Below are 144,179 nucleotides of genomic sequence, written 5' to 3' on the forward strand. Positions count from 1 at the left end.
GCATTTCTGAATAACTATTACGATTGGATACATGGCATTTGCCTGGATGACATCATATTATGACCTGCTTTTTAAATACATTTGTAGTTTTTTGTTCTTGTTATTCTTGCTTGTTTGTTTGTTTGTTTGTAAATAAATAAAGACCCGTTTTGCCTTTTTAAACACTATCTTTGTCGTTGAGGGCCGACCAATTTTTGATATTTTTAATTTGGACAGAGGCGGACGCCAATAACAAACATAGGCGCGCTATCAGTAATGTTAGCAAGGTCGACATAAGGTAATTACCTTCTAAATGCAATTGCTGGTTTTTGTCCCCCTGGGGTTGATTCCTGATCTTTAGGAAATACCAAACAATACCAGCAACAATGACACCAATCAAAATGACAATCAACAAGGACAATCCTATTGCTGTACCCCTATCAGATGATGATGCCTTCTCTGCTCGCCCTGGAGTATCAATGGATTGGCACAAAAACATCATTTCAATATTAAAAATAATAATTCTAATTATAAAATGATAATAATTTAATATTTATAATGCGCATATTTCATGAGGATATGTTTATATGCGCAGAAATTAACTAAGTCATTAAATTAAATAAATTGCATAAATAGAAATTAGTATATGTAATAGGACTCCATACTGTCCTTAATTGGTAGTCAGAGGAATTTTTCGAGTCTAATTATTTCTTGATTGGGGAGCATGAAATCCCATTACCTATTAATTATGTAGCTGCGTAAATAATCCCATATCAACAAGACCTGTCCAATTAAGAAAATAATTGGACAGTTACCTATATGGGATTAATGAGAAGCTGTATAATTACAATGATAAAATAAGACTTGACGGAGTAAAATATCACCATTGTGCAATCAGGGACATGTCGATGCTGATGGCACATGTAATTCCGGGTTGTAATATACTTACAAACCGTTATATTCCTTCAGAGTTGAGCCGACATTTTTTTGTCGATCAAAATTAATAAGCTACAAATTGGATCAACGAATCCCTGAAACGTTTGAAAATATTTTAGTCGAGTTAGAAACTCTGACGGTTTACCCTTCATCAGACTGTGTACCAAAAACTAGAAAAAGATTTGTTTTCATGTCGTGGCCGCGATGTTGCGGTGTTTTATCGTTTCGTTTCCTTTGTTTATACCAGCAACATGGCCGCCACAATTTCACTCTCTATGAAATGCTTGCAATTGAATCAATAAACTCAGCACCATTAAGGCATGGCTCTTTTGAGGAAATGATGGGAAATCAGTTATTTATTCATATCTTTGACAGTTTATAATGAATCTTTCCCAATTTTGGCTCGTAGTAGTAATTCTTCAAGGCAAGCAATTACCACATATGTGTTAACATGGAAACCATGTCACGTGACCACAAGGCCGCCATCTTGGATTTTTTAAACAAGCCTTTTGAAGTCCTATTGAAACTACTTCAAAAGTCCTGAAAATCCATATTCCTTTTTATATTTACAATGCCTATATGGATGTAATTGGATATCTTGGAAAATATTTTAAGTTTAATTTTTAGAATATTTTCTATTTTTTCCAAAAAATTAAACTTAATATAATTTCCAAGATATCCAATTAGATCCATATAGGCTATGCAAATATAAAAAGGAATATGGATTTTCAGGACTTTTGAAGTAGTTTCAATAGGACTTCAAAAGGCTTGTTTAAAAATCCAAGATGGCGATCTGGTTGTCACGTGACTTAGTTTCCATGGCAACCAATGCTTTAAGGTTCCTTCTTTTCACAAAAGACATTAACTTGCCAAGTTTGGGTAAGATTCGTAGAAAACTGGCTATGATATAGCTAAACAGTTTTTCATCTGAGAGCCATGCCTTAATGATGCTGAGAATCCAAAACTTGTAAAAGAAAAATATCATAAGTTAAGAATATGCCACTAAATTGGGTGCTGTTTAGTGATGGCAATTTTGGGCTCCAGCAAAAAAATATATATATTGACAGCCATTATGCTTTTGTTACCTTTCGTAGATACCCGCTTTGTTGTAAACGCAACGAAGTCATGGTGACCATGTACGGCTTTCTGCGAAAAAAACAAAAAATGCCATTTAATTTTTATCTTGATTTCTTCATGGGCTTTGGAGAACCAAGAGCAAAACTTTAACCAATAGCATCGTTAAAGGCACTATTTAATGAGTACGCTGGTCATTAATTACCTGGCTGCCAAATAATAGAACTTCAGATAGAGTGCTTTTCAACGTTTTAAATTCTATTAGGGCAATGTTAAGTTTATCACGATACTAATACCTGCAATCTATAGTATTATGCCTTCGTTACAAAACGGAAATTTATTGCCAACAAGTCGAAACAAATTAATATTTTGCCCCTACTTTTTTCACTAAGATCATAACGCGCCAGTAACTTGAACCTTTATCATGTTGGTGCAGTATAAATGAAGCATGAATAAATAAAAATATGGAAAACTTTCAATTTTTAAAATTGCTTAAAACTATTTTTAATGCCAAAATAAGTATTTGTTCTTAAAAACTTACCCCATCCATTGCCATGGTAACGACCCTTACGTGTACTCTATACATCGATCCGGGTTCTAACGGTGCGTTGTAGTAACCATGGTAATACTGACCGTTACCAATCGTCAAGTTCGAAATGGGACCCGGGATCTCCGCAGCAATGTAGCTATATCTATTACTCATTTCCCTGGCTATAGTGGCATTGACGTCTTTGAAAACAAAAGGTGGTGTCTTTTCGTTGGATTTTAAGCGTTTTTCGTTGTCTCTTTTTTCTACTGCTATCTGATAAACACTGCAAATGAGAAAGATGTATGAATTGTAATATATAGTAAATATAAAATAGATATAAAAGCTTGTGCGCTATTTCGAAGTCATATCATAGATGCAAACATTTAATCTGTGAAACAATACGTACTAAATTTATATAAATTGCACTAAACATTAGAGCACCTCATTTTCCACGAATTATGAATAGTACTTTGCCTTTGGAGATTTTTAGTAGAACAAAATCTTGAATATGATTTAATAAGACCCATTCATTGCCTGGTTTAAATTCGGTTGTATTTTCAACTTAAGATTTAAAAGCAGGTATCAAAAAAGCTGCCGGTACCTCTTAATCTGTGCGTTAATCTGTTGTGAGTTATTGAATAAGATCACCACCGTTGATTCGGCGATGGCGCTAGTTCCATTGATCTGGAATCCAGGAGCGCTAGCTGAAAAAAAATTTACAATGAATGCAAGTGGTAATAAATAGAACCAATAGATAATGAAGGAAGAGAAGGAATCTAAGTTTCCATCATGAGCACTCTTTGATGCTCTTTGTAGAATCATTAATGTTTTTTTGTTTTAACCGAAAGCCTTTGCGTTTTTCCCATACGCTCTTGCGTGTTAAGATATTTAGGATTCCAATAACTTGTTTGGTTTGTGCATGTCTGTAGACAGCGGTGCACCGGCGCAGTCTTCTTAATTTTGTCTATGGGAGACTCTGCTAGAAAGAAAAACGATACCCTAAACAACGTATACCTATTTTGCACAATATAGCCGCATCGTCTCTATGGCTGCATGCCGTCGTATTCCCCCATCCTGGATGACGACAGTCAGTAAAAGACTTCTCTTTTCCACTGCATTCCAGGTTGCTCAACCAGATAGTACCATTTCCAGGGCTGAAGGTGGACTTTAAATACACTTTACTTGCCCCGGGGTAGCCGAGCATACGACAAATCACCTTAGCATCGTTGATGTCCAGTCCCCTGTTACATATGGTACCCCATACGTTACCATAGCGAACAGCAACACGACCTGAGTTGGGTGAACTTCCGTTTTCCAAACGAACTTGTATAGATGGGATTTCTTCTTTAGTCAAAATTAGAAAGAAGAAGAAAATTGTTTAAAAAAATAATTGGGCTTGCATCAGGTTTGCATGTTAAGTGGCATTAAATTTTGAAACCAAAAAGCAAAGCTAACAGAAGAAAGCATAAATGTGTATTATATTTAATGTTATGAAAAAAATCAAAGCTTTAATTATGCTATGTACCATTTCAATATATTATTTGTATGTAATCTTTGTATAGTAGTGAAGTGGCGTTGATCATGCAAAAAAATTAAAAAGGATGAGGTAACCGCCACCCGGTTAGCTCTTTTGATAAGGAAGTCTGTTTTGCTCGATGCCGTGGTTCAAGCCTCAGCCGTAAGGTGCCTCCTTTGCAATATCATTTCTTCTGCAAAATCTTAGACATTCACGTGGCTTGGATGACCACGCTAATGGCGGTCCCGTCCCTAATTAACTAGAGACGTTAAAAGAGGGCCACGAATTTATAAATTGAATTATTGTCAAGTGTTGATTTATTTCATTTATTTATGGTTGATTTTAGGCTCAATTATGCCAATTACAGCTAATACTCTAACATTTACGAACCTTCCGACACTTTACACATCACACCAGCAAAATAGTTTCCAGGACATCTAGTGTTCGTCCACCCGCGATGATAACAGTGGCTAATTGATACTTCATCGCCACTGCATTCCACACCACCCATCCATAATCCATTTACTCCTTGACGATACTGTCGTATTGGTGCTAGAGCTGCTTTGTAACCAAGCATTCTACAGACCACGCGAGCGTCCAATATATCCCAGGTATCATCACAGACTGGTATCCAGCTTTCATTAAAATGAACTTCTACCAGACCAACAAGGTTTTGTTCCACTTTTGTCAGGCGAACAGTAACTGAAGCTTCCTCTAAATATAAAATAGTTCGAGCATATTTTAGGAATTATGTAAGTAAATTAAAGGAGCGAAAAAGAAAGAGAAACTTAAAAATGTAAATGAAAAGTAAAGAATGAAATGACGTAGAAGAAATTTGTCTCACCATTTTTTCCACTCTTACTAACCTTGATTCTCCCGACAACAATTAGGTACACAGCAATTAAAAGCAGAAAATGAGAAGCTTAATAGGAACAAGGATATTAAAACTCACCTTCTGACAAGTGGTCGCATTTAACCGAAGCATCTTCGCTATGGCTGCAATCATGGCGACCCCATCCATAATTATGACATTGTGCCAGAGATTTCTCATTTCCTCGACACTTCACATCATCCAATAAAATAACACCACCCCCTTGCGTGGTAGCAGTTCCCGCCAACGATGCTTTGCTGTACTTCAACATACGACAGACCACGTGAGCATCTGCAAGTCCCCACAAATCATTACAGACTGTGCCCCAGACTCCATAATATTGTACTTCTACTCTGCCTTCATTTGAATTGGGTCCATCCATGAGACGAACAGCGACGTTAGGATTCTGAACTACAAAAAGTCATCAAAACGAAATTATGAGTACAGAATAATGAGTAAATACAGATTGGATTCTGGTTATTTTATGTTATTTTATTTAGAGGCTTGGAATAAAACAACAATAAAGACAAAAGCAAACAAGCGTGACGAGGGGCAGGCGAACGCACTCGGGGTCCCATTGAGGCGCGCCCCACACACTCATACATTTACAATTACATAATTACAAGACAACAATAATACATTAAATAGCTCATAGCTAACACAGCTCTAACATGTTTAGGATCTTGCCATGGTAACCAGCTACCGAAGGCAACGCCAAATCAGTCATTAAATTGCACTGTACATGTTTACTATTTTAGAGTATAGAATATATTTCTGTCCAAAACTTTGATAACTAACCCGGATATGAATGACAAACCACTCCAGCATCGTCACTATGGGTACATGAGCCCGACCTCCCCAATCCACTGCTAGAGCAGTCCATTATGTCCTTCTCATTTCCATTACAACGCACTACTGTCAGCCATATTGGACCTGTGCCGCTACCAAACCTTTGTTTTGCAGTAATAGCGCCCGTGAAGTTCAGCATACGACACAAAATGTTAGCATCACGTATGTCCCAGCCAGAATTACAAACTGTGCCCCAGACTCCGTACTGTTGTATCTCCACTCGTCCCTCTTTTGGTGATGATCCCCCTACTAGACGAAGGTTGGACTTCCATGTCAAGCCTTTTTTTAGATGGAAAGAATTGTTTTTATTTTAAAAATGATCCCCAAATGAAGACAGATTTAGTAACAGATGAATAGGGCTGTAACTGTTGACATTTGCACGTGATATAGGTATGTATGACTGGCATTGATCAGTATTGTATTACGCTCAGTACACGTATATACGAGATGTTACTATTAGAACTACGCCGCCAATGTTGGTACATTGGTTGTGTGTAATTGTTAATTTTCCTCGATTTACTTCATTATTGCATTATTATATGGTATGAGCATCTTGTACTCCGGATTAATTATATTCCAGTCGACCTTTTAATAAATGAAAGTGAATCCATGACAAATATTTGAGACGTTTATTAACCGAGGATAGACAACGCGCGGAATTAGTGATGGCACAAGGGGGATGGTTCGATAGGGGGATGGATGGATGGATGGATGGATGGATGGATGGATGGATGGATGGATGGATGGATGGATGGATGGATGGATGGATGGATGGATGGATGGATGGATGGATGGACTGATGGAAAAAATATAATATATGTAATTAGCATAATCATGTTTACCAGATGTTGGTCGGCACAGTATCCAGACATCTTTAGCACATGTCTTAACTTGCTGGGAACGAAAAGCATTTTGACATTCCTCGGCTGAATTTTCACGGCCAGAACATTTCATCGTCATTGAAAACATAGACATGCTGTCAGTATGTTCGTGTTTATAGATAGTAATTGCTTCTCTATAACCGAGGATTCTACACACAACATGTGCTTCTTCTATTTCAATGGTGTTAGAACATACAGCTCCCCAGGTGCCGTAATAGCGAACTTCTAGTCTTCCGACATAGCTGTGTATTCCCGACGTTATCCGAAATGCAACATTTGGTGAGTCTACAGAGAAAAAAAAAGGAGAAAAAAAGATGTAAGATAATCATTCTGTTGATGTTTTATCATTTGACAAAGCAGTGCAAGGTATAGATATACGCCGCGTGTTCCTAACCCGTTGATTCTCTCGTGCTCTACTGCTCCCAGCATGTTTAAACAGTACAGATACAGATACATGTGCTCGTGTTTCATATTCCTTACACATAGCACACGGACTTGTTTTCTACCTCTTTGATATTTTGTCAACTAATGTATAAACTACACTTACCTTTATTACAGATAACACCAGCTCGTTTATTGTTTGCGCAGCTACCCTGTCTCCAGTTTATCGTGCTGCATCTCTCAATAGAAGATTCGTGTCCACGGCAACCCAAATCAAACAACCAAGTATCACCAGAACTTTGCAATCCCTTGACGAACGCTACAGCACCTTGACTGAAACCTTTCATTTTGCATATGACTGTAGCATCTCGTAGGCGCCAGTTGGTGTCACAGATGGATCTCCATACACCATAATAACGTACCTCTACAAGACCACCATTTGGGATATTCCCAGACAAACGTACACTGACATCAGGTGAGCCTGCAAAACCAAATACTTTTTTTAATTAAGTTTGGCGCTCGAATGGCGTACAAGCTCATTTGAGTAAATAGACAACACTACCTGTCAGCAAAATATTTCCAATCACACACTGAAAGCACTCACAACCCTCGCAGCAACCCTGAGTAGGATTATCCACAATTGCAGGATTTAGTAGTGATTACAAAAAGGATATGATTAATCCTGATATTTCATCGATATCTATACTGAGAATTAACGATTTTAGTCTGATAAACTTTTAGACGACCAAGTAAAAACAAAAGCAGAATGAATAAAATAGAAATAGTGATTGGTTTTAATTTTACCTTTGGGCTGACATACAACGCCAATATCTTCACTGTGACCGCAGTTGTCAACACCCCACCCTCTATGTCGGCATTTACTGATCGAGTCTTCATCTCCTTTACAGAATACATCATCAAGCCAAATTTGTCCAGAACCTGATCCAAATGCCCGCGATCTTATGGCATTTTGGTAGCCTAGCATTTTGCATATAACATTTGCATTATTGAGGGTCCACGAATCATCACAGACAGTACCCCATATGGAATTAAACCGAACCTCAATTCGACCTTCATGTGAAACGCTACCACCAACAAGACGTACACCAACATCAGGCACTCAAATAAAAATAATAAAATAAAGTTAGTAAGACTTATTGTTATAATATTGGTCATTTTAATTATTTCTAAATGACTTAAAAGTCCTCCAGAACTCATCCTCTGAATGTTTGTTTCACAAAAAAAAAAAAAAAAAAAAAAAACGAACAAAAAAAAGAAAAATTAAAAGAGGAATTCGCAGCACAGGGAATTGTCCTTGTTGCAAAGAGTATCTAGTAAAGACTGCTACGCGACAATTTGTGCATGATTTATTGTTGCCTGTATTGTCACATCTTAGGTTCAAAAATGAACCCAGACGAAAAAAAACCCAGCAAGTTTGAAAATTTGAAACAAAAGTCGAAAAGCTGTTGCCGCCTGGCCAGCGGGATTCCCGAATTGTAGAAAGGGTTCCAAACTACTATCAAATAATACCAAAGTAATAATTACCGATTTGACAAACGATTCCAATATCTTCATCGTGTCCACAGTTATGGTCACCCCAACCTGAGTGAGTACAACTGCCCAACGAGCTCTCAGACCCTGTACACGCCAAGTCGTCCAGCCAAATTTTTCCACTTCCTTCTCCCAGGTGCATGTGTGCCAGTCCTATTCCATGACCCAGTTGTCTACATGCAACATTTGTATCTCTGATGTCCCAGGAATCATCACATACCGTCCCCCATTCTCCATTGTGGTTGACATTTAAGATGCCTTTAATAAAGGAACTAGACTTGGAGCTGCTAACAAGCCTCAAGCTGGATGCATCTAAATAGGCAAGTACGTATGATGTCAATTTATATCGGGAAATTGATTAGCTATTTTTTTAGTTGCAGGGCCAACGCCCCTTCCTAAACGAACATCATCATGTTTCCATTTTATTGAAATGAGAAACTATATCGGAAGGACTAGATGACTCTTTAAAAAAATCCCATCTCTCTAGGAATAATATTTAAGCTAGTCACAAGGTTTTATAGGGTGTATTTATAGAAAATGAGTTGCATTTGAAATCATGGAAAAATCGCTCCATGTAATGATCAAATATAACCAGCAGTTTCAAACTTTTCATGCCAAAACTATATAAAAGTACTTACCAAGCAGTTTAAACGCACTGCCAAGAAAAATAATGAAGAAAAACCTTCTCATTGTCATCTGGCGGATAACAAAGAGGGTTCTTATCTTTTTTTTGTATGATCACTTTTGTGCCTCCTCCTTATAACAGTATCAGCTTGGCAATTGACTCACTTTATATATTCGAATCCTATTTGTACAAGTTTGTAATATTTAGATCAAGGTTTTTCAGCGCTGATGTTTCGTTATATTCTTCGGTATAAGCAAAATATAAAAACAAGAAGCAAAAATGAAACATGAAAAGCAAACCGATCCATCATTACATTTAATTTCCATTGATAATATTTAATTAGTATATGTAATAGGACTCCATGCTGTCCAATTAAGAAATAGTTGGACGAGGAAAATTCCGAGGACTGACAAAGTTGGATGAGGCCGTAGGCCAAGTCCAATTTGGTAGTCAGAGGAATTTTTCGAGTCTAATTATTTCTTGATTGCAGAGCATGAAATCCCATTACCTATTAATTATATAGCTAGCTAATTAACCCCATATCAACAAGACCTGTCCAAGTAAGAAAATAATTGGACAGTTACCGGATATGGGATTTATGAGAAGCTGTACAATTACTCTTATTAATGATAGTGTTATTAAACAGGATTGTACGAAATTACTATTTTATGGAAACACATTTTTGAAATATATTATCGTTGCACGATTAGCACGATTATTTTGAGGAAGCTATCAAAGAACTTCCTGAATGACAATGTGTCTGTCAATACCAGGAAACATGAATGCTCTATCAGCCTATCAAAAGTTATCAAATGTAACCGAAGTACATCAACAAAAGATCAATCATAAGAGTGAAAATAGGAAGATATAACAAACAAGCGAGAATAGGAAAAGATTCAAATCAAAAATAGCAAACGCTTAAAAAATCAAAACTGCCTTTAAAAATGTTTAGACCTAATTTGTTAAAAAGTAAGAGCTTATAATTAAATTCAAGACAAAAAAAACCTGTAAATGAAGAAAAAACTTTTGATTTTGCCTTCCAATTCAAGGATGCGATAAAGATATCAAAACTCAAAACTGTTTAATTATTAATTATAATAATAGTTTTCTAGGAAATCTCGTAATTTATTTTCCTTTCTTATTATAATAATAATTTTTTTGTTACAGCACGATGCCATAAAATCTTGCATTCGTTGTAATCGTGAGTTACAAGTTTTATTATTTTCGCGAAAAATCCATGCTTTTGAACTCAGATGAAAATTTTTAAATTTAATCTATATTTATTTATTTTTCCATTTGATTTTTATTGGTTGCTGTATAGAAAAATCAAGCATTTGTGATGTAGCTTTTCTTTTTTGGTTCTTTCTCCATGTTGATAATTTTGTACGAATTTTAGACGAGTTCAGTATAAGTGATGTTTTTATATATGTATTTAGAACTACTACGAAAACTTTTAAAATATAATACTGACTTAAGCATAATACTGAAATGTGGCCTAATGAGCTCTAGGTCAAGAGTTCCAGATCAAATAAAATTATATCTCACATTTGTATACATTGACGGAAATATTTTGTATTAAAGTAGTTCAGCTCTTCAGCACATGACGAATCATCAGTGTTGTTTCGTTTACAAACTATTCCGATACTAATGTTTCGACATCAATATTATTTGAAGATAACTGTATTTTACAATCAAAATTCCATTCAAGATTTAAAAAAACGAAAAACAAAATAACAAAACAACAACAACAACAACGACGACAAAAAAAAAACAACAAAAAACAACAACAACAACAAATAACAACAACAACAACAAAAAAAACAAAAAACGATAAGCTTATCATTTAGCGAAAAGCTACTGTTTCTGATCTGTTATGTTCTGACTTACTACTATACTGTCTGTTTATACATTGGTACATATATTTCTCAATATAAATAAGTTATCGACTTGTATTTCAGTTCCCACCACCCCACCTATCAAAAACATAACAAATTGGTGGTAAGCATTTCACAACTCGATTCTTATGGCTGATACATGTAGGACTGCTGTAACATCGACGTCTGTAGAACTACTCAGAAGTCTATAACACTGAGACTTCTGTTATGGCGGATGCATTTAGGACTGCTGGAAGTCAAGTGACCTTGACAAGTCACGTGTTATATGACTCACCTAGCGAAAGATAAAACATCTGAGTCCGAGAGTATATAAAATAATCAGTTTAATTTGTTATAATAACAACTATTACGAGTAAGGCGTCGAAGACCGACGACATAGCGGAAGACATATAATACATAGATTATTTCCTAACTTAAGTGGCTGTTGGGCTTCGTTCCTATTTAGCGTAACCTTCAATTTTTCTTTGTCTTAAACAACGTTCGCAGCCATTTTGTTGTTCTGCGTATCCAATCTGCGCGCGATCTCGAACTCTTTTAAAGGAATGAGCGAGGAACTCCTGGCTGATGTTGTTTATGAATAAGATCCAATTCAAAATGGCTGCCAATTTGCGAAAAACAACTTGGCCAGACACTGAGCTCAAGGATGGTCACTGCCAGGGTTTCTCTACGTCCTCAGTGGTTCTTTTACGTTCCTAGGCAGGGTGGGGTAGTGGAGAAACGGGACCCAGAAATTCATAAGGGTTTAGAAACTTACAAGTTTCTGGGTACCGTTATTTTACATGGTCATCCAAACCACTTACCGAGTCATTTACATAATGCCAATCAAAAGTTACGGGTTACGTCAACCGGGAAAGATTTCATTTGATATCACGTATCAGTGGAAAATGCAAAAAGAAGGTATTTTGATCTCGCAAAATTCGCAGGTGAATGCAAACACATTTCGGCATCACGTGAGAAAAGTTTTTCTGGCTCTCTCCCTTTGATTCGAGAGTTTTTTGAGTTTTTCCACCCCCCCTCCAAAAACCTTAGCACGATAAATTCCCATTCGATTCGTGGGTTAGTCATGATCAGAAAGCTAATTAACAATCTTTCGCTCCAATATCCGCAGTCCTTTTGCAGTCCTTATCCATGTTATCGTTCCCAGTTCGCTATTTTCAAGTGACATTTTCAAGTGACATTTTCATTGGACCCACAATGCAACTCGGGTATCACAAACAAGAAAAACATGGCGAATATGAATGAAGATATGAATTACGAAGAAAATGGACGCTCAGACGGTAAGAAATGCTTGAACGACTTATAAAATCCCATGACGTTTAGAGTTAGATGTATTTTATTCCCTTGGAACAGTAAATTTGTTGTTTTCTGTTGTTTTCCGTCGAGAAAAAAGGCAAAGTTTATCGAGCGTGTGGTGAGTTTGCACGTGTTACAAAAACCTTGAAAAATCCGGACTGCTTTCTTTCATTTTATTCTATTTATCATTCAAATATTTTGTATTACCTTCCTTTACATTTTTTGAAGTATTTTGGTTCTTCTTTCTATTAAAGAGTGAAGAATTACCCCTCGATGCTCGTATTGTCTATTTTATTACGATGACGATGCAGAAGTGATTCTACAAAATAATGATTACAAATACATGATATATAAATGGTAATTCGTGATTAACATGCTATAATAGTCCCATTGAATCATAAAGTACTTACAACAAAGAAGTAATCAGGTCCTAAATGCTTATAAATGATATAAAAGAACGGTAACAATATGAACGTGTGTTCCTCGTGAGTCAACGATTGTTCGAGAATATCAGATGACCTCATGTCACCGTTTCCGGTGGCCTGATGTTAATGTTATTATGAGTGTCAAGTGACCGTAGACTCTTCAAAGAGGAATTAAAAACTAAATGTTGAACTGCAAGCTTTCCACCCCTCCCCTCCCACCTCAGACATTGTTTGACGTAACAGACTGAATGGAGAATTATTTTTTTTAAACAAAAATGTAAAAAAAAACCCGTATGAAGTTATTTTATAATTTCAGAATATTTTTTATCATTTTACTATAACCTTTATTCGTATGATGGTAATAATTATTAGTATACCTAAATTAATTTTTTTTATTTGTTTTTTTTAACAGGCCACTTTTCTCAAAAGGGTATAATCCCTCCAACTTCGTCAACTCCTTTTTTCCTCCTTTTATTAGGTATATTTTTCATTTGATTTTTTTCATCTTTTATTCTCTTTATCACTTTCACCTGTTTTTTTAGCACCATCTAAATAATTGAAATGGTTGTTGACATATTTTCCCCCATTTTTCATTGTTTTTTTTTAAAATAAAATGATATGTTTATCAATTTATTTTATTTGATGTTCAACAGCCTATAAAGCAAGTAATGAAAAGTCTAACTATACAGATTATGGGAAGAGCCATTGAAAACATTTCATAATTTTATTCAAATTTTGTAAGTAATTTTATCATATTTCTACTCCATCCCCTATCGGCTGGGCAAATGCACCAAACTTACTGTATCTGTGTGTAAAAAGCAGTGCCTAACAAATTAGAAACAGAATTTTAGTATCAAGTGTGTTTCCAGAATATTCAAAATGGTCCTATCTAATAATTAAAAGAAAAGCATGAAATTTGTTAATAATAATTGTCAACCATTTTCCGCTTTACAATAACCTGGAATTGTGGAGATGTTGTTTTTCTAATTCAAAAACAGGAAAATTTTTACTACTTGTACTAACTTGGAGTCAAGTCTTGGAATTTTCTCTACACGTACCCATAGAAATGATTTGTTTTCTGGAAATACAGTATTTCTACCTCCTAAATAATCAGAAATTTTGAACAGGAAAGTCTTTGGGTAACAATCCTTTTTTTTTTCAATTAAATAATTATTTTCAACCTTTTGACAATGAGCAGGAAGAAGAAGGAAAGTGGAAAGTTTTAGTGCCTTACTGTAAAACACCATACTTTTTTCATTTTTTGTTTCTTTCGGCGCCAATCAGGAATATTTCGTTCAACGATTTCTATATACAACGATTTTACTTAAAAGAAAGTAAAATAGTAAATAAGTAAAAATCAAACCATACCTTTGGCGAACTCGTGGATACTAGTTAAACTTTCCAGAGATTGGGCTCCCTGTGTCCTTATGATTGTTGACATCCGAAGGTTTCAATTTAGGTTTTCAATTTAGCTGGTAAGATGATTAGTCGTCCTGTTATTTTCCTTTTAACACCTACATTGTTTAGTTCTTTGTTATTTTGTTGAGTTTGGAAGCGAATTCTGTGATGAATTGGAAAAATGTTGTGTTATGCGTTACTACTTATCTTGACCTTCAAGGGTCCTGGCGCTTAGAATCGATTTAGATTCACATGAAACACTTTATTTACACTGTGAACTAAGCGAACATTTTATAGAAATTCGTTTAGAAATCCTTTTTTTAAAAATTTCATTCAAGTCTGTTAATTCAACTAATTATTTATTGGAGCGAATTCTCGTTTAATAGTGTCAAGCGACATCTATTGAGTAGATTCGTACCTTCGCAGTTTTTTAGATACAAGGACATTGCTTCGGCTGTTTGTGATGTGCGACAATCAATCTACTTTTAATTCAGCACGGCTTATTTGGATGACAAAACTAGCCGAACTTTCTTCAAGATTCCATGACTCTTGTTTGGAAATCTCATGAAAAGTTCTTTTTTTCGATGCATCCTGTCCGGCTCTACCTACGAGTCTTCTGAGAGGATCTAAATATGTTGACAATTGTACATAGGCGTTTCTGTTTACTTTATTGCATCAGCAAAAAAAGGCTTGACTCATTGGAATTTTAGTTGTAGGCGTTAATCGTATTATTTTACTTCAAGTTGCATCTTTCCTTGATTCTTTTGATATAAGTAATCCGAAGATAAAACTAAGTGCGAGTGTTCGCATGTGCAGAGTGGGTCCACAGTGCTAGAAGTATCCCACATGAAACATCAGCAGTTCATTTTCTCATATAAATAGCAAAAGTAGTCTATACTGAATAAGAGCAATGTGCTTGTTAGTGTCATGTAATGTTCGTAATAAGATGACGTAAGACGATCAATATACGTTTAATTATCGATCTGCTAACATCTTAGTGAGTGAGTGAGCGAGTGACACATTTGCATATTCAGACCCCTCACAATAACTCGTTTCTACGCTTCACGTGTCTGCAAGTTAATAATGTGAGAATAGATTTTCTATTTTTTCTGTGAAGAACTTGTTTTCAAACTATTGGTAAACATTTTATTATGTTTTGACAAGAAGAAAAATGGATATTGATGATTTTATTTATACAGTAGTTCATTTTATCCTCCTTGAAATAATCTGTTTTTGGCAGACAATAATGTTTCAATGAAAACAAAAAGAAAGAAAGAATAATAAAAATAAACAAGTAACAATTATTACTTTTCAGCAATGAATAATACTTTTCATTCTAATCAAGAGAAGACAGTAAGCTCCAGTTTAGACATTCATCTTTCTGAAATGGACCTAAGTCATTTTCCACTTTGAATAACTACTGGTAGTCATTGTGGTATTTGGTTAATTTGCCATCAGTGGCCATTTCATCCATAATATAATTAACAGTCAGTTTGCCTGGTTTTTGTTGTGTATTAGCACAATCTTAGTAAGATTTTTATTTTTCTGTTTCGTTTTATTTGATTTGGAATGGGTGGGTAAACAAGTTTGAGAATCGAATTGCTCATTATAGTAATTGTTTTTTATTCTTAAATACATATCGAGGGTATTGAGGTAAGTTTCCAATTATTAACATTGATAAGATTGATATTAATATTATATGTAAACCAGATAGAACATTTACCAGTTCAATTTTTCAAGTGATAGAGAATAATTTTGGGAAAATTCAAATTTATTGGAATATTTGGTGTCGTAAAAATTTAATGATATCACTATCAGCTCAGTCAGCTAATAGAGCATTAACAAGTAAAATATATATTTGTATATTTTTTTAGGAAGATAATAATTTGTTTTGTGTAGAACAGAAAATACAGCTGCATTGTTTAGTTTTCCATTTTTATCCTTGAACATTGAGCATTATGTTGATCATTACACCTAAGAACTGGACCTAAACACAAAAAATATCATATTCTGACATTCACCCCTTTCGTAATAGATATTGCAATGAAACATTTTAATATCTGGTAACATTTTTAGAGTTACACTGTATACAAGACAAGAGCAACGGTCACTTTAAGAGGTATGCTAGAAGCAGTTACAGTTAAGCAATTGAATGAAAAAAATTGAACAATAACATGAATTTCATTTCTCTAACAACTTTCAACCAACCATCCTACTTGGCTTGATATAAATTCGGAAAATACGCGTAGGATTGCATTGAGGAACTAAGCTTTCAAGCAAAAAATCCATCATCAGGGTATTAGAATTAGTGTCAAGCCAAGCATGTTTGGTAAATTGTTTTTGACCAGTATATTTACCAAGGGCTAGTACATTTTCAGGAATTACTTACTCTTCTTTAAACGAACACTATACACCAATGTTTTAGGGAAATTCTATCAGTTTAAAGGGGCACTTGGATAAAAATTGATGGAAATTGAAAATGACTGGTTATCTATATGGCCCCAATAGTTGCCAAGCAACATATTTTCTTCACAGTAAAAAGTAGCAGATGAGGATGTCTTTACTGGAGTATTTACTGGATATGCATAACAACAGTACAATTAGATGCCATATTATATTTACTGTTTATTAGTACCAGTCTATTATCTATTACAAATGTCTGACCACTTCTTAAGCAATAATTACATACTGACATCTTGACGTATTGATGGTCAAAACTGTTTGAAACTTTGAAGTTGTCAAATATAACTAGTGCAACTAGTGCATCATAAATGCATGTTTAGTAACAAGCTATTATAGTTTACTTCCCAATGACAAGTTCAAATCTGTGTTTTTGCCCTGACTTTGATCAGTGTCAGTACAAAATCACACAAAATTGTTACACATGTAGTCATGCTTTAATAACAGTGTATGACTCCCACCACATCCCTCCCATTATTATATCATTATATTACATTATCTTGATAAATTGCTTCCATTGGTCCTAATAGTTTTTTTTTATGTACAAGATCCAGGTGAGTCACTGATACATGAAGAGTGTTATCTAAAACAAACTTATAATATCTCTGTAGGGTGTCAAACATAGCTAGGTTTATGTAGTCAAGGTATATACTATATAGTCTTGCATGACGTATGAGAAATATGATTAGAACTGCTCATATCGTTGTGCAATAACAACAGACAAACATGGCTATCACTGTACACTTAGAGCACCCTCTATGTTAACAGACTAATGATTGGCAGAACTTTTGTCAAATAGTTATTTTAGACTTTGGTGTGACAGTAGATCCAGTTATGTTAATGTGCTTTAAGTACTGCCGAAATATACTTATAAAGAGTATTCAATAATCTAGTAATCACTGATTGAAGTTTTCATAATATTTTTTTAAAAGAAATTGTGAATTCAAATCTAATATACTACTTAATAATCTATGGAATTTCTTTTGAGTCAAGCACAAACCCTGTTTTATAGTTTATGCTTCAGTATTTATTAAATTTATGATTTCAAACAGCACAAATTTTTTTTGGCTTGAATAAATTTTGATAAAGTTAACTTTCTTTAGTATGTACATGTCATATTAGTAATATGATCTCAACATGCCCAAAGAAATAACCTAAAATATAAATTTATTTTAACAAAGGTTAGAATCAATAAGTCTTTGCTTCAAATCATAGCTTTTAATAATCCTAACCATGAGTTGCTCTAATAACACATATCTCTTAATAGACCATTTCACGGATCCTGTTACTCAACCTCAGCCTCGTCAGCGTGTAATATATTCTTTAGAACCTGTGAAATTTTTAAGTGTTTCAATTGTTCGTTAATGTGTAAATTCCTTCCATTGCTGCAGGACTGTAGTCAAATTCTAATAAATAATTACACGCTGACGAGGCTGAGGTTGAGTAACTGGATCTGTGAAATGGCCTATTTGTTTTGGCTAAAAAAATTACTAAAAATATTAAATGAGAAAGATTACTAAAAGATACTGTCCTTTTTATGTATAAATTTTAGTTTTTTTTCAATAATTACTATTTTAAAGGTTTGTTAAACATTTTTTGTGGTATTTGTCAAGAATTCATTTTCTTTATAATACTTTGTGGTACTTCTTCAACTGCACAAATCCTTGATAAAGGTATGCTATGACAGTCATTCTCATTATGACTAATTCTTTAGTCCTATAATTTGAGCAGTTTTGTTGTTGTGCTCTAACTTATCTTCTGAAGAAGTAGAGGCGTGACATCACTCATTTCCATTGTTTTCTCTTTGCTGAGGACATTGAAGGTTTAGGTTTAACCTTATCCTTGACTCAACAGCTTTTTCATATATGGCACAGATATTTCTTTTCTTAATTGATTGCTACATGATGATCTTTTCACACTTGAAATCTCTATGACGATAAAACGTCAGCATTACCAACTTGCTTGACCTTTTTGTTTCCACCAATAGTCTACAAGTTTCTTTTCTCATTGCAATTTTATTTTCTAAGTACAAAGAGGAATCCCTCCAATTCACTCTTTCTCTTTCGATTTCTAACAAGATAGTGGTTTGGAAACTTCGGACTGATCATCACCTGCATAGATAAAGCATGAGATATTCTACTTTTCCTCATTAAATATATTGATGTCCACTGCCAGGATGCAATGCTATCCACTTCCAAGATGCAAAATCATCCACGACCTAGGTGTGCTGAGGTGCTACATCATCCACTTTTAAATTGTGCCAAGATGCATCATCATCCACTACCAAGATGTGCTTAGATGAAATCCACTACCGAGATTTGCCAAGATGCAACACCATTCACTACCAAGATGTGATAAATTGCAACGCCATCCACTACCAAGATGTGCTTAGATGAAATCCACTCCTCCATCCACTACCAAGATTTGCTAAGATGCAACCCCATCCACTACCAAGATGTGCTAAATGCAAACGCCATCCACTACCAAGATGTGCTGAATTGCAACGCCATCCACTACCAAAATGTGCTGAATTGCAACGCCATCCACTACCAAGATGTGCTGAATTGCAACGCCATCCACTACCAAGTTGTGCTAAATTGCAACGCCATCCACTACCAAGATGTGCTAAATTGCAACGCCATCCACTACCAAGATATGTTAAGATGCAACATCATCCACTGCAAGATGTGCTAAGATGCAACAGCGTCCACTTCCAAGATGTGCTTAGATGAAATCCACTCCTCCATCCACAACCAAGATTTGCCAAGACGCAACACCATCCACTGCCAAGATGTGCTAAGATGCAGCACCATCCACTACCAAACTGTTGGTCAAACATACCTAGATGTGATAACTGCTAAGATGCAACGCCATCCACTGCAAATATTTTTCTCAAACACTACCTAGATGTGCCAAGATGCAGCAGTGTTGACATGCACTACTAAGATGTTGCTTAAACACTACTCAGATGTGACAAGATGGACAGCAATATCCACTGCAAAGATATAATGCAATTCACTACTAAGATGTTGCTCAGACACTAACAAAATGTTACAAGATGCAGCACTGTGTTGTTGAATTCATGATGTGGCACCATATTCTTTGAAAATGTTTCTAAGATTCAACACCATCTGCTGTCAAGATCATCCACTACCAAGATGTGCTAAGATGCAACAGCGTCCACTTCCAAGATGTGCTTAGATGAAATCCACTCCTCCAACCACTACCAAGATTTGCCAAGATGCAACACCATCCACTGCCAAGATGTGCTAAGATGCAGCACTATCCACTACCAAACTGTTGGTCAAACATACCTAGATGTGATAACTGCAAAGATGCAACGCTATCCACTGCAAAAAGTTTTCTCAAACACTACCTAGATGTGACAAGATGCAGCAGCAGTATTGACATGTACTAGTAAGATGTTGCTCAAACACAACCATACCTGTGACAAGATGAAGGGATTTCCACTGCCAGGATGCAAAGCCATCCACTACCAAGATGTTGCTTAAACACTACTCAGATGTGACAAGATGGACAGCAATATCCACTGCAAAAATATGATGCCATCCACTACTAAGATGTTGCTCGGACATTAACAAAATGTGACAAGATGTAGCACTGTGTTGTTGAATTCATGATGTGGCACCATATTCTTTGAAAATGTTTCTAAGATTCAACACCATCTGCTGTCAAGATCATCCACTACCAAGATGTGCTAAGATGCAACAGCGTCCACTTCTAAGATTTGCTTAGATGAAATCCACTCCTTCCAGCACTACCAAGATTTGCTAAGATTCAACACCATCTGCTGTCAAGATATGGCTTATTATCTACAGGTGAAGGACAATCCACTGCTACCATTGCCCAGCTGCAGCATCATGTTCTGCTCATACACAGCACAATCCTTTGCTAATATGCAAGTCATTTCAAGGCCAAGTTGTACCCACCTTTTACCACAAAGTTGCACTGCTATCCATTGTCAAGATCAAGCAGGATAAGCTTTAAAGATTCTAAACAATTTACTTCTAAACATAGCACATTTCACAACTAAGATATAGTGTAGTCTTTGTCAAGATGTTGCTGGTTTAGCAAAATTCTTTATAAAGCCTTTAGTAACTGGCAAGAATTTTGACTAAGAATGGTTGTACAGTTGCTTTCAATGTCTTTGATATCTGGCAGCTTCAATGAAAAGGAAAACTAGTATGAATAATATGTCAAATGCCTGACTTTGCCAAACTGAAGTACAAGACTTTGCATGCGAAGCCATAGCCAGTATGAGTGAAGAAACTAAACATGACCAAGAGCAGAAAGAGCCACTAGATGCACTACAAAAGGATAAACTATAATTGATAAATTTCTCTTGTTATTTTATAAATTAATATTTATATGCAGTTGTTAAAAAACATTTATATGCAATTTATTTTTAAACTTTAATGAAGTTAAAAAAATGTTTGTTATATGAAATCCGAAAATCTATTTCTCTAGATGACCATACTTTAAAAAATGCTGACATAACAAAAAATTAACTACAGATAAAGCTGAAAAATATACTGTATATATAAAAAGAACAGACTTTGAAATGTCTGCTTTGCAATTGTATTCTTGTGATCATCCAGATATCATGGAGCTGCTGAAGTACATGATTAAACATTGTACAAGACAATGAAAAAAACAGTATTTATCAAAATATAATGAACTTGACACAGCTCACTTTTGAACACTGTACAAGATACAGAACAAGACAGGAATGTGTCAGGTATATTAGAACAAACTAAATGTAATGGACTTGATGCAATTCACTATTGAACATTGTACAAGATACAGAACAAGACAAGAATGTGTCAAGTATATGACAATCATCCAAATATGATGGAGCTGATGCCATTCACTATTGAACACTGTTCAAGAAACAGAACAAGACAAGAATATGTCAAGTATATTACAATAAACCAAATGTAATGAACTTAATGCAATTCGCTATTGCACATTGTTCAAGATACAGAACAAGACAGGAATGTGTCAAGTATATTACATTCACCCAATTATGATGGACTTGATGAAATTCACTATTGAACATTGTACAAGATACAGAACAAGACAGGAATGCGTCAAGTATATTACATTCACCCAATTATGATGGACTTGATGCAATTCACTATTAAACATTGTACAAGATACAGAACAAGACAGGAATGTGTCAAGTATATTACAATCACCCAAATATGATGGATTGATGCAACTCACTATTAAACATTGTACAAGGTACAGAAAAAGACAGGAATGTGTCAAGTATATTACAGTCACCCAAATATGATGGACTTGATGCAACTCACTATTAAACATTGTTCAAGAAGCAGACAAGACAAGAATATGTCAAGTATATTACAATCACCCAAATATGATGGATTGATGCAATTCACTATTGAACATTGTACAAGATACAGAACAAGACAGGAATGTGTCAAGTATATTACAATCACCCAAATATGATGGACTTGATGCAACTCACTATTGAACATTGTACAAGATACAGAACAAGACAGGCATGTGTCAAGTATATTACAATCACCCAAATATGATGGATTGATGCAACTCACTATTAAACACTGTTCAAGAAACAGAACAAGACAAAAATATGTCAAGTATATCACAATCACCCAAATATGATGGATTGATGCAATTCAATATTGAACACTGTACAAGATACAGAACAAGACAGGAATGTGTCAAGTATATTACAATCACCGAAATATAATGGACTTGATGCAACTCACTATTAAACATTGTACAAGATACAGAACAAGACAGGCATGTGTCAAGTATATCACAATCACCCAAATATGATGGATTGATGCAACTCACTATTAAACATTGTACAAGGTACAGAAAAAGACAGGCATGTGTCAAGTATATTACAATCACCCAAATATGATGGACTTGATGCAACTCACTATTAAACATTGTTCAAGAAACAGACAAGACAAGAATATGTCAAGTATATTACAATCACCCAAATATGATGGATTGATGCAATTCACTATTGAACATTGTACAAGATACAGAACAAGACAGGAATGTGTCAAGTATATTACAATCACCCAAATATGATGGACTTGATGCAACTCACTATTGAACATTGTACAAGATACAGAACAAGACAGGCATGTGTCAAGTATATTACAATCACCCAAATATGATGGATTGATGCAATTCACTATTGAATATTGTTCAAGATACAGAACAAGACAGAAATGTGTCAAGTATATTACAACCATCCAAATATGATGGACTTGATGCAACTCACTATTGAACATTGTACAAGATACAGAACAAGACAACGGTGTGTCAAGTATATTAGAATCATCCAAATATGATAGACTTGATCCAACTCACTTTTTAACATTGCACAAGATACAGAACAACACGAGAGTGTGTCAGGAAGATATGTGATAAGCAAAGTCAAGATGTTAATTATTTTGAGAACAAAAACATCTTTATACTATAAAATTTTAATGTATTTTAATACCATCCAGTACTATTAGCATCCAGTGCCAGAAGCACCCATAATTGACACAAACAGTACCAGTAGCACCCTTGGTTTTTAGGGAGCAACGCGAGCTAGGGTAACCAACCCCTGGGGAGTGCCCTATTTACCATTTGAAGGACTGCTCTGGGCACTTCACTAAGTGAATATGCACAAATATTGTATAAGAAGATAATTTTCAAATGAAATCATTCTTTGTCGAAAAATCGCTAGTAAAAATCAGAATGATATCATGACAAACAAGAAAAAACTTTATACTAATTATTAATATGAAAATAAGTTACAGTATGGTCATTCTAGTCCCTTCTACTATTTTCTCCTCGTAGCATATTAATATTTATATCATTATATGGTATCATTTACTATCAGTTTGAAGAAAGCGGTTTGCAGCTTTGTTTTATGTGAAGGAGCACGAGGGAATGATTGGAGAGATTTTCTGCTCTTCTAGCATCTTTTTTTATGAAAATTGTACAAGCTTTAGTACTGAACCTGCTTTGGCTAATGCCTTGCATAATATTGAAAAAATCATCTGGGTGATTGTTGGTTTTAGCCATTCTCTCTTTTGGCCAAAAGATGTATCTTGATCTCTTTTGCTTGTCCCTTGAGCTTTGACAAGTATCAGCTACTTTAGTCCTCTAAAGTATACACTATGAATAAATGGGTTAAATCATTTTCATTTTAAATTATTGGATTGACCATTACTAGGTTGGATGGTCAGTTTATAAATAATATCAGTAGTGAATGATTTAGTCGATCAGTGATTCTAAAAAACCATTCTTACAATGTATCTAAAAGTTTGTAAAGAATAAATTTAAATTACTAGAATTACGATAATAGGATAATATTTATATTAGATTATATACATTAAATTTATCTATCTAGTTTTATTAGTCCTATGTTTTAAACATTCCCAGTATTGCCCATTTTGGACAAAAGGCTTTATGTTGTGCCTTTTCTTGAGTTAATAAATATTTATATGCTTGTTGATTTTTTGAATAAAAACTAAAACAGTTTAACTTGATATGCTGCTTAACTATTTTGCGTTTTTGGTGAAAGTGTTTTGTTAGATTTGTGACTGCCGAGTTGTTCATGCTAACCATGTCTGCTAGTGTGTCGAAGATGTTTGTCTATTCCATTTTATAAATTAAGAGAAGGCCATGTCTTACAATGGGGTCAAAATCACAATAGCTGATTAAGAGATTCTCTGACCAATAAATCCAATTTCTTGAGCAGGGTTGAATGGAGGATAGGCTTGTAGTCCACTGTGGGGCATTCTTGTTTGTGTTGGTTGTGTCATTTAGGAGTTTGGTTGCCACTCATGGTTGAAGATGCTATACTTCTAGTTTATCCTTGTTGCCACTTTTGCATCTTGTGTTCGTCGATATTTATCTAAAATCAATTTGTACTGACATGTACTACACATGCAGTCCTTATTAAATCCAAATAGTGTAAATCTAAACATTTACATTCACTTGACTATGTTGTTATCAAATAACTAAGTCAATTATAACATAATATGACCAAAGAATGTGTAATGTACATTGCATAATTCATAGCAGATTACACAACAGAATCTACTGAGTTCATTACCATTTTCACAAGGGATTATTATGAAAGAGGAAATTCTAAATTCACAATTATAGCCTTTTTTCATTGTTATTGCACAACGATATGAAGAGCTATAATCACACGGGATGTGGTTTATATTTCTCAAATGTCATGCAAGAGTATAGAGTATATTCCTTGACTACATATACATCTAGCCATGTTTGACGCCCTACAGAGAAATTATAAGTTTGCAGTAGATTACACTCTTCATGTATCAGTGACTCAACTGGATCTTGTACATCAGATAAAGCCATAAGTACCAAACAATGGAAGCAATTTATTCATCAAGACAATGTAATACAATAATGTCATAAAGGGAGGGATGGGGGGGGGGGGGGGGTCAAGTATTGTAAGCAATTAATCAATGTAATGAACAAGAATTATGCAAGAAGTAAAGCATGACATCTATCAGAGTTACTTGAATCTTGTCTCAACTGACTATTTTCCATACATGTGTTCAGTCTTGCAAAACACAAAATACCCTATTCTCCAATCTAGTTAATTAAATGTTGATACCGCTCTACAATAATCCTTTTCATCATTCTTGTGTTAACTTAATTGGAAGAATTATTTTGTGACTGTCAGTTCTTACAGTACTTAGATAAGGAAGTTAAAAATCTATGCTGTACATTGTCTTATGACAGGCCATTACCTTAAACCCTGTATCTGGACATCTAAATCTTGTGAATCAAGTGTGTAAATACATGAGAACTGGTCAAACATTTGGGGGTCATACTGTAATAGATATTGGCACTAACAAACAGTAATATAAAATGACACCTAACCGTACTATTGTTATGCATATTCAGTGATTACTTCATACCTCACTCCGACCCAAGTAGACTCTCCTAGAAATAATTTCTTAAAATGCAAAATGCAAGCTTCTAACACAGGGCCATTCATAAATGGTTACTAATTACAATACATCTCTAAGTGCACTATACATGCCTCTTTCTCTCTACGACCGATAAAACAGTTACATCACCATGTGTAATCATCATTTAATATTATTATTATCATTACCATTATCATCATTATCATTATCATTATTATTATCATTATCATTATTATTATCATTATCATTATTATTATTATGCCTATATAGCATGACATGTTAATAATTAGCCCTTGACTTATACTGGTCTTTGCAATATGTGAGAGAAATAAATGTGTTAGAATTTGACAAAGAAATTGCTTAATAATATTGCTTCTGGTGTGCTTCCAGCTAAAACTTTTTAATTTTTGTATTCATTTACAGACTTAACAATTTTGAGTAGAGGCTTTGCACCATCACATGCTGACGCCCATAATATAGCTTGGACTGCCTGTGGTTAAATGGTAGAACAATAAAATCCCTTTGTGTAAATCAATTACCGATATATTGTTCCTGCCACCTAACATGGCTGCCATCATGTCATGGTGCAAAATCTCTATAGGATGTTTGCATAATGGCATCATTTGACTACCACTTCCAGAATACCTTGCACACTTCTGTTTGTACAGTTAATTAGCACCAATTGTCTTACTATTTTTATGAGGTAATACAAATTTCAATGAGAAAGGAAATTTGCTAAGCATCAGGGTAGTGGGACACATATGACAGGTCCAAATGATGTCTTCATGCAAATGTCGCATTAAAACAGAACATCTTACAATGATAGTGAATTACCGGTAAGTTTTATGATGGTAGTGTCATTACTCCTTTACAACTTGAGTGTTGTCAGGGTGACATGTTGATTCATTATTAATGCATTTCTAGTGATGTAATGATTGCCCAAACATATTTAAGAATAGTAACTCTTAAAGGAACAATTTGAAGGTAAGATTTCAGCAAGCCTGTTTAGGTTGAATTTAAACAAATCCTGAAATGAAAAACAATATGTGTAACAAATGAGAGAAAAAAGTTTCAATCATTTTTCATTGTCAAACTGTCATGTCAAACCTTTTCTATCATAATTAGGCTCATCATAATTCTGAAAAAAATAATGCCTTTTTTTCAAAAAAAAAAAATTTTTTTTTGCATTTTTTTTGGTGGCTACTGCCTCTTCGAGGCGAAGCCACTTTGACATTGAGTTGTGTAAGTCTGTAAGTAAGTCCGTAAGTAAGTCCGTAAGTAAGTCCGTAATACCACAGGAAACATCAAGACTCTCAGCAAAACAAAACTATTTCCCTTTAGAGCAGTTCGATTTCATACATGTAAACATTAGCCACATGCCTTTGTTGAGAGCCTATTTTGAAGTTTGGAATACATTTGACTTGGGAAAAATTTCAAAGTCATGTCTTACATTAATGACTGTTCAAAATTGTAAGATGCATAGTTCATGCAGATTTGTTGCATAAATCGGTAATTGGCTTGTCATAATAACTTGAATCACCCTCTGCATGTAATATTTCAAACTATTACCTAAGACTTTCCACGATTTTCAAATAGACATCCAAATAACAGTGACAGAAGTTATCAACCTATTTAAATAATATCTAGGACTCCAATATTTTACCATACTTTCCTGTTCATATTCTGCCATTTTTTAAACGTATTCAAGATTATTGCCAATTCAGTGAATTACAAGTGCTTTCATAAACTTGTGAAATATATATGATATATCAAGGAATCTTAGGGTTTTGGGTACTATACTTCAGTCTTAAAATTTAAAAAGATATTGACATCCTTTGACAGTGTTCAAGATATTATTCATGATATGATCCATCCTTTACAGGGAAGGGGGAGGGGGGAAATGTGAGGAAAAGACCATGAACCATATATTTTTGGAACACTGAAAGGAAAAAATCTCAAGCTACGTATACAATATTAATATTAATTTAATATCAAGTTTATTTCACAAGTTTATGAAAGTTGACTGTTTCCTAACTTACATTAATAAGGTGCATTTACCAGCCTTTTAGCTTTATTTCCCTTGACTTTTACGATATTATGTCTGTAACTATTGAGCAATAAAATAATGAAAATGGGGGAGGGTTATGCGCCACACCGCATCATTCGTTTGAGGCATGCTGCAAGTCATGCAGTTGAAGACGTAAATGGGCCATCATATCTTATTTTTCCTTTCCTTGGAAAGACCTCCAACATTTCTGTTTTTCATCCTTTATTTATTTTTTACCCCATCCATTCTTTAAGTTTATCAGGCATCATGTTACTCACCCTTTGGAAGAGGTTCAAAATCTCAATGCAATGGTCCATACATACATTACTGTTGCAAAAATGTTGTAATAAAGATATTGGCAATGGTTACTAGAAATAATGGGGAGATAAATGAGAGATAAAGCTATCAGGAAGTACAACACAATCAAAGAAAAGAGTAGCAGTAGACTACTTCTTCAAGTTGGATTATTTTCCAAAACAAAAAGAAAAAAAAACAATTTATTTTAGTTTGTTTAAAAACTCTTGCCAGCAGCATGCCTTAAACGAATGATCACCTCGCACACACTCAAGTTGTCTGTTGTTCATACTTTATTTCTTGGAGTTAAACCCAGTTGTAATTGACCAGAACAAGTTGAGTGATTTTACTTAATGCTCAAACCAACCCTAAGACAATGTAAATTTGGCACTCTTACACATTTTATATCAAATTATTTACGCAACAATAACTTCAATTCGTGAACTATAATTTTTCCAGTGATTTCTCAAAATGTTTCATTTTGGTTGGAAGTAACATCACTCTAAATAAATTGTGTACAAACTAATGATTTTGAAGCTGCTACACTTTGATTATAAGGACAGAGTTTTGAAAATCTTGCAAGTGTCAGTACAACATTTAAAAAAAGTCGAAATGGTTAAAAAGGCCAGTATGACTTGATGAGAAAACATTGGACCTTTGAAACTGACACAGAGGAAAACTTGTTTTTGCTCGATAAAAGATAGTCAAAGAAATAAAAAAATTGATGGTTAATCACAACTGGGTTTAACTCCTTTGTGGGGGGTGGGGAAGCTATCTAATCTGGGGGGAGGGGGATAAGACATAAACTGGGGGGAGGGGGTTAAGACATAAACTGGGGGGAGGGGGTTAAGACATAAACTGGGGGGAGGGGGATAAGACATAACCTGGGGGGAGGGGGATAAGACATAAACTGGGGGGAGGGGGTTAAGACATAAACTGGGGGGAGGGGGATAAGTCATTAACTGAGGGACGGGATTGGACAAACTAGGCAGAGGGGGGTAATAATGTCTATTGATATCTTGGGTTTTTTTGACTGGCAGTGACACTTAGGTTTCAGAATCAAGAAGGGGATTGATGGCACTTAGGATTTTTGAAGGTAAGAATTCTTTAAATTAGTGAATTTAGAGACTTAGAAAATTTTCAACTTTGTCTTTCTCATAACATGCCTTTCTTGTGTTGTGTGGTGTTAAAACAAAGTTTCACTTTGGATTTGGTGGTTTTCCTTTGTTTTTTTAATGAATTCCATCTTTACCCTCTCCACGCCCTTTTTGGACTTACAAAAAATATATACCTCCCCGAGGTCCCACCAGCACCAAGTCTCACTACCCCGGTAGACCAGGACCAGGCAGTACTTACTGTCCCGACAAGAGCCATCTTATGAAACCACAACCAGGTGGCTGCTCTGATGGTGAACACTGTCGATAAGGATATCAGACTTCTGACCCCCTACAGACTCGTGAGAGTACCTTGATGGCAAGCCAGCCTTTATACTGTGAAGATTAGTGCAATTAGGAGACTTCTAAGATAACCATTCCCCACTACCCATAGGTTTTACTGCACAACAGTGATGTATATCTTAGAGTGATGTGATCAATACACTCAAGCCGGTATTCAGACTTCCATAAAGTTTATGTGATTATCAAGACTAGTTTGTGAAGACTAAAATAACGAAGTTTCTAGGCTACTAACTTTTGAAAAATGAGCTGGTCTATCCCGAAAAGGAAACTACCATCATGTAATTTAATATGAAAAGCTAACATGGACTCTTTACCATGAACAATCTATTTATGTTTCCCTAGAGGACTAAGGCCTATAACGTATTCATTTAATTATTAATGTATTCAGAGTCTGCTAAAGGACTGGGTCTATTATGTATTCAATTAATTACTAATATATTTAGAGTCTGCTGAGGGACTGGGTCAATAATTTATTCAATTAAATATTAATGTTTTCAAAGTCTGCTGAGGGACTGGGTCTATAATTTATTCAATTGAATATTAATGTTTTCAAAGTCTGCTGAGGGACTGGGTCTATAATTTATTCAATTGAATATTAAAGTTTTCAAAGTCTGCTAAGGGCCTGGGTCTAATTTACTCCAAATTCAATATTAATATATCCAGTGTCTGCTAGGGGAATGGATCTTTATTTGGTAGATTATGATTTATTCGGTACACCTCTTGGGACAGGAACAAAAGGACATCTGTTTTATCAGGCTAGGGGTTTCTCGGCAACAGGGATTATTTTCATGATAACACCACTTCTGAAACTTTTAGTGTAAGTAAAACTGAATTAAAGATCAATCAAATTTTGCCAGATATTTGCATTGAAAATAAGGGGATAATGATTTTTTTGCTTCTTTTAAGCCAATATATTGACTTGGTTGTATGGTGATGTTATCATGAAGTCTAAAAGTGTTTAATCTTGAAAATTAATTAATCAATTTCTTTTGAGGGACTTTTCCTATAAAAATCTAGTTTAGAAATGTCTAGTGGATTTGGTATAAGTGCCCGATGCATGATTTAGTTGTACAATCACATTTTGTTTGGACAAAGACAAGAACAGATCGGGAAAATCAACAAGTGTGAGTAACTGTGCCGCAGGTTACTCCAGCTGATACCAAATCCACTATTAATTTTACTTCAAAGAGACTGACCTATAGATCGATGTTAGAATTTTTATAAATGTTTTTATTTTGTTTAATGAGGTAGACAAAGCCTTCTTATATTCCTAGTCCTAGTCAAGTATTTATTATTTATATTTTGTTTCCTAAGATTAGTTTTTTCACCAGCAAAAAACTTCTTTGCAGAAGTAAATGATTCATAGCAAATGAAAAAATTATGTATTTCAGTTTTGATTGTGAATTAAATTGTGAGCAACTACAAGTATCAAAATTGACGATGCCCATTTCAAAGCATATAAACATAAGTTTGTTTTCCCTAACATTAATTTGGATCAAATGTATTTTGACTTTTGGTTTTGGACAGCTTGTGCAAATAATACTAGTGCTTTGGACATAATAGTTCATAGTAAAACACACCTCTTGGTTTGACTTATTATAATAGTTTCATTTCATTCAAGTGAAATTGTTTCTGGATTGTGAGGTATAGTGTTTTAATGCCATTCTTTGATAGCTTTATTCATTCATTTTTCATTTCACTTTTGCCTTTTTTGGCTTGGATTGATCATTTGCACTTTCATGTATTATTTCATTCTTCTGCACAGCTGAATTTGTCCTAATCAATTAGTAAATTATAGTATAAACTGGATACTGTAATATCAATTTATGAATATCAAAATAATGATCCAGTTTTAATCATAATAATCACTTTTATAAATTTTGCATGACAATAATGCCATAATTATTACCTCCAAATCATAAAATACTTTAATAATTTATTCAACATGTGGCCAATTTGTACATTTACTGTAGTTGCTCAGTAGATTTTTTTTTGGAACAGGTGTTTGACTTTCATTACTTAGTTGAATAATGAATTTAATAATTTCTAATTTTTTTAATGTGTTTTCATTTTGTTCAATCGTTTTATTAAGACCTCAGTTTCATCCATCTCAGTTTTTCCCGCAATGTCCAAATTTTCATATTTTTTGTTTTCTTCATGATTTTGTGTTGTATTAAGTCTTAATAGATTTAATTCATTTGAGAATTTGTGGAGATGTTTTTCACAAGGCCCAATTTTTCGTTTTGGTAACATTCAATAATTTTTGTTCATTTAATAAATTTTGTTTTGATTGTCTTTTTGCAGAACTCTTCATATTTTGAGTCTTTCCCTTAAGTTTATTTTAGTTTTCTTCTTTATTTGTTTAAGGATGGAACTTTTTATGTTGTTTTGAAATGAAACTGAGGTCTTTTTTTGCTGGTGAAAAAACTTATTAAATTACAATCCTATGATAGAACCTTGTGTATCAGTCTAGCCGAACATCATTCACGCAAGATTAGGTCACCTAGAAATGATTCAACTTCTAGTCTTCCCAGCTTAATAATCTACTTGTATGAAAGTCTGAATGGTGTCTTGTGCAAGTCTATTGAGCACACCGCCTCAAAGTTATCACTGTTGTACACACCCATGAATAGTACGATATGATTATCTTTGCTCCTAATTGCACTAACCTTCACATTGACTGGCATCCATGCCATCAGCGCACTCACACGAAATCTGCAGAGAGCCATCACCTGGTATCCTTACCGACAACCTTCACTTTCAGAGCAGTCATCTGATCATGGCCTCAAGGTTAGACTCTGCTGAGAATCAGCAATGTTGTACCGCCTTTTTTGGTTTCCTGGCCTGGTGGGGCAGCTTCTGTTAGGTGCTGATAGGACCTCGTGGGAGGTATCAAGTGTATTTCATTTTTCTGGTGTATAAATAATAGATGATAATTATATTAGATATAGGAGAGTGCTTCTAACTAGCGATGGGTTCTCAGTTTATTTTGATCAAAATCTTCAAACCAACAGCCAATACCATTTTTTTTAAATTCAATAAAAATGAGGCAAAAATAAAAAATAATTTTGTTTTAAATTTGTTTTACTGAGAACCCTTGACTAGTTTTAACAGACTGCGTTGTATATAATTTGATATTTAGGTAATTTTGAGAAAGATTAATCTGCATATGGTTTAGTGAGACACTCTCCTATATCTAATATCTGAGGCTAGAGGACTGGTAATCAAAAGTATTTTCTTGGTCATGTTAAATAAACAATTGATATAAAAAAATCTATAGTAATAGTATTTGATATTTTGAGCTTTCTTATAAGTATTCTTTTTTTTTTTTCAGGTGAAAAATTAATCTAAATCTTAATCCTATTAAATCATGCAAGCAATTCAAATATTATCTCATGGTTTCGAGTACTTTTTAAAAATCAATTACTTATACCACAATATGTAGTTTAAAAATAAAACAAAAGTGTTAAGTTTTTTACTGCCATTGCAGTGTGCTGAAAACAGTTTTTGAATCAAGATGGTTTCAATCGTAAATGATGAACAAAATATTCCTACAAAAGTACATGTGAAATAAACTTTATTGCAGGACTCAAAATAGCAGCTAGCATGATAGCACAAATTTATTGACCACAGGCAGATGAAGATAATTTTGAAATGAAATAAAGTAATAGATGGAATTTTAGTGGACAAATGTAATTGTATTTGATGGACAAACATTTTGCTATTTTGATTCCTGCATATAACCAGTCCTCTAGCCAAGAACATTATTCTTTATAGTTTTCCAAACTTTCCCAAATTTGTTTTGAATTCCCTTAGTTTTTCTTTGAACTTATCATACTCCTAGGCCTAGGTAAACTTATATAGTTCTTTTAACTTCTTTTGAAAAAGGTATTTTTCTCCCTAAGTTATCCTAAATATGTTTTTTCACCCAGGCCTAGGTAATTCCTATCTTTTTCTTAATATTTTGTTTTGTTTCAAAATTCTAGGTAATGACAGGGTTTGTAATTTTGAGGAAATTCTAACCTTTTTGCAAAATGCTTAGGTAATACTAGATATTTTGATCCCTCAATAATTCTTATTAAAATCATAATTTTTCGTAATTCGTAATTTTTTCCCTGGAATAAGTTATGTTACTCAATCTGATGGCATGATATCCTTTATCCTTGGTGGATGACTCTTGTCTTCAGTACTGAATAACTGGATCTTAATGGTGCTGCATCATCTGACAAGGCTTTGCAGCACAACAGCGTGGTATAACCTGGGCTAAAGACAAAGAAAGATAGTCAAAATCTGTCTCATGTTTGTCTCATGAAATGTAAATGTAGTTGTAATGTAGGTAGTAAATGTAGTTCGCTTTTGTCATTCACTACCTATCACCCTCCCCCTGGAGATATTAGACTAGGTTCCAATCCTCATTCAGCCAAATTGACCATAGCAAAACCACAAATAGGGATAAAGGGAAATAGAGAGACTACTTGCAGCCTATACTCTAACATATCTAATAGCTCAACTTACTTGTCTGTAATATATGGATTGAACCAGAGCTTGACAGCATCACAACACAATTGACTGACACTTGCTCTAATATCTGGTAAGCTGATGGAAAAAGGAATAGATATGTTTAGACCACAGGTATAGATTATATATATCATGTGTATTTGATTATATATACTAGAGTACAAACACTATAAGTGTGTAACATAAATACCACTAAATACTGCTAAATTATGCTAATCCTATTGTTTTCTATTGTTTAATTAGCACTATTTACTGCTAAATAGTGCAAAGTGTTGTGCACTTTTAGTGTTTGTACTCTAAACACTGGATATAGTATATTAAAATTAATACTTTAGTGGGTGATAATGTTTTAGTCATTTATGAAATATTTTACACCTTGGGAACAGAGCTTGGATGTACTGAATTGTTGTTTACCCTACTATACTACAGAAGTCTGACACAAATATTATAGTTATTGTGCTAAACACAGACCTTTAATGTACAGGGCCCAGTTTTTCAAAGCCCGATTAGTGCTAATCCTGGATTAGCTCTTAATAAGGCCTATAGAGTTAATCCTGGATTAGCGCTAATCCAGCTTTGAACAACCCGGCCCAGTACTGTACTCTGCTGTAGCCTACTATACTACTATAGGTTTGAAACACATTTCAGTCATTGTACTCAACACTGAACTTTAATGTACAATACTGTTGTAATTAATTATATACAGCAAAATTAAAGATTCACATACCTGATAATCAGTGATGATCTATTCCTTGAAACATTGTAAAGGATTCATCTAGGAGCAACACCCTTTACCACAGGGTTACCAATATGGTTTAAACACCTTGATGATCAGGTCAATACTCATACAGCAAAAAGGTGAGTGCATTTTGTTATAAAGGTCAAAGGGTCATCTCCAGGTTAACACATTAATTATCATCTTGATATTTTTGATACTCATACAGCAACAAGGTGAGTCCATACTCTTATGAAGGTCACAGGGTCATCACCAGGTTAACATATCATTAATCAGGTCACAATACTCGTACATTTACAAGTCCTAAGTGTTATCAAAGTCTTTTTGTTTCTCGTTTCAGTGCAGAGAATCCATTATAAACGATTGATACTGAACTTTTCCATGGATAGCTTGCTGGTTGGCGTGTATATACTGGTTAGAGAGAAGGTGCAGTATGGCTATCAGGCTCAGATGTCAGGTATCAACAGCCGCCATCTTGTTACGGGCTCACTGGACAGTTTTATGGAATGTTTTTCGTGTATTCTGTATTTTTATAACTGAAAAGCAAAAACACACAGTCATTAGAACACTTTTCACGATTATTTCTGTTCTAACGAGGAAGAGGTGCTTTGAAATCAAGTTTCATGTAACGTTGAAAACCAAATTCTTCAAATAAGTAAAAAACTGAAAATATACACGAGCTAAGCTTACAAAATGTTCAAAACTTTCTAAAATCGGACATTTACGATGAATTTAATTGTTTCTGGTCAGAAGAAGTTGAATGTTCAGGATTTAAAGTTAACACGTGTAATGGCGGACGAAACCGACGAGTCGAACATTCGAAATCTACAAACTCCCCAAAAAATACAGAAAAACGCAAAAAACGCTAAAATAATGTAATACTTCTTACCTTTCATTGCTCTCGTGTACTTTTCTCTCTGTTAGGTCGAGCACGAGCTAATAACCATCTTTGTTCTTGTACAATTTCAGCTAAAAGAACCATCGTGTATTTGCACCCGTTGAAACACATCCACAACCAACAGCAGCGTGCGGCAAATGAAGAGGTGACATGCACAGTGCCTGGATACTAGCATTTTACACAGGGATCCCGCTAAAATATAAACTTTTAGGCAAGAAAATTACGAAAATTTGAAGGTTTTCGGGCATTATTTTTTGCTCAAAACCTAGAAATTGAGTAAAACAAGCTATCGTAGTACTCTATAGATGGTAAAAACCCAGAAAAAGGCCATTTTTGGGCTAAAAAACATAATATGTTAATTAGTCACGTGACAAGTCACGTGGTTTCTTATTTTTGTGTTTTTTTAGTCGATTTTACATTTTTGGCAAACAAAAAATCGTTTTGGGGGTTCAGTTAGTTTCATTGTAATCGATGATTCATTTGATAAAGCAGTTTACGATAAAAGACCATTGAACCTTTATTGTCTGATGTGTTCTCTTTGTCCCTTTATTCTTGGACACCCATCAAAACAGAAAACGAGAAAAATAAAACAACAGTTGAAAATCACTTTCATCATTGAGACACCCGACCAAGAATAAAATACACCCAGAGACAATGAAAACAAAGACTCAGATTTCAAGACGCAAGCAGCGTCAACATTTTTTTATTACACTTTAAACTACATGAACTTTATTAAGGCCCCGTCCACACGTATCCGGAAATTTTTGTATCCGCAAATTTATTTTTACGGATACAGGTTGCGTCCTCGCGTGTCCGCAAATTTTTGTGTCCGTATCCTCAAATTTTACGAAAATGGATACGTGTGGACGGTGAAAACGATTCGAATACGCTGCGTGTGGACGCGAACATTTTCGTATCCGCAAAAAATAATTGCGGATACAAAAATTTCCGGATACGTGTGGACGTGGCCTAACTCATGTTACTTTAATTGCTCCCTCGCGCGCGCCTGTTTTGAGTTCACTTTTTGGAGTAAGTTCCATGATCAACGGTCCAAACATTTAACCCAAAATTTAGCCAACATTTGGTTGGGATTGTTTGTCATGGTTGGGTCAAAATATTTGTAGAAACGTTGGCTAAATAATTAGTCAAAAGTTGGGCCGTTTGTCAGGGCCTTCGAAACTGTATGAACTCTTGTTTAGGCTTCGCTAATTTGCGCGACCGTTTTCAGTTTACTTCTTGGAGCAAAACAATACGGATCGTTTCTTTGATAAGTTATGCGCATAAATATTTCAGTTTGAATAGGAGTTTTTAAGCGTAGAATAAAACAACTGCCCGAGGGAATAACACGTGACTAAAACGAACAGCGCCTAAAGTAATCAAATACATGACGTCACTTTTGTGTGATTATGGTTGAAACCCGTGCAATGTTTGTTATTGGTATGGAGAGAAAAGAAACCAAAAGAAGTGCCACGGGTTCCTAAAAATCTAGCACTTTGAAAATGTTTTTTAGATTTTAAGTGTATTCATTCACGCGGTGTTATATTTTCGTCAGGTCGTTCCCTCGAGAGTCACTTAGTCTTTTCATATAAACAACATTCTTTCTTTTGAAACACAAAGAGACAAGCCTCAAAGAATCTAGCACCTTAATATGCAAATGCTCTTGAGCTTCCCGCTTTTTTTATCAAGTTATTCCCTTGAGTAATACTTCTTTGTTTCTTGTTGACGGTCAGGGTGTTAATGGAATATTGTACAGCCACTCATCTTTTCTCGGAAGAATGTGTGATAATGCTTTTGTTTTTAGTCCACGTGTATATGAATGTGTGTGTGGAGGGAGGGGCGTGGGGGTGTGGGGTAATGGAAAGATACACTGAATAATGAACTACAACTTTTTATTGTCTTAAAACATCTTTATTTCATAATAAAAATTCAATTTTAAAAACTGTTTATTTTCAAATTAATACCACAAGTATTTTCTGTATTTTAAAAATATATTTTATCAACAACAGCACAAAGCAGTTTTCTTTCCTTTCACAATTTCATCTTTTCGTTTACCTCTTTTCCTCACTTGTTCCTTGTCGTTTCACTGCTTCTTTTTCCCCAGTCCACTTTTCCCATTTCTATTCGTATTTTAATCCTTTGTCAATTTCTTTCTCCGTTATGCTTTGTATTGCCATTTTTTTCGTTTCTTTCATCCTCCTTCACAATTCATTTATCATATTACGAATTGTGTTCCGTCAAGCAAATTTTTCTCGGAAATCAATTCCGAGCCTAACGAGATTTGCTGAACGAAACACAAGTTACACATTTTTTTCCTCACTTCTTCCTTGTCGTTTCACTCGTTTCACACTTTTTCCTTGAATAATTTAATTATTTTTCCTTCTTTTCTTTTTCCACTTTTCCCATTTCTATTCGTGTTTTAATCCTTCAACTTCTTTTCTTTGCTATTTATCGTATTGCCATATTTCTTCGGTTTCTTTCATCCTCCCTTCACGTTTTCATTTATCATATTACTTAACGAGTAATCAAATACTTAAAGATGTGAAATGTGTTTCGTCAAGCAACTTTTTCTCGGAAAAAAGATCGAGCTCAACGAAATTTACTTGAAGAAACACAATTTCCATCTTTAATATTTATCCAAGCAACAAAAAATACCTTAATATTTAAATACTTGATTTTTTTTCATTCGTTACTTTCTTTCATTTTATTCTCTTTCTTTTATTAGTTAAGTATAATTACTTATCTTAATTAATACTTCGTTCTTCTCCTATCTTTACCCTACTTTTTCCTTTGTTTCTCCCTTTCTCCTCATTCCATATTTCCTATCTTCTCCAATCCTTTTGTTTTTTCAGTGCCATCTTCATTTTTTCATTTATTTCAGTATGATCTACCCTTTTCCATCTTTCTATTTTCACTAACATTTTACTTTTTTCACATTTAAAAAATTTAATCGTTTACTTTGTCAGTGCACCATCACTTTTTTTTAAATCTTTTTGTCGTCGTTCCTTCTTCCTCCTTCTACTGCCTCAGTTTTATAGTCTCTTTTCTTGATTATTCTGCCATTATCATGTCCAACACCTGCATAAATGAGCAAAGAAAAAAAAATACTAAAGAAATGCTAAAGAAAAATATAACTAAAGAAAATAACTGAAGAAAAAAATAACTTTTTTTTAACAGGAATTCTTAAATTCATGAATATTTTCACAAGAAGTAAACAAAAGTAAATGAAAGTAATTTGAAGAGTTTTCAGCAAGCAAGCAAGCAAGCAAGCAAGCAAGCAAGCAAGCAAGCAAGCATGCAAGCATGCAAGCAAGCAAGCGAGCGAGCGAGCAAGCAAGCAAGCAAGCATGCAAGCAAGCAAGCAAGCAAGCAAAGCAAGCAAGCAAGAAAGCAAGCAAGAAGCGAGCAAGCAAGCAAGGAAACAAGGAAGGAAGCAGGTAAAATAGGATGCGAGAAAGGAAGAAAAAAGAAAGGAAAGGAGGAAGATACCCGTCTAATAATAATTTCTATCCTTTTTTTTCCTTATTTTTCTAAGATAGATTTCTAATTCAAAGCTTCATGCTGCTGTCAAACTCTTTGGCTGAAAGAAAATCATGCTTGTAACATTTAAACGAACCATTGAAAGTGTTTGAACTTAACGTATAGATTCTATACTGGATGTTTAAATAAAAAAACCTCTTGAAAGTAATAAATTGCAACAAACCTCTCCTGGTTTTCGACTCATTGATGTGCTTTGGCCAGCTTAGTACGATATTGTCATGTAGTTACTTTCTGAAATAAAATAAGAATAATGGGGGAAATAATCTGGTTGCCATGATTGATGGTTGGGTTGGTCGAATGGTTGGTGGGTGGGTTGGTTGGTTGGTGGGTGAGTTGGTGGGTTGGCGTGTGGGTTGGTGTGTGGGTTGGTTGGTAGGTTGGTTGGTAGGTTCCTAGTTAGGTCCCCCGGTGTTTTACCTTCCTATGGGAATTATCAGTGAGCGAAGTTTCTCTTCACACAGGCTGCGCTACGAATGAAGATGCTTTTCGTGACCAAGCGTACTTTATAAGGAAGCTTTTGTTAACCTAACAATCTTCAATTTCATCGACACCTGAAACAACCTCTGCAAGAACTGATCTAAGTCATGGCACAACTAACTCACAGATCGAATTGGAATTTAGCTTCCCTTTTGCAGAGGCAGGAAAATCTGAGAAAAAAGCCTTGAATCAAGAGCAGAGACATCTAACAAACCCTACTCACACGAGATGCCGAATTCACTATCACTACGCCATATATTCTTCCTTCCTGCCATGCACTGGATTCTTTGTAAATTGTGTCGCAAATTGTATGTAGCATTGCAGCATCACACCTACAGCGCAATTTGAGAAATCTGTTGCGAGACAAGTTGCAGCGATCGTTGCAAAAAGTAGAATTTGTTTCTAGTTTTGACAACGATTGCGTTTCCGTCGCGCCGTCTAAACACTCTTGTAACTTGAGTCGCAACGCTTTTGAGAGAATGACAAGTTGCAGAGAAAATTGTTTCGTGTAATCGCTCCTTTAAAAAAAGTTCTCTAGAAAAGCAGTCAAAGAAATTTAGAATAGAAAGATTTACTATTTTACCGGTTAAGTCATACTTTTCCCCTTCGTAATTTTATTTAAAAGCATTCTATCGAAATTGTACGATCGTCGTTTGATGAGAGAAATTTTCATTTTCAGTTGAAGCATGGCGCACCTACAGTCGTGTCCGCTGCATGACTGTTTGCAAGATAGCCTAATATACTACAACTACCAGAATTCTTTGCACACTTTCTTTTATCAGTTTATTACCTCCAGTCGTCTTTATGTAAATTCATGATCGGCGAGGCTAGTGAGATTTAGAAAGCTAAGAGAAAGCTAACCGAACCTTTCGTGCTTGAATAAGGACTCATTTCTTGAATCAAGTTCAATAGCCATCCAGGGCAAGACTTGAACACAAGATATGCGCGCTTTCTGTGTTTGGAACTTACCGGCTTGGAGCTAAATCAGACTTGGCGTTGAGCGAATCCTGACCCCACAAATTTTGGGCTGATTTTGGAGAAAAAGATTTCGGAACTCAAAACTTACTTCAAGACTCTCTTTCATTTCTCTGAGTAATACTTGAGTGGTTTCCAGATGATTTCACTGACAAACAGAGCACTTGTTTAGAATTGCTCAAATTGAAATTTCCCCGACCCCGGGGTCATCAAAAATTTCAATTTTGGGCCCATTTTGGGGAAAAAGATTTTGGAACTAAAAACTTACTTCAACACTCTCTTTCAGTCCTCTGAGTAATACTTGAGTGGTTTCCTCATGATTCACGTGAAAAACAGTCCGAATGTTAGGAATTGCTAAAATTGAAACTTCTCCCCACCCTGGGGTCATCGAAAATTTCAATTTTGGGCTGATTTTGGAGAAAAAGATTTTGGAACTCAAAACTTACTTCAAGACTCTCTTTCAGTCCTCTGAGTAATACTTGAGTGGTTTCCAGATGATTTCAGTGACAAACAGACAACTTGTTTAGAATTGCTAAAATTGAAATTTCCCTCGACCACGGGGTCATAAAAATTCCAATTTTGGGCCGATTTTGAGGAAAAAGATTTTGGAACTAAAAACTTACTTCAACACTCTCTTTCAGTCCTATGAGTAATACTTGAGTGGTTTCCTCATGATTCACGTGAAAAACAGTCCGAATGTTAGGAATTGCTAAAATTGAAACTTCTCCCCACCCTGGGGTCATCGAAAATTTCAATTTTGGGCTGATTTTGGAGAAGAAGATTTTGGAACTCAAAACTTACTTCAAGACTCTCTTTCAGTCCTCTGAGTAATACTTGAGTGGTTTCCAGATGATTTCAGTGACAAACAGACAACTTGTTTAGAATTGCTAAAATTGAAATTTCCCTCGACCACGGGGTCATAAAAATTCCAATTTTGGGCCGATTTTGAGGAAAAAGATTTTGGAACTAAAAACTTACTTCAAGACTCTCTTTCAGTCCTCTGAGTAATACTTGAGTGGTTTCCTCATGATTCACGTGAAAAACAGTCCGAATGTTAGGAATTGCTAAAATTGAAACTTCTCCCCACCCTGGGGTCATCGAAAATTTCAATTTTGGGCTGATTTTGGAGAAGAAGATTTTGGAACTCAAAACTTACTTCAAGACTCTCTTTCAGTCCTCTGAGTAATACTTGAGTGGTTTCCAGATGATTTCAGTGACAAACAGACAACTTGTTTAGAATTGCTAAAATTGAAATTTCCCTCGACCACGGGGTCATAAAAATTCCAATTTTGGGCCGATTTTGAGGAAAAAGATTTTGGAACTAAAAACTTACTTCAAGACTCTCTTTCAGTCCTCTGAGTAATACTTGAGTGGTTTCCAGATGATTTCAGTGACAAACAGACAACTTGTTTAGAATTGCTCAAATTGAAATTTCCCTCGACCCCGGGGTCATAAAAATTCCAAATCTGGGCCGATTTTGGAGAAAAAGATTTTTGAACTCAAAACTTACTTCAAGACTCTCTTTCAGTTCTCTGAGTAATACTTGAGTGGTTTCCTCATGATTCACGTGAAAAACAGTCCGAATGTTAGGAATTGCTAAAATTGAAATTTCCCTCGACCCCGGTGTCACAAAAATTCCAATTTTGTGCCGATTTTGAGGAAAAAGATTTTGGAACTAAAAACTTACTTCAACACTCTCTTTCAGTCCTATGAGTAATACTTGAGTGGTTTCCTCATGATTCAAGTGAAAAACATGCCGAATGTTAGGAATTGCAAAAATTGAAACTTCTCCCCACCCTGGGGTCATCGAAAATTTCAATTTTGGGCTGATTTTGGAGAAGAAGATTTTGGAACTCAAAACTTACTTCAAGACTCTCTTTCAGTCCTCTGAGTAATACTTGAGTGGTTTCCAGATGATTTCAGTGACAAACAGACAACTTGTTTAGAATTGCTAAAATTGAAATTTCCCTCGACCACGGGGTCATAAAAATTCCAATTTTGGGCCGATTTTGAGGAAAAAGATTTTGGAACTAAAAACTTACTTCAAGACTCTCTTTCAGTCCTCTGAGTAATACTTGAGTGGTTTCCAGATGATTTCAGTGACAAACAGACAACTTGTTTAGAATTGCTCAAATTGAAATTTCCCTCGACCCCGGGGTCATAAAAATTCCAAATCTGGGCCGATTTTGGAGAAAAAGATTTTTGAACTCAAAACTTACTTCAAGACTCTCTTTCAGTTCTCTGAGTAATACTTGAGTGGTTTCCTCATGATTCACGTGAAAAACAGTCCGAATGTTAGGAATTGCTAAAATTGAAATTTCCCTCGACCCCGGTGTCACAAAAATTCCAATTTTGTGCCGATTTTGAGGAAAAAGATTTTGGAACTAAAAACTTACTTCAACACTCTCTTTCAGTCCTATGAGTAATACTTGAGTGGTTTCCTCATGATTCAAGTGAAAAACATGCCGAATGTTAGGAATTGCAAAAATTGAAATTTCTCCCCACCCCGGGGTCATTGAAAATTTCAATTTTGGGTCGATTTTGGGGAAAAAATTCTTGGAACTCAAAACTTATTGCAAGACTCTCTTTCAGTCCTCTGAGTAATACTTGAGTGGTTTTCTGATGATTTCAGTGACAAACAGGCCACTTATTTAGAATTGCTAAAATTGAAATTTTTCCCCACCCCGGGGTCATCGAAAATTTCAATTTTGGACCGATTTTGGAGAAAAACATTACGGAACTAAAAATTTACTTCAACACTCTCTTTCACTTCTCTGAGTAATACTTGAGTAGTTTCCAGATGATTTCAGTGAAAAACAGACCACTTATCAAGATCTCTTGAAATTGAAATTTCTCCCGACCCTCGGGTTATCAAAAATTTCAATTTTGGGCCGATTTTGAGGAAAAAGATTTTGGAACTAAAAATTTACTTCAAGACTCTCCTTCAGTCGTCTGAGTAATACTTGAGTGGTTTCCTGATGATTTCAGTGACAAACAGGCCACTTATCAAGATCTCCTAAAATTAAAATTTCTCCCCACCCCGGGGTGATCAAAAATTTCAATTTTGGGCCGATTTTGAGGAAAAAGATTTTGGAACCAAAATCTTACTTCAAGACTCTCTTTCAGTCCTCTGAGTAATACTTGAGTGGTTTCCTCATGATTCAAGTGAAAAACAGGCCGAATATTAGGAATTGGTAAAATTGAAATGTCTCTCTACCCCGGGGTCATCGAAAATTTCAATTTTGGGCAAATTTTGGGGAAAAACATTACAGAACTAAAAATTTACTTCAACACTCTCTTTCACTCCTCTAAGTAATACTCGAGTAGTTTCCAGATGATTTCAGTGACAAACAGGCCACTAATCAAGATCTCCTCAAATTCAAATTTCTCCCGACCCTCGGGTTATCAAAAATTTCAAATTTTGGGCCGATTTTGAGGAAAAAGATTTTGGAACTAAAAACTTACTTCAAGACTCTCTTTCAGTCCTCTGAGTAATACTCGAGTGGTTTCCTGATGATTTCACCGACAAACAGGCCACTTATCAAGATCTCCTAAAATTGAAATTTCTCCCCACCCCGGGGTCATCAGAAATTTCTATTTTATGCTGATTTTGGGGAAAAACATTATGGAACTAAAAACTTACTTCAAGACTCTCGTTCAGTCCTATGAGTAATACTCGAGTAGTTTCCAGATGATTGAAGTGAAAAACAGGCCGAATATTAGGAATTGGTAAAATTGAAATGTCTCCCCACCCCGGGGTCATCGAAAATTTCAATTTTGGACCGATTTTGGGGAAAAACATTATCCAACTAAAAACTTACTTCAAGACTCTCTTTCAGTCCTCTGACTAATACTTGAGTGGTTTCCTCATGATTCAAGTGAAAAACAGGGCGAATATTAGGAATTGCTAAAATTGAAATTTCTCCCCACCCCGGGGTCATCGAAAATTTCAACTTTGGGCCGATTTTGTGGAAAACAATTTTAGAACTCAAAACTTACTTCCAGACTCTCTTTCAGCCCTGTGAGTAATACTTGAGTGGTTTCCAGATGATTTCAGTGAAAAACAGGACGAATATTAGGAATTGCTAAAATTGAAAATTCTCCCCACCCCGGGGTCATCGAAAATTTCAATTTTGGGCTGATTTTGTAGAAAAAGATTTTGGAACTCAGAGCTTACTTCAAGACTCTCTTTCAGTCGTCTTACTAAAACTTCAGTTGTTTCCAGATGATTTCAGTGAGAAACAGGCCACTTATCAAGATCTCCTAAAATTGTAATATTTTCCCGACCCCGGGATCATCAAAAATTTCAATTTTGGGCCGATTTTGAGGAAAAAGATTTTGGAACTAAAAACTTACTTCAAGACTCTCTTTCAGTCCTCTGAGTAACACTTCAGTGGTTTCCATATCATTGAAGTGAAAAACAGGCCGAATATAAGGAATTGCTAAAATTGAAATTTCTCCCCACCCCGGGGTCATCGAAAATTTCAATTTTGGGCCGATTTTAAGAAAAAAGATCTTGGAACTCAAAACTTATTTTAAGACTCTCTTTCAGTCCTGTGAGTAATACTTGAGTGGTTTCCTAATGATTCAAGTGAAAAAGAGGCCAAATATTAGGAATTGGTAAAATTGAAATTTCTCCCCACCCCGGGGTCATCGAAAAATTTCAATTTTGTGCCGATTTTGGGCGAAAAGATTTTGGAACTCAAAACTTACTTCAAGACTCTCGTTCATTTCTCTGAGTAATACTTGAGTGGTTTCCAGATGATTTCAGTGACAAACAGACAACTTGTTTAGAATTGCTCAAATTGAAATTTCCCTCGACCCCGGGGTCATAAAAATTCCAAATCTGGGCCGATTTTGGAGAAAAAGATTTTTGAACTCAAAACTTACTTCAAGACTCTCTTTCAGTTCTCTGAGTAATACTTGAGTGGTTTCCTCATGATTCACGTGAAAAACAGTCCGAATGTTAGGAATTGCTAAAATTGAAATTTCCCTCGACCCCGGTGTCACAAAAATTCCAATTTTGTGCCGATTTTGAGGAAAAAGATTTTGGAACTAAAAACTTACTTCAACACTCTCTTTCAGTCCTATGAGTAATACTTGAGTGGTTTCCTCATGATTCAAGTGAAAAACATGCCGAATGTTAGGAATTGCAAAAATTGAAATTTCTCCCCACCCCGGGGTCATTGAAAATTTCAATTTTGGGTCGATTTTGGGAAAAAAATTCTTGGAACTCAAAACTTATTGCAAGACTCTCTTTCAGTCCTCTGAGTAATACTTGAGTGGTTTTCTGATGATTTCAGTGACAAACAGGCCACTTATTTAGAATTGCTAAAATTGAAATTTTTCCCCACCCCGGGGTCATCGAAAATTTCAATTTTGGGCCGATTTTGGAGAAAAACATTACGGAACTAAAAATTTACTTCAACACTCTCTTTCACTCCTCTGAGTAATACTTGAGTAGTTTCCAGATGATTTCAGTGAAAAACAGACCACTTATCAAGATCTCTTGAAATTGAAATTTCTCCAGACCCTCGGGTTATAAAAAATTTCAATTTTGGGCCGATTTTGAGGAAAAAGATTTTGGAACTAAAAATTTACTTCAAGACTCTCCTTCAGTCGTCTGAGTAATACTTGAGTGGTTTCCTGATGATTTCAGTGACAAACAGGCCACTTATCAAGATCTCCTAAAATTAAAATTTCTCCCCACCCCGGGGTGATCAAAAATTTCAATTTTGGGCCGATTTTGAGGAAAAAGATTTTGGAACCAAAATCTTACTTCAAGACTCTCTTTCAGTCCTCTGAGTAATACTTGAGTGGTTTCCTCATGATTCAAGTGAAAAACAGGCCGAATATTAGGAATTGGTAAAATTGAAATTTCTCCCCACCCCGGGGTCATCGAAAAATTTCAATTTTGTGCCGATTTTGGGCGAAAAGATTTTGGAACTCAAAACTTACTTCAAGACTCTCTTTCATTTCTCTGAGTAATACTTGAGTGGTTTCCAGATGATTTCAGTGACAAACAGACAACTTGTTTAGAATTGCTCAAATTGAAATTTCCCTCGACCCCGGGGTCATAAAAATTCAAAATCTGGGCCGATTTTGGAGAAAAAGATTTTTGAACTCAAAACTTACTTCAAGACTCTCTTTCAGTTCTCTGAGTAATACTTGAGTGGTTTCCTCATGATTCACGTGAAAAACAGTCCGAATGTTAGGAATTGCTAAAATTGAAATTTCCCTCGACCCCGGTGTCACAAAAATTCCAATTTTGTGCCGATTTTGAGGAAAAAGATTTTGGAACTAAAAACTTACTTCAACACTCTCTTTCAGTCCTATGAGTAATACTTGAGTGGTTTCCTCATGATTCAAGTGAAAAACATGCCGAATGTTAGGAATTGCAAAAATTGAAATTTCTCCCCACCCCGGGGTCATTGAAAATTTCAATTTTGGGTCGATTTTGGGAAAAAAATTCTTGGAACTCAAAACTTATTGCAAGACTCTCTTTCAGTCCTCTGAGTAATACTTGAGTGGTTTTCTGATGATTTCAGTGACAAACAGGCCACTTATTTAGAATTGCTAAAATTGAAATTTTTCCCCACCCCGGGGTCATCGAAAATTTCAATTTTGGACCGATTTTGGAGAAAAACATTACGGAACTAAAAATTTACTTCAACACTCTCTTTCACTCCTCTGAGTAATACTTGAGTAGTTTCCAGATGATTTCAGTGAAAAACAGACCACTTATCAAGATCTCTTGAAATTGAAATTTCTCCCGACCCTCGGGTTATCAAAAATTTCAATTTTGGGCCGATTTTGAGGAAAAAGATTTTGGAACTAAAAATTTACTTCAAGACTCTCCTTCAGTCGTCTGAGTAATACTTGAGTGGTTTCCTGATGATTTCAGTGACAAACAGGCCACTTATCAAGATCTCCTAAAATTAAAATTTCTCCCCACCCCGGGGTGATCAAAAATTTCAATTTTGGGCCGATTTTGAGGAAAAAGATTTTGGAACCAAAATCTTACTTCAAGACTCTCTTTCAGTCCTCTGAGTAATACTTGAGTGGTTTCCTCATGATTCAAGTGAAAAACAGGCCGAATATTAGGAATTGGTAAAATTGAAATGTCTCTCTACCCCGGGGTCATCGAAAATTTCAATTTTGGGCAAATTTTGGGGAAAAACATTACAGAACTAAAAATTTACTTCAACACTCTCTTTCACTCCTCTAAGTAATACTTGAGTAGTTTCCAGATGATTTCAGTGACAAACAGGCCACTAATCAAGATCTCCTCAAATTCAAATTTCTCCCGACCCTCGGGTTATCAAAAATTTCAAATTTTGGGCCGATTTTGAGGAAAAAGATTTTGGAACTAAAAACTTACTTCAAGACTCTCTTTCAGTCCTCTGAGTAATACTCGAGTGGTTTCCTGATGATTTCACCGACAAACAGGCCACTTATCAAGATCTCCTAAAATTGAAATTTCTCCCCACCCCGGGGTCATCAGAAATTTCTATTTTATGCTGATTTTGGGGAAAAACATTATGGAACTAAAAACTTACTTCAAGACTCTCGTTCAGTCCTATGAGTAATACTCGAGTAGTTTCCAGATGATTGAAGTGAAAAACAGGCCGAATATTAGGAATTGGTAAAATTGAAATGTCTCCCCACCCCGGGGTCATCGAAAATTTCAATTTTGGACCGATTTTGGGGAAAAACATTATCCAACTAAAAACTTACTTCAAGACTCTCTTTCAGTCCTCTGACTAATACTTGAGTGGTTTCCTCATGATTCAAGTGAAAAACAGGGCGAATATTAGGAATTGCTAAAATTGAAATTTCTCCCCACCCCGGGGTCATCGAAAATTTCAACTTTGGGCCGATTTTGTGGAAAACAATTTTAGAACTCAAAACTTACTTCCAGACTCTTTTTCAGCCCTGTGAGTAATACTTGAGTGGTTTCCAGATGATTTCAGTGAAAAACAGGACGAATATTAGGAATTGCTAAAATTGAAAATTCTCCCCACCCCGGGGTCATCGAAAATTTCAATTTTGGGCTGATTTTGTAGAAAAAGATTTTGGAACTCAGAGCTTACTTCAAGACTCTCTTTCAGTCGTCTTACTAAAACTTCAGTTGTTTCCAGATGATTTCAGTGAGAAACAGGCCACTTATCAAGATCTCCTAAAATTGTAATATTTTCCCGACCCCAGGATCATCAAAAATTTCAATTTTGGGCCGATTTTGAGGAAAAAGATTTTGGAACTAAAAACTTACTTCATGACTCTCTTTCAGTCCTCTGAGTAATACTTGAGTGGTTTCCTCATGATTCAAGTGAAAAACAGGCCGAATATTAGGAATTGGTAAAATTGAAATTTCTCCCCACCCCGGGGTCATCGAAAATTTCAATTTTGGTCTGATTTCGGGGAAAAAAATTTTAGAACTCAAAACTTACTTCCAGACTCTCTTTCAGTCCTGTGAGTAATACTTGAGTGGTTTCCAGATGATTTCAGTGAAAAACAGGACGAATATTAGGAATTGCTAAAATTGAAATTTCTCCCCACCCCGGGGTCATCGAAAATTTCAATTTTGGACCGATTTTGGGGAAAAACATTATCCAACTAAAAACTTACTTCAAGACTCTCTTTCAGTCCTCTGAGTAACACTTCAGTGGTTTCCATATCATTGAAGTGAAAAACAGGCCGAACATTAGGAATTGCTAAAATTGAAATTTCTCCCCACCCTGGGGTCATCGAAAATTTCAATTTTGGGATGATTTTGTAGAAAAAGATTTTGGAACTCAAAGCTTACTTCAAGACTCTCTTTCAGTCGTCTTACTAAAACTTCAGTTGTTTCCAGATGATTTCAGTGAGAAACAGGCCACTTATCAAGATCTCCTAAAATTGTAATATTTCTCCCGACCCCGGGATCATCAAAAATTTCAATTTTGGGCCGATTTTGAGGAAAAAGATTTTGGAACTAAAAACTTACTTCATGACTCTCTTTCAGTCCTCTGAGTAATACTTGAGTGGTTTCCTCATGATTCAAGTGAAAAACAGGCCGAATATTAGGAATTGGTAAAATTGAAATTTCTCCCCACCCCGGGGTCATCGAAAATTTCAATTTTGGTCTGATTTCGGGGAAAAAAATTTTAGAACTCAAAACTTACTTCCAGACTCTCTTTCAGTCCTGTGAGTAATACTTGAGTGGTTTCCAGATGATTTCAGTGAAAAACAGGACGAATATTAGGAATTGCTAAAATTGAAATTTCTCCCCATCCCGGGGTCATCGAAAATTTCAATTTTGGACCGATTTTGGGGAAAAACATTATCCAACTAAAAACTTACTTCAAGACTCTCTTTCAGTCCTCTGAGTAACACTTCAGTGGTTTCCATATCATTGAAGTGAAAAACAGGCCGAATATGAGGAATTGCTAAAATTGAAATTTCTCCCCACCCTGGGGTCATCGAAAATTTCAATTTTGGGATGATTTTGTAGAAAAAGATTTTGGAACTCAAAGCTTACTTCAAGACTCTCTTTCAGTCGTCTTACTAAAACTTCAGTTGTTTCCAGATGATTTCAGTGAGAAACAGGCCACTTATCAAGATCTCCTAAAATTGTAATATTTCTCTCGACCCCGGGATCATCAAAAATTTCAATTTTGGGCCGATTTTGAGGAAAAAGATTTTGGAACTAAAAACTTACTTCATGACTCTCTTTCAGTCCTCTGAGTAATACTTGAGTGGTTTCCTCATGATTCAAGTGAAAAACAGGCCGAATATTAGGAATTGGTAAAATTGAAATTTCTCCCCACCCCGGGGTCATCGAAAATTTCAATTTTGGTCTGATTTCGGGGAAAAAAATTTTAGAACTCAAAACTTACTTCCAGACTCTCTTTCAGTCCTGTGAGTAATACTTGAGTGGTTTCCAGATGATTTCAGTGAAAAACAGGACGAATATTAGGAATTGCTAAAATTGAAATTTCTCCCCATCCCGGGGTCATCGAAAATTTCAATTTTGGACCGATTTTGGGGAAAAACATTATCCAACTAAAAACTTACTTCAAGACTCTCTTTCAGTCCTCTGAGTAACACTTCAGTGGTTTCCATATCATTGAAGTGAAAAACAGGCCGAATATGAGGAATTGCTAAAATTGAAATTTCTCCCCACCCTGGGGTCATCGAAAATTTCAATTTTGGGATGATTTTGTAGAAAAAGATTTTGGAACTCAAAGCTTACTTCAAGACTCTCTTTCAGTCGTCTTACTAAAACTTCAGTTGTTTCCAGATGATTTCAGTGAGAAACAGGCCACTTATCAAGATCTCCTAAAATTGTAATATTTCTCTCGACCCCGGGATCATCAAAAATTTCAATTTTGGGCCGATTTTGAGGAAAAAGATTTTGGAACTAAAAACTTACTTCATGACTCTCTTTCAGTCCTCTGAGTAATACTTGAGTGGTTTCCTCATGATTCAAGTGAAAAACAGGCCGAATATTAGGAATTGGTAAAATTGAAATTTCTCCCCACCCCGGGGTCATCGAAAATTTCAATTTTGGTCTGATTTCGGGGAAAAAAATTTTAGAACTCAAAACTTACTTCCAGACTCTCTTTCAGTCCTGTGAGTAATACTTGAGTGGTTTCCAGATGATTTCAGTGAAAAACAGGACGAATATTAGGAATTGCTAAAATTGAAATTTCTCCCCATCCCCGGGGTCATCGAAAATTTCAATTTTGGACCGATTTTGGGGAAAAACATTATCCAACTAAAAACTTACTTCAAGACTCTCTTTCAGTCCTCTGAGTAACACTTCAGTGGTTTCCATATCATTGAAGTGAAAAACAGGCCGAACTATGAGGAATTGCTAAAATTGAAATTTCTCCCCACCCTGGGGTCATCGAAAATTTCAATTTTGGGATGATTTTGTAGAAAAAGATTTTGGAACTCAAAGCTTACTTCAAGACTCTCTTTCAGTCGTCTTACTAAAACTTCAGTTGTTTCCAGATGATTTCAGTGAGAAACAGGCCACTTATCAAGATCTCCTAAAATTGTAATATTTCTCTCGACCCCGGGATCATCAAAAATTTCAATTTTGGGCCGATTTTGAGGAAAAAGATTTTGGAACTAAAAACTTACTTCATGACTCTCTTTCAGTCCTCTGAGTAATACTTGAGTGGTTTCCTCATGATTCAAGTGAAAAACAGGCCGAATATTAGGAATTGGTAAAATTGAAATTTCTCCCCACCCCGGGGTCATCGAAAATTTCAATTTTGGTCTGATTTCGGGGAAAAAAATTTTAGAACTCAAAACTTACTTCCAGACTCTCTTTCAGTCCTGTGAGTAATACTTGAGTGGTTTCCAGATGATTTCAGTGAAAAACAGGACGAATATTAGGAATTGCTAAAATTGAAATTTCTCCCCATCCCGGGGTCATCGAAAATTTCAATTTTGGACCGATTTTGGGGAAAAACATTATCCAACTAAAAACTTACTTCAAGACTCTCTTTCAGTCCTCTGAGTAACACTTCAGTGGTTTCCATATCATTGAAGTGAAAAACAGGCCGAATATGAGGAATTGCTAAAATTGAAATTTCTCCCCACCCTGGGGTCATCGAAAATTTCAATTTTGGGATGATTTTGTAGAAAAAGATTTTGGAACTCAAAGCTTACTTCAAGACTCTCTTTCAGTCGTCTTACTAAAACTTCAGTTGTTTCCAGATGATTTCAGTGAGAAACAGGCCACTTATCAAGATCTCCTAAAATTGTAATATTTCTCTCGACCCCGGGATCATCAAAAATTTCAATTTTGGGCCGATTTTGAGGAAAAAGATTTTGGAACTAAAAACTTACTTCATGACTCTCTTTCAGTCCTCTGAGTAATACTTGAGTGGTTTCCTCATGATTCAAGTGAAAAACAGGCCGAATATTAGGAATTGGTAAAATTGAAATTTCTCCCCACCCCGGGGTCATCGAAAATTTCAATTTTGGTCTGATTTCGGGGAAAAAAATTTTAGAACTCAAAACTTACTTCCAGACTCTCTTTCAGTCCTGTGAGTAATACTTGAGTGGTTTCCAGATGATTTCAGTGAAAAACAGGACGAATATTAGGAATTGCTAAAATTGAAATTTCTCCCCACCCCGGAGTCATCGAAAATTTCAATTTTGGACCGATTTTGGGGAAAAACATTATCCAACTAAAAACTTACTTCAAGACTCTCTTTCAGTCCTCTGAGTAACACTTCAGTGGTTTCCATATCATTGAAGTGAAAAACAGGCCGAACATTAGGAATTGCTAAAATTGAAATTTCTCCCCACCCTGGGGTCATCGAAAATTTCAATTTTGGGATGATTTTGTAGAAAAAGATTTTGGAACTCAAAGCTTACTTCAAGACTCTCTTTCAGTCGTCTTACTAAAACTTCAGTTGTTTCCAGATGATTTCAGTGAGAAACAGGCCACTTATCAAGATCTCCTAAAATTGTAATATTTCTCCCGACCCCGGGATCATCAAAAATTTCAATTTTGGGCCGATTTTGAGGAAAAAGATTTTGGAACTAAAAACTTACTTCATGACTCTCTTTCAGTCCTCTGAGTAATACTTGAGTGGTTTCCTCATGATTCAAGTGAAAAACAGGCCGAATATTAGGAATTGGTAAAATTGAAATTTCTCCCCACCCCGGGGTCATCGAAAATTTCAATTTTGGTCTGATTTCGGGGAAAAAAATTTTAGAACTCAAAACTTACTTCCAGACTCTCTTTCAGTCCTGTGAGTAATACTTGAGTGGTTTCCAGATGATTTCAGTGAAAAACAGGACGAATATTAGGAATTGCTAAAATTGAAATTTCTCCCCATCCCGGGGTCATCGAAAATTTCAATTTTGGACCGATTTTGGGGAAAAACATTATCCAACTAAAAACTTACTTCAAGACTCTCTTTCAGTCCTCTGAGTAACACTTCAGTGGTTTCCATATCATTGAAGTGAAAAACAGGCCGAATATGAGGAATTGCTAAAATTGAAATTTCTCCCCACCCTGGGGTCATCGAAAATTTCAATTTTGGGATGATTTTGTAGAAAAAGATTTTGGAACTCAAAGCTTACTTCAAGACTCTCTTTCAGTCGTCTTACTAAAACTTCAGTTGTTTCCAGATGATTTCAGTGAGAAACAGGCCACTTATCAAGATCTCCTAAAATTGTAATATTTCTCTCGACCCCGGGATCATCAAAAATTTCAATTTTGGGCCGATTTTGAGGAAAAAGATTTTGGAACTAAAAACTTACTTCATGACTCTCTTTCAGTCCTCTGAGTAATACTTGAGTGGTTTCCTCATGATTCAAGTGAAAAACAGGCCGAATATTAGGAATTGGTAAAATTGAAATTTCTCCCCACCCCGGGGTCATCGAAAATTTCAATTTTGGTCCTGATTTTCGTGGAAAAAAATTTTAGAACTCAAAACTTACTTCCAGACTCTCTTTCAGTCCCTGTGAGTAATACTTGAGTGGTTTCCAGATGATTTCAGTGAAAAACAGGACGAATATTAGGAATTGCTAAAATTGAAATTCTCCCCACCCCGGAGTCATCGAAAATTTCAATTTTGGACCGATTTTGGGGAAAAACATTATCCAACTAAAAACTTACTTCAAGACTCTCTTTCAGTCCTCTGAGTAACACTTCAGTGGTTTCCATATCATTGAAGTGAAAAACAGGCCGAACATTAGGAATTGCTAAAATTGAAATTTCTCCCCACCCTGGGGTCATCGAAAATTTCAATTTTGGGATGATTTTGTAGAAAAAGATTTTGGAACTCAAAGCTTACTTCAAGACTCTCTTTCAGTCGTCTTACTAAAACTTCAGTTGTTTCCAGATGATTTCAGTGAGAAACAGGCCACTTATCAAGATCTCCTAAAATTGTAATATTTCTCCCGACCCCGGGATCATCAAAAATTTCAATTTTGGGCCGATTTTGAGGAAAAAGATTTTGGAACTAAAAACTTACTTCATGACTCTCTTTCAGTCCTCTGAGTAATACTTGAGTGGTTTCCTCATGATTCAAGTGAAAAACAGGCCGAATATTAGGAATTGGTAAAATTGAAATTTCTCCCCACCCCGGGGTCATCGAAAATTTCAATTTTGGTCTGATTTCGGGGAAAAAAATTTTAGAACTCAAAACTTACTTCCAGACTCTCTTTCAGTCCTGTGAGTAATACTTGAGTGGTTTCCAGATGATTTCAGTGAAAAACAGGACGAATATTAGGAATTGCTAAAATTGAAATTTCTCCCCATCCCGGGGTCATCGAAAATTTCAATTTTGGACCGATTTTGGGGAAAAACATTATCCAACTAAAAACTTACTTCAAGACTCTCTTTCAGTCCTCTGAGTAACACTTCAGTGGTTTCCATATCATTGAAGTGAAAAACAGGCCGAATATGAGGAATTGCTAAAATTGAAATTTCTCCCCACCCTGGGGTCATCGAAAATTTCAATTTTGGGATGATTTTGTAGAAAAAGATTTTGGAACTCAAAGCTTACTTCAAGACTCTCTTTCAGTCGTCTTACTAAAACTTCAGTTGTTTCCAGATGATTTCAGTGAGAAACAGGCCACTTATCAAGATCTCCTAAAATTGTAATATTTCTCTCGACCCCGGGATCATCAAAAATTTCAATTTTGGGCCGATTTTGAGGAAAAAGATTTTGGAACTAAAAACTTACTTCATGACTCTCTTTCAGTCCTCTGAGTAATACTTGAGTGGTTTCCTCATGATTCAAGTGAAAAACAGGCCGAATATTAGGAATTGGTAAAATTGAAATTTCTCCCCACCCCGGGGTCATCGAAAATTTCAATTTTGGTCTGATTTCGGGGAAAAAAATTTTAGAACTCAAAACTTACTTCCAGACTCTCTTTCAGTCCTGTGAGTAATACTTGAGTGGTTTCCAGATGATTTCAGTGAAAAACAGGACGAATATTAGGAATTGCTAAAATTGAAATTTCTCCCCACCCCGGGGTCATCGAAAATTTCAATTTTGGACCGATTTTGGGGAAAAACATTATCCAACTAAAAACTTACTTCAAGACTCTCTTTCAGTCCTCTGAGTAACACTTCAGTGGTTTCCATATCATTGAAGTGAAAAACAGGCCGAACATTAGGAATTGCTAAAATTGAAATTTCTCCCCACCCTGGGGTCATCGAAAATTTCAATTTTGGGATGATTTTGTAGAAAAAGATTTTGGAACTCAAAGCTTACTTCAAGACTCTCTTTCAGTCGTCTTACTAAAACTTCAGTTGTTTCCAGATGATTTCAGTGAGAAACAGGCCACTTATCAAGATCTCCTAAAATTGTAATATTTCTCCTGACCCCGGGATCATCAAAAATTTCAATTTTGGGCCGATTTTGAGGAAAAAGATTTTGGAACTAAAAACTTACTTCAAGACTCTCTTTCAGTCCTCTGAGTAATACTTGAGTGGTTTCCTCATGATTCAAGTGAAAAACAGGGCGAATATTAGGAATTGGAAAAATTGAAATTTCTCCCCACCCCGGGGTCATCGAAAATTTCAACTTTGGGCCGATTTTGTGGAAAAAAATTTTAGAACTCAAAACTTACTTCCAGACTCTCTTTCAGCCCTGTGAGTAATACTTGAGTGGTTTCCAGATGATTTCAGTGAAAAACAGGCCGAATATTAGGAATTGCTAAAATTGAAATTTCTCCCCACCCCGGGGTCATCGAAAATTTCAATTTTGGACCGACTTTGGGGAAAAACGTTATCCAACTAAAAACTTACTTCAAGACTCTCTTTCAGTCTTCTGAGTAATACTTCAGTGGTTTCCATATGACTGAAGTGAAAAACAGGCCGAATATTAGGAATTGCTAAAATTGAAATTTCTCCCCACCCTGGGGTCATCGAAAATTTCAATTTTGGACCGATTTTGGGGAAAAACATTATCCAACTAAAAACTTACTTCAAGACTCTCTTTCAGTCCTCTGAGTAACACTTCAGTGGTTTCCATATCATTGAAGTGAAAAACAGGCCGAACATTAGGAATTGCTAAAATTGAAATTTCTCCCCACCCTGGGGTCATCGAAAATTTCAATTTTGGGATGATTTTGTAGAAAAAGATTTTGGAACTCAAAGCTTACTTCAAGACTCTCTTTCAGTCGTCTTACTAAAACTTCAGTTGTTTCCAGATGATTTCAGTGAGAAACAGGCCACTTATCAAGATCTCCTAAAATTGTAATATTTCTCTCGACCCCGGGATCATCAAAAATTTCAATTTTGGGCCGATTTTGAGGAAAAAGATTTTGGAACTAAAAACTTACTTCAAGACTCTCTTTCAGTCCTCTGAGTAATACTTGAGTGGTTTCCTCATGATTCAAGTGAAAAACAGGGCGAATATTAGGAATTGGAAAAATTGAAATTTCTCCCCACCCCGGGGTCATCGAAAATTTCAACTTTGGGCCGATTTTGTGGAAAAAAATTTTAGAACTCAAAACTTACTTCCAGACTCTCTTTCAGCCCTGTGAGTAATACTTGAGTGGTTTCCAGATGATTTCAGTGAAAAACAGGACGAATATTAGGAATTGCTAAAATTGAAATTTCTCCCCACCCTGGGGTCATCGAAAATTTCAATTTTGGACCGACTTTGGGGAAAAACGTTATCCAACTAAAAACTTACTTCAAGACTCTCTTTCAGTCTTCTGAGTAATACTTCAGTGGTTTCCATATGACTGAAGTGAAAAACAGGCCGAATATTAGGAATTGCTAAAATTGAAATTTCTTCCCACCCCGGGGTCATCGAAAATTTCAATTTTGGGCTGATTTTGTAGAAAAAGATTTTGGAACTCAAAGCTTACTTCAAGACTCTCTTTCATTCGTCTTACTAAAACTTCAGTTGTTTCCAGATGATTTCAGTGAGAAACAGGCCACTTATCAATATCTCCTAAAATTGTAATATTTCTCCTGACCCCGGGGTCATCAAAAATTTCAATTTTGGGCCGATTTTGAGGAAAAAGATTTTGGAACTAAAAACTTACTTCAAGACTCTCTTTCAGTCCTCTGAGTAATACTTGAGTGGTTTCCTCATGATTCAAGTGAAAAACAGGCCGAATATTAGGAATTGGAAAAATTGAAATTTCTCCCCACCCCGGGGTCATCGAAAATTTCAATTTTGGGCCGATTTTGAGGAAAAAGATTTTGGAACTAAAATCTTACTTCAAGACTCTCTTTCAGTCCTCTGAGTAATACTTGAGTGGTTTCCTGATGATTCAAGTCAAAAACAGGGCGAATATTAGGAATTGCTAAAATTGAAATTTCTTCCCACCCCGGGGTCATCGAAAATTTCAATTTTGGGCTGATTTTGTAGAAAAAGATTTTGGAACTCAAAGCTTACTTCAAGACTCTCTTTCAGTCGTCTTACTAAAACTTCAGTTGTTTCCAGATGATTTCAGTGAGAAACAGGCCACTTATCAAGATCTCCTAAAATTGTAATATTTCTCCCGACCCCGGGATCATCAAAAATTTCAATTTTGGGCCGATTTTGAGGAAAAAGATTTTGGAACTAAAACTTACTTCATGACTCTCTTTCAGTCCTCTGAGTAATACTTGAGTGGTTTCCTCATGATTCAAGTGAAAAACAGGCCGAATATTAGGAATTGGTAAAATTGAAATTTCTCCCCACCCCGGGGTCATCGAAAATTTGGTCTGATTTCGGGGAAAAAATTTTAGAACTCAAAACTTACTTCCAGACTCTCTTTCAGTCCTGTGAGTAATACTTGAGTGGTTTCCAGATGATTTCAGTGAAAAAACAGGACGAATATTAGGAATTGCTAAAATTGAAATTTCTCCCCATCCCAGGGTCATCGAAAATTTCAATTTTGGACCGATTTTGGGGAAAAACATTATCCAACTAAAAACTTACTTCAAGACTCTCTTTCAGTCCTCTGAGTAACACTTCAGTGGTTTCCATATCATTGCAGTGAAAAACAGGCCGAACATTAGGAATTGCTAAAATTGAAATTTCTCCCCACCCTGGGGTCATCGAAAATTTCAATTTTGGGATGATTTTGTAGAAAAAGATTTTGGAACTCAAAGCTTACTTCAAGACTCTCTTTCAGTCGTCTTACTAAAACTTCAGTTGTTTCCAGATGATTTCAGTGAGAAACAGGCCACTTATCAAGATCTCCTAAAATTGTAATATTTCTCCCGACCCCGGGATCATCAAAAATTTCAATTTTGGGCCGATTTTGAGGAAAAAGATTTTGGAACTAAAAACTTACTTCATGACTCTCTTTCAGTCCTCTGAGTAATACTTGAGTGGTTTCCTCATGATTCAAGTGAAAAACAGGGCGAATATTAGGAATTGGAAAAATTGAAATTTCTCCCCACCCCGGGGTCATCGAAAATTTCAACTTTGGGCCGATTTTGTGGAAAAAAATTTTAGAACTCAAAACTTACTTCCAGACTCTCTTTCAGCCCTGTGAGTAATACTTGAGTGGTTTCCAGATGATTTCAGTGAAAAACAGGACGAATATTAGGAATTGCTAAAATTGAAATTTCTCCCCACCCCGGGGTCATCGAAAATTTCAATTTTGGACCGAATTTGGGGAAAAACGTTATCCAACTAAAAACTTACTTCAAGACTCTCTTTCAGTCTTCTGAGTAATACTTCAGTGGTTTCCATATGACTGAAGTGAAAAACAGGCCGAATATTAGGAATTGCTAAAATTGAAATTTCTCCCCACCCTGGGGTCATCGAAAATTTCAATTTTGGACCGATTTTGGGGAAAAACATTATCCAACTAAAAACTTACTTCAAGACTCTCTTTCAGTCCTCTGAGTAACACTTCAGTGGTTTCCATATCATTGAAGTGAAAAAAAGGCCGAACATTAGGAATTGCTAAAATTGAAATTTCTCCCCACCCTGGGGTCATCGAAAATTTCAATTTTGGGATGATTTTGTAGAAAAAGATTTTAGAACTCAAAGCTTACTTCAAGACTCTCTTTCAGTCGTCTTACTAAAACTTCAGTTGTTTCCAGATGATTTCAGTGAGAAACAGGCCACTTATCAAGATCTCCTAAAATTGTAATATTTCTCCTGACCCCGGGATCATCAAAAATTTCAATTTTGGGCCGATTTTGAGGAAAAAGATTTTGGAACTAAAAACTTACTTCAAGACTCTCTTTCAGTCCTCTGAGTAATACTTGAGTGGTTTCCTCATGATTCAAGTGAAAAACAGGCCGAATATTAGGAATTGGAAAAATTGAAATTTCTCCCCACCCCGGGGTCATCGAAAATTTTAACTTTGGGCCGATTTTGTGGAAAAAAATTTTAGAACTCAAAACTTACTTCCAGACTCTCTTTCAGCCCTGTGAGTAATACTCGAGTGGTTTTCAGATGATTTCAGTGAAAAACAGGACGAATATTAGGAATTGCTAAAATTGAAATTTCTCCCCACCCCGGGGTCATCGAAAATTTCAATTTTGGACCGACTTTGGGGAAAAACATTATCCAACTAAAAACTTACTTCAAGACTCTCTTTCAGTCCTCTGAGTAACACTTCAGTGGTTTCCATATCATTGAAGTGAAAAACAGGCCGAATATTAGGAATTGCTAAAATTGAAATTTCTCCCCACCCTGGGGTCATCGAAAATTTCAATTTTGGGATGATTTTGTAGAAAAAGATTTTGGAACTCAAAGCTTACTTCAAGACTCTCTTTCAGTCGTCTTACTAAAACTTCAGTTGTTTCCAGATGATTTCAGTGAGAAACAGGCCACTTATCAAGATCTCCTAAAATTGTAATATTTCTCTCGACCCCGGGATCATCAAAAATTTCAATTTTGGGCCGATTTTGAGGAAAAAGATTTTGGAACTAAAAACTTACTTCATGACTCTCTTTCAGTCCTCTGAGTAATACTTGAGTGGTTTCCTCATGATTCAAGTGAAAAACAGGCCGAATATTAGGAATTGGTAAAATTGAAATTTCTCCCCACCCCGGGGTCATCGAAAATTTCAACTTTGGGCCGATTTTGTGGAAAAAAATTTTAGAACTCAAAACTTACTTCCAGACTCTCTTTCAGCCCTGTGAGTAATACTTGAGTGGTTTCCAGATGATTTCAGTGAAAAACAGGACGAATATTAGGAATTGCTAAAATTGAAATTTCTCCCCACCCCGGGGTCATCGAAAATTTCAATTTTGGACCGACTTTGGGGAAAAACATTATCCAACTAAAAACTTACTTCAAGACTCTCTTTCAGTCTTCTGAGTAATACTTCAGTGGTTTCCATATGACTGAAGTGAAAAACAGGCCGAATATTAGGAATTGCTAAAATTGAAATTTCTCCCCACCCTGGGGTCATCGAAAATTTCAATTTTGGACCGATTTTGGGGAAAAACATTATCCAACTAAAAACTTACTTCAAGACTCTCTTTCAGTCCTCTGAGTAACACTTCAGTGGTTTCCATATGATTGAAGTGAAAAAAAGGCCGAACATTAGGAATTGCTAAAATTGAAATTTCTCCCCACCCTGGGGTCATCGAAAATTTCAATTTTGGGATGATTTTGTAGAAAAAGATTTTGGAACTCAAAGCTTACTTCAAGACTCTCTTTCAGTCGTCTTACTAAAACTTCAGTTGTTTCCAGATGATTTCAGTGAGAAACAGGCCACTTATCAAGATCTCCTAAAATTGTAATATTTCTCCTGACCCCGGGATCATCAAAAATTTCAATTTTGGGCCGATTTTGAGGAAAAAGATTTTGGAACTAAAAACTTACTTCAAGACTCTCTTTCAGTCCTCTGAGTAATACTTGAGTGGTTTCCTGATGATTCAAGTGAAAAACAGGGCGAATATTAGGAATTGCTAAAATTGAAATTTCTCCCCACCCCGGGGTCATCGAAAATTTTAACTTTGGGCCGATTTTGTGGAAAAAAATTTTAGAACTCAAAACTTACTTCCAGACTCTCTTTCAGCCCTGTGAGTAATACTCGAGTGGTTTTCAGATGATTTCAGTGAAAAACAGGACGAATATTAGGAATTGCTAAAATTGAAATTTCTCCCCACCCCGGGGTCATCGAAAATTTCAATTTTGGACCGACTTTGGGGAAAAACATTTTAGAACTCAAAACTTACTTCCAGACTCTCTTTCAGCCCTGTGAGTAATACTTGAGTGGTTTCCAGATGATTTCAGTGAAAAACAGGACGAATATTAGGAATTGCTAAAATTGAAATTTCTCCCCACCCTGGGGTCATCGAAAATTTCAATTTTGGACCGACTTTGGGGAAAAACGTTATCCAACTAAAAACTTACTTCAAGACTCTCTTTCAGTCTTCTGAGTAATACTTCAGTGGTTTCCATATGACTGAAGTGAAAAACAGGCCGAACATTAGGAATTGCTAAAATTGAAATTTCTTCCCACCCCGGGGTCATCGAAAATTTCAATTTTGGGCTGATTTTGTAGAAAAAGATTTTGGAACTCAAAGCTTACTTCAAGACTCTCTTTCATTCGTCTTACTAAAACTTCAGTTGTTTCCAGATGATTTCAGTGAGAAACAGGCCACTTATCAATATCTCCTAAAATTGTAATATTTCTCCTGACCCCGGGGTCATCAAAAATTTCAATTTTGGGCCGATTTTGAGGAAAAAGATTTTGGAACTAAAAACTTACTTCAAGACTCTCTTTCAGTCCTCTGAGTAATACTTGAGTGGTTTCCTCATGATTCAAGTGAAAAACAGGCCGAATATTAGGAATTGGAAAAATTGAAATTTCTCCCCACCCCGGGGTCATCGAAAATTTCAATTTTGGGCCGATTTTGAGGAAAAAGATTTTGGAACTAAAATCTTACTTCAAGACTCTCTTTCAGTCCTCTGAGTAATACTTGAGTGGTTTCCTGATGATTCAAGTCAAAAACAGGGCGAATATTAGGAATTGCTAAAATTGAAATTTCTTCCCACCCCGGGGTCATCGAAAATTTCAATTTTGGGCTGATTTTGTAGAAAAAGATTTTGGAACTCAAAGCTTACTTCAAGACTCTCTTTCAGTCGTCTTACTAAAACTTCAGTTGTTTCCAGATGATTTCAGTGAGAAACAGGCCACTTATCAAGATCTCCTAAAATTGTAATATTTCTCCCGACCCCGGGATCATCAAAAATTTCAATTTTGGGCCGATTTTGAGGAAAAAGATTTTGGAACTAAAAACTTACTTCATGACTCTCTTTCAGTCCTCTGAGTAATACTTGAGTGGTTTCCTCATGATTCAAGTGAAAAACAGGCCGAATATTAGGAATTGGTAAAATTGAAATTTCTCCCCACCCCGGGGTCATCGAAAATTTCAATTTTGGTCTGATTTCGGGGAAAAAAATTTTAGAACTCAAAACTTACTTCCAGACTCTCTTTCAGTCCTGTGAGTAATACTTGAGTGGTTTCCAGATGATTTCAGTGAAAAACAGGACGAATATTAGGAATTGCTAAAATTGAAATTTCTCCCCATCCCAGGGTCATCGAAAATTTCAATTTTGGACCGATTTTGGGGAAAAACATTATCCAACTAAAAACTTACTTCAAGACTCTCTTTCAGTCCTCTGAGTAACACTTCAGTGGTTTCCATATCATTGCAGTGAAAAACAGGCCGAACATTAGGAATTGCTAAAATTGAAATTTCTCCCCACCCTGGGGTCATCGAAAATTTCAATTTTGGGATGATTTTGTAGAAAAAGATTTTGGAACTCAAAGCTTACTTCAAGACTCTCTTTCAGTCGTCTTACTAAAACTTCAGTTGTTTCCAGATGATTTCAGTGAGAAACAGGCCACTTATCAAGATCTCCTAAAATTGTAATATTTCTCCTGACCCCGGGATCATCAAAAATTTCAATTTTGGGCCGATTTTGAGGAAAAAGATTTTGGAACTAAAAACTTACTTCAAGACTCTCTTTCAGTCCTCTGAGTAATACTTGAGTGGTTTCCTCATGATTCAAGTGAAAAACAGGGCGAATATTAGGAATTGGAAAAATTGAAATTTCTCCCCACCCCGGGGTCATCGAAAATTTTAACTTTGGGCCGATTTTGTGGAAAAAAATTTTAGAACTCAAAACTTACTTCCAGACTCTCTTTCAGCCCTGTGAGTAATACTCGAGTGGTTTTCAGATGATTTCAGTGAAAAACAGGACGAATATTAGGAATTGCTAAAATTGAAATTTCTCCCCACCCCGGGGTCATCGAAAATTTCAATTTTGGACCGACTTTGGGGAAAAACATTATCCAACTAAAAACTTACTTCAAGACTCTCTTTCAGTCCTCTGAGTAACACTTCAGTGGTTTCCATATCATTGAAGTGAAAAACAGGCCGAATATTAGGAATTGCTAAAATTGAAATTTCTCCCCACCCTGGGGTCATCGAAAATTTCAATTTTGGGATGATTTTGTAGAAAAAGATTTTGGAACTCAAAGCTTACTTCAAGACTCTCTTTCAGTCGTCTTACTAAAACTTCAGTTGTTTCCAGATGATTTCAGTGAGAAACAGGCCACTTATCAATATCTCCTAAAATTGTAATATTTCTCTCGACCCCGGGATCATCAAAAATTTCAATTTTGGGCCGATTTTGAGGAAAAAGATTTTGGAACTAAAAACTTACTTCATGACTCTCTTTCAGTCCTCTGAGTAATACTTGAGTGGTTTCCTCATGATTCAAGTGAAAAACAGGCCGAATATTAGGAATTGGTAAAATTGAAATTTCTCCCCACCCCGGGGTCATCGAAAATTTCAATTTTGGTCTGATTTCGGAGAAAAAAATTTTAGAACTCAAAACTTACTTCCAGACTCTCTTTCAGTCCTGTGAGTAATACTTGAGTGGTTTCCAGATGATTTCAGTGAAAAACAGGACGAATATTAGGAATTGCTAAAATTGAAATTTCTCCCCACCCCGGAGTCATCGAAAATTTCAATTTTGGACCGATTTTGGGGAAAAACATTATCCAACTAAAAACTTACTTCAAGACTCTCTTTCAGTCCTCTGAGTAACACTTCAGTGGTTTCCATATCATTGAAGTGAAAAACAGGCCGAACATTAGGAATTGCTAAAATTGAAATTTCTCCCCACCCTGGGGTCATCGAAAATTTCAATTTTGGGATGATTTTGTAGAAAAAGATTTTGGAACTCAAAGCTTACTTCAAGACTCTCTTTCAGTCGTCTTACTAAAACTTCAGTTGTTTCCAGATGATTTCAGTGAGAAACAGGCCACTTATCAAGATCTCCTAAAATTGTAATATTTCTCCCGACCCCGGGATCATCAAAAATTTCAATTTTGGGCCGATTTTGAGGAAAAAGATTTTGGAACTAAAAACTTACTTCATGACTCTCTTTCAGTCCTCTGAGTAATACTTGAGTGGTTTCCTCATGATTCAAGTGAAAAACAGGCCGAATATTAGGAATTGGTCAAATTGAAATTTCTCCCCACCCCGGGGTCATCGAAAATTTCAATTTTGGTCTGATTTCGGGGAAAAAAATTTTAGAACTCAAAACTTACTTCCAGACTCTCTTTCAGTCCTGTGAGTAATACTTGAGTGGTTTCCAGATGATTTCAGTGAAAAACAGGACGAATATTAGGAATTGCTAAAATTGAAATTTCTCCCCATCCCGGGGTCATCGAAAATTTCAATTTTGGACCGATTTTGGGGAAAAACATTATCCAACTAAAAACTTACTTCAAGACTCTCTTTCAGTCCTCTGAGTAACACTTCAGTGGTTTCCATATCATTGAAGTGAAAAACAGGCCGAATATGAGGAATTGCTAAAATTGAAATTTCTCCCCACCCTGGGGTCATCGAAAATTTCAATTTTGGGATGATTTTGTAGAAAAAGATTTTGGAACTCAAAGCTTACTTCAAGACTCTCTTTCAGTCGTCTTACTAAAACTTCAGTTGTTTCCAGATGATTTCAGTGAGAAACAGGCCACTTATCAAGATCTCCTAAAATTGTAATATTTCTCTCGACCCCGGGATCATCAAAAATTTCAATTTTGGGCCGATTTTGAGGAAAAAGATTTTGGAACTAAAAACTTACTTCATGACTCTCTTTCAGTCCTCTGAGTAATACTTGAGTGGTTTCCTCATGATTCAAGTGAAAAACAGGCCGAATATTAGGAATTGGTAAAATTGAAATTTCTCCCCACCCCGGGGTCATCGAAAATTTCAATTTTGGTCTGATTTCGGGGAAAAAAATTTTAGAACTCAAAACTTACTTCCAGACTCTCTTTCAGTCCTGTGAGTAATACTTGAGTGGTTTCCAGATGATTTCAGTGAAAAACAGGACGAATATTAGGAATTGCTAAAATTGAAATTTCTCCCCACCCCGGGGTCATCGAAAATTTCAATTTTGGACCGATTTTGGGGAAAAACATTATCCAACTAAAAACTTACTTCAAGACTCTCTTTCAGTCCTCTGAGTAACACTTCAGTGGTTTCCATATCATTGAAGTGAAAAACAGGCCGAACATTAGGAATTGCTAAAATTGAAATTTCTCCCCACCCTGGGGTCATCGAAAATTTCAATTTTGGGATGATTTTGTAGAAAAAGATTTTGGAACTCAAAGCTTACTTCAAGACTCTCTTTCAGTCGTCTTACTAAAACTTCAGTTGTTTCCAGATGATTTCAGTGAGAAACAGGCCACTTATCAAGATCTCCTAAAATTGTAATATTTCTCCTGACCCCGGGATCATCAAAAATTTCAATTTTGGGCCGATTTTGAGGAAAAAGATTTTGGAACTAAAAACTTACTTCAAGACTCTCTTTCAGTCCTCTGAGTAATACTTGAGTGGTTTCCTCATGATTCAAGTGAAAAACAGGGCGAATATTAGGAATTGGAAAAATTGAAATTTCTCCCCACCCCGGGGTCATCGAAAATTTCAACTTTGGGCCGATTTTGTGGAAAAAAATTTTAGAACTCAAAACTTACTTCCAGACTCTCTTTCAGCCCTGTGAGTAATACTTGAGTGGTTTCCAGATGATTTCAGTGAAAAACAGGCCGAATATTAGGAATTGGTAAAATTGAAATTTCTCCCCACCCCGGGGTCATCGAAAATTTCAATTTTGGACCGACTTTGGGGAAAAACGTTATCCAACTAAAAACTTACTTCAAGACTCTCTTTCAGTCTTCTGAGTAATACTTCAGTGGTTTCCATATGACTGAAGTGAAAAACAGGCCGAATATTAGGAATTGCTAAAATTGAAATTTCTCCCCACCCTGGGGTCATCGAAAATTTCAATTTTGGACCGATTTTGGGGAAAAACATTATCCAACTAAAAACTTACTTCAAGACTCTCTTTCAGTCCTCTGAGTAACACTTCAGTGGTTTCCATATCATTGAAGTGAAAAACAGGCCGAACATTAGGAATTGCTAAAATTGAAATTTCTCCCCACCCTGGGGTCATCGAAAATTTCAATTTTGGGATGATTTTGTAGAAAAAGATTTTGGAACTCAAAGCTTACTTCAAGACTCTCTTTCAGTCGTCTTACTAAAACTTCAGTTGTTTCCAGATGATTTCAGTGAGAAACAGGCCACTTATCAAGATCTCCTAAAATTGTAATATTTCTCTCGACCCCGGGATCATCAAAAATTTCAATTTTGGGCCGATTTTGAGGAAAAAGATTTTGGAACTAAAAACTTACTTCAAGACTCTCTTTCAGTCCTCTGAGTAATACTTGAGTGGTTTCCTCATGATTCAAGTGAAAAACAGGGCGAATATTAGGAATTGGAAAAATTGAAATTTCTCCCCACCCCGGGGTCATCGAAAATTTCAACTTTGGGCCGATTTTGTGGAAAAAAATTTTAGAACTCAAAACTTACTTCCAGACTCTCTTTCAGCCCTGTGAGTAATACTTGAGTGGTTTCCAGATGATTTCAGTGAAAAACAGGCCGAATATTAGGAATTGGTAAAATTGAAATTTCTCCCCACCCCGGGGTCATCGAAAATTTCAATTTTGGACCGACTTTGGGGAAAAACGTTATCCAACTAAAAACTTACTTCAAGACTCTCTTTCAGTCTTCTGAGTAATACTTCAGTGGTTTCCATATGACTGAAGTGAAAAACAGGCCGAATATTAGGAATTGCTAAAATTGAAATTTCTCCCCACCCTGGGGTCATCGAAAATTTCAATTTTGGACCGATTTTGGGGAAAAACATTATCCAACTAAAAACTTACTTCAAGACTCTCTTTCAGTCCTCTGAGTAACACTTCAGTGGTTTCCATATCATTGAAGTGAAAAACAGGCCGAACATTAGGAATTGCTAAAATTGAAATTTCTCCCCACCCTGGGGTCATCGAAAATTTCAATTTTGGGATGATTTTGTAGAAAAAGATTTTGGAACTCAAAGCTTACTTCAAGACTCTCTTTCAGTCGTCTTACTAAAACTTCAGTTGTTTCCAGATGATTTCAGTGAGAAACAGGCCACTTATCAAGATCTCCTAAAATTGTAATATTTCTCTCGACCCCGGGATCATCAAAAATTTCAATTTTGGGCCGATTTTGAGGAAAAAGATTTTGGAACTAAAAACTTACTTCAAGACTCTCTTTCAGTCCTCTGAGTAATACTTGAGTGGTTTCCTCATGATTCAAGTGAAAAACAGGGCGAATATTAGGAATTGGAAAAATTGAAATTTCTCCCCACCCCGGGGTCATCGAAAATTTCAAGTTTGGGCCGATTTTGTGGAAAAAAATTTTAGAACTCAAAACTTACTTCCAGACTCTCTTTCAGCCCTGTGAGTAATACTTGAGTGGTTTCCAGATGATTTCAGTGAAAAACAGGACGAATATTAGGAATTGCTAAAATTGAAATTTCTCCCCACCCTGGGGTCATCGAAAATTTCAATTTTGGACCGACTTTGGGGAAAAACGTTATGCAACTAAAAACTTACTTCAAGACTCTCTTTCAGTCTTCTGAGTAATACTTCAGGGGTTTCCATATGACTGAAGTGAAAAACAGGCCGAATATTAGGAATTGCTAAAATTGAAATTTCTTCCCACCCCGGGGTCATCGAAAATTTCAATTTTGGGCTGATTTTGTAGAAAAAGATTTTGGAACTCAAAGCTTACTTCAAGACTCTCTTTCATTCGTCTTACTAAAACTTCAGTTGTTTCCAGATGATTTCAGTGAGAAACAGGCCACTTATCAATATCTCCTAAAATTGTAATATTTCTCCTGACCCCGGGGTCATCAAAAATTTCAATTTTGGGCCGATTTTGAGGAAAAAGATTTTGGAACTAAAAACTTACTTCAAGACTCTCTTTCAGTCCTCTGAGTAATACTTGAGTGGTTTCCTCATGATTCAAGTGAAAAACAGGCCGAATATTAGGAATTGGAAAAATTGAAATTTCTCCCCACCCCGGGGTCATCGAAAATTTCAATTTTGGGCCGATTTTGAGGAAAAAGATTTTGGAACTAAAATCTTACTTCAAGACTCTCTTTCAGTCCTCTGAGTAATACTTGAGTGGTTTCCTGATGATTCAAGTCAAAAACAGGGCGAATATTAGGAATTGCTAAAATTGAAATTTCTTCCCACCCCGGGGTCATCGAAAATTTCAATTTTGGGCTGATTTTGTAGAAAAAGATTTTGGAACTCAAAGCTTACTTCAAGACTCTCTTTCAGTCGTCTTACTAAAACTTCAGTTGTTTCCAGATGATTTCAGTGAGAAACAGGCCACTTATCAAGATCTCCTAAAATTGTAATATTTCTCCCGACCCCGGGATCATCAAAAATTTCAATTTTGGGCCGATTTTGAGGAAAAAGATTTTGGAACTAAAAACTTACTTCATGACTCTCTTTCAGTCCTCTGAGTAATACTTGAGTGGTTTCCTCATGATTCAAGTGAAAAACAGGCCGAATATTAGGAATTGGTAAAATTGAAATTTCTCCCCACCCCGGGGTCATCGAAAATTTCAATTTTGGTCTGATTTCGGGGAAAAAAATTTTAGAACTCAAAACTTACTTCCAGACTCTCTTTCAGTCCTGTGAGTAATACTTGAGTGGTTTCCAGATGATTTCAGTGAAAAACAGGACGAATATTAGGAATTGCTAAAATTGAAATTTCTCCCCATCCCAGGGTCATCGAAAATTTCAATTTTGGACCGATTTTGGGGAAAAACATTATCCAACTAAAAACTTACTTCAAGACTCTCTTTCAGTCCTCTGAGTAACACTTCAGTGGTTTCCATATCATTGCAGTGAAAAACAGGCCGAACATTAGGAATTGCTAAAATTGAAATTTCTCCCCACCCTGGGGTCATCGAAAATTTCAATTTTGGGATGATTTTGTAGAAAAAGATTTTGGAACTCAAAGCTTACTTCAAGACTCTCTTTCAGTCGTCTTACTAAAACTTCAGTTGTTTCCAGATGATTTCAGTGAGAAACAGGCCACTTATCAAGATCTCCTAAAATTGTAATATTTCTCCCGACCCCGGGATCATCAAAAATTTCAATTTTGGGCCGATTTTGAGGAAAAAGATTTTGGAACTAAAAACTTACTTCATGACTCTCTTTCAGTCCTCTGAGTAATACTTGAGTGGTTTCCTCATGATTCAAGTGAAAAACAGGGCGAATATTAGGAATTGGAAAAATTGAAATTTCTCCCCACCCCGGGGTCATCGAAAATTTCAACTTTGGGCCGATTTTGTGGAAAAAAATTTTAGAACTCAAAACTTACTTCCAGACTCTCTTTCAGCCCTGTGAGTAATACTTGAGTGGTTTCCAGATGATTTCAGTGAAAAACAGGACGAATATTAGGAATTGCTAAAATTGAAATTTCTCCCCACCCCGGGGTCATCGAAAATTTCAATTTTGGACCGACTTTGGGGAAAAACGTTATCCAACTAAAAACTTACTTCAAGACTCTCTTTCAGTCTTCTGAGTAATACTTCAGTGGTTTCCATATGACTGAAGTGAAAAACAGGCCGAATATTAGGAATTGCTAAAATTGAAATTTCTCCCCACCCTGGGGTCATCGAAAATTTCAATTTTGGACCGATTTTGGGGAAAAACATTATCCAACTAAAAACTTACTTCAAGACTCTCTTTCAGTCCTCTGAGTAACACTTCAGTGGTTTCCATATCATTGAAGTGAAAAAAAGGCCGAAGATTAGGAATTGCTAAAATTGAAATTTCTCCCCACCCAGGGGTCATCGAAAATTTCAATTTTGGGATGATTTTGTAGAAAAAGATTTTGGAACTCAAAGCTTACTTCAAGACTCTCTTTCAGTCGTCTTACTAAAACTTCAGTTGTTTCCAGATGATTTCAGTGAGAAACAGGCCACTTATCAAGATCTCCTAAAATTGTAATATTTCTCCTGACCCCGGGATCATCAAAAATTTCAATTTTGGGCCGATTTTGAGGAAAAAGATTTTGGAACTAAAAACTTACTTCAAGACTCTCTTTCAGTCCTCTGAGTAATACTTCAGTGGTTTCCACATGATTCAAGTGAAAAACAGGGCGAATATTAGGAATTGGAAAAATTGAAATTTCTCCCCACCCCGGGGTCATCGAAAATTTTAACTTTGGGCCGATTTTGTGGAAAAAAATTTTAGAACTCAAAACTTACTTCCAGACTCTCTTTCAGCCCTGTGAGTAATACTCGAGTGGTTTCCAGATGATTTCAGTGAAAAACAGGACGAATATTAGGAATTGCTAAAATTGAAATTTCTCCCCACCCCGGGGTCATCGAAAATTTCAATTTTGGACCGACTTTGGGGAAAAACGTTATCCAACTAAAAACTTACTTCAAGACTCTCTTTCAGTCTTCTGAGTAATACTTCAGTGGTTTCCATATGACTGAAGTGAAAAACAGGCCGAATATTAGGAATTGCTAAAATTGAAATTTCTTCCCACCCCGGGGTCATCGAAAATTTCAATTTTGGGCTGATTTTGTAGAAAAAGATTTTGGAACTCAAAGCTTACTTCAAGACTCTCTTTCAGTCGTCTTACTAAAACTTCAGTTGTTTCCAGATGATTTCAGTGAGAAACAGGCCACTTATCAATATCTCCTAAAATTGTAATATTTCTCCTGACCCCGGGGTCATCAAAAATTTCAATTTTGGGCCGATTTTGAGGAAAAAGATTTTGGAACTAAAAACTTACTTCAAGACTCTCTTTCAGTCCTCTGAGTAATACTTGAGTGGTTTCCTCATGATTCAAGTGAAAAACAGGCCGAATATTAGGAATTGGAAAAATTGAAATTTCTCCCCACCCCGGGGTCATCGAAAATTTCAATTTTGGGCCAATTTTGAGGAAAAAGATTTTGGAACTAAAATCTTACTTCAAGACTCTCTTTCAGTCCTCTGAGTAATACTTGAGTGGTTTCCTGATGATTCAAGTCAAAAACAGGGCGAATATTAGGAATTGCTAAAATTGAAATTTCTTCCCACCCCGGGGTCATCGAAAATTTCAATTTTGGGCTGATTTTGTAGAAAAAGATTTTGGAACTCAAAGCTTACTTCAAGACTCTCTTTCATTCGTCTTACTAAAACTTCAGTTGTTTCCAGATGATTTCAGTGAGAAACAGGCCGAATATTAGGAATTGCAAAATTTGAAATTTCTCCCCACCCCGGGGTCATAGAAAATTTCAATTTTGGGCCGATTTTGAGGAAAAAGATTTTGGAACTAAAAACTTACTTCAAGACTCTCTTTCAGTCCTCTGAGATAATACTTGACTGGTTTACTAATGTTTTCAGTGAAAAACAGGCCACATATTAGAAATTGCGAAAATTGAAATGTTTCCTCACCCCAGGGTCATCGAAAATTTCATTTTTGGCTGATTTTGTTGAAAATAAATTGGGAACTAAAAACTTTCAGTCCTCTTTCAGTCCTCTAAGTATGGTGGCCCATAACTGTCACAGGAATTTTTTACGGCAAAGTAGCAAATTTCCACGGGACGACACAATTTCACTGACAGTCAGATACACAAAGCCGTGGCACAACACAGAAGAATAGAATTCTTTTATAGTAACACAGGGAACCCAATGTTTAAGATTACAGGGGGTACAATATTGTCAACAAAATCTTACTCACCCCTATAGCCCACAGTGGAGCATGATTGAATGGCATCATTTTGTAGTATTTGTGGCAATGAATTATTTTAGCAAGTGTGCCAGGACAGACGGATTGCGTTTTACATATGTGTGATTGTTTCAGTTATTCGTAGATTTCTAATTGAATTGATATATGTTTGTTTCTAAATGGATACTAAATAGTGTTCACCGGCGCCACTTCGTTAGCGATTACTCACCTTTAATAAGTTAATCAGATTTACCTTCAGTACTGTACTGAAGGTAAATTTGATTAACTTATTAAAGGTGAGTAATTGCTAACGAAGCGGCGCCAGCGCTGCTTGGCATGGATAGTGCAGCGGTAAATACTCAGAGCGTACGTACAGCTGATTCAAACCAGAAAGACCGTTGGTGGACGTGATAAATATATTCATATTGTACGGCTGATTCGAACCAGAAAGACCGTTGGATGGAAAGATAAGTGAACACTATTTAGTATCCATTTAGAAACAAGCATATATCAATTCAATTAGAAATCTACAAATAACTGAAACAATCACACATATGTAAAACCCAATCCATCCGTCCTGGCACCCTTGATTTTAGTTTAGTTTATTCGTCACTATTTACAACCTGAGGTACAATATGTGATCTAATGAATTAAGTGAGCTAAATATAATATATAGAGACAAAAAGGAAAAAATAGTGAAAAAGAAGTACAGTGGAACCCCGCTCTAAGGACACCCGCTTAATGAGGACACCTCGTTATTAAGGACAGGTTTCAAAGTCCCAACAAAAGCTCCATACATTGTCTGTTAAAGTAACCCACTTCATAAGGAGACCCGTTAATAAGTACAAAGGACACATTTCTAGGACCTGAATGACAGTTTCCATACATAAACAACCCCGCATTAAGGACACTTGAAATTTGAAGACGTCTTTACTGTATTTGTTTATTGATATAATGAGCTGAATACGGATTATATTGTCAGTGATCAAAGATCATTGCAGTATAGTTTGCTATAACAACATAATGAAATAGACAACACTCGATTTTAGCAGGATTTTAAGTGATGTTCAATTAGTTTGGTTCAATCCCAGTATTTTGAACTCTGTTCAAAACAAAACTCACAGATTTCTTTAAATGAAATTATATACAGCACAGTACAGTATAGTACAGAAATGATGTAGTGCTTGTACAGTATTGTGCTTTTTGTTGGCAGTTTAGGCTGAATGTATTGAACACTGTAGCTGCAAGTGTGCAGTACAGTAAAAAGAAAACAGTAAACAAACAAATCTCACAGACATCTTTAAATTAAATTGTACAATACAATGCAGTAAATGCAATTGTAGTTCTTATACAGTAATGCATTTTTTGTTCCAGTTTAAACTGTTATATCGACCATTGTAGTTCAAGGTTTACACTACAGTAAAAATAAATGGTTCAAAATGCGTTTTCAGCTGTTTCTCTGAAACCTCAGTTAATAAGGACACCCCATTAACAAGGACAGTTTTGTCCGTCCCAACGTTGTCCTTATTAACGGGTTTCAACTGTAGGTTATTATGATAAAATCGTGACAGGAGGATACAGGACTTGCGTCCCAATTGACAACCTTCCCCTATTGTAGTAAAACTGAAAAAAATACCAGCAAATACTTCTTGGAACAATTTTGCGTTATGAAAAAATTAGTATGAAATAGCAAGAGTGGAGAGGTCTAAAAGTTATGACCTTGAATATTTTATCAACTGGACTAATTCATTATATAGTGAGAAATAAGCTTTTTGAATTTCTCCAAGGACATTGAACTTCTTAGAACTCTTTTGTGTTATAAAACAAATCAGAAATAGCAAGAGAGGAATGGTCTAAAAGTCATAACATTACATATTTTATCAAAAATACTGGACTAATTGATTATATAACGAGTTACTGAGGCGGCTGATAGGATGATAATTTCTGGTCATAGTGTTCAGAAAGAAAGATCGTTTTTACACACGCTGTGGAAAAGGCGAGGTGCTATTTCCCAAAATTAAATTAAATTTCATTAACTTGAATTATTTTTTCACTCGTACCATTAAACTGCTTCGGAAAAAAACTCATTTTTTTGGATATGCTGACTTATAAGCTTCAGTTTACTCATAATAAAGATTTTAAAAACCTACTAATCCGTCATACATCTGTTTTATAGGCCAAATCGATTTAGGTTATATGCACGAAGGTTAGCTGAAGTGCGAGTCTGCGAGTCCGAGCCTGACTGTGCACGAGCCACGAGCCTATTTTGCGAGCCTTCAGTATAAGCATACAACTTTTGTATTTTTGAACTATTTTTTTTTTTTGTGGTAGACTTTTTTAACAGTTCCGAGCGCAATCCAATCACGACAGTCAGACACTGAGTAATGCTTAGGAGTTCTAATTTTAGCTTTCTTCATGGGAAAAAATGAACTCATAAATGGTTGCACCTAAAAATATGATATTGTATAAATATAATTGTATAAATATAAAAAATCTCCATAAAAAATAACCTCGAAGTATTCTAACAAAAATAGAGTGATTATTAGTGAAAAGTTTTTTTATTATTCAAGCACTCGAACCAGACGTGGTCGAGTTCCTGAGTTTTTACTAGTAATTTAGAAGTTTCAAGGATCTCTCGTTCGTGAAACACAAGTTTTATCTGCATCTGTAATTTTTTCTTTATTCACTTGAAGAAATAGCAGGTACTTGAGTAAGACAATGTCCAAATCCTTTACTCTCCATTTTTGGTCGCAAATGAAATATCTATCTCGCATTGTTCGTTGGAGTGCAAACACGCACACACACGAGTCTTTTTAAATACATACGCTTCGACAAGAATGTCAAACAATAAATTGTTATTTAAATAAAGCAACAATTGAGCTATTGAGCTATTGAGCTATTGAGCTTATGACCTAATAGCGAATCACGGATCATGTATATAAATAAAACAAAAGATATGCAGCACGTCATAAAGCACTTGTTGATGACGATAGGTGAAAAGGTTCATGGATTTTTTTAGCAGGGCTTAAAGCATGAGCGACTTTATGACAATATTTAACACTTCAATAAAATTGCAGAGTTCCACATGTAAACTGCAGTGCGATTCATCGTTAAACTTCAGACTGAAATCGCAAAAAACCAAGGGTCTTTCCATAAATAAACGCGAAAAAAATTCCGCAGTTATGAGACATTAATATAATTTGGTCATTAAATGATTTTTAAGACAAAAAATCCAATATTTTTAAGGCGATTTCTAACTAAATGAGAGTTTACTTTACTCACTTTTCACAGGCATCCTCCATCTTGAATTCTAGACCATAATATTCATGTTTTGTCGCGAAATTATGTATTGGCGCTAAAAAAGGCTCGCGGCTCGCATATAAATACTACAAAATGGCGCAATTCAATCACGTTTCACTGGGGGCTGCAATTTGTTTGCTTCTGTCGACAACATTGTACCCCCCCCCCCCCCCCCCGTCATCTTAAACATTGGGTTCCCTGTGTTACTCTGAAAGGATTCAATTCTTCTGTGTTGTGCCGCGGCTTTGTGTATTTTGCCGTGAGTGAAATTGTGTAGTGCCGTGGAAATTTGTTATTTTGCCCACGTGAAAAATTGCGTAGTGCCGCAAAGATTGGTTATTTTGCGTGAATATTTTTTGTAGTGCCGTGTAAATTTTGATTTGCCGTGACAGTTATGGGCCACCGTGATAATGGATCGATTCATTATTAATTAGTTGCCCTGCCCTAATAATAAATAGAGGATATTACATGGGAGATACGAAGATACGAAAGAGATACGAAATTTATCTTCGAGTGTTGAAAAGATCTCTCACAAGTGAGCGCAGCGAACGAGTGAGAGATTTTCAACACGAGAAGATAAATTTCGTATCTCCAAACGCCCATGTAATATTCTGTTTATTATATAATTATCAATGAAAGTATGTTTTGGCTTTTTCATGCAATTCTTTCCGTGTATTTTTGAATAGCCATCGCAATGGTGTTATTTTCACGTGTGAAGATATCAATTTTTCGAAATAGAGAAAAACAGATATTTCATTGGTAATTATATAATAATAGATTTAATTTAACACAGAATTCAGAAAGTTTAAATTCAGAAACAAATTTACACTGAAGTGATAGTGATACGTTCATTTTGATTGATCTTGACAGCCGCTGACTTGTTCCAAAATAGCATCACACACAGTAAATTTGAGAGGACCAATAGCGCAGCGCAACCGTGACGTCATAAAAACGAAGACAAAGGCGAAATTCGGACAAACAAACTTACAAGTTTACCGTCAGCAGATAACTTTCACAGCCGATAGCAGTTGATCTTAGCTTACATGGGTTATTATTGCAACTTTAAGTAAACATAATAAAATCCGTTCGTATAATCCTCGTAGCGGTTTAACAGAATGCAATGTTTGTCCGAATCTTTAAGCTATTTTTAGAATCAGTGCGCTGCGCTATTTGGCCCCACAGAGCCGATTTGGCTTTTTCAAAGTAGTGCTATTTTAGCCCAGGCTAGGGCCAAAATAGAACAATGCCATTTTAGCCCCACAGAAGGCATTTTGGCATTTTGGCATTTTGGCATTTTGGCATTTTGGAAAAATCCATATAAGGGGCTAAAACAGTCCCAAAATCAGAGCTAAAAAATGGCCCCTATACTACCGGTAGTGCAAAAATAGCCCTACTTTAAGGAGGCCACTATAGGGTCAAAATTTTTGCCCCATTTTTGAGGCCAAAACCGCCCTATCCGATTTACTATGCTTCAGTCTTCGAGCAGTAAACTTAAAAAGCAATTCTCATTAAACCATTTATTCAGTGTATTGAGATCATCTTGTAGAGAACGAGGTCAGAAAAGGTTAATTATAACTGATTAGTTGGTTGTGCCCGCACCAAGTTTAAAACTTGGATAACTTTATAATAGTCAACAAATTTATTGATTCCTACTAATATTTATCACCAAAGATTTTCCTGAAGCGAATTAGGCCCCGTCCACACGTATCCGCAAATTTTTGTATCCGCAAATTATTTTTTGCGGATACGAAAATGTTTGCGTCCACACGAAGCGTATTCGAATCGTTTTCACCGTCCACACGTATCCGTTTTCGTAAATTTTGCGAATACGGACACAAAAATTTGCGGACACATGTGGACGCAACCCGTAACCGCAAAAAAAAATTTGCGGATACGAAAATTTCCGGATACGTGTGGACGGGGCCTAAGATGAAGTGACTAACAGCAATAACAGCACTATAAACACCCTCAGTTGGGGTATATTTTATTCTATCCTTCTAAGTGTTTTACTATGATATGTCCATCAAACAATAATACTACAAATGCCTTAGTGTTCAACGTTTTCATACAGAGATCTCTCCAATGTGTATACATTTGGAGTCACCTGGAAAAAAAAATTGTGGGAATAACTTTAGCTTTTTGAGTTTAGATAACTCGACTATTATTAAGAGTATTGGTCGCTACGCCAACTGATATAAAGCCTTACTTTTTCCCCTTCATTTGGAAATAATTTGTACTCTTTCTATATATCCGACACCTTCCCCACTTGTCCCGTCCCGTCCGTCAGTTTTAGGCTATTTACTTTTTGATACAAAGAGCCGAAAACTTAACAGATAGTATTATATTTTAATATTTATACATTGGTATAATATCGCCACAAAAGCCTCCATTCATCGAATGATTCAAAAAAACAAGCCCTAAGCAGTAATGTTTCAGGATGCCATGATTTTCATTTGTTAAAGTGCTACTACGACGAAAATCGCTCAAACTTGGATTCAGCTGAAACTTCCCAAGAATACTCTTTAAGGGTCCAATAATCACTGTATGAAGTGTTTTCTCGATATTCAGGACGAAAGTATGATATTTTTACGATTATTTTTTGGAGTCTGTGACGTCATACACTCAACATCGAACATCGCTCCATACATTTCTTTGTAGTTTATAATCAAAATATCAGTAGTAAAGGGAGAAAGAAATACCCAAACACCCCAAAATATAAATTATAGTCACAAGTAATGTGAAATAAGCACATTAGCCACCCTTTGGGCTTCACTTGTGTAGCATCTGTCATGGCGACCGGTCACGTTTTGGGAGTGCTCCCACTCTTAGGATATTTTTACGCTTTATCGAGTTTACTGGTACTTGAAAACCAACGTACTGTCTATGTAAATACGGGAGAATGTTTTCTTGGACAGACCAGAAGCAGTGTATGGATCTCAGGAAGTATTTCAAGCAAATTTTTCACAACGAAGGGCCGAACAAGATATGCGAAGTCGAGGGCATCTTACTACAGTAACTGCTCGGCAACTTTTAACTACGAGTACCTTCGACTCTGTGGCGATGTAAGCACAAACCCAGGGCCTCAGTCAACTAGAAGGATTTGTACGGAATGCGAACGGGTAGTAGCTCGAAATCATCGGGCAACTCGGTGCGATGGTTGCTCCTTGTGGACTCACATTAAATGTGGAGGAGTCCTTCCAAAGGAATATCGGTCTATGAAATCTACCGAGGACTTTTCGCGCACCTGTAAATCCTGCCTTGAGTTATTACACCAACTTCCTTTCGCCGACGCAAGCCTAAATTCTAGCAACAGTTCGATTCTGGGCTCTGAATCCGGGGCAGAAGACGCAAACTCAGTCTGGGACGAATTTGACGAAATAGCAAAAAAATACCGAAAGAATCTCAAGATCGGACACGTAAATGCAAACAGCATTGACGGTTTCAAGTTCCATGAAGTAAAGACCTGGCTGCTCTCTGGCAAGCTTGATATCCTTGTGATTTCTGAGACCAAGATTGATGAGAGTTTTCCTGATAGTCAGTTTCAAATCGACGGTTATCGTTTGTGTCGAAACGATAGAAAGGCCGGCGGAGGAGGACTCATGATTTACGTGAGAAGTGATATCTACTTTGTGAGGGTCCAGCAACTCAGTGGTCTATCTCCGGAACGTTGGTCTCGGTTTAGAACCGAATCAATTGTACTCAAGATTAAACTGGGCAAAACTTGGCTTGTTTTCGTTGGCATTTATAGACCTCCTTCGTTTCCCAAAACACAATGGACGGAGGAGCTTACACTTCTCTTTGAAGCTGTTTCTGCACTAAGCGATACTGTATTTTACGCCGGGGATTTCAATGCGGACCTCTTAGATCCCGACAAACCCCCTCGAGAAGGACGTTGTCTTCTGGATCTAATGGATATTTTTGATCTTGACTGTCTAATCACAAAGGCAACTCGTAAGACACACACATCCGAAACGCTGCTAGATTTGATCTTGACAAATTCCAAGAAAAAGGCTCTGACATCAGATGTAGTTGATACGCAAATAAGCGATCATTCTTTAGTATACACCATTTTACGGGCAACGGCTCCAAGATCGCGCTCTCGAAAAATATGTTTTCGAAGTCTCAAGAACTTTAATCAAGAAAAATTTATGCAAGATTTGCAAACGGTACCATTTTCTATAGTAGATGTTTTTGACGATGCGGATGATAAACTTTACGCCTTTGAACAACTTTACACTGGTATTTTAGATGAGCACGCACCTCTTAAACAAACAGTTATCAGGGGAAACCAGGTTCCTTACATGACAGAGCAGTGGCGCAAAGCTATAAGGCATAGAAACAAGCTCTGGAAAAAGTTCAGCAAGGACCGCACAGACGCGAATTACGATCAATACAAAATTCAGCGAAATAAATGCACATCGTTAAGACGGAAGGCTATTAAAGAACATTTTGCGAAAAAATCTACGGAACCGGAAAACCCAAGGGAGTTCTGGAATACGTATCGGCCTTTCCTATGCACTAAAGCGAAACAAGCAAATGACATAATCCTAGAGGAGAACAACAAAGTCATAAGTGAAAAGCGTGAAATTGCTGAACTTTTAAATGAACATTTTATTAAGATCACAGAGAGCGTGGGGGCGGTGACTGAAGAGGAGTACGGAAAGAATTTCGTCAACCATCCAAGCATTATAGCGATCCAACAACATAATAGCAACACGAGTTTTGAATTCCAGCGCACAAATCAAGTGCAAGTCGAGAAGCTGCTATTAGAGATCAATTGTCGTAAATCGTGTGGCTATGACATGATGACACCTAGACTTGTAAAGGATTCGGCGGCTGTGATAGCTAAACCTATTGCAAGCATTTTGAATTCGTCGATTGACCAAGGTGTTTATCCGAGTGGTTGGAAGAAAGGACAGGTGACACCATTGTATAAAAAGGACGACGAGTTTATGAAGGTCAACTACAGACCCGTCACAGTCCTTGTCGTGCTCAATAATGTGTATGAAAGGCTGTTGGCGGTACAGATGCAGGACTTTTATCGCGCGATCTTGTCTGACCTAATAAGCTCTTATAGAAAGCTATATAGCTGCGAAACAGCTTTGTTACGCTTGACAGAAGATTGGAGGGCAATGCGCGATAAGGGGGAGCTAGTTGCGGTGATGTCGATGGACCTATCTAAAGCGTTTGACGTTATCCAGCATGATTTATTGTTGACTAAACTAAAAGCGTATGGTGTTGGTGAGAGAAGTTGTGCGCTTCTGAAAGACTATCTCACTGGGAGACAGCAGAGGGTGAAGATAGGAGACACTTTCTCTAGCTGGGAGGGCGTTGGCCGTGGAGTTCCTCAGGGTAGCGTCTTAGGACCAATGCTATTCAACATATTCATAAACGATTTGTTTTTCCACGTCACAGAAGCCAAGTTAAATGCATATGCGGACGATCATCAAGAATACTGTTCAGGCACTGATCCAGCAGAACTTGAACACTGTTTATGTAGTGAAGTAGCTAAAGCAAACACATGGTATAAGGTGAACGCAATGAAGGTTAGCGAAACCAAGCACCAAGCGCTGATTTTGGGAAAAACTGACCACAAATTCTCATTCCCTGTGAAAGATTCTCTGGACATTTTTGGAATGAATATAGACAATAAGCTCTCCTTTGACAATCACATCTCCGCCATTTGCAAAAAGATCAACAATCAGTTTAATGTTATGTTAAGATTTAGAAAACGTATCTCAAGGGACACTCTAATAAAGCTGTATAAGGCTTTCATTTTGCCGCATTTTCATTACTGCTCGTCGGTGTGGAATTTTTGCGGTGCGCGCAATGCCAGCAAAATGGAAGCTTTAAACAAGCGAATATTAAGGTTCCTTTTACAAGATTATGATTCTTCATATGATTTATTATTTGAGAAGGTCAACCTAAAATCTCTACAAGTTAGACGCCTTCAGAATTTCTTAATCATATTGTACAAAAGTCTATTTTTTTCTCACTACCCAGGATATCTAAACAGTATGTTTACTTTCCGGTCTACTTCCTATAATTTACGCGGTAAGTACATTCTGTCTCTCCCTAAACCTAAAACAACTACATATGGCCTTCACTCTTTTTCTTATTTAGCTGCTACTTTATGGAATGCACTGCCGGATACTTTTAGAACCTCAAACTTTTTGGACTTCCGTCGTAATATACTAAAGTATGACTCTTTCGAGTAACTACTCATCAACATTGAAATTGAACTGATTCTGCAAAATAGTGTATATAGTGTACATATGTAAATATTAATTACCATTATATAATAGTTTTATAATCATTATTCAATAGCCCTTTTTTTTTTTTTTTTTTCCCCTTTTTTTTTCTCGAAGATATTAGCTTTGTAAGCTACTCTGAAATTCGAGGTTAAATAAAGTTTATGTATGTATGTATGTATAGGAATAAAATAAATTAAGGATTTATATACAAAGAAATATATGTAACAATGTTTGATGTTGAGTGTATGACGTCACAGACTCCAAAAGATAATCGTAAAAATATCATACTTTCGTACTGAATATCGAGAAAACACTTCATACAGTGATTATTGGACCTTTAAAGAGTATTTTTAGGAAGTTTCAGCTGAATCCAAGTTTGAGCGATTTTCGTCGTAGTAGCACTTTAAGGATAACCTTTCTTCTCTTCACCCACAAATCTTGAACTTTCAGTTTAATGCCACTTCACAGGTTGAAAAAAGGCTTACGAAAAGAATCAGTTTCCCAACAAACTATCATATCTATAACTGCGTATTGTTCGAACCAGCAGTCATCTTATCAATCGAGTTGGTATATATATTCACCATATTACTTAATTGGTTTACTTTTCATACATAAAGAATTCAACCGATGCTTCAAGGTTCGAGTAATTTGAATCAGTGATCCTCTAAAAAAAACTACCTTGTAGTCGCGTTTTATCATTTGTGTGTGACTAGGAAATCGATGTGAGGAAAGTGTTGAATATTAGAAATTAGTAAAAATGCACAGGTGATTATTGAAAATCTCGCGCGCTGATTGGTCGAGAAACTCACAATATCACACGATGATCACCTCCAGCGATAATCCAAAATGGCGGCAAGCCGCTTTGTTGCTGTTACCGTAAAAAAATGTCTTTTATCTCCTTTTTTTTCTTTTCTTTCTTTTTTCTTTTGTTTTCTTTTGTTTTTTTGTTGTTTTTTTTGAAAGAATCACCTTTGTATTTATACTAAAACAATTATTTGCCTCAGCCTCAGTGAATATCGATAATATTTACCTCGCCGCTTGAAGACTCGCGTCTCGGTAAATATTCCACGACATTCACTTCGCCTTCGGCGAATAATTGCAAAATAGTGAGAAAGAATAATCTTCTATCAATGAGCCTGCTGTCATCAAAAATAGCGGAATGTACGTCAATTAAGAGAGAAGACTATCAATGTTATGCAAACATAACGTACCACCGCTGAGGGTCTTTCGAATTGTCTCTGGTTTGCACCCCCCAAATTGACATAAATGACTTCGTCTTGCTCTGCCTGTGGCTCTCCATGATGTAGCGACTGGTATTGACGTGTCGTATTATCATAATACGTCTGACTACTGGTCATTTCCAATTCTTCGCCTGTTAAAAAAGGAACTAGCATAAACATATTTTTTCTAGCAAATGAATTTCAAGTATTCAGCGCTAGCAAGGTGAACCTGCGCAAGCCGGTTTTCATTTATCCCTATACGTTATCAGTTATAAAGTTCATCTGCTCTACGACTTAAGGAATTGCTTCTTTTGTGTGTGTGTTTATTTCGAATAAAAATATAAAATTAATGACGCCTTCTTCTTAACATATTCCTACAGTGTATATTAGTGACTTTATAGCCTTCATATTGGATGAACACTCCAGTTTCGAGTTCTCTATTGTACAGGGTTATCCTCGATTTCGTATGTTTTGTTTTTGAATATCCATATGTTGCAGCGTAGGTCCGTGGTATTTCAAAGTGTTTGTATTGTTGAACGCGTACACTCTTTACTTTATTGTTTGTGTTTGTGAATATTTGGTCACTGAAATAAGGCTAACCTTGTATATAGATAACTAGTTTGTAATCGGAACAAAGTGGTATTTGACTCATTCGAAGACGGTCCGATTTAACAAAGCTTTTTTTTTTTCTATTCAGCCATGAAACATACATAAATGTATTCATTTTCCGAAAATGCTTGCCAAGATTTTAACGGGAAACTTAAGTAAATAAATAAGTACCTTGATCATTTCCTTTTTTCTTCGATTTTCCTAGACGTTCGTTTTTCTTCCGTAGTCTTCTTCGCACCAAATGACCAAGTATGATAGCAATCAAGACTACAAGTGCAATCGAAAGAGCTATGACAACACCTTTCGAGACTTGAAAAAACTTGTTTCCTGTGGAAAGTTACCAAAATAAAGGACTCATTTGGCATTGTCATGCACGTCGACCTATAACACTGCTACACGGTATGACCAAAAATCAATTTTCCACATAAGTGAGAAGAACTATTCTGGACGCGACAAAATGAGTTGTAACTGGTGTGTTACTATTTTGCAATACAAATAGCCGTCATTTTGTTTGATTTAAACATCTCATAAAAATAATCCAATCATGTTTACAAACTGCATAACAAATTGAATAACAAGCAAAAAATATATAATTCACTGCTTACCTTTTCCCCGGGTTTTGTTGTAAATGCAACGAAGGACGAATCGCCATAAACTTTCCTCTATATCAAAAATGTTAAGAAAAATGCAATGAGGGATGTTGCAAGGCACTCTCTGATAAAAGCAACAGTCATTTAGATGTGTTTCGGCAGTGCAAATCTAACAGTGGCACAGTGGCGAGAAAGTTTGAATCAGTTACCAGGCTTTGAGTATTTGAAAAGGAATTCCCCTTCTTTTTATTTAATTTGTTGACCACGGTACCAACCACTTGTCGCCGGTGACTAATATGACGTCTGTCACAAAGAGGATTGCCATGCTAAGTTGAGTGGTTCGCCCATACTCCACTCCCCATGTCATATTATACTCGGTAGACCGTTTTCTCAAAGTAGCGTGCGCATCCAAATTGACGGACCACAAAAAAGAAAAACGCAAAAATCTGTAAAATTGAGAAGCCAGACTTATAGTTAAAGAGGAAAATAATCGATTTTATTTAATTTTTCGGAAAAAAAATCATAAAAATGCATGTTAATTCTCGTGTTCTGGTATCATGGCCCGTCAAGTTCCTTAAGTTTGGATGAGCACGCAACCTTGAGAAAACGGTCTGTTCTGACTGGAATATAAATTTACTTGCCCCATTACAATCTTTAGTTACGATTCGCATATGCACTTTATAAGCACACCCTGCTTCCAACGGTACATTATGATAACCACTATAAAGAAGACCATCGCCGACGGTAAAGTTGAGCGAACCATGATAATATTTGACCTCTGCGGTAACGTACATTGACGAACCGTTACTCGTTGCCATGGTTACACCGTGGACATAAGAAGGCAATCGTTTTTTTGTTTGATCAGTAGAAGAGAAGACATCCTTGTTCACTATTTTTTCACAAATGATTTGGTAGGCACTAGAAATCAATAAAGATATTTAATATTGTGATGGTAATGATGAAAAGGTAAATTATACACCGTGAAAAGATGAAAAAACTTACTGACGTTTCGGACGCTAGTCCTTCGTCGGAGTAAAAGAGAAAGAAGTCAAATATAATATTCTTAATATTGTGATGTAAAGGTTGCTTTTGCATCAGGTAATGCAACATTGACTCATGTCGTTCACACTAGCCTATTAGCGCAGAAGGAATGACTGAATCCTATCCCAGAATTCGAAATCATTGTGGTTGATACCATGTTATCAAAAAATAGGTGACGTCATCATTGTATCCAGGCCTTCCGAGAGTAAAAGCAAGATGGCGTACTTTAGAGCGTAGTTTCTCGTGTTCAATTAGCGAATACTCTAGAAACTCACTGTGTTTCTAAAATGGATATAATTCTATGATTTAAAAAAATTTCTACAGTAAATCTGCCACCACTGCAGTTTCTCTGCCAAGTATTGTATACCAGATGAGACGTTGTATATATATATAGCTTGGACACCATCTTGAAACTTGGATCTTGCGTTAGATTCTGGGATAAACTTCATTCATTTGTACTTCCCAGCTTTTATTAGCCTTTTCGAGGTTAAGGAAAAACCAGGTCCAGAGGTCCAGCTGTTTTGAGGATATATATTTCCAAGATAGCGTCTATTTCGTCGAATAAATCCTGCACTACACACTGCTGCTAATAGCTAAATCTGCAAAATCTACGATTTTATTTTCATGGGAATGATCACCGTCTTGATCTTACCTGTCTAAGACTTTTTCCATTGGATTCGATTTTTCAATCATAAGAAAAGCTTTTGATTCGGTTAGCAGTAACGCGTTTAAATGAAACTTAGGAACACTGGCTACAAATAAAAACATATATAAAAATATATTACCATTTTTGGGAAGCACTATATGCTTATTAGGGGGCGGGCGGAGGGTGGAAAGAAGGAGAGAGAATTGCCTCCTCCTATTTTTCTAAATTACACTTCCTTACACAATTGAAACAAGTTAACGCACCCAATTGGCAATCGACTCCAGCATCGTCGTCATGGTTACACGTTGTTTGTCCCCATCCTGGATGACGACAGTCAACAATTGAGTTCTCTGTTCCATTACACTCTAGGTTACTCAACCAGATAGTACCATTTCCAGGTCTGAAGGTGGACTTTGAATACACTTTACTTGCCCCGGGGTAGCCGATCATACGACAAATCACTATAGTATCGTTGATGTCCAGTCCCCTGTTACATATTGTACCCCATACGTTACCATAGCGAACAGCAACACGGCCAGAGTTGGGTGAATTTCCGTCTTCCAAACGAATGTCTATTGGTGAAGAACCTGAGGGCAAAAATGTAGATTATTAAGAATATATATTGGTTAGTGCGCAGCTTTCGAAGCTAGAGGTCAATGACGGTTCACTCCTAAGGATTTCTACGTCTCTTGCGACTTCTCTCTAATCTTTATAGTTTTGTTTTTGCACTGATGAAGAGAAGGGGTAAAGTGCGCACCTGCAGTTCCCTGGAAGACCAGCTACTAGCTGAAGGAACAATGATGTTAAACAATATATTTACATTTCATTCTGTGTAATGTCATTACTTCCAATTGTTTGCATACTACTTTGCATACAAAATTATTAAACATACCATTTAGATGTTGACATAATACAGCAGATCTAAATCTGGGATTGCATTCATTGTTAGTCCATCCACGGTGATAACATTCACTGATTGTTGCTTCCATTCCGTTACACTCCACGCCACCCAACACGCTTCCTTTTATGTGACCATCTTTGTACCGTTTGATTCCTGCCAAAGCTGCCTGGTAACCAAGCATTCTACAGACCACGTGGGCGTCTAAGATATCCCAGGTATCATCACAGACTGACATCCAGGTCCATTGGTATTTGACTTCTACAGTTCCGAAGAAGGGGAGAGGACCAGTCAGACGAGCTTCCACAAATTGTTCCTCTGAAATTATAGAAAACCGTGCGAAAAGAGAAAAACAATATGCAGCTGCATAAACAATATCTTTTTTTCTGAAACTTTGTTGTACAATTACTTTTAGTTTGGGTTATCAAGGCAAGACTTGCAAAATTGCGAGTGAGAGAAAGAGCGCGATCCTGATTAAGCTATGTTTCCAATCCGGCCAACTCATGAAAGTCCCCTTTGCCTTCAAGGAATTTTGTACTCCTTCGTAACCTTCGACACCATATGCTTCCAAAACCACATTTTTTAAAAGTAAACTGTACTGTTTGTAAGGAATTGCCAAATAATAGTCTTCATTCTTCTTTTCAGATTCGATAGACTTCTTTAGCTTGGGGGCTATGTTTTTTTTTATATTTCAGACGGCACGTGTCATTCCCTAGAGAAGTAATTATCTGCTTAATGGTTGTGCATGAAGATAAAAATATGATTATAAGTGAAACAAAGAATCTTGTTCTCAAGAGAATGAAAAGTGGTCTGGCATGGCAAAACATTACGCAAAAATGAATGGATAAATCAAGCAATGAATGAATCAAAAAGAAGCAATAGCAGTAGTGTATAGCAATGTCCGAGTGGACCAATACCACTTATTTATGGATTAAGTGCAATCACTCTAACTTAGAACTATCAACAAAACCAACATTTTCCTACCTTTAGGGAGGTTTTCACATACTAGGCCCGCATCTTCGTTATGGTTACAAGACTCGCGACCCAAACCGTTATGTGCACAATGCGCGATACTGGATTCGTTTCCACTGCATCGCACGTTATCTAACAATATAGGTCCACTACTACCACGGCTTCCTTTGTATTTAGCATCTCCGGCCCAGGATGCTTTACTGTAATTTAACATGTGACACACCACATAAGCATCTGCTAGACCCCAACTATGGTGACAAATTGCGCCCCAGACTCCATAATATCGAACTTCTACTCGGCCTTGATTAGGAGTGTACCCAGGTACCAATCGAACAGCTACGTTAGGGTTTTTATCTATGTTAAAGCAGAGTATTCAGTACAGTTTATATAGATTATTATACGTTACTTGATGTGCAATGTAACTAGATATTATTGATTCTTTTATGTACAGTGTGAGTCTTGAGTATTTTGGCGAGACGCTGACCGCCTTGAATTCGTTAACATGATTGTAGAGCGTGCTTGCTTGATCCAATTCTCGTACACACTCATAATTGCACCATTGAAAGCCCGTTTTTTTGCATTCGGATAGCGCACTTGTCTTTTTGAATTGTTGCATATAATACTCCCATACATCAAGTGTGGCTTAGGCTAGGTATCTGCTAGCAACGCACAATTACTGTAGTAGTAGTTGAATCTGTGAACAATTCCCCACAAGAGAAATATTTTGAGGTTAAGTAAGATGGTCAGTTTACCGTCATTTCCAAGACATATTACACCTGCATCGAAGCTATGATCACAAGTTCCCCATCCATTCCATCCAGCATGGTAACACATGTCTATTGATTTCTCTTTACCGGTACATCCCACATCGTGTAGCCATACTTTACCACTTCCTCCTCCAAACCTCCTGATAGCAGCCAATGCTCGGGTGTAGTTCAGCATACGACACACAACATGAGCATCATTGATATCCCAGTTACCGAGACAAATTGTTCCCCATATGTTGTTAAACTTAACCTCTACCCGACCAACATATGGGGAGGGCCCTCCTGCTAAACGAACTTGCACGACACCTGAAATTTCGAGGAAAATACATTAAATATCTCAGGATGCACTTGTCCTCTAAACGCGAAAAGGTAGATTTACAAGTGGAATCGTACAGTTCTAAAAATGTGTCAAAAGAATAAATTCTATTGCACGGCCATTTGAAACAAGATTTGGGCTGAGCAAAGTCAGGAATTTAGCGTGTTAGGTTTTGCTGAGTGAGGAACACCAGAAAAATCAAATAAAACCCTAGAAGCAAGAAGAGATAGCGCTACCCTTGACTCTCCAGTCGTATTTTAATATTTTATCCCATAGAAACGTTCTGCGTATGATAAGGGAAAAAAATGAAGAAAGACTTCTATATATTGCCAAAAAATTGAAACCTAAACTCTATTTTCCTATGTTTTGATTGGCTATGTTTCCTATGGTATAAGAATAAAATGAAATAATATTTATAAAAATGACAAAAGTGCTTGAATTTATCAGCCATTTCGAGGTTAAGTAAAGGACTGGGTCGAGTTGGTAATACTTTGCATTGTGTGGCTGATTTATAGGAGACAAAATAGACGCCATCTTTGAAATATGTCTCCTAAATTAGTATCTTTTGCAATTCACTGCAGTACAAACTCGACATAGTTTTTTCCGCAACCTATACTTTTTAAGAACTTATCCTCTTCCTTTTTCGGTATTTGTGGCTTTGAAATAAATTGCACAACTTTTCCTTTTCTTCTTTTATGACTGATTTGCGGTAGGGCTAAATATCTTCAAGAATATTTCTAGCAAAAAGAGAGGCGTTATTCTTCATTCGTGGTAGTAAACTCGAGTGATTTCAAAATATGATAATTTCATTAAGAATCAACTGAACAAGAAAATGTATCTTTAATATTGAAAACCAACCTGGATATTGATGACAAACTACTGCAGCATCATTACTATGACTACATGATCTTGTCTGCCCCAATCCACTATGAGTACAGTTAAGGATATCTTTCTCGTCTCCCTTACATCCAAGTCTCGTAAGCCATACTGGACCTGTCCCTCCACCCACTGTGTAGACTCTCATGGCTCCCTTGTAGTTCAGCATACGACAAACTACATTAGCATCACGTATGTCCCAATAAGAATTGCAGACTGTGCCCCACACTCCGTACTGCTGGATTTCGACGCGTCCTTCCATACTTGATGACCCACCTTGGAGACGTATGGTCGTTGTCGAGGATCCTACTCAATGATAAGCAACATAATATCTTGTCTGTTTATGGGCAACATAAATGACATACTCGTATTATCAATATAAAACAAAAACTGGGAGAACAAAGGGCAAGTAACAAGAGAAAAGTGCATCCATGGCCAAATTCAAAGCTAAAAAAGTAATTCGTGGATATTTTTAGCACCGTGTTGTCAATTTTGATTATTTGCTTTACAGTTAATACTTATTAATACTTTCATACACACACAGTTTAATGCCGAGCAATTTAAAAGGGGGCTTATTACATACCACTTGGCTTGCAGACGATCCAGGCATCCGTTTTACTTGCGCACAAGCTGATGCCAGCAAAGTAGTATCCGCAGGCCCGCATTGATCTTTCACTGCCACTACAGTGCATTACTGGTGTGAATCTAACCATTCCACTCTCTTTCTTATAGACCGCTAGCGCTTGACTGTATCCTGCTGTTCGACAAACTACATGTGCGTCTCGTAAGTCACAGTTTTCTGTGCAAATACTGCCCACTGTGCTGTAGTAACTCACTTGTAGTCGCCCAACATGAACATTTGGCCTATTTCTTTCAGAAAGACTAAAACGGACATTTGAAGACCCTATCAATGGTATATGCAACAAAGAAATATGTTTTAATAACTGACAATTACAAACTTCGCTAAAACCCTAAATGGCTTTTTAAAGTAATAAAAGTATTATCAAGTTGCTGCACTAAGAACTACCCGACTTGGACTACTCCATGGTTCAAGATCATTTCTTACATCAATTGTTTTGAAAATGACCAGAATGTATAGATCGAGATCGCCATTGGTATACACGAAGAGTCAAGGCAGCCATTGAGATCCGACTCCACCTTTATTACATCAATGGGACAGTTGTATAGAAATCCCTGAAGCGTGGATACTGACAATGAGAAAACACCCTGAGCCGAGTCGCAACAATCAAACAGCAAATTTCAGCACTAACGAACCAGCCAATCACAGCAACAATGATCCGATGAGCGGTATATTACAGACACAGTGTACATTATAGCCTGAACACTAGCAGTTTGCAGTGGAGACGTAGCGGTTCCTTTTACAAATGACTCTCAATCGTGAGACAATTGAATAAGTACTATTTATTAATGTCTTTCTTATTGTTCATTAGCATGTAATGAACTTACTCCTATTCATATTCTCCAATGATATAATATATAATAATATATAAAAATACAAATATATAATATATAATTAGCAGCGTGCTTAAATTCATGCGAAAACCTTGTCACCTTTGGATGTTGGCTGATATACTCAAATAAACCAAGCTAGCCCAAATATTTTTGCAATAATAATAATAAATATGTTCTTATATAGCGCATTATAGATTCTCAATGCGCTTTACAAAATGTCAGCCAAGATGGCTGCTACAGAGATCTCTTCCACCCCAAGAGTATTGACAGTGTAAAAGATGCACTGATGATTTTTGAGTAAAGAATCAGCCCAATAAAACAGAAACCTAAATCCCATCATCCTTTTTACCTGAGATACAAAATACACCAGCTCTCCGGTTGTTTGGACAACTGCCAGCTCCTTGTCCCCACTTTGGACTGTTGCAGTTTTCGATAGAAGACTCACGCCCACTGCATCTGACATCAGAAAGCCAAACTAAACCAGAACTTTGATATCCTCGGATACCAAAGGCTGCACCTCGGCTGTAGCCCAACATCCTGCATACGACATTAGCATCTTGTCTATCCCAGTTGGTGTCACAGATGGATCTCCATATACCGTAATAACGTACTTCGAATTCAACACGACCAAAGTGAGATTCGCTACCTTTAACCAATCGAACGCTCACATCAGGGGAACCTGGACATTGGTAATATTAATCTTTCATCAGTATAATATGTTATGCATGCGCATTAGTAGATTGAGTAGTAGTTCGTGGTTTCTCGTGTTTCTAAAGTGGCTGCAGCTTTGACTTTACCAAAAGTGTCAACAGGCTAAAGAAAACTGTAAACTTCGATCATTCTGTGTATGAGAATATATATGAACCTATATTTTTGTACTGAAGTTGTAATGTATCAAATTGAGCTGATCCCCGCATCATTCTATTAAAAAGCGCACACAGTGATCAGCAACATATATCTTTTAGATATTTTATTTTAAAATGTCCCTAGAGATGACAAAAGAATAAATAACACACTTGACAACAAACGAAAGTAAGAAACTGAAGGTGGGTTTTTCTTGTCGGCGTATCCTTGAAACAGTCGATTTTATCATGCAAACTTCAGACGATCTATGAAACACCGACTTACCAGATTGACAGACGATGCCAACATCTTTAGTGTGATCACAATCATGGACACCCCAATCTGCGTGACTACAGTTATCCAACGAGTCCTCAGACCCAGTACATCCAACATTTACCAGCCAGATCTGGCCGCTTCCTTCTCCCATGGACATGAACTTCACACCACTCGAGTAGCCAAGCTGTTTGCAAGCAACATTAGTGTCTGCAATTTCCCAACCGTCAGAACATATTGTTCCCCATTTGCCATTATGTAAGATTTGTAGAATACCGGAAGGAGATGATCTAGTGCTGCCACCGATGAGCCTTAAATTAGATGCTGATCCTATAACCAACACAAAATATCAGGTCGCTTTCAAATGTTATTTACCCCTTATTTTGAATTTTTTTTTTGCTAAATCTGTTAACGAAAGCACTTAGAAAAGAAGGAATACAAACATTAGATATATCATGCATATAACCAGACTTGAATTATTCGTAATATTTATAAATAACGAGGTATTTGTTGTATATCAGATGCCAAATAAACTAATTACTTTCTTATTACTAGACCATACTAAAAAAATCCAAAACCACATGTGTGGTCCAACACAAACAACGAGGTCTCGTGTTATGATATTCGTACTATTGCTCTTCACTTTCTCCTCCCGGAATAATACTAGACGACCCGGAATAACACTATTCGATCATTGACCATAATAACGCGAATCCAATTGCTGAATTGAGGGAATTAGTCAAATTACTGAAGCAAATTTCTTTTACGGAAACATTCGCTTTCTAATTACAATTTTACTGTTTTGTTAGCTACAAATATTCAATGTAATTCAAAAGAAAAGTTCGTTTATAAAATTTCTATTCACCGGAAGTTGCCTTTTTGAATTACAACTACGCAGTCAAAAATGGCTTTCTTGGGTTCTTTGAAAAGATTTCGTGCCCGTCATATTTAACTTGCACAAAAAAGAGATTTCTTTCAGCTTTTTACCCTCGATAACGATAGTGCGCTAACAAAAAACCATACTGATGGTACATTTCTTTAGACGACCCAAAATAATTAAAACAGAAACAGTATATCAACATTACTTACCATTTTTGAGTACAGAACCAAAGAACCAGACGAGGAAGACACGAAGTCGTGCTTCCATTTCTGAGTCGTGTTGATGGCTTCTGGTTATTGATATTTCTAGATGAATTTTTGTTTTAAATTTCCAAAATTGCGCGCCGTGTTTTAATGTTTAGATCACACATGAACTAACATATGGTTTAAAATATAATATTTCTACATCTTCTGCACTTCATCTGGTTTCGAATCCTTGCGGTTCAGCGTGGCAAGCGATGTGTGATGTTTGGTGAAGTTAAGTTAATACCATAGAGATTGCGTATGCCCATTTTAGGCACCCCATCCGTACAATTACTGCCCTTTATCTCCTCTGAAGAAACATTTTGAAAACCCAAAGGAAGAACTGAGAATACGTATAAATAGAATGAGATATAAGTAAAGTTATGACAAAACGTTGAGATAATACTCTTATTTTCGAAATACTTAAACGAACCAACGTTTAAGCCAAAAAAAGAGAAAAGGTTTAGACATGTGGTTGCACTAGTTTTTGGCAAAAGGTGTTTGAAAGCTAATAAGGAACGAAACAGAAACAGGTAGCCGTGTCTTTGCATCCAAGCGAGACGAACGGTGAGCTTGCAATGACAGAGACCTTTTTAACACCTTGAACAATGTCTCTATCATTACAAGCTCGCCGTTCATCTCGCTTCTACTCAAAGACATGGCTACCTTTCAAGATTTCGCAAAGAAATGTAAAGGGGACTATGTGACTGCGACTATTCTTGGTTTTCACCTACGTCATCATGAATTTCAAAAGCGTAAATTCGCATCATAATGAAATAAAAGTTTCATAATGTTGTAAAGCGGTCAAAACTACATATTCTGGCCAAATTTCGAGGCTGTAAAGCATTTCGTTGCGGAACTATAGGCGAGTAAATATGACGCAATTTTTGGTTAAAATGTATGGAGCGGCCATCTTGGTGTTCCAAGTTGGTACACCATCAGGGCGGACGAAATTTCAAAGGCTTAAGATGATGGAATTCTTAATATTTTTGACTATATTTCAGTTAAATATACCTTAAATAGATCTTTAAAACGTGTCCAAGGGAAAATCTCTTAACTAGAGTAAATTATTTTACTATTTTTATCGCTATTTAGGTAGACGTGACGGCATCCTTGAACTCGGTACGTGCAATATGTAAGTAAGCGTGTTGCTTCCATCCTACATGCACGCTCAGCACCATTAAGGCATGGCTCTTTTGAGGAAGTGATGGAAAATCAGTTATTCATTCATATCTTTGACAGTTTACTATGAATCTTTCCCAATTTTGGCTCGTAGTAGTAATTCTTCAAGGCAAGCAATTACCGCATATCTGTTACCATGGAAACCAGGTCACGTGACCACAAGGCCGCCATCTTGGATTTTTAAAATAAATCGTTTGTAATCGTATTGAAACTACTTCAAAAGTCCTGAACATCCATATTCCTTTTGATATTTGCAATACCTATATGGATCTAATTGGATATCTTGGAAATTATATTAAGTTTAATTTTTAGAATATTTTTAATTTTTTGGAAAAAATAGAAAATATTCTAAAAATTAAACTTAAAATAATTTCCAAGATATCCAATTAGAACCATATAGGCACTGTAAATATGAATAGTAATCTGCATTTTCATGACTTTTAAAGATGTTTCGGTACGTTTACAAACGGCTTGTTTAAAAATCCAAGATGGCGGCCTTGTGGTCACGTGACTTAGTTTCTATGGTAACCAAGGCTCTAAGGTTTCTTCTTTTCACAAAAGACATTAACTTGCCAAGTTTGGGGAAGATTCGTAGAAAACTGGCTATGATATAGCTAATCAGCTTTTCATCTGAGAGCCATGCCTTAATGATGCTGAGCGTCGAGGATTTTTCTCTGGGCTCACCGGTTTTCCTTAGTTCACAAAAATCAACTTGTAAATTCTGATTCCATCAAGAAACGAGGTAGTCTTCTCCGCGACTGTCATTAGTTTTGGTCCCAGATCCTCACGGGTCTTCTCCGCTAACAGCACTACACTTCCTTTCCACAGGGTTGAGCACTTAGAGGTGATCAGGCTTCCATTTTCTGGAAACCCTGAGTTTGACCACTGGCTATAGTAATTAAATCGTTAATAAAGCTACTATTTTATGTTGGAAACCCTGACCCGTTGCCCTTTTATTATTTGAAGCCTGAATATGGAATACATAATATTCGCGGTATTCAGTGATGATTTAAAACTGGGTAGCATTTATTTGAACTTCTTTTTCATCGATTCTTTGATTATCATTTTATGCTAATTAAAGGCTACAAGCGAATCTCATGCTTCATAGTGTTCGAGGAGCTGGCTTGTCCGGAATATACGCGGATCGCCAAAGGCCAGCATTGACGCATCTGCTGTCGCTTTCCCATTGTGAACGGCATGTAGAAAATCTTCACTAATACGTTCACTGTTGGCTGTCATCCCCTGGACTAATGGAGCTAATTTCCAGTTAACCCAACGAGTGGACTGAAGAGGAATGACGGTGGTTGGGTCAAAAAAAGGCCAAACTCCCAAGTTGTAAAATTCAGACTGGCCTGGGAAAAATGGAAGAGAACAAAATCAACAACTTGGGAACAATCGAAAGCGAAACGGGCCGGGTTGTTTAAAGCTGGATTAGCGCAAATCCAGGATTAACTCTATAGGTCTTATTAAGAGTTAACCCAGGAATAACACTAATCGGGCTTTGAACAACTGGAGATGACAGCTATGAGCGTCGGTAATCCGGCTAGGGCGAAGAAACCCTTTCAGAACTGTCAACCCTAAGGAAGGGATAGAATGCCAGAAAATGAAGCAAACAACAAGATTGCACAAAAAAACAAGAGATCGAAATCTTGAGGAGCTTTGAGAGCCAAACAATCTTTGCGAGGAGAGATACCACCGTGGTCTGATTTTGCCGGGTCTTCCAAAATTTTAAGGCGTGCCTTCAATGGCAATGCTGTGAGATCTTCAGACTTCTATACTCAAATAGCGAGACAAAACTGCTAATTCGCAAAAATGCATCACATATATACTCAAAGAGCGACACAAAACTGTTAACTCGCAAAAATGTATCACTTTTATATTCAAAGAGCGAGACAAAACTGTTAACTCGCAAAAAATGCATCACATATATACTCAAATAGCGAGACAAAACTGTTTACTCGCAAAACTGTAAAACATATAGAAAAGACTCAAATAGCGTGACAATACAGAGGAACTCGGAAACATAGGACAGAACATTGAATTATAATGAACGCACAAATTAAACGTATATAAAGGTGTGAAATAGTTCACACTCGCTATGCAAATGAGTAGATGAACCGCACCCTTTGAAATAACACGAGATATTTTAGAAGCCTAACACAATGACGTGAGTAAAAGCACATTGAAAAACAACAAAGCAGTAGAAAATGGGCTAAAATAAGATACGTTTTATTTTGTTTTACTTTAAAATAGAACCAAAATAGTTGCCATAAAGAAGGTCAAGCGAAAACTCGCTTAAAACTTAGCAAACGCCAAAGATGAACGTGTATAAAGAGGCTGGACTAACGTAAAAGCAAAATGAAAATGACAACAACAAAATACCTCGAGAGCTGGAGGATGAAAAACCACATTTTGTTGGCCTGCTAGTTGAGGCTGTTGGCCTGCTTGGTAAACCATGGTTGGCCTGCTTGAACGGGTAAACCTTGTTGGCCTGCTTGAACGGGTAAACCTTGTTGGTCTGCTTGAACGGGTAAACCTTGTTGGTCTGCTTGAACGGGCAAACCTTGTTGGCCTACTTGAGACTGTTGTTTGATTTGGCGTTGGGACATTTTTGGCCGAAAGTTATGTCGGCCGCGAAGGAGACTAGAAACGAGGGCCACATGTTTGTTTGCCATTGGGTATATCAAGTGTTACCTTCGTAAATCAAAGACGATTTCTTTATTTCGTTATTTCTTTATTTTTATTTGGTTCAGGGCTCTGAAGAATATTGTTTATTGCTACCTGACTTTGAATACCTAAAAGGGATGTTTAATAAATTTCTAACCTGCATGGTTTTAAGAAAGGTCATCAAAAATCGTGATCATAAAATAGAGACGATATAACGTGCGCTCTGATTGGTTATTTAACGCGCATGAGCGTGCATCCTAAAATCGATGGTGCACGCTGACGTAATTGAGTAGCGCGCACGATGTAATTGAGATTTCGTTAAGAAAAGTTTTGAATTGTTCTCGATTAACAATTATTTGTTCACGCTTTAGCTATGTTATAAAAGTATGGGTCATTGATTAGCGTGCTTCCATTTAGTTTTGGGTGCACTTGTACGGTTCTCTTACTCTTCCTTCGTGCTTAGGAGCCTCCCGCGTGCACCCAAAACTGGATGGAAGCACGCAAATCAATGAACATTTTTTCTAATCCTCTGCTGGTTAGCTGAATTCATCCAAAATCCATAGTCGTCTGCTCTGTTTACGGTATCGAGGCTTGACTACAATTTTTCTTTTTACAGAAGTTTGAATTTTACTTGAACTTAAGAAGGGGCGTAGCTCTCTTTACGTCTTCAACGTTTTCATACAACCCCTCTTCCTTTTTGCTGGTCGATGTGTTTCCTCCCTTGAAGAAAAAGAAATTGTCAAAAATCGTTATCAAATCCTTGCTTTCATGCCAACCATATTTTTTTAAGAACTTTCTAAAAAAGTTTTTTTCTCTGTTTCATTTTGCGATCTTTTAGTCTTAGTTATGTCTTTGTCATGTAAATCGGACTATAAACCATCAATTGCTTACTATCAATCACGTGACTTTTTTGGAGTTGACTGGGGGGCAAACAAGCGGTTGACTAGGGGGCAACTAGCGGATGCTGAGTCAAAACATATCAGTCCTAATAAACCAGAAAACAAGAGATCAAAACAATCTCCAGGATTCTACAAGCCATCGAAAAAGAGCTATTACCGGAAGTGACGTCTATTGATAGCAATCTATAAAGAAACTGAAAAACGTATCTGTATATATGCAATTATTAAACCGTAATAATGTGATTCACTTAATGTCTCAGGTCTTGAGGACAATATTAAGTTTCGTTTTCCCGAGATTTTCGGTGTTTTCCGAGGCAAAGCGAATATACATTTAAATTAAGTTAGTGACACGTGGTCATCTATTAACCAGTGAGAGGGTTCGTAATATCGACAAAATGCGAAGATGACCAATAGTGACGATGAACAGCATAAGAATGATGGTCATAATAGGCCCTTTACAGTTAACGGTCACGTGTCTGCACTGGTGAGCAAAATGTTTTATTTCATTTTGAATTGGTGATTCTTTTTAGCTACTTGTAAAGAACTGATCGAATCAAACGATGTGCAACCAGTGTGTTACGAAACGCAGTTTTATTACGATCTCTCGAAACAGACTGTAGAAAGTTTGTTTGCTCACCAGTATATTTCACCCGTCGGAATCAATATGTTCATTCATTTGCTCGCAGTGAATTAATCAGCACGTGATTACTGAGCTACAAAGGGCCTATTATGATAAATAATTATGACGATAATGATATATCATAATTACTAAGCTTTTAAAATCTAAACTATATACATACCACTGATGTTCCGCTCGACATTTGACATTGTTTTGGCTCACTATCAGACACATTGGCGTAATGGCTCTCTTCTATTTGAGGCGGAGACAGGTGAAGAAGAGTCTGGTAAATGCCTTCTGTATTGCCATACATTGGAGAATGAACACTGCTCATCTCAATCGCTAAGAAAATAATCATTATTAATTACTATAATTATTAATATTATTTTCTACATGGTGGATGCCCGGTTTAGTCTTAATGATATTAATATATTTTTTTATTAAGTAGTATCAATTTTAAGAAAAATAATATTAAAATGATAGATATAAAGTACCTTATTTTTGGGTACATGCTAATTTATTGTAACAGCTAAGGGCTGATTTAGACAATTAGTCATCATTCTGAACATTACCTTCATTGCCTTGTGACTTCACTTTGTTATCAACCCTTTCATTCCTTCGTCTCCGGAGCAAATTCGAACATCCAATCAAAAGCACAATACAAATCACTAATGCAACGGAAAGAACTATGACTATACTGCCTGAAGCTTGGAATATCTTGCTGCCACTGACCCCTGTTGGTGGGACACGTTTAAATGTGTCAAAATAAAGAGAATTTTTTATTGATTTATGGAATATAAAACGCGCGCGCATCTTTGGCTGTTGTCAAAAGATTTCAAGAGTGTACTTTTGTGTGGCAAGATACTGTATTAAACGAGAACGTGAAAGTTTTGGCATTTCGTGCTCCATTTGTCAGGACTGTCTTAAAGTAAAATTTACATAATTTTACAAAAGCATGAAGAAGTTTCGACTAATCTGCATACGCCGTTAGAGGATGTGCAGACAATTTTACACTCGTGTCAACACGCTGGTAAAGCTAGAGCACTAGAGAAGCAAGCATATAGGAACAGAGGTATGAGGCTTGCCAACGGTTTCTCTTTATTTTGTGCGAGAGCGTGACTCTATCCAATATAAACACAATAGCTAGCCAATTAGCACGCGTTATACCTCAAATATTATGTAATATGCACTAATAAGGATACTTAATGGACTTGACAAGGCACTTAAACACGTGATTTAAATGGGGGAAATTTTACACCAAGCCATAGCCTGCGTCACATCCGGAATTTTCTTCGTAAATTCGTATTGACGAAGAACATTCCGGATGTGACGCAGGCTAACCAAGCTACTCCTTTCAATAATTTTGGCATTTCATAACGCATGTGCTTACCTTTCCCAATACTTGATTTAGTTTTAAAAGCCACAAACGATGAATCCCCGTACACTTTTCTCTGTAGATTTATACGTTTACTCTATCAATTTTTAATGGTCAATTGTGGACTCATCACAAGTGACCATTACAAACTGACTTGAAATGAAACTATCCCCTAAGCTGATGTATGTCGAGACAAGTGTCTATCTCACAGAATTCAAAATTAACACGAGTTTGTTTGAAGGGAAAGAAAATCAAAGACAGAACACGGTGAAAAGTCATCAGAAAAAAAAAAAACCTCTACGCACGTTCAGGGATCCTAGAGGATAAACGACCATTCTCGACTTTCACATCCCCATAATGCCTTGCGTTTTTGGGGGGTCACCAATCAAAAAACCTTCCCAAATTGAAAATTTTCTTAATTGAATTTATACTATACCTGCTTTTATCTGTACAATACTGATTATCAGTTTATTCCAAGTTATTTTTGCGTGTACAGATCATAAAGAGTTTTGGTCTTACAGAAAATGTATGAACTTACGAAAAAATGTTTAAAATTTACCTTAAACGTCTTCATGCTTCTATCGTTTTCTGTTTTTTACTTCTTCATTTTATCTTTGGATACTTAACAAGGTATTTTCAACATTGCCTGATCAGCCTTCAGCAAAATAAGTGGGTTTTTACCCTCTGGCTACCCCCTAAAGACGCAAAGGATTATGGGGATGTGAAAGTCGAGAATTGATTGAGGTTTTGCACCATCACGTGCAGGCACCCGTATATAGTTTGGGCTGCCTATGGTTAGATGACAGAAGAGCAAGAATCCCTTAGCTCTTGGAAATTTAATTCTTTCTCATGTAAAACGATTGTATTTTTCCTGCCAAGGTTAGATCAGGTGATGGTTCAAAACCTCTATTCCCTAAAAATTTCAATCCTGAAATCATTCGTATCACTCACCCCAGTTGTTGTCCTGGTGACGATTCTCAGGTACACTTTGTATACACACCCTATTTCCAATGGCGCATTGTAATAACCATTATACTCAAGTCCATCACCGACAGTAAAATTAAATGACGATGCATAATATTCAACCTCAGCCGTAACGTAGAAGGCAGAACCATTATTGGTTGCCGTGGTAAAATGTTCTATCATAGCTGGCAACATTTGCTGTGGCTGATCCATGGAACTGAAAATGACATTCTGGTCTACCTTTACCACGACTATCTGATAAGAACTAAAAGGAAAATAAATTGTATTTAAACAAAATAAGAAATTTCAGGGTTAATTTTTTTTACGAACCAAAGACCATAATCTGGATCCTGAAAATTATTTAATGGAATATGATGTCACTGTGTGAAAGACAAAAAAGTAATAAATTAGAATCGCATATCGCCTTGCAATTGATATTACCTGTTTAATGCTTCGTCGATGGCACCCGTTGCTTCAATCATAAGAAAGGCTGTCGATTCTGTTACTGCATTGGAATTATTTATTTGAAATCGAGGAATACCAGCTGCCAAGGAGATAAGCATCCCGTTAATTAATATATCGGTATTGTTATAAGTAGCGTCATAAGTAAGTCCCTGTTTACGTGGGAGTAGAATTGTCCTCGAACTAATTTCTTCCTTGCAGGAGAATCAACCTACCGGCTATATATTCATATTGTTTTCTGTTTATATACGCATTGGCAGGCTTCTTTATGGTACTACAATATATATTTCCTAACAGTAGGATCTTCCTGTCTCGCAGATAGGAAGATCATAGCACCATGGGTAAAGTTAACGCTTCTTTCTCAGCTGGTAGAGCATCGGTAGTACAATTCCGAAGGTCGTGGGTTCGATTCCCAGCGAGGTCGGAAATTAATTTTTCCGAATTTAATTCCAAGGGCTTTCGCCCGGAATAACCTCGTTCCCAAGCACTACAACTTATCTATATTTCTATAGCTTCTTTCTTCGTGTAAACTAATCGCATCACAACTCTCTTTTCACGTGAACTGAACCATAGTTAATGGTTCAAAACAAAAGTGAATTCGCTTAAAAAATACAAGTTAAAGCTTATGCAAATGAACATGATTTTATATTCTAATTATAAAACTATTCACTTTCACTTGTATTGAGTCTTCCTCGTTTTCCAGTGGGTTTGTTAAAGACTAAAATGACATTTGCCCCTAAGACATCCCACTATAGTATTTCTCTGGAATAAAAAGATGAATATCTTTCCTCCCACTATAGTATTTCCCTGGAATAAAATGATGAATATTAAAAAAAAGATTTATCAAGATGATATAACACTAAGATAAGCTATATTTTTGTGTAGTGGTGTTTTACTTAAGCTACTCAGTGATTTATTTTACTTTTATAAAAGAAAGTGCGATATACAGAATATAGGTGTGTCTTTTACCCTTTTCACAAACGACTTCTGCATCGTCGTCATGACTACATATTGTTTGTCCCCATCCTGGATGACGACAGTCAATAATCGAGTCCTCTGTTCCATTACAATCCAGGTTACTCAACCAGATAGTACCATTTCCAGGTCTGAAAGTGGACTTTGGATACACCTTACTTGTCCCGGGGTAGCCGAGCATACGACAAATCACTTTAGCATCGTTGATGTCTAGTCCCCTGTTACATATGGTACCCCATACGTTACCATAGCGAACAGCAACACGGCCAATGTTGGGTAAATTTCCGTCTTCCAGACGAATGTCTATTGGTAAAGAGCCTAAGGTAAAAAAAAAAATACAGATTATAAAGAAAACAAGTGCAATACCGTATAACAAGTGCAATACCGTAGCCTTTTCCACATTACGATATAACTAAATAGCTGCCATTTGGGAAGACTTTCACTAATCTTTAAACAGTTGGATTCTTTTCCATTCTGATTTTTACTGTAGAGAACTCTATGTAGATGGTATAAGTAAAATATAAATCAAAAAGCACAAAGATGCACAAAGTGCAGTTGCAATGGCACTAACTAAATGAATATTTTGCGAGTACCTACGACTACAAATATGTAATAGGAAATGCTTCCAAAACATTATATAATGGGATCATGACCTGCCAGCTTTATGTTTCATTGCATTGGCTATAAGAACATCGAGTTATTGGCAGCAAAAGTGATTACACGAAAAAATTTGTTGAGCAGAATTGTTTACCCTCTGGATGCTGGCATAAGACAGCAGCAGTGAAATATCCAGTGCAAAGTTTATTGATCCACCCACGGTGATAACATTCACTTATTGATTTTTCTGCGCCATTACATTGGACTTGGCTCAACCACGGTCCTGCTCTTCCTCGCCTGTATCTTTTGACCGCTGCAAGTGCAGCTTGGTAACCAAGCATTCTACAGACCACGTGTGCATCTAGTATATCCCAGGTATCATCACAGACTGGTCTCCAGGTATTTTGGTATCTCACTTCCACTTCACCAGAAAGGTTTTGTACGGTTTTAACGAGACGGACTTCCACGGCTAATTCATCTGGAAGGGAAATGTTAGGCAGAATCGAGGATGTCAAACTTTTCATTTGTGCGCGCTGATCAACAGATCTAGACAACAGTCGTAATAGGAAAATCCGAAATACCGCTGTCAGTCAGAGCAAGTGAGGGTACCAGACAATTTTTTTTATTGACGCAGCCTATTGCGTGATTTCCCTTGTTCAACTGAAAATCAAAAATCATTTCTTGCATACTATTATCTATTCATTTTTCGGCGCGAGCTTTTCGTTTCAACCGATCTTCATCTGTATCGAAATTCGCCGTTGGTCAAAGCATACGAAGTTAAGATTATATACCCCCCAAAATATTTGTAATATATAATATTAGACTGCTAACCAGTCCTTTTTTCTCTCCTAACTTATATCAGTCGTCGTATTTTTCTCTAACTTTTCCTCTTTCTGCGTGCCGCATCAAACGTGTCCCCACTCCCTGTTAAACTGTTAACAGTCTGATAAAATGTCATAACAGCGCAACTAGAGAATTTAGTAATTTAGTAACGTTACACTATTAAGTACCTTTTGTCAAATTCCCACATCTGACGCCAATATCTGCATAATGTCCACAGTCGTGCTGACCCCAACTCCTATGTGAGCAATACTCCAATGACCTCTCGTAACCACGACACTTTACATCATCTAAAAGAATTGGACCATTTCCTCTAACATTTGCAGTTCCATATAACATTGCTTTGGTGTAGTTCAACATGCGACAGACCACATGAGCATTTGCCCAACCAAAGTTGTCTCTACAAACTGTACCCCAGACTCCGTAATATCGAACCTCTACTCGGCCTTGATTTGGAGTACTTCCATCCACCAGACGAACAGCTACATTTGGACCTTGAGCAGAATTTTGATAATCAAGTTAAGAAGTAATTCAAAGTTGTGTGATTTGTAGAATGTAGACCCTTTCAGAAAATTCAAATTGAAGGACAATAGATGGTTGTATTTTTTAACGTTTTCATCGTATTTGGTTGGATCCTCGTTCAACTGGATGCATATTTTATACGTGGAAGCTTTGGTTATTATTACACAACGAAAACACAGCTTTACATAAATTAAGCCTACTCACCAGTAGATGATCCATTACAATTAACCCCAACGTCAGCGTCATGACCACAACTGTAACTGTTCCAGCCTGAATGACTACATAGTTCTAAAGATTCCTCATTTCCAGCACAATGTACGTTTCTGAGCCAGATTTTGTCACGACCTCCTCCAAAATATCTGATACTAGCAATTGCTCTTTGATAGTTTAACATGCGACAGATAACAGTTGCCTCATGTATACCCCAATAACTACCGCAAATCGTTCCCCAAATATTATTAAACTTGACTTCAACCCGACCAATGTAAGGAGAACCTCCTCCAGCTAAACGAACTTGAATATCTAAAACGGAAATAAAACATCGTTGGTTGAAATATTTGTGCAAGCGTCTTACTGAATCATCGTATATTGATCCCAAATAGATCACCTTACGCAATAAATTATTTTTTTACGGAGAAAAAAATATGTCTTTGTAGAATTAGTTTATGTTGGGTATCTCCAAGTTTCTATGGGTTTTCTCCGGAATGTTCGGTTTCGATCCGTGGGTCGACCACGCTTCCCCTAAATTGATTCAGCCAAGAGAAATCCCTTACAGAAATGATGACTGAGCTAATGCTTGAATATGCCCGGGGTACCGTTAATCCTATACACAAACTTGGATATTGATGACAATATACTCCAGCATCGTTGCCATGACTACATGATCCTGTCTGTCCCAGTCCACTATGAGTACAGTTCAGTAGGTCTTTCTCGTCTCCCTTACATCCAAGTCTCGTAAGCCATACTGGACCTGTCCCTCCACCCGCTGTGTAAACTCTCATGGCGCCCTTGTAGTTCAGCATACGACACACTACATTAGCATCACGTATGTCCCAATGAGAATTGCAGACTGTGCCCCAGACTCCGTACTGCTGGATCTCGACGCGTCCTTCCATACTTGATGACCCACCTTGGAAACGTATTCTTGTTGTCCAAGATCCTAAAAAATGGTGTAGAATTAAATACATATTCTAGCTCTTCTTGTATAAAATGAGATTGTATCTTCTGTGTACATCGGTCCTTGCCGAGGTAAGAGCGTAGTTCAGTAGTGAGGGAGGGGGGATCCAAATGGCAATTTAGCTGCAGAAAATTTAAAAACCGTTGACAGTCATCTGAGGTTTAGACGGAGTGGTTGCTTCAAATTTTTTTCCATACTCCAAAAAGGAATTATAAAAATATTGGTCAAAAGTGCTTTGTGCTAAGGCGAGGGGGAGAGCATAGGTCTTTATCTCCAATGCCCAATCATGAAGATACATGTAGCTTCATACAATATTCATACGAAAAAATGCGCATAAAGTCAGTACCTACATACATTTTCCGATCTGGTTGGGTATATAAAGTCAACTCTGGTTAAAGCGGACACCCTCGGGACCGTAACTTGGTGTCCATATTAGCGAGGGTCGTCCGCAATAGCGAGAATTAATTACGTTCATTTCATGGTCAGTATGTTTGCCAGGAATTTTTCTTCTGTCCCTAATAGCGAGGTGTCCGTAATATCGGGGTATCCACAAGGCGGGAGTTGACTGTACTTATTTCGATTAAGTTAGTGCGTATTTTTTTTAGTGTGGTACTTTCGGGAAAATATTTACCAAACCTATCATACATTCCCGGGGGGGAGGGGGGGGGTACTACCACCCCAATTTGGGTAGGGGTGTGCCACCAGGACCTCAAAACCCTGACCCTATCCCAGACCTAAAATTTTGATTTTACATACCCTACCCCAGACTAAAACTAAGAATTATACACCCTATACCAGAATAAAATGATACCCTATCCCAGACAAAATGTCCGAAAATGATACCCTACCCCAGACCCAAAAGCCGAAAAACCATACCCTATAGGGCGGCACATACCCATATAACAAATATAGGGGAGTACCCCCCCCCCCCCCCCCCCCCCGGGCATACATTAAACCATATAAACTTGCTTGTATAAATGATTATCGGCGTTCTAATACAGGATTTATTGTACTTTCCATACTTGTTGGTTTCCACTTTTAGCTTTCTCGGCGATATTGATGAGAAATTATTATATATGGAAAAAACAGTGCACATTAATTTTTATTTGTGATAAAAGAAAATGCTGCATGTGCGTGAAAATTTCGATGCTATATTTCAACCAAATTTCGGCCATTGTAGCTTTCCTAAGGGTTAAAAGTGTCTGTAATCAACAAAACTGTTGCTATGATATTTTTGTTTTATCCATTATCTAGCCCGGATATAGGCGTAGGCAAAAAGGGAGTATTATTATTATTGAAACATATATGTACCTGTGGGTCTGCAAACAATCCACACCACATTGTTGCTTCGACATGCATTTATTTCATAGAGGCTGAATCCACACTGCTGTATCGATGTCTCTGGACCATTACAGTTCATCACCAATGAAAAAACAGGCATTCTGTCACTCTGTGGCTGTTTGTAAACTGTGATAGCATGGCTGTAACCCATCATTCGGCAAGCTACATGAGCATCCTGTATATCAAAATTATCTGCACAAACAGAACCCTGCGTGCCAAAATAGCGTATCATAAGACGTCCGCTATGGGACACTGCTCCATTGGACAGAGAAAAATGGATATTGGACGATCCTATAATGGAAAATAAGGCATGATAAATCTAATGAGGCCCACTCTTAGGCCCACTCATTGTCCTGAAGTACTACAGTTCAAATAACCCATCCGCTAATCAGCACGACCAGCTTTGTGTGTAGCCACTTGTTTTGCCACCACGTGATATGCAATACAAAGATTCAATTGCCCTATTTCACTATGACGTCACTGCTTGTTTATGTGGGGGGATAGAATCGCCAAATCCAATAGAAAATTCAACAAAATTTGCTCCTAGCGAAACAGTTTAATCTAAAATGGCCTGGTTTTCAGATATAATATGTGTTAATATGTACTAAAAAATATTCTGAGCGTTTGCTTGCTATTCTACTTCTCTTCGTGGATTGATACGGGTTTTAGAAGAGTTTTTGGTAAATTGGTGTTGACCTGACCCCCTCCGACGACCATGATCCTTTGCGTTTAAACAATAGATTGTTTTGATGTGACGTCATAGTGAAATAGGGCAATTACTTTCATATATAACTAAACGCAGAAATATTCTAAGAAAAAACTTAACCTGTGTAATATTATTTCACTAGTGAAAATCTCGTCATGCAACTCTAGACACATTACCAACTTTACCTGATTTGCACAAGACATTTGCTCTTTTGTTATTTCCACAGCTTCCTTGTCCCCAATCTACATTATTACAGTTGGCAATTGATGACTCACGTCCACTGCATCGTACATTTGACAGCCAAACAGAATCAGAACTTTGGTAATTCCTGATAACAGCTGCAGCACCTTGCGTGTAGCCCAACATTTTGCAGACGACGTTAGCATCCATTATGTCCCAATTGGTATCACATATAGATTTCCAGTCACCATAGTAACGTACTTCAACAAGACCACTGTTAGATACACTACCAGAAGTCAAACGAACAGCGACGTCTGGAGAGCCTGCGGCAATGTATAATTCATCAGATTCTACATAAGCGTTCTCTGAATTTAACTCTAATGATATTATGTGTTGTAAAGACATGTTGTATGTAAGGCTGCATGAGTAATGCTGGACCTGCTTTGCACAAGGTCCTCTTAAACCGGTTGATAGTTTTATTGCGACGACCAACATAATAGTACTACACAACAACAACAAATCAGAGCGCTTTTGTAAGAGGGAAACAATGACAATGCAAAAATATAAAGTAGTTTTTTTTTTCATTCAGTAATGGGAAAAAAGAGAGACATCGCATTCCTTTTGCTCCTTGTTGTATCCTTGGAAAAGGCACTTAAATTTAGTAATAAAATACTGAACTCGACTGCACGTGGTTTTCAACAACTTTATTCCATGTACTGCGCATGTCCGTGCACAGGGAACCCAAATGCTATTTTCTACGAATATAAAACTCCTCGACATGGCTGCCATAAACAGCTCTATAATTATCATTACCTTGCAAACATATGACTCCTACATCTTCACCATGGCCGCAATTGTGACTACCCCATCCATTAGAGCGGCATTTGTCAATAGAGGTTTCCGAACCTGTACAAGATAAGTCATCAAGCCAGATCTCTCCAGAACCTGGTCCAAAACTCTTGATTTTGATTGCTTTTTGGTAGCCCAACATCTTACAAATAACATTAGCATTGTTTATGTTCCAGCCGTCGTCGCAAATGGTACCCCATATGTTGTTGTAACGTACTTCGACTCTACCTTCTTTTGAGTTATTGCCACCAGAGAGACGCACGATGACGGGATGTATGACTAATTAAAATAACATTAAGATTAAAAGGACGTTTTTAAGAAAATGTATCATCCCATTTACAAGATAGGAAGATCATTTTCCTGTTGGGGTAACTCTATTGCTATTCATTAGTTAATAATTGTTAGTGTGAGGATTTACTGACTGGGTAAACGTTATAGTGATGGTGTTTAATGTCCACTGGGGAAAGCAAACGAAAGGCTCGATCCGGATCTAGCACCCAGCATCAGCCTACTTTCATGTATTGGGTATCAATGTTAAAAAAAAAAATACATCTAAGATATCTATTTTTTGTATATAGCGAGGTTGTATCTCATGTATTCATGTGCCCAAAGGACGTGAGAGAGTACCCACTAGTAGTCGAAGGGGGTAAAATGGTAATGAAAACAGTCAAATATTGCTTGACAAGCATTTGAGGCTTTGACGGAATGTTCGTTTTTGAACAATCTCTTTCCTACTTCAAAAGATATTTCAAAAATATTGGTCAGAATTTTTTTGTGTCAGGGGTAGGGGGGAGGGGAGTGTTACGTTAAAAGGTTGATATAATAAAATCCATGCCATTTAATTCATCTCCATTATTTCTGCCATTGACGATCTACTCACTACAATTTATCAGTGACATTTTTATTTTCTTACCTTTTTGCACCCTACCCCTCCCCGAAGAAAAAAAGTTTTGCTCATAAATAGTTATTTTCAGTAGATTACCTGATTGACAAATAACACCAACATCTTCAGTATGACCACAGTTATGAACACCCCATCCTGAGTGACTACACTCGTCTAAAGAGCTCTCGTTCCCATTGCACTTCACATCATCCAGCCATATCTGACCTGTTCCATCACCCATATTGAACGACGCCACGCCAATCGAGTAACCGAGCTGTCTACATGCAACGTTTGTCGCATTGCTGTCCCATCCATCATCACAAACAGTCCCCCATTGGCCATTGTGGTAAACGTTAAGAATACCATAAGGGAGAGAGACATTGGCTGTGGCGGGAAAGTTCAGCGTCATATTTGCCGCCGCACCTATCGAAAAAAAACTTTACTTTAAAAAAAAAATTACTTTACTTTAGAATCATGTAACTCAATCTCATTAAGGTTTTATGGCTTTATTTGACGTTTGCGTTCGTATTTGTATTTGCATTCCGCAACGCGTCGTGGTTTCCTACGCTCCTCTCGTGTTCTCTCAACATCCCGCGTGTTTTGATCAGAGCACAAAACACGGAAAACTGTTTTTGATCTGTTAACTAAAAAGAACCATCATTTGAAAGTAAAAATGTCTTTAACTGCTTTTTGAAAGAGTTCACAGATGGTGCTAACTTTATACTCTCTGGACGGAACATTTTAAGATCACGTTTTAATGAGCATAATCATCATTTTATAAAATATATCATGAAAAATATCATGAAAATGATTTGCAATAATTTGTTAAAAATATGGAGGTGGGCTTGAAAGAAAGAGGGTTTAGGGCTTAATAGTGTAATTAGAGTAAAAGTCATTTTAAAAAGTCATTTTAAAAAGCACACTGCAGGTTTCTTACTTAGATAATTCATTTTTCTGTGACTCTCGATCCAATTTCTAAATCCGGGCATCAATTTAAAATTTCACTTTCATAAACCGCGTGCAATACATATATATATAGCCCTGAATAAACAAGTGAGTGGTGGACATGTAGAAAGTAAAAACGCACGACAACTTGGCACAGTGTTTTATTCTGGCACTTGAAACAAGTTTAGAAGGGGTGCCAGTAGATTCCATGTCAGGAGGTGGAGGGAGGGGGTGGGGGATATTTTGTTTTGATGGGAGGGGTGGATCATTGCTTTTGATCCAAGGCATGTTCCGCCTACTGCCGTTCAGAAAATACCCCCTGGGACCGACTTGGATGCACCCCTTCTAAATATAGTCAACAGGGCTCGAAGCTATCTTTGTGCCAAATTTTACGCCTTCTTCGAGACTGTATTGCCAAAACAAATGTGTCTTTAGCCGCGTACCTGATCTCACTATAAACAGAAGAAATCAAGCAAAAGTCAGACAGAAAAAATGATTTCTATTAACTTGGATTTAAATTTAAATTTTCTATTTTTCCACTACTGGGAAATTTACAAGCTACTTCCTCAGTTTCCAAGGACCTATTCTTATTATACTTTATTATTCTTAGGTCTTTAGGTTGGTGCGTGACTTCTATAAAACAAATAATTTACGAATAACAGCTTGATCGAAAGTGAATACAAGCACATGACAACTCACTTTCCATAATGATTGTCGCCCGTTTCCGCTTCACTTTTGCTAACTTTCTGCCTATAAAAATGTGAGTGCGTCTCTAGGAATTACATAAAGAATATGCCTTAAGATGTACCTTATTACTCTGCGCACACAACTCTTAAATACTTCCGTGCATGGTAAAAATCAACTACACATATCTTGACCTGGCAAGAAACCTTTCGATAGTAAAATAAATTAATTCTTATTCACTTTCTAACCGCAAATCCCCTCCGACAAATAAATACCTTAACTTTTCCATTCCCCCCCCCCCCCCCCCCCCAATATTTGAAAAAATGTTTAGATACTATTAAAAACTTGAAAAGAACAGAAATGAAGGTTAGTGAATTGTAGTGGAGTGCACGCACTTAAACCCGTGAATAATATTTAGTACTAATTAGTAGTAATTCATACAGAATCCTTCGTTTCCTATTGTTTGATTATCGCTATTTACTCAGTAGAGTGCACGCACTAAATCCGTGAACATTAATTAGTACTAATTAGTACTATTTCATACAGAATCCTTTGTTTTCTATTGTTTATTTATCACCATTTAGTACTAAAAGTTAGTATTTGTTTCACGGGTTTATTGCGAGCACTCTACTCATAATTACTGAGCTTAAGCGAAAATAGTTTTGTTTTTGTTTTTCGAGGGGAGATTGGAACTAGTAGGATGACGGATGTGCATTGTCGACGTCTTAATCTTGGGTGATCAAATACAAAAACCTTCAGTTATATCTAAATTCACAAAGTCAATAGTGATGTAGAGTTGCCAATATCGCTGTTTTTGTTGTTGACATATCTTACTAAACAAAAAATAAATAAGTAAAAAATAAAGATGCATAAATAAAAAAAGCGAGCCTTACTTTTGAGTTCTGTGGGTTATTAATATCACTAAACTAAAGCCAAGTTTGCGATCCAAAACGTATTTATAAATTCTACTGTGAAGTGTTTGAAAAGGCCATCACGTGAACAAGGACTTCACTCTTACTATTTTATCTTTATCATACTTTTATATGGTAACAGAAAAGTGTCATCGAATAAAGCCTCTATTAGCATCCAAAGTAACTTAATTGTATAAATTGGAACATCGTCTAGGGCATGCACTTACCAAGTCCTGTCAAAGTTAACGACGACAACAGGAAAAATAAATAAACCATGAAGACTTTGAGATCCATCAGCCTCACCACTTCGTATTACTATATGAGAATGGTACGTACTGTACGGTATGGTGCTAAACTGGAAAAAGATAGGGTTTGATCATGAGTCACATCATGTAAATGTAGAACTGAATCTGATACTGAAGTTCCACCTATTTGAAACCTCAATGGTCTATATTTGAAAACTAAGATTGAATAAGACTTTTTGACAAATATGTCATTCTTTTACCACAGATGTACAAGTGAAAGTTCCCTAGTTTGCAATTGAGGTTCATTTGTTAAGAGAAGTGCCGATTTATAAACTGAGAGGTCGCGCTTAATTTAATGAATAAATAAAACTAAAAAAAGGCATGTATATGAAATATTTTATGAAATCGTCAAACGAGTTCAGTTTATCATATTACCCTATAAACTAGTTATGGGAAAATACAAGCAAATAAACAATCAAAAATCTAGTTGAGCGAAAGAACAACAGGAGAAAAAGCCCATACCAAGTTCCTCCAAAATAAACGTTATATAAATACAACAATTAAATCACTAAAAAGGACAAATACTGACGTATATGAACTAGATTCAAATGTCGCATATCCTAAACCATGAACAGCAGGTAACATTGTATGAGCGGCATTTAGGCCAGTAGGTCTCCGAGATTCTAGATCTGTCAACTTTAAGGGCAGGCAATGTCCAGTTTGAAAAATAAAGTAGAAGAAAAGCTTTGGCTTAAAAAAATTTACCATTTGAGAAAAGACGGTGACGTTTGGTGTTACTTTCAAGCCGTTCAGCAATGACGTTTCGATCCATGCATCGTTATTATTACAGAAAGAAGAAAATGTAACGAAAACAGAAAACAGGGGGAAAGCAAGGTACTATTGCTGTTCATAATTACAATTGACAATGTTAAAAATATCCGGTAACATACATACTACGTTCATTGCATACAAAACGTTTTGAAATTAGTTTATTTTTTCATTAAAATATAGTAAAAATAAATAAAAATTAGAATACTTCTTTACCAACAAGCAAAGTGTGTTATATTTTAGACGTTCTTCCAGTTTTACTTTCGAAAACTACTTTTTTCGGCTTTCAGCTTTTTCTTAAAATAGACGATTCTGATCAAAAATAAGAAGATTTCTTTTCTTTACAAATAAATTATAAAAAGGACCTATATTTTCTTAGAAAATCATTGACATTCTTTACAAGTAAATCAGGATCTCTCTGAAAATCACTGCTGTGATTATTGATATTGTATTGTTATGTTGTGTGCGAACACCGATTCTCTGGTTAACCTCTTTTCACTTGACAGTGTCGCAGCGAGCCTCAAACCTAAAGAACGAAATTTTTCTTTTTAATTTAAACGAAAGAAGACTATGGCAGTGCTGTACGAGATGGAAATTAATGTCTAGTCATAGCAATGCTCGTATAATATTTGAAATATAACGTGCGCGCTGATTGGCTGATAAAATATTTTAAATATATATCGCGCACGTTAATTGGATGGCTACATTGTCTGTATCAGAGTAAAGAGACAAACTCGAGCAAAATTTGTAAAAATATTTTATAAGACGAGCAATATAAAACGGCTGCTTATTTCTCTGTATTGCCTAACACTCTGGGAGCTATATAGCATTTGAAAATCAAGAGAAACACTCGGCAATGCCTCGTATTCATAATGATTCTTCCTTGCTCTACAACTCCCAGCGTGTTTTTAGTTCACAGTCAAGAGACATGGACGCACGCTTTGTATTCCTTAATTTAATATACAAATTTAGGTAGTGCATTCCGAAAGAATATATCTTGATCCATATTTGAATACATACAAGTGTATTTGCTAGCGCTGTTGTCCTTGGTTTTAAAATTGTCCCAAAGATCGTCCCGAAGCTGTGCATTTTTGCGTTTTGCTTTGAAGCTAGCGGGGACCCTGTGGTGTATGCACGGACTAACGGACGGACGCGGACGTGACGTAATCAAGTCATGAAAAATCAACTCAATGGGTAACCAATCAAGCACTAAATTAAGCGGTTACTTCTTTCTCATAAGTTTCATCGTTAAAAAAAAACTGTTTCGAATAAGGAAGTTGGGATGTACCTTTTTGGTTCTAATCATTATTCGCTATTTTAGAAAGGCCAATCAGCATAAAAAAGCCACTTATTTTACAACATGTTTGATAATTAATTTATGCACAAAATAAGAGGGGCAAAAGAGGGGCACTATCACTTTTTAGTCTTCATAGTGCACGTAGATTGAAGTTTTTGATTGTAAAATGAAATGGAAAATTAACTACGATTCAGTGTTAACCACGTGCACAGGACCAATCGGCTTAAAACCCGTACTCAATCTCGTACTCGTCGTCGGATCTAAAGGTCGCTTCCGTAACCGTAACTACGCGCTGTGATTGGATGAATTACTGAAAAACAATATGGGAAGCCATTTCATTGTTACGCCATGTTGTACCGTGTATGTATATTATTGTTGTTTCCCAAACGTACCAAAACCGTTATATCCAATGCCATTAATCATCTAAATGTCATTTCATATATAACCTGACTTAGATTGATTTCAGGGGCGGCGGAAGCGGGGGGGGCACTGGCCCCCCCACTAGATTTTTTTGGGGGGCCTGGGCCCCCCAGAATATAATGCCTCACACACAAAAAAAAAAACGCATGAGATTTGGTTATGATTACCATTATTTATTATTTTGATATTACATAATTTTCTGTATCTAAAAAATATACGATATATCTAGCGACGACTTGCATCATTTTTGTGTCTCTTAGCACAATTGCAAGTGGTTTAATGCGCGCAAAATGTTACTGATTGAAATATCACACATACACGTTTGTAATCAAGCTAAACAGGGAGGGGGGGGGGGTCATTTCAAGGTACCGTGAAATATTGGAGTGCCCCCCAAACATTTTTCAGCTTCCGCCGCCCCTGGATTTCATCATTTCAGGATACCAAGTGCAGTATGTATTCTATATTCTATGTTTTATATATTCTATTAAGTATTTTGTTTGTCTTTATTGACATGTAGTTTGAATTATTTAGTGAATTTACAAATAGCGTTGTTGTTGTCGTTGTTGTTGTTGTTGTTGTCGTCCACCAACAACGCCAGTTACTAAATATACATTTTTGCTTTCTTAAAGTTTATTGTTTATAGAGCTGTGAACTAGCTAGATTTAAGAAAAAGCGATCTACTACCAATGAAACAGTGTTCTTTTAGAAACGTTTGAATCACTCTGCAAATGATGTACGGATGGTTCACAGGGACTAAAGAGCCAACTAATTCCCTCTGCCAAGTCATAGAGATTTTTTCTAATCAAAGGTTTTCATATAACTCCCCGTCGACTGTATCATTTTCTTTATCCTATTAAAAAAGAAAGAAAAATTAATATTAACGACCTTTTTCAGGATTTGCGTTTTTGTTTCCCCCCAATTTACTCTCACGATGGTGATTACCCGATGCGACTTTGATTACTTTTTTAGTGGTTGAAAATAGCACCATACTTTACAGATTCAAATCTTTCCGACTGTAAAAAAAATTTCCCTTTTTGAACACTTTGATTTATTTTGATATAATCGTAGCGTTTGAAAAATACTTTGCATAGACGTTTGAAATTTCGCTTTGGTGACCCAAAACAAAAGTTCTGAGTCAAGGTTGCATGGACTTGATAAAATACGGTAAAAGTATGAGCATATAAGTCCAACTTTGGAGGCATTGTTTTTTGATTATTCAAGCTCAAAAGGTCTATTTTCTTTGACAATCAAATTATATGGCGTGGTTATCGATTGCGTTCCATCCGATATAATATACCTTTCCTATCCACATGGTTCTTCCTTTATGTGATATCAATTGATAGGATTCTTACCGTTAAGACAGGCTTTGGCACTTGATAACGCTGCATCCTAAGTCCAGTAACATTTTCATAATCACAACTTTCTTTTTGTTCTGCTGATTCGTATTTTCGATCAAGAGGTTGGTAATAACAATCAAGTTGTCCATTTGGCTCTGCAGGGTTCGTAATCTCTGTCAACTCTACAAGAAAAATTGTCCAAAATTTTTCCTGATATTATACTCGTCATTCATTTCTTTATCATGAGTGTCTAGTATTTTATCCTCACGGCATACTCATTACCGAGTCACGGGAATTAAGATATGGAAGGTGACCGCGACTGCTGGCAATGAGCATGCGAATAGCATGCGATGCGTCGTCAACCGCCACCAGGGGAGGTGGGTGGGGTGAATATTCTACTCTCTCTTTAGGCAGCTTCCGACGGAATGATTCAAGGATCTGGGTGTGGTGCTTATATATGCAGGGGTCGCAAAGCATTACACCTGCACTGCGCAAACTCCAATGTCCATATATGGGGGGTTGCTAAATTCCTACGTGACACGCCAATTATGTATGCAGTGAGAATAGTATTCCTATTATTAATTTACAATTGAAAATATAATGACTGAATGATCAATTCAATAGTGTTTGACAAAAAAGACGAATTTTTTTGTCTCGTCCTAGTAGCAGTTTTACAGTCAAACCAACTCATGCGTTCCTATTGAGATTGAAAGATTCAGTTGATTATTCGAAGATTGATTTCCATCTTGCTTGAAACTTGCATTAATTAGATAAAAGTTGTAAATTCCAAACCCGGGTTTATCTTGTTATTCATAGATTCCAAGGTGTAAAGCCAAAATTATTTCTACAATTGTAGCAACCATCTTAAACCGATCTATATCGATGGTACGTAATGTAAGGCCGGGTAAGAAACATATCAGTTTCTAATTCCAAATATTACCGCTGTGGTCCTTGATAACAAACTAATTTACTCATCAGGGCTAGCTTTGAATCAGTATTTAAATACTTCACAAATACAAACGGAAAAGTAAAGAATGCACAACTTCGACAATACAAACACTTTGAAACTCGATGAACCTTGACTGGAACACGTGAATACAGGGGCGGATCCAGGATTTTTTTCAAAGGGGAGGGGGGGTTATAGCATTGATTGAGGAAGTAGGTCTTATGATAATGATTATTTGCTGCAGGCGAGCATGGTTGTTTCAGGTCCCACACACGGCGTATAGAAAAAAAAGCGAGCGAAATGTGTTCGGCACCCCTGTTTTAATAAAACTCGCGATGCTGTTGGTGTTGTCATGAAAAAGTAATAATATATAATAAATCACGATGGTTCTCATTGGGGGGTTGCAACCCGCAAAACCCACCCCTAAATCCGCCACTGGAATGTTCTGCACAAAATCGAGGCTAACCCTATGTAAATGAGTCTGTTAGTAACACAGAGGTAATTTGGAACTCAATAATGATTTATAAACAACAACTATTTCAATAAATCTTCCCCCCCCCCTAACCCAGCTCTATCCTGCTACTTACCTGCTGCACTGGCAGTCTTGTATTTTTTTCTTGTATTCTTTAGTTTTATTTTACAGTAAGCGATAAGCCCAACAATAACACAAACCAATAGAATTAAGATCACTGAAAATCCTAATACAGCGTTGTTGTAAGTATTTTTCTTAGTCTCCTGGTCTGTCACACCTGGAATATCAAACAAATAAATTCCTAATGTTATATTCAATAATTAAGTTTTAGTTTGATTACTTTCTATCTGAAGGTTTTATAAACAACGATTTCTCTGTGATTTGCATGTGTTCTTTCCTAAGTTTAGACGAATCTCTGCTGGTGGTCATTTTTTAGGATCTTGACTATTTGAATGTTCTTGTCAGTATTCTTGGGGTGCATGTACATTACGTCATAGCCGCCATGTTGGTTGACGATAACAAAGCATTCCTCAATAGCATTTCGTGTTAGTTCAACCAACATGTCGGCTGTTTCATTGTCATTTATATCTGGTGGGGAGTTTGAGTCAGGTGGCCGATACACCCCAAGAATTGAATTCCAATGTTTGAGCCTTATGCATATGTTGAGTGCAAATGTTTTCATTGAGTATTGTTCTTATCGTTTTTATTTCTAAAAATGTCCTTTTGTACTTCTTACTTAGTAGGTACCTTTCACAGAAGCCATCGAATTGCTTTTAGTTGTGAATGCTACGAAGTTTGAGTGGCCGTTAACTCTTTCTTGTTCCTGAAACCCAAAAGAAAACTGTTAAATCAATTATTTTCACGCCATAATGAACCTGAACAATCAACATGGGAATGCTAACCATTTTCCGCTAAAAAAAGGGAAAAAATAGCTAAATACAAGCAACACCACTCACCCCTTCCATTGCCATGGTAACGATCCTTATATGTACTCTATACATTGAACCGGGTTCTAATGGTGCGTTGTAGTAACCATGGTAATACTGACCGTCACCAATCGTGAGGTTCGTGATAGGACTTAGAATCTCTGCTGAAATGTAACTATCGTTACCCATATGTGTTGCCATAGAATCGTTGACTTCATTGTAGACAAAGGGTTGTGGTTGTTCATAGGATTTCAAACGTTGTTCAATATTTCTTTTTTCCACTGCCACTTGATACAAACTAAAAAGGGTTTGGCAAATATATAGAAAAAGCATTGATTGATTGATTGATTGGTGGGCTGGGGGGTTTGTGGGTTGGTGGGTTGAATTGGTGGGTTGGTGGGGTGGTGGGGTGGTGGGGTGGTGGGTTGGGGGGTTGGGGGGTTGGGGGGTTGGTAGGGTGGTGGGGTGGGGGGTTGGTGGGTTGGGGGGTTGGGGGGTTGGTAGGGTGGTGGGGTGGTGGGGTGGTGGGGTGGTGGGGTGGTGGGTGGTGGGTGGGGTGGCGGGGTGGCGGGGTGGTAGATTAATTGGTTCGCAATTGCGATATTCTCTCGTACCTTTGAAGTCCAGAGTCAATTGTCAGTGAATTGTTCAACAAGATCTCCACCGTTGATTTCGTGATGGCGTTGGTTCCATTGATCTGGAACCGAGGAGCATCAGCTGCGAACGGCAATAGTGTTCATAGTGTTAGAAAATGAAGAAAATAGACTTACGATCCACGTATTCTAACAATAACTTTTTTTATAACCTTCTAACTCAGCTTCTCATAGTCAAAGCGAGGAACTGAATACTCTCTAAATTTGGAGGTTTGGGTTTGGAGACTGAACCATTTTTACGGCTGCGCCACCTTGGTTTTTCTTTCCCCTCTCTTCTCCCTCCTTTCTACTTTATTCTTTCTTCTCTCATTTCTCATTTCTAATTTTCAATGCTAAGGCAATAGTTTCAATGCGATTTAGTTTTTGTGAGTTACGTCCATACAAATAACTTTTGAAGTAAAACTATTTTCCTTACCTGCCTTACAGTTAACACCAATATCGCTGTCATGAGTGCATGGAGTGGTTTGTCCCCATCCTCGATGACGACAGTCAGCTATTGACTTCTCTGTTCCATTACACTCCAGGTTACTCAACCAGATAGTACCATTTACAGACTGAGAAATGTACCCAGAAATTACTCCGGGATAGCTGAACATACGACATATCACCAGAGCATCTTTCATCTCTAGTCCTCTTGCACATATTGACCCCCATATATTACCATAGCGAACTGCAACACGACCAGAGTCTGGTTTTGGTCTTTCTTCCAAACGAATTTGTATCGGTGGAAGATCTGTATTTGTAAGAAAAGGAAGAAAGAATAATGAGTGAAATGAAAATCAATCAAACGTTTGATATTCTACGAGAGAAGATAAAATATCAGAAAAAAAGACTTACCTTTTGTCACTTTACACATGACACCAGCATAGTAGTTCCCACGGCATCGAGTGTTTGTCCATCCACGGTGATAACATTCACTAATCGATACTTCATCGCCACTACATTCCACACCACCCATCCATAATCCATTTACTCCTTGACGATACTGTCGTATTGGTGCTTGGGCTCCTTTGTAACCTAGCATTCTACAGACCACGTGAGCATCCAATATATCCCAGCTATCATCACAGACTGGCATCCAGGTCCCGTTGTATCTCACTTCTACGAAACCAACATGTTTTTCTTTCCTTTCAACGAGACGGGCAGTCACGACCGACTCCTCTGAAAGTAGACCAGTTAAACTAAGTTATACTTCCAGTGTCATTTTACTAAGGATTTGGTGTTTTCTTATAATATGATAGAATAGAAAACAAGGCTCACATGGTTATTTACGGTTCCATCATATGTTTCGGAAACATATAAACTTATTCAATCCGTTGTTCGTTTTCAAAGGTTTGTTGTAATTTATTTCCGGTTGTATACCTTTTTCATAAAGATTGTCGGAGTCAAAGGATACATAGGCCAAAAGTCATTCCAAGACGGAAAGGAATTATGAGCAAACATTTTAATTTAACTCGAATAATCGAGTCCTTTGGGGGGGTTCTTACGCGTATTTACCAGTTACGGTAGGTACCATGGAAAGGATCAAAATCTCTAAGAGGTTTTTCTTACGTTTTGACCAATGTGTGAAATGAATAATTTTCTGATATGTGTGATGACGTCACCAAACCTATGCAATTTATGTCGTCATATTTAATTTAAAAAATTAAATAAACAAGCATTTATTTGGTTAGCTTAGCACAAAAATAAGCTAAATTTTAGCTAGGGTGAATTGGAACAAATTAAAATTTAGCATTATTTTTGAAAACGGTGAGAAGGCCAGGATAAAAAGACAAGTTGAAAATTTGAAATTTAAATATTTTTCCAACCGCTTAACGTAGATAGAGTAAAACCCATGCTTAATAACTTTTAACCAATTCATCTCAGCTGCTATAATCTAGCTTATTTTTTTCGGTCAAACCGACTAATTAAATGCATGCTTGTTATATATCGTCGTAAATTACACATGCGTGATGATGTCATCACATATATCAAAAACGATCCATTTCACAAATTGTTTTTATGTATGAGCCTAAACATAAGAAAAACTCCTTAGGCATTTAATCTTTTCCACATACAGTCAATTCTCGGACAGCTTATTCGGGACTGTTACTTCATTGCCGTAATTAATTCTCGCTATTGCCGACGCTCGCTATTACGGACATGAAGTGACAGTCCTGAGGCTGTCCGCTGAAATGAGAGTTGACTGTAGCGAGAATTAATGATGGTCATTTCTTTGTCAATATAGCGAGTTGTCCGTAATATCTGGGTACCCGCGAGGCGAGAGTTGATTGTCGCTACCGCAGCTAGTGGTAAATAATAGTTAAGATCCCTGTTGTCGACTACAAACAACACTGGATATCGATCTCAACACTAATTTCCGTGTTTTTGACGCGAAACTATAAGAAACATAATTCATTTTAGATATTCTTAGTTCATAGAATCGCCTATTGCCTATCGCCTATCGCCTATCGCCTATCGCCTATCGCCTATCGCCTATCGCCTATCGCCTATCGCCTATCGCCTATCGCCTATCGCCTATCGCCTATCGCCTATCGCCTATCGCCTATCGCCTATCGCCTATCGCCTATCGCCTATCGCCTATCGCCTATCGCCTATCGCCTATCGCCTATTGCCTACGAGATACGATATCGGCGACTGATCTCACCTTCAGTCATATTTCCACACTTGACACCAGCATCTTCACTGTGGCCACAATCGTGTTGACCCCAACCCGGCTTACGGCAGTCTGCCAAAGTATTTTCATTGGCTCGACAATGTACATCATCCAATAGAATAGGACCCCTTCCTTTAACCTTAGCAGTTCCTGCCCATGATGCTTTGCTATAGTTTAACATACGACAGACCACATGAGCATCTGCAAGGTCCCAATCATCATCACATATTGTGCCCCAGATTCCATAGTATCGAACCTCTACTCGGCCTTCGTTAGGGGCACTACCATTTACCAGGCGAACGGCTGCGTCAGCATGAACTGAAATTTCTAGTAAAAATGCGTTACCATGATAATTAACAACCCAATTATGGTTAATCGTGCATCTAACTAGCGTCTTGCTATAGAATATCCGAGATATAAAAGGTGCGCCATTTGGCTGGTTATCGTATTCTGTAAAAAGACCTCTTTATCTTCACACCATTTTCCAATCAGGATCTTTTTTTCTGTTTAATGATTTAATGTGCATGATAAGGCACATGAATTTCGCTGCCACTCAAACTAAGGATTTTTCCTATTGTAAAGCACTTGCTAAAAAAGCCATCGGCTGTTCTGTCGTTGTTTCTTATGTACACTATAGTCTCCTACGCTGCTTCTATTAGTGTCGTCACGCAACGCTCCCATACGTAGGAGACTACTCCATCTATAGTACGTACAAAGGATAAGCAGTAAATATTTTTAGGAACTGAAAATGAAACCACTAATTACTAAAGTTATTAAAAATAATGAAAACACAAAACACTTGTTTTGGTTCTCTTACCCGATTTGCAAGAAATCCACGACTCCATGTTGGTGTTGCATGAGTTTATTTTGTTGAGTACTGCCGTGCTGCATTTCTTGGTCGAATTCTCATTACCATTACAACTAAGAATTAGCGAGAACTTAATTGCACTGGAGCTCATTGGCATCTTTAAAACTGCAAGAGCCTGGCTGTAGCCCATCATCCTGCAAACCACGTGAGCGTCTTCAAGATCGATGTTGTCCGCGCATAACGCTCCCCAGGTGCCGTGGTAACGCACTTCTAGTCGTCCAGCATCAGCGAATGCGTTATTCGCCCATCTGAAAGCCAGATTTGGTAACTTATCTAAAACATTAAAGGCAAAGTATCAGTGCTGAGGGTACTCGCATACATATAGAATTTAGTCTGCTTAGCGGCCGTCGGTAATCGTCTGGCTGGTCCTTCTCCACAACGCACGCGAGCGGATGACGTCATGATACGGGACCGCTGGCAGACACAGAAAATACCTGCTGAATCAGCCAATCAGAACGCACGATTGTTTAGGTTATTGAACAAGAAAAAATTAGAATAAATATCGTTACCTGAGTAACACACCATACCGATGTCTTCTGAATGATCACAGTCTTCCAATCCCCATCCACTATGTCTACAACTGAGTATTGAGTTCTCATTCCCTGTGCATACTACATCATCCATCCATGTTCTCCCCGATCCTTTCCCTGAATGCTTAGCTATTCCTTGTTGGTAACCAAGTTCTCTACAGACTACTTTGGTGTTGTTTATATTCCATCCATCGTCACATACTGTTCCCCACTCATTGTTGTGATAGACTTGTAGGATCCCAAAATACAATGCGTTGGTTTTGACGCCATTTAGTAATCTGACGTTGGCTTCAACTGGAAATCAAAGAGAACCTCGACATAAAAAATGTAAATATTTGTTTGTCAGCTAGCTATACGGGTTGGAATCCCGCCAGAATAAGGATCCTTTTACAAAAGAAGCTTGATGACAGCCAACATCCCGGCGAAATAGTTTACAAATTCATAAATCGAATTTACCATTCTAGGCCCGGTCGTATGAAAGGTGGATAGCGCTATCCAAAGGATAAATCGTTATGCAGTAGATAAGTCGATGCCGATATATACAATAAATCTATCGACTGGGTTGGATTTATCCGTCGGATAGCTCTATTCACTGAACTGGACCCTGGGGTTTAATTTTCAAACTTTTGCTACTCGTACGGGCGCCAATCGCAAACCTATCAACTCATATCTGGGGTCGTAAAGCTTATTAATCAATTAATAATTAATTAATTTAGCTTGATGGCATTTGCCTATCATCATTTGAGTATAATATTTGGCAACAGACAGGGTTGTTTTCGATATCATTCTTCTAGCAAGGAAGATTTGGTTGCATAGCAATATTACTGTCGAATGGATTTTCAATACGAATAAGTTATTCTTCATTGGTATTTACAGGCAGTAAAAAGACTAATCATTTGATCTTTATTAGTATATAAAGTATATGATTTAATACTCGTATCGGTATTTGATTCTACAGGAAATGATAATATTGATCAGGTATTTAATACGGCACTACATAATTTACATCATATTCTGACTTACAGGAAGTTGCAAAAGTACAGTTCTTTCAAGAAATATACTTACCAACATTGCAAAGGAAAATGCCACATCCAATAAATATAATAATAGTAAGAATCGCTTTTTCTTCCATTGTTTCAAAAGATAATCTCCGCGAACTGACAGTATTTCTAAAAAGATGACATTACAAAAACGAAAATGGAGTTCCACGTGTGGTTTTGGGCTGATAGTGACGATGTCGTATCACAGAATTGTGATTGGACGAGAGAGGTCGAGAGGTCATTTGAGCGATTTGATTTGTTGAACTAGAGTGGTCATTTCATTACTGCCATTTTTTTTTTTCCATAGGTCTCGGCAGTGCATCTTTCGATTTTAATATTTTGTCCGATTGATGAAGCCCTCGTGCTATCCTTTTTTATGAATTACGAAAATTATCGAAATATATGATCAAAGTTATTATTCTGTAAATTTGGATTGTATGTTTTATTCCTACGTGATCAGGGATTCAACAACAAAAAAAAAAATAACAAACAGAAAAAGAAGCTACCGAGCGACTTCAGCTTTCTTCAGCCACTATTAGTTTCAGATGGACTACGGCTATTGTTATAAATTGACATTGCTTTGTTCAGTTTATTCAGGCTGTCTTTGTTATCAATTCCCGTGTAGGTTTTTACGTAACAGAGGCCTTAAAATCAGCTTTATAATAGAATCCCAGTCAATCCGTTCCTCCCGTTCATATTAAAGTCAAAGTCGACGTCCCAATATAACTTGGACTAGACAAGAGTCTTCATGATAGAGGCAAGAAAATGAAACAGTGAAAGCGAAGAAAGACAATGTCAAATTAAAAAGAAGCTGATTTGGTTTTCTATATGTGTTCTATATTTTTATTATGAAAGAGAGTAAATAAGGAATACGAATAAGGAAATAAGTTAGTGGAAAATAAAAAAGGTACTCCCTTTGGTCGTTATCTCGACTTGATGTACCAGGCCAATACAAGACAGATTAAGATTCCCGTTTTCCCTTCCCGCAATGAATCAAACGTGACCACCTTTTTATCGTTAATCCCTTCACTTTACCTTTTGCAAACCTTCTCTACAAAGATAAGTATTCTTTTGTTTATCTACTTCTTGGAGATTTTTGCGATTCCTTTCCACTAATTTTAAAGAAATTTTCACTGGTCAACTGACGCTTCACGTTTGCCGTAAACGAGAACCTTAAACTCTACACATTAGAAACCATTAGCCTCAAGGTTTGCTCAAATGCAGCAGCAGGTAGGGGGACTCGCGATCGATGCCAAAGATATACGGGTTTAACTCGCGGATTTACGAAGACGGGTACAGCAGATTTATCGCAAACGGAGGTTAAAATATCTTATAAATATACGATGCACGAATGTAAGAAGTTCGTTAACGACTTTTGCATAATTTGTCTAAGACCTAAAGTTATCGTACCTAAGCCAGAACCCTTTTGGTGTTGTGGTAAAAAAATGCAAATAGAAGATGACACGTGAGCACAGTGTTACGAGTGTGGTAAGAATATTCGTAATGCCGTACCAAATGCTACCAAAGAGCAATATTACGCCAATGGAGGTCGTAAGAAAACGCCATATAAGAGATTAAAATACTTCAGGGACTGGATGAGTCATATCCAAGGTTTACATCCGATATATTTAAGCGACGAAGTAAAGAAGAAAATCATAGACCATTTAGAAGAGCCAACCCCGCAAAGTCTACGGAAAACGCTGAAAAAATTAAAACTAGGGAAATATTACAAAGCTATTCCCTATCTTTTGTCTGAAATTACCGGTAAGTCTATTCCCGAGGTTTCTGATATGACAAAAGCCGAGTGGATGTTTTGTCGGCTGGATAAGGATATTCCTTATTACCCTGACGTAATCTACGAAATATTTTACGAAATTGACCCCAACCACCCCCTGTTAGGATGGATTCCGAGAAGATAGTGAATCTTATGGCATAAGATGAGCGAATAGCATAAATCTTATGCCATAAGATGAGCGAATAGCATAAATCTTATGCCATAAGATGAGTAATTAGCATAAATCTTATGGCATAAGATTACGCGTAATTTCCAGACTGACGTTCAATATGTAAATAGAATCCTGTCACGCTTTTTTCAAAGCAGATGTTTACTGAGCAAGCTTTCTTTGAAGCTCTTCTTTCGCTTCTTGGTAAATCTTTTTGCGAGATTCCTCGGAAAGATCTTTTACGACTGTTTTTTTATTCCTTATGTCCGTCTTTAATTTCTCGTATTTGTCTTCTTCGGCCAGAATAAGCGAGAATTCTACGTCGTCTATCTTTCTGTCACGCAAAGCCTTTGAGACAAGATCGGTAATAGTATTTACTTTAGCCCTAGATAGAGCTATTGTCGTGTCATGCTTGGATATTTTCGTGGATAGCTTTTTCATAATACCCGTAGCAACAGCAGAAATAATACCACAGGTTGCCCCAACGCCGGCCAAAGGAACTCCAACGATTATTCCCGGCCCAGTAAGCGAAGTAGCAACGCCAGAGCCCGTTAACACAACAGATATGGATCCTGAAGTTATCGCAATCTTATGTAGCGTACTCCGGGCTCTAACGTACTTTTTTCTAACTTTTTCATAGTGTTTTGCCTGCCCTTCCAAGTAAGCCAGGATTAAGTTCGCTTTATTCAGACGAAAGTTTTCGGCGTTTAGTTCATTAGGTGTAGTATAGGGAACATCTGGGTACAACTGAGGTGCTGATGGTATAACATCCATTATATATACTAATGTACGACGCTTTTGGGAATGATATTGAGGAGCAGCCACATCACGACAACCGGGATTACTGGAATTGGAGAGCATTTAGGAAGATGTTTCCGCATGCAGACCCTAGTAAGTTCGAAAGAAGACCCGATGGGATTTACTATAAAGGCTCCAGAATGTACAGCAATGCGGACTTGGAGCCAAAGGCGACCGCCGAGCATCCTAAGACGGTAGAAAAGGAGTCAAACTTCCCAGAGAATCTATTAGTGACCACCCAGAATTACCCATTTTACGACAACAAAGGTGGAGCGGATGACTTTGCTAAGATGGTTACCTCCTTAGAAATCCCCGTGGGCCCTACGACTTTCAAGACAAAAGTCAGAGACATCTTTAGAGAAACTGCCATGAAACATAACTCGGGGAAAGAATCCAGAGAATGGTTATCAGGTCCCAACATGCGGTATTGGCCGCAGCAGTTGAACTTTGCTGTCTGGGCTGCTACTAAAGGATGTGGTATAGCCGCGGATATGTTCCATATTCCTTTCCTAAGATTCCACGTTGCCTTTACTATTCGTAGGATATTGTTTGAGTTAGGAGCACCGCTTCCTAGTGACACTATCTTTAAGCCGAAGGATAACAAATATGACAAAGTCGCATGGGAGCGATTAAGGAATGAGTTTAAGCTTACCAACCCTGATTTTCGCAACAAAGAGGGTGCCGCCCATGGTTTAGGAGAGACTTACACCTATGCTTCGTATGTTGGTGCCAGCATAGAAACGCCGGGCATGGGGTATCCCAGTTCCTACGAATTCTCAGACTTAGGAGGCAGCGGAACGAAGGGGAATTTAATTTACTACATAGAAAGCAAAGAAAAGTATCCTTGGGCGCCTTTCTTTGCCGCAAAGGGCATTGGTCTAAAGAATCTCGCAAGGATTAATCGAAGCATCGAAGCCTTTGTTTACTGCATTCTAGGGGCCCAGGTTAGCACTCGCAGCCCCATCGTAGATGCCTCCGGTGCGTCACAGGAAACACAACAAGTATTCCTTGTCCTCTTCGAAAGCGCTGTTATCGAGAATGAGATCTCTAAGTCGGTGCAGAGATATCAACTTGCAGTGCAGCAATCTAAAGTGCGGCTAGATTATGCCTTGAGTCCTGGTTGTTGGTTGATGCCTAGTAATTTGGTCATCAACGCCAATTCCGTTGTGGGTTACAACAACAAGCTGCAGCGAGCTACTAAGGATATGAAGTTTGGGGTGAATGACGTGAACTCTGACATGACCAAGGGCATTCCACACTACGTAGAGAAGCCAAAAAAGGAACACGCAGAAAAACCCGAACCAAAGAAGAAGCCTAAAAAGAAGGTCCTGCCTGCGATACCTGAGGAATATGACCACAACTTACTAAAGGCCGGCTTAGCAGTCGCGGGCGTTGGTCTGAGCTATTATATATGGCGATGAACAACCCCTACGTAGCTGGAGTAGATTGTGTCTATACGACTTACACAGGAGAGAAAAAATACACCCAGGCATCTTGGGTTGAAGGCACGGGCATGTCCGTGAATTTGAACTACTCAGGAAAGAAATTGATCCTTTGTAGTATTTGCATTGGCACGAGCAGCCATGCCAACGTGGGCTTCAGGTTCCTGGATGAGAATGGCATACTGCAGCCTATGCGTACGAAAACGAACAACAGGGAGCCTGCGCATTTCTCCGTAGAGCCGCCAACGAATAGCGCTGAGAATCTTACGACTTGGACTTTTCACATGGTTGCTGATTGCCATGGGAAGGTAAAGCTGCAAATACGCGTAGACGACATTGGGAGCGTTTGCGTAAATAGCATAGAAAATCAAAGGGATACGACCTATAACCACGAGACCATAAGCACTCTTACGGTGCTTAGCCTTTAGAAGCAAATTTATTTGCTGAAATATATGAATCCACATTGGAAGGAAGCCCATTACGCTTATTACTTAAGGGATGAGCGGTATACTGATCACACCTGGCTCGATATTGGGATGTGGGTTGAAGTTGGAGGTCTTGCGTTGATCGTTTGTAGCATTAACGTTACCTCGGGGCGGGCGGGAATCATAGGGTTTAGGTTGGTTGACGAGAATGATGAGCCCTTAGCTCCTTATAGGGCATTGACCAACAATCGAAGTCCTACTCATTTCTCGGCGCAGCCATATCCATTTAGTGCCGAGGCGTTTTATATGGCTACGTTTCAAATGGTAGTCAATTGTAAGTATGCTAAGTTACAGATTTACCCTGACGGTAGTAGCAATCTTGGTTATTATGCTTTCATAAATAGCACGGACGGATACGCTAACACCCCCGACAGGACCTGGCATCATAAGACCATTAGTACTATGACCGCTATACCACTAGTTCCGCATTATCAGGGCGGCGCGAATACTATCTTTACTTATCCCCAGTCGAGAACGCCTCGGACACCCGACAACGATAAGCCCGACATAATACATAAGGATAAGATCAACCCTTCATCTTCTTCAGGAGTACCACCCCAATAGCGACGACCAAGATCCAAATGTTGTTGCCCACAAACTTTAGCAGTTCTCCGCCGGCCCTAAGTGCCAAGGAAACAACCGAACCCAGCAGCCCAGGAAGACCGGCTGCCATCTTTTTTCCCAAGTCCGTCAGCCCACTGCCTAATTTCTTTACGCCCGCGCCCGTAGCCTTAAGCGTGGATAGGATAACTCCTACTACGCTTGAAATGGCGACCGCAAATGCCAGCGGAATACCATACTTCAAAAGGGCTCTTTTTACCTTTTCCTTGGTGGTAAGTCCCAGCTCCTTTTCCAGTTTTTCCTTTTGCGCCTGTAATTCCGCAAGGCGTATTTCAAGCGTATCTACTTCCCTTCGAGCTGCTTCCCTTTCTTCCTCGGTACGAGTTTGGTCCTCGATTACTTCTTGCTGCCGCTCTATTTGTCCCTCCAGGTCTTCGATGGCCTGATCTCTTTGCCGGATTTGTTCCTCCTTAGTATTGATTTCAGCCATTAACCGTCGCCGTTCCACTAAAGAGCCGGCTATGGTGGTTTGCAGGTTATCGGTATCGTCTTTAATTAAGTCTAACTCTTGCAGGGCGAGGTTAAGAGCCCTTTGAGTTTGATTTCTTTCACGTCGAATTTGGGTTCTTTGGTCTACCAACTCAGCTATTTCTTGATTTTTAAATTCGACTTCCCTCCTATGTGCGTCGGCAAGCCGTTGGTTTTGCTTCATGTATTCCTCCTCCCTTTCTTCCAACGTTTCCCGCAGTGCTTCCACTGAGGCGCCAGAGCTTTGGGCTTCTCCTAAGTCCTCCCGTGCTTTGTCTAATTCGCGCAGGGCCTGATCCACCTGATTTCCTATTTCTTTTATTCTTTCATCTTGATGGGCGGACTTCTTTTCAGCATCGGCAAGTAGCTGACCTTGCTTTGCATATTCTACATCTTTTTCTCTTAACTCCCTTTGCAGATCCGCGGCACGTTTTTCCGCGTTGGTCCTTTCGGTTAAGTTGTGCAGCCTTTCTAACAGGCTTCTAGTAGCACGCTGAAAGCCTCTTAATCTCAAGACGTCACCCCTAACGTTGCCCTCCTCATCAAAGAGGTTTTGCGGTTTTGTCCAGCGGTCTTTGTCGGGAAATCTTAAGTCTTGGACGCTTATGAGGACTTTGTTTCCCTTTTCCGTGAGCTTTACGTCGTCAGCATCAAAGTTGTCGTAGCGCAGCTCTAGCTCCTGCTTTGCCCACTCTACGGTTTCCCGCGCGGCTGCTTGCGGCTCGCCCATGTTTTGAAGCTCTATGTGCTCACGCGGAAACGTGTACTCGCGTGCTTTGGGATGTCTTAGGGCCTTTGCAATCCTATCCCTTAGGGAATCGTCGACTTGTTGGGTGGGAAGCAGTGGTTCTTCATCACCGTCGTTAATGTCAGCCTGACCTTCCTCAGTGGTGGGATCGAAGTCTGGATCCGTTCCTTCTACTTCCATTATATATGATAAGCTCAAAGTTAAATCCCAACGTATTACCTAAGCAGGTTGGCGGGCTGAAAGCGGAACGCACCTTTCACCGGGTCACATTCACGCCATCCAGCGCAAAGCCAGGGGAAACCCTGTACGTAGGCGTACCCCGCCTAACAGATAACCTAGTCTTAGTACCCGGTACCTTGGCTTTAAGGTTTGACCTAGCGGTGCAGTCAAGCCCCACAGACGAAAGGATTATCGTTAACAACGTGGGTCGCAACATTGTTTCTAAGATGCGCGTAAAGTTCGCTGGGGAATCCTTGCTGGACTTAAATAGGTACGATCTGTATACCACGTACAAAGACTTATGGTTAACAGCATTTGACCGCGCGCAAAGGATAGAACAAGGAATTGGTAGTGTCATTCTACGTAAGGTTCGCACACCTACGAAAACGCAACCTACTGACGGCAGCGGAGAAACCGCAGTGGCAGACGCAAAGCGAATAAAGACAGCCTATGGTAGCAAGTATGTCATACCACTGGACTTTGAAGTAATCACGAATCACGGTGTGTATTACCCAAGACAGTTATCCGAGCTACAGTTTGAAGTAACTTTAGCAGATGCTAATAACATCATTGGTGGGCTAAGCACTGCACTTACCACAACAACCCCATACTCTATTACCAACTTAGAGCTACAGTACGAAACGGTGTACAGCGAAGAGCTGGCCCGTAGCGCCGGCATGGAATACAGCTCCGGAAAGGCATTCCTTTACGACCACGTGGTGATGTATAAGACATTTAGCTTCTTGGATAAGACGGATGAGGTTATCAACCAAAGTATTAACCTCCCCCGAAGAAGTCTTACGGGGCTAATGCTGGTGTTTGCCAAACCCTACGAAGCCGGCAAGCGCAACTCCGAAGCCTTTCACAACCCCAACATTACTAACGTGGGGGTCAACATAAACGGCGTTCCAAACAAGGTCTACTCGCAGGGAATAAAGCCCGCAGACGTGTACAGGGAGGCAATGCGCAAGTTTGGCGACCAAATTAGCCCCGAGGAATTCTTTAAGGATAAGTACGCGTTATGGATTGACATGCGCACCATTAACGACGAAGACCTACATGGTCAGGGTTTGCGTCTAGTAAATACGCAGGATGGCATAACATTGGAGATCAAACGCACCAAAAACGCCAGTGCGGCCGACGGCGATAGGATAAACTGCTACGTTTTCGTGGTGTCGGACGCGCAACTGAGCGTAGAAATGAATCAGCTAAAGAGCGTTGCCTATTAATGACTTCGTTGCCTCAGCCATTCTAAAAATAAAATATTCCTTACGTATAATATGCTTCGCGTATTCGAAAACAACGAAACCAAACTGCAAGTCGTGCAAGGCGATAAACTTTATTTCAAAGCAAAGGAAGTGGCGCTGGCATTGGGTTACGCAGACCCAAAAGATGCGATTAAGGTGCATGTTCGTGATAAATACAAGGTAAGGCTTAGCGAACTCAAGGTGGAGGTGAATCGCCTCCCCTTTACTACGCAACCAAATGCCGTGTTTATCTCCGAATCTGGGTTGTATCAATTGATATTCAGTTCAAAGTTACCCAAAGCGCTGAAATTCCAGGATTGGGTCTTGGAGGACGTACTTCCTACGCTTAGAAAAACCGGTAAGTACGAAATAGAGCGACGGTTTGACACACCCAACAAATTAATCTTTAAGATAGAAAACGAGTTCGACCTGCATAAGAAGGTTGTCGATTACATACGCCGCTTTTACCCTCAAATGCTCATAGCGCCAGGCTTAGGCGAACTACAGGATTCTGACAGCAAACGCATAAAATGCTGGCAGAAAGGCTACCAACGCGGTCAACCTGACCTAATGATCCTGAATGCCCACAAAAAGTACCGCGGCTTCTGCATTGAGTTGAAAACCCCTAAAGGTAATGGTATACTTTCCGACAGTCAACGTGAACTTTTAGAAAGGTACGAAGAAAATGGTTATAAGACGTTAATCAGCAACGACTATGACGAGTTATGCCGCGCCGTTAGCGACTATGCGCGCGGCATCCGCATTCCTTGTCCGTGGTGTCGCAAGCGCTTCAAGACCACGGAAACGAGGGCAACACATTTAAGAATATTTCATAGATATAATGAGGCTGAATCTGATACATTGGCGTGACCTGATAGAAGGCGCAGCATACGAAATAAAAAATTACGTCGTCTTCGAAGACATCGACCGTTTACGGTTAGTCCTCAAAGACTTAGAAGGCAAGGAATATTCCCTTTGGGCGCCGGATTGCGTGCGGTACGTAATTCAGGGCGAGGAATTCACCCACTTACGCAGCTATGGTAAGGTAAATGGCCGATGGAAGTTTGACATTGAAAGGAGAGTCACTCCATCTCCTCTTTGTAGTTAAGCGCGTCTGCTGCGCTTTAGGATCCGCGGAGCACCAATGCCCCACGAAGGATCCTTCGGAGAATACCCTGTCGCAATGAAGGCAGGTGTATTTTTTACGTGGTTTGGGTATCGGTATGCAGTCGGCAGGTAGTTCGCAAGTAATACAGTCCATATATTGAAAGGGCGATTAGGAATCCTCCAAAGAAGGCGGCTGCGTAGGCTAGCATATACCTTTAAGAGGGGTTCTTATATTTATTAATGTTTCTTCTTTTCTTATTGAGTTCTGCATACCTTCTCCAAAAGGGGTTCTTATATTTATTAATGTTTCTTCTTTTCTTCTTAATAAACAATCAAAGAATATTAATAAATATAAGAGTGTGTTTTGAGACTCTTTGCGCAAACCCTGCTTTACTAATCCTTACGGGCTTTCCTTACCTCCATGTTCTGAGCATGCCAATCATCAAAACGATCCAAGTACTCCTTAAAACCACGTGGACGATGCTGCGGGCACAAACACTGCCAGATATGATCATCTCCTTTCCTTAAACCACCACACGCGTCACAGGGCGCACTCCAATACTCTGCGTTCTCCCAGCGCGTACCTTCGGCGCGGTCGAACTCCGTAAAGCGTTGGTCTATTTCTTTCTTACGAAGAGTTAACTTCCTTATGGTTTCCGCTGGGCAACATCTCGCAGCGATATCACCATGCTCCTCGCATACGACATCCAAATCATAATTACCACGACATCTATGTTGATGCCATGCGTCAGTTAAGAGCTCCCCGCAGCGCGCACACACATCCTTTAAACACACCCTATTTTCTTGGTGGTATTGCAACATTTGGGGCGTGCTAAAGAGCCGATTACAATCAGCACAGCGTCTTTCCTTAGACTTCAAACACACCCTTCCTTCCACGTGATATCGCAGCGCCTGTTTACTGCTAAATTGCCGGCTGCAAGTGCCACAGGTGGTGACGTTATCCACCTCTTTAAAACATACCTTCTTTTTTTGGTGATACTGCAAAGCCTGTTTGCTACTGAACTCCCTGTCGCAATCCTTACACTTCATTATATAATAAGAATTTATTAACCCTTATAAGGGATACTTAATAAAGTCCTGCACGCTTTCCTTCGCCCAACCGGCCATCGTCAAAAGCGCACCAAACCTTTCCGCACGCTTCAGACCGCACATTTCATCGTACAATTCCTGCACGCGCTCTTTCAGCCGATCGATCTCCTCCCTTTGCATTTCTATGGTGTCTCTTTTATCCTTTGCGTCGCCGGCAATCCTTCTTACTGCGTCCACTGGGTCCATCGTATATATAATGGATCCGAACCATATTCCCTGCAATGCTCTGATAGTAGGACCCACCGGCTGCGGCAAAACGCAGTTCGTCGTGGAGCAGCTATTAGGACCCTTTAGATACCGCTTCGACTATATCGTGCTACTTTGTCCCACCTACGTGAATAACCGCACCTGGACGGGCATAGGAGTGAAAGATGACGACTTCTTCGTAGATATCTTAGACCCTAACGAGTTATCCAGCCATCTTAAGTTCTGGCATAAGCAATTCCCTAAAGATACACAGACTTTACTCATATTGGATGACATCGCCTGCGGGGACGACGTAAAAAGACGCACCTCCGAGCTCGTTAAGCTCGCTTTCAGCGGCAGACACGACAATATCAGCGTTTGGTTGCTCTCGCAGCAGCTTACCAGCGTCTCTAAGCCCTTCAGGGAAAACATAGGCTCTCTCGTAGTATTTTATACTCCAAGTAAGTCTGACCTGGAAACCATCCTTTCTGACTACGGCGGTGAGATATCCAAGGAACAGTTACACGAATACATGCGGCATTTAAAAACGCACCAACATTCCAAGATGATCTTCTCTTTGAGGTTTCCCTACACGGTTGGAATCTATGATTCCTAATGTATATGGACATTGAGCAGCTCTTAGATTAAGTCCCCACACAGTTAGATGAAAGTAACCTTAAGGAACAACTCAACATCCTTGTGTCATCTGGGAAGTGCAAAGAAATGATAGGCAAGGAACTTACCCATGAGCAAGTTAATAAGCTGTCGGAAGAGGAAGTTAAAAAGTTCCATAAGAGATACGAGGCCGCCCTTGCAAGTAAGACCACGGGCGCCGTAGCAGACTCAGCTATTCGACTTGCGACTAAATTGCTTGGACTTGCGCTGCCCATAGACGACGTGGAGCAACTGCGGAAGGACATAAGCGAGGACTATGTCATCGCCCAAGAACTTAAGATAACCTGCGGCTGGTTGTCTTTGAAGTGCGGTAAGTTAATGGCAGTCGCCTCTGCGGCTTTGCACGTGGCTCAGCACGTTGACTTGAAGGAACTTGCGGGCACCTTTGGTGCCTCTTGGAAGGACTTCAAGAAGGACAGAGAAGTCGAAAAGGTCTTCCAGGCAGCACTTGCTGAGGTACCTGATCAAGTCGCCTCAAGTACTTAGTTAAGTCATCCCTAAGTACTTGGTCAGGTCGCGCCCAGGTTATTTCCAAGTCGTCCTTAAGTACTTAGTCAAGTACTTATCAAGTCCTTCAAGTCCTTAGATATAAATGAGTGAACCAGAGTCGAAGGTAGAGCAGCCCCAAGAGGAGCAACGAATCACCAAGGCTAAATCCCCAGGCAGAGTTGCCGCGGGAAAGAAGCTCGCGGAGATGAATAGGAAGAACAAAGCCAAAAAAGAAGAAAAGGTGGAGGAAAGAGAAGAGGAATCCTTCATTAATCCTGGGTACGTCATCGGCGCGTTAGGAGTTGCTATAGCAGCAGGTAGCCTCTACTTACAATGGCGGGCAGCAAAGCCAGGGGCGAAATTGGAGCCAGCGCATTACACGCCTACGGAGCCGCCCGTGAGAAGGAGCAAAATCCCTGAAATGGAGTAATAACCTTCTCGCTTTGTAATATAATGTCAACCGCGTTATTGAAAACTGTTGAAGAAGCAGCTATTATTACTTCCATCGTTGCGGGTATTGGTTGGGTAGGTAAGAAAGTGCTCAAAGAAGACTTTACTGAAGACCCAAGCAAGAGCTTCGCTAATTTTGCTAAGATGACCGCTGCCGTAGGCGGGGCTATCATGGTAAAGGATTACCTACGGAAGGAAAAGTACCTGCCGACGACGTAAGCTTTGCTTGCGTCTAATATAAATGGCTAGTTTAATCGCAGGCGGAGTTATTGCAGCTTTAGCATTCACTGGAGCTAATTATGGTGGTCAGTATTTGGATAGATTAGTCAGAGGCGACAAAAGCGGAGATTTAGCCGCCGAAAGGAAGAGGCATGATTTAGCGCTGGAGAAATATCAAAGGGACGTGGCAGCTTGGAATGAAAAAAGACAAGCTTACAGGGATTGGTTGGATAAGAACTACCAAGACAAGATGCAGGCGGATAAGAACTTTGAAAACACAGACTACGCCTTTAAACTTTATGCGCAAGCACACCCCGCGGCATTGACGGGGTTGAGAAAACCCCAGTTCAAGAATTACTACCAGCCTTCTAAGAAACAAAAAGATAGTGAGCTGGTCTTCGTAGGAATCGCAGGGCTGGCAGGAGGCGTAGCTTTGGCGTATCTGCTCTAACGAAGGAAACTGTGTTTCCTGAAATATATGATCGTCTTTTTGGAAAGCGACAAGAATGACTTTACCACTTATCTGAATCCCCCCATCAAAGCCCATAAGGTTAGGCTCATAAGTTGCTCTTTGTACAATTCTTGGTATAACCTGATTAGGGGCATAGTCACTGAGCATACAGGAGGATCTAACTATCAAGCCGTATTGCTGCCCGATGGACATTACACACCAATCACACTGGCCAAGGAATTAGCAAAACACGGTTATACTCTCACCACAGGATTGCCGCACGAAATGACCCTCAAACATAATATGTCAAATTATTCAATGACTTTTGGAAAGTCTGACCCATTGGGATCTTTATTATGTGCTTCAGGCAAGACGATTACCAACACAGCCATACCTGTGAAATGGAAAGTCGCATCCTCTTACGAAGTCTATTGCGATTTAGTCCATAGTTACAACAATGGAGAAAAGTCTTCTCTTATGTCCAAGTTTCTGCCCAAAGGTAATCCATTTGACTCAGAAGAATACACTCCCATTTCTTTGAGTTATGACTTGTCTAATTTGGTAGAAAGCATAAACATCACCATTAAAGTGGACGGAGAGACGGTGGATTTCAATGGACGTCAAATCAATCTCGTCCTGGAATTCATATAATGGGCCGCGTAGAGGATAAACTCAAAAGGATTTACTATGGACCCGAAGGCTATTGGAAAGGAGCGTCGGCCATCAAGAAACTCGCGACCGCGGCCAGGGTATCAGAAGAAACGGCTAAGAACTGGTTGAAAAAACAAACCCTCTGGCAGGTTTATTTTCCTGTGCCCAAGTACATTCCCAGGCCCAGCTTCACCGTAAATGCCCCCAACGAAGTTCATCAGGCGGATTTGCTTTTCTTACCACATGACAAGGTGAGAAGAAAGACCTATAGGTACGCTTTGACCGTAGTTGATATCGCAAGCAGATACAAGGACGCCGAACCCATAACCAGCAAGGATTCTGGGGAAGTCGCAGAAGCCCTAGGTAGGATTTATAAGCGCGTCTTGAAATGGCCTAAGCTGCTGCAAGTGGATGCGGGGACAGAGTTCATGGGCGTGGTTACTAAGACCCTGAAAGACCACGACACTAAGATTAGGAGAGCTGAAGCTGAGTACCACAGGGGTCAGAGCATCGTCGAAAGATTCAATAAGACCCTGGCTGAGCGTCTCTTTGGATACCAATATTGGAAAGAGCTGGAAGATCCCTCCAAACGCAACAGGGAATGGACTCAGAGGCTCCCCCAGGTCGTCGCGGCTTTGAACAACGAGGCGGCCAGGGCTACGGGAATAAAACCCAAGGATGCCATAAAAAAGAAACACGTGGAACACAAGTCCTACGTCAGAAGTTCGAGGGCGGTCGGACTGAAGGAAAAAAAGCTCCCCCGCGACATAGTGGTCAGATACCTCTATCAGCCGGGGGAACTCGAAGGTGGCAGTAAGAGAGCCACGGATCCTAACTGGTCTTTGGAAACGTATGAGATTTCAAAGTCCGTCACCAAGGAAGGGCAACCCGTGTTGTATTACCTAAATGGCCTAAGTCGCGGATTTGTCATGGAAGAGCTGCTCATAGTCCCCAAAGACTCAGAGTAGCGCTGCTCCACGCGCCCGATTGCACTCTAGGCATGTCAGTCTTACGTTGCCTCTGCAATGCCCGCGTTTGTTGTTGATACGATCCACGGAGAACTGCTGATCATCATTCGGGTCAAACCTCCATAGTAGAGGTATGTTGCATTTGGCACACCGTGCCCCTTTCTTCTTTCTTCTTTCTTCTTTCGGTGTTTCATTAGAAACACCGACGCAGCTCACACTAGTTTTTAGCTAGTTATATCTTTCTTATAGACGTCGTCCACGCATAGGTCAAACTTTATCCCCGCATAGCGGGGATCTTTGCTCTTTTCTTCGTCGTGGCGCTTGTAGCGAAGGAGTTTCTTGGCAATGTTCTCCTTTGCTATGTCTTCTGGGGTGCGGTCGTAACGCAGTTGCGGCCCCCAGGCTCTTTTTAACTGTTTGGCATATTCTACGCGGCTTACGGCGGTGTAGATAAGGTTGCTCCAACACAGCCGCTGGTCTATGATCCACAGCGTTTCTTTTATGGTAAGCCCCTGCGCACTATGGACTGTCATGCAGTAACCTAAGCGCCAATCTGGGTGGGAGGTAATTTTTTCCACCTTTTCTATGGGTACCCAGGCTTTATCATGTGTTACAGCATTTTGTAGTTGGATGTCGGTACCAGGTACCCAGACATCTCTTTTTTGCATTCGGGTATCGTGGGGTTTGTAAGAAACAGGTACGGGATGTGTAGGGAAGCGCTCTCGGTGTATATTTAGCAAGTCTTTCTGTATGCGAGACTGTGATGCGCGTTTGCTGCTTAGCACCAGATCCTTTGGATGCCATGTGTATAGAAAGTCTTCGTATTTCTTCGCTCGTACCCTCTTGCGTAGTATCTTGTTTTGTTCCGCGTCACTAAGGCCCCGAAGTTCTGCTTTCAGGTTTCTTATTTGATCCTTACTGCGGTAGTCGGTGTTAATTTCTTCGGAGTGGTCTACCATTTCTTTTAACCATTTATGGGGCATCTCTCCGGTTATTGGAGGAGGCTGGCAAGGATCTCCGGCGAATATCACTTGACACTTTCCACGGAGGAATTCTACAAATTCCTGCAGGATTTCTAAAGGAACGGTGCAAATCTCATCCCAAAGTATCACCGGGGGTATGTCGTGGATGGCTTCTGGTACCCACTTTTGACCATTCCAGCGGAAGAAGCTGTGGTAGGTCTGCGCGTCGTAACCCATCTCCGTTAATTCTCTTTCCAGACGGTGCGTTGGCGTTAACACCTTTATCTTTGGAAAGAGTTCCAAAACCCTGGTAGTTTTACCACTGCCTCCCGTTCCGTAAAGGTAAGAGAAGCGTTGGTAAGAGATTGGGTCCGCAACCGACGGTAGAGGCTCCCCGGTTGGTTCCACGCTACCGTAAAGATGTTCTCCGTGATATTCTACACGGCCTCTCCATGCTTTTATCTCCTCATCTTTGACGCGCCATTGACCACTTTCTGCAAGTTCATCGGCAGTGTAGAACTCCTGCATCTTCTCTAACACTTCTGGCTTTACATACAAGGAATCCGTGGCTACGCGTGGGATGTCCTCTTTGTCAAACCGTAGCAGCATTGCTAAGAGATTGATGTGCGCATATGCTAGCATGCTGGCACGCAGATGGTAATACTGTGGTCGATGGTCTTGGTAATAACACAGCGCATTCCATTTCTGTTCTTTTTGACCTTCTATGAAGTAGTCCCATTTCTCTACGGATACCATTGTCCCTTGGTCATGTGCACGTTTTATGAGGAAGCTTAGCTCACCGGCGTCTGTTATTAAGCGTCGCTGCATGTGTTTTTCGCCTTCTTTTGCGCCCTGTGTGAATTTACCTATGACCACACGCGCTGTGGGGTTGTGCTCTGGAAGCCATTGTGTAAAGGCGCTATGGCAGAGTATGGCTTCATGCGCTGTGTATTTTAAAAGCTTGCGCTCTTCGAGGAACTTCAGTAGGGGTATGGGTATCCATTCTTTCTCCTGCAGGTGCTTCCCATACCACGCGTAAATTATGGGATGTAAGTCTTTTGCTAACTCCCAGGTGGTCAGTCTGATGAACCCCGTTGCTGGGGCGTCGTAGTAACCCGGTAGTGACACCCTAAAGAATTGGGAGTCTGGATGTCCGTAACGGTCATAATACTCCTTACAATCCCCAAGGCCTTTGAAACTGGCGGGGTAACAGTGTTTCATATCCAACGACACGTACTCGTCTTCGTTGTACTCCATATTCCAAAGACCGCCGTGACCGTGTTCTACGCAAGCTTTGGAGATATCTTTGAACTCTTTTGGGGTAGGTTTCCAGCCGTTCCTTTTCTTCGCGGCTAAGAAGTCCAAGCTGCGAGAGCTGAGCACTTCGTCTGAAAAGTCCTCACCAAGGGTTTCGCAGGCGCTTTTAATGCGTTGATGTTCCACTTCTGGTCGGTATAAAGTACCATCTTGCGTCATGAATTGACATCCTTCTGAATCCATTAACCAAGTAGAATTCTCATGAACTAATTCTGTCAATGGGGAATTCTTAAAGACCTTTGTCTCCTTCTTTCTTGGGAACCTCAACTCCCTCCACGCGTGCGCGTTGTGTTGGTAAATGACTATGGGAGCACCTTTGCCTTCGTATTTATGCGTTCCTGGGTAAATAAAGCCGTCGGTGATATCTTTCACATGGATTCGCCTTCCTAACGTGGTTTCCAACTTCTTGATGTTTTCGATGGTTCCTCCAGTTTTACGAGTAGAATGCTCCCATTTCCTGATGGCTTCTCTTCTTTTTGGCGTAAGCTTACCACCCCGAGAGGAATCCTCGAAAAACTCCCTAACCAGCTTCCCAACGATGTCGCATTGGTTTAAGCTTCTTAACGTCCGGCTTCTTAATTTCGTATGCACCGTAGATGACCACGGTAACCGGGTAAGCGACCTCGTAGAAGAGCATGTCTATTCCCTCAAGTGCTCCCGGTCGTGTGTGCTTATTCAAAACGAACAGGTTCTGCTTACCAGACGCTCTGATAGGATTACGACCCTTTTCTATTATCCACTCACCGTCTAAGTACTTTACGAATGTCAACTCCAAACGGTAGTCACCGGCCGGCATTCTGTTGATTATCTTTTCAGCCATTTTGTGATTCATAGTTTTGTCTGTCTTTCCCTCCATAAATGTAGCGAAGACAAAGTCAGCGTCTGAGTTATCCATCACCTGATTTCCGAGCCTGCGCACAGTTTTGTTTTGAATGTCGTTGATGGTGGCCATGTATATCTAAGGAATATTTTAACCTCCGTTTGCGATAAATCTGCTGTACCCGTCTTCGTAAATCCGCGAGTTAAACCCGTATATCTTTGGCATCGATCGCGAGTCCCCCTACCTGCTGCTAATGCACTCAACGTCATAGTTTGCATTGGACGCAGCCCAACATATCCAAACGCGCTCAACACTCTATTTCATTGGATTTGATTATCACAGTTTAATCCACTAGTTTTTTCATACAAAAATAATAACTAATAATAATTATTTGTTATAGTATAACAAATGAGAATCTTGTCAACTGGGTCTAAGGTTATTTCAGTATTAATTAACATTGACAACAAACATGCACATATTCAAATATAATTTATAAGACACACTTAAAGCATTGATCTGTTTGATCAAGTACTTCACACAATTCTTAACTTTTGGTAAAATTTTTTGTTAATTAGTGTGTCGCCATCGAAGACTATACTTTTTTGCACTCAAAGATGTGTAATATAGTCTCTTTCAAAGTTCCCTGAAAGGTAGCCGTTTACACATAAGATATACGCTAGTATTGGTCAACAATGAACCACTTTGAACACTTACCACGTCGACGGCCAGTTCATACATACATACATACACTTTATTGGACTCCCAAAAGGGCTTTTCAGGCCAATTTACAATAAGAACATGAACATGCACTTAGTCGTCAAACAAAATTAATTGTTCGATCGAACCATTATCTATCGATATTAATCTAGTTATGAGATGTCAAATAATGATTGTACTAATTAGGACCTTAGTTCATCTATGATCTCAGTTTTTTTCTAACCACAATATGTTTACTTCCTGGAAAAGAACCACTTTATCTGGAGCACATATATATTTGATAAAATGATATATGCCGGTCTGTCCTATCAAGCTGTTGTTTCTGGCTGTTACTGGCCAAAGTTACTGTTCGTTAAGTTACTTAATGCCAGTGATTGTGGTATTACAATGTTATTTAAAAAGATTAATTCCTTTCTGAGTGCTGGCTAAACTCCGCCACAGTAGAGATTTGACACTTGACTAATCTACCTCAACCACGTCTCCCTTAATGAATAGCCTCCCTAACACTCTCAAATGCTTTGTTTACAAAAGATAAACAGATAAACAGATAAACAGCATAATTCAAAGCAGTGTCTTCTAATGACCTACTTTAAGCCAACTGTGACGATATTATAACAAAGCAAATAAAGTTGGAATAGCCTTGCGTACTTAAGGTGAAAAACAATTTCTATTGATCAATAATCAATTGAAGTTTGCCTCAAGTAAAACACACATGTCAAGCTGCTATATCTATTATATGGACACGTGTACGTCGTGTCGTGTAGGTGCGTCTAGGAAACAAGTAAGTTGTGACGTATTTCTTACGTCATCGCCAAGGTCCTAACTTCTCTTGCACAGTTATAAAAACCCGACAAAATCGTTATCTCGTTCCAAAACTAAATCATCGCACTTACAGAAGCGACTTGGACAAGATTAACTTAAGGTTAGAAGAATACTTGAAGTACCAGAGAAAGAGAGAACACTGACCATAACGAAAACGAGGTATTGGACACTCTTTTAATCTTGTACACTGGACTAGAGCCAGCCTGAATGAAACCGCTTCATGTCGTAATAAAATAATGCTTTTAATCTTACCAATTCCTTCCAGAACGGCTTAATTAAGTTCTTAGTTAACCTAACCCCAACATATTATAACAATTTATGCATAAATCAAGCTATTATTGGAAATTTTTTTGTTAGTCAAAATTTTTAGAGGATTGCCCGGAATTTAATTTCACTCAGCTCAAAAGAAGCAATGCAGTCACTGAGGGAGAAATAAGTATGGTTT

General features: G+C 37.7%; 5 protein-coding genes and 4 long non-coding RNA genes across 15 annotated transcripts in view; 3 read left to right on the plus strand and 6 right to left on the minus strand.

Moving 5' to 3' along the window:
• The window catches only part of LOC148909636 (scavenger receptor cysteine-rich domain-containing protein DMBT1-like), an 11,111-nt gene extending 1,771 nt beyond the window's left edge, over positions 1–9,340 (minus strand). The window contains exons 1-13 of one of the 2 annotated variants that reach the window (XM_089033903.1): positions 9,206–9,340; positions 8,562–8,879; positions 7,821–8,135; positions 7,183–7,497; positions 6,597–6,920; positions 5,704–6,033; positions 4,987–5,316; positions 4,425–4,748; positions 3,533–3,859; positions 3,120–3,222; positions 2,531–2,801; positions 2,001–2,061; positions 286–447 (exon numbers count right to left, since the gene is read on the minus strand). In XM_089033903.1, the coding sequence (XP_088890029.1) occupies positions 286–447; positions 2,001–2,061; positions 2,531–2,801; positions 3,120–3,222; positions 3,533–3,859; positions 4,425–4,748; positions 4,987–5,316; positions 5,704–6,033; positions 6,597–6,920; positions 7,183–7,497; positions 7,821–8,135; positions 8,562–8,879; positions 9,206–9,263 (3,238 nt within the window). In that variant the 5' untranslated portion in view covers positions 9,264–9,340. Of the gene's footprint in view, positions 1–285; positions 448–2,000; positions 2,062–2,530; positions 2,802–3,119; positions 3,223–3,532; positions 3,863–4,424; positions 4,749–4,986; positions 5,317–5,703; positions 6,034–6,596; positions 6,921–7,182; positions 7,498–7,820; positions 8,136–8,561; positions 8,880–9,205 lie in introns of both variants that reach the window. The other variant, XM_089033902.1, reaches the window with a different exon arrangement.
• Positions 9,341–12,236: 2,896 nt separating this feature from the next.
• LOC116300433 (uncharacterized) lies at positions 12,237–32,949 on the plus strand. 2 transcript variants are annotated; one of them, XR_004197604.2, is made up of 5 exons: positions 12,237–12,364; positions 13,218–13,283; positions 13,459–13,542; positions 29,035–29,090; positions 32,786–32,949. It is a non-coding gene; the product is annotated as an uncharacterized LOC116300433 (long non-coding RNA). The 2 variants fall into 2 exon arrangements; XR_016120424.1 differs by having other exon boundaries at positions 29,045–29,090.
• Positions 32,950–33,574: 625 nt separating this feature from the next.
• Positions 33,575–35,753, minus strand: LOC116300435 (uncharacterized). Its single transcript, XR_004197606.2, has 4 exons — positions 35,595–35,753; positions 34,697–35,241; positions 33,967–34,047; positions 33,575–33,714 (listed from the first exon to the last, which is right to left on the minus strand). It is a non-coding gene; the product is annotated as an uncharacterized LOC116300435 (long non-coding RNA).
• LOC148909637 (uncharacterized) lies at positions 34,708–36,102 on the plus strand. Its single transcript, XR_016120423.1, has 3 exons — positions 34,708–34,827; positions 35,046–35,162; positions 35,675–36,102. It is a non-coding gene; the product is annotated as an uncharacterized LOC148909637 (long non-coding RNA).
• A 2,188-nt stretch (positions 36,103–38,290) lies between these two features.
• Positions 38,291–75,933, minus strand: LOC148909638 (uncharacterized). Of its 2 annotated transcripts, none has more exons than XR_016120426.1 (3): positions 75,907–75,933; positions 39,304–39,371; positions 38,291–38,678 (listed from the first exon to the last, which is right to left on the minus strand). It is a non-coding gene; the product is annotated as an uncharacterized LOC148909638 (long non-coding RNA). The 2 variants fall into 2 exon arrangements; XR_016120425.1 differs by lacking the exon at positions 75,907–75,933 and adding an exon at positions 40,587–40,725.
• A 1,948-nt stretch (positions 75,934–77,881) lies between these two features.
• On the minus strand, positions 77,882–94,157 carry LOC116298126 (scavenger receptor cysteine-rich type 1 protein M130). The gene is made up of 15 exons (XM_089034224.1): positions 93,792–94,157; positions 92,715–93,032; positions 91,936–92,265; positions 90,697–91,017; positions 90,096–90,419; positions 88,907–89,227; positions 88,167–88,508; positions 87,177–87,500; positions 86,548–86,871; positions 86,291–86,390; positions 85,239–85,515; positions 84,606–84,669; positions 84,179–84,334; positions 83,390–83,550; positions 77,882–78,028 (listed from the first exon to the last, which is right to left on the minus strand). Exons 1-15 carry the CDS (start codon positions 93,847–93,849, stop codon positions 77,972–77,974), a joined length of 3,477 nt encoding a protein of 1,158 aa, XP_088890350.1. The 5' UTR covers positions 93,850–94,157; the 3' UTR covers positions 77,882–77,971.
• Positions 94,158–97,730: 3,573 nt separating this feature from the next.
• LOC116298122 (scavenger receptor cysteine-rich type 1 protein M130) lies at positions 97,731–113,683 on the minus strand. Of its 2 annotated transcripts, none has more exons than XM_089033901.1 (17): positions 113,612–113,683; positions 112,829–112,956; positions 110,161–110,484; positions 109,143–109,457; positions 108,335–108,652; positions 107,414–107,734; positions 105,761–106,084; positions 105,130–105,447; positions 104,574–104,897; positions 103,718–104,041; positions 102,961–103,284; positions 101,971–102,073; positions 101,518–101,794; positions 100,582–100,642; positions 99,764–99,925; positions 99,373–99,533; positions 97,731–98,393 (listed from the first exon to the last, which is right to left on the minus strand). In XM_089033901.1, exons 2-17 carry the CDS (start codon positions 112,893–112,895, stop codon positions 98,301–98,303), a joined length of 3,816 nt encoding a protein of 1,271 aa, XP_088890027.1. In that variant the 5' UTR covers positions 112,896–112,956; positions 113,612–113,683; the 3' UTR covers positions 97,731–98,300. The 2 variants fall into 2 exon arrangements, with proteins under 2 accessions (XP_088890027.1, XP_088890026.1); XM_089033900.1 differs by having other exon boundaries at positions 113,436–113,663.
• A 2,197-nt stretch (positions 113,684–115,880) lies between these two features.
• Positions 115,881–144,179, minus strand: part of LOC148909639 (scavenger receptor cysteine-rich domain-containing protein DMBT1-like) — a 34,069-nt gene continuing 5,770 nt past the window's right edge. The window contains exons 1-12 of one of the 2 annotated variants that reach the window (XM_089033795.1): positions 124,845–125,178; positions 123,759–124,073; positions 123,199–123,522; positions 122,373–122,708; positions 120,563–120,886; positions 120,141–120,458; positions 119,687–119,789; positions 119,103–119,370; positions 118,894–118,969; positions 118,262–118,423; positions 116,744–116,910; positions 115,881–116,241 (exon numbers count right to left, since the gene is read on the minus strand). In XM_089033795.1, the coding sequence (XP_088889921.1) occupies positions 116,194–116,241; positions 116,744–116,910; positions 118,262–118,423; positions 118,894–118,969; positions 119,103–119,370; positions 119,687–119,789; positions 120,141–120,458; positions 120,563–120,886; positions 122,373–122,708; positions 123,199–123,522; positions 123,759–124,073; positions 124,845–124,911 (2,508 nt within the window). In that variant the 5' untranslated portion in view covers positions 124,912–125,178 and the 3' untranslated portion in view covers positions 115,881–116,193. Of the gene's footprint in view, positions 116,242–116,743; positions 116,911–118,261; positions 118,424–118,893; positions 118,970–119,102; positions 119,371–119,686; positions 119,790–120,140; positions 120,459–120,562; positions 120,887–122,372; positions 122,709–123,198; positions 123,523–123,758; positions 124,074–124,844; positions 125,179–144,179 lie in introns of those variants that run through there. The other variant, XM_089033796.1, reaches the window with a different exon arrangement.
• LOC116298127 (uncharacterized) overlaps positions 143,736–144,179 on the plus strand; it is a 4,182-nt gene continuing 3,738 nt past the window's right edge. Inside the window, exon 1 of one of the 2 annotated variants that reach the window (XM_031706499.2) lies at positions 143,736–143,834. The gene's annotated coding sequence lies outside the window, so the exon portion shown is untranslated. Of the gene's footprint in view, positions 143,894–144,179 lie in introns of both variants that reach the window. The other variant, XM_031706498.2, reaches the window with a different exon arrangement.

The sequence above is a fragment of the Actinia tenebrosa genome, unplaced genomic scaffold, assembly GCF_029948245.1.
Source record: "Actinia tenebrosa isolate PJP-AT-01 unplaced genomic scaffold, QUT_ActTen_1.0 PGA_scaffold2__45_contigs__length_23673736, whole genome shotgun sequence".
Taxonomy (NCBI): Eukaryota; Metazoa; Cnidaria; class Anthozoa; order Actiniaria; family Actiniidae; genus Actinia; species Actinia tenebrosa.

Coding starts and splice junctions, on each gene's coding strand:
- LOC116298126 (XM_089034224.1), bottom strand. CDS start 93,849: ATGGAAGCACGACTTCGTGTCTTCCTCGTCTGGTTCTTTGGTTCTGTA. Junction 86,391..86,547: donor TGGAGTCGATTGCCAATTGG/GTGCGTTAACTT, acceptor TTTTATTTGTAG/CCAGTGTTCCTAAGTTTCAT. Junction 83,551..84,178: donor GAAAAAAGGAAATGATCAAG/GTACTTATTTAT, acceptor CTTTTTTAACAG/GCGAAGAATTGGAAATGACC.
- LOC116298122 (XM_089033901.1), bottom strand. CDS start 112,895: ATGGATCTCAAAGTCTTCATGGTTTATTTATTTTTCCTGTTGTCGTCG. Junction 101,795..101,970: donor ATCGACGAAGCATTAAACAG/GTAATATCAATT, acceptor TTTTCCTTTTAG/TTCTTATCAGATAGTCGTGG. Junction 99,534..99,763: donor GAAGTCACAAGGCAATGAAG/GTAATGTTCAGA, acceptor TTATTTTCTTAG/CGATTGAGATGAGCAGTGTT.